The 144,179-nt window shown below is 44.4% G+C and overlaps 1 protein-coding gene across 1 annotated transcript; it reads left to right on the forward strand.

The window, feature by feature from the left end:
• Positions 1-16,655: 16,655 nt before the first annotated feature.
• Positions 16,656-115,750, forward strand: RNF180 (ring finger protein 180). Its single transcript, XM_075589897.1, is given in 5 exon segments — positions 16,656-16,722; positions 16,725-17,449; positions 97,862-98,087; positions 100,218-100,343; positions 114,635-115,750. Coding segments are annotated over 5 exon segments (1,326 nt in total). The 5' UTR covers positions 16,656-16,670; the 3' UTR covers positions 114,832-115,750.
• The last annotated feature ends 28,429 nt before the right edge of the window (positions 115,751-144,179 follow it).

Below are 144,179 nucleotides of genomic sequence, written 5' to 3' on the forward strand. Positions count from 1 at the left end.
ACACACACTTATGCACACTAACGCACACTCACACACACTCACACACACCCACGCACACTTACGCACACTGCACACACTGCACACACTCACTGCACACACACTGCTCATTGCTCACACTGCCACACTGCACACACACTGCACACTGCACACACACTGCTCATTGCTCACACTGACACACTGCACACACACTGCACACTGCACACACACTGCACACTGCACACACACTGCTCATTGCTCACACTGCACACACTGACACACTGCACACACACTGCACACACACTGCACACTGCACACACTGACACTGCACACACACTGCACACACACTGCTCATTGCTCACACTGCACACACTGACACACTGCACACACACTGCACACTGCACACTGCACACACACTGCTCATTGGACACACTGCACACACACTGCACACTGCACACACACTGCTCATTGCTCACACTGCACACACACTGCACACACTGACACTGCACACACACTGCACACACACTGCACACTGCACACACACTGCTCATTGGACACACTGCACACACACTGCTCATTGCTCACACTGCACACACTGACACACTGCACACACACTGCTCATTGCTCACACTGCACACACTGACACACTGCACACACACTGTACACTGCACACACACTCCTCATTGCTCACACTGCACACACTGACACACTGCACACACACTGCACACACACTGCACACTGCACACACACTGCTCATTGCTCACACTGCACACACTGACACACTGCACACACACTGTACACTGCACACACACTCCTCATTGCTCACACTGCACACACTGACACACTGCACACACTGACACACTGCACACACAGTCACACACACTTACAGACACTCACAGACACTCACACACACTTATGCACACTAACGCACACTCACACACACTCACACACACCCACGCACACTTACGCACACTGCACACACTGCACACACTCACTGCACACACACTGCTCATTGCTCACACTGCCACACTGCACACACACTGCACACTGCACACACACTGCTCATTGCTCACACTGACACACTGCACACACACTGCACACTGCACACACACTGCACACTGCACACACACTGCTCATTGCTCAAACTGCACACACTGACACACTGCACACACACTGCACACACACTGCACACACACTGCACACTGCACACACTGACACTGCACACACACTGCACACACACTGCTCATTGCTCACACTGCACACACTGACACACTGCACACACACTGCACACTGCACACACACTGCTCATTGCTCACACTGCACACACTGACACACTGCACACACACTGCACACTGCACACACACTGCTCATTGGACACACTGCACACACACTGCACACTGCACACACACTGCTCATTGCTCACACTGCACACACTCTGCACACACTGACACTGCACACACACTGCACACACACTGCACACTGCACATACACTGCTCATTGGACACACTGCACACACACTGCTCATTGCTCACACTGCACACACTGACACACTGCACACACACTGCTCATTGCTCACACTGCACACACTGACACACTGCACACACACTGTACACTGCACACACTCCTCATTGCTCACACTGCACACACTGACACACTGCACACACACTGCACACACACTGCACACTGCACACACACTGCTCATTGCTCACACTGCACACACTGACACACTGCACACACACTGTACACTGCACACACACTCCTCATTGCTCATACTGCACACACTGACACACTGCACACACTGACACACTGCACACACACTCACACACACTTACAGACACTCACAGACACTCACACACACTTATGCACACTAACGCACACTCACACACACTCACACACACCCACGCACACTTACGCACACTCACACACACTCACACACACCCACGCACACTTACGCACACTCACGCACACTCACGCACACTCACGCACACTCACGCACACTCACGCACACTCACGCACACTCACAGGAGGGACATCCCCGCTCCCATCTCCTGCCCCGCGGCCTGTCCCGCGGTGACAGGGGGAAGCGGGGACAGGAGGGACATCCCCGCTCCCATCTCCTGCCCCGCGGCCTGTCCCGCGGTGACAGGGGGAAGCGGGGAGCGGAGGGACATGCCCGCTCCCATCTCCTGTCCCGCGGGATGAATATGCGCTAAAGCGTGGCGGCCATTTTTTTTTCTCGCGACCCCGTTAGTAACGCGGTGGTCTCGGGGTGGACCCCGAGACCCGCGTTATAACGGGGTTTAGCTGTATATTTGTATGACCCATTTAATGAAAGGATTAAGTCCTATACTCAATAAAATCATTTGGGTACCACTTCAGATCTGCCTTTTTTACTAGTAGGCTTTTCCATGAAATAACTCTATGATAAATATGGTCTGGATGTGGGTAACGGCAGAGTTTGGTGGGACCTAATTATTGGATTATCGTAACATTATTTCCATGTGCTAACATTAACAGAAGTTTGCGGATATGTGATGTTATGCTAACATCTCATTAGCATATGATTTGCATATGAGTACGCAAGGCATTCATTCAAAGTTAGCAATCGGATATTTCTTAGGCTAATGCGAGGGCATTGTAATGCTAAACAACTTTGTGGATATTTGTTACCACTATAAAATACATTAAGTGGGGTTTTTTTTTGTAAATGTGGCTATTGTTCTATTTGCTAGTTTGCAGATATACTGTAGATTAAAAAAGAAAGTCAGCAAATAAAACAGTTTGTAAATTGTATGAATACATTTGTAGTTTATCTTATTGAGGGCTCCTGTGGGATTCAGAAAATTGGTCGGTCAAAAAGGATGTTAACACAGAGAATACAAGAACATATTTGTAACATAAAAAAGGGTTTCCTTTACAGTCTCCAAGCACTTAAAAAAATGTGAGGCACAGAATCCCTGTGGCGTGAAGTTCAAAGGGATTGAACATGTCATTATGGTTGAAAGAGTGAGGTAATAGAATGAGCAAGTTGTCAAAAAGGGAAACAGAATGCAATAGGAGAGAGAAATGGGAGACGTGGGAGACGCCCTCGTGGGAGACGGGGGCTGCGTGTGGGGGTGCGTGCGTGCGCTTTGTTGACCCCACACCAGAGTTCCATCAGCCAGATCATGGGGTGGCTCCTAGATATGCTTCAGGATTGGTAAGCCAATTACTTTTTAACCTTTAAATATGTTAATGATGATGGGATGTGTATGCCTTGATAAAGTGCTCTGTGTAGCACGAAACATGTTGGTAGGGTAATGCCTTGCCTTTTTTCCTTCCATGACTATTAAACCCTTTTATGGATAACGCACTTTCCTCCTAATTCTCTTTTTTGGATGATTCCGGTTGTGCTCTGCCATTTCTCTCTCCTATTGCATTCTATCTCCAAGGACGGAGGCACACCTTGATGGTCTGACGTGATCAACATGGATGCTGCAGCAGATTCGTGAGTTTTCCCTGTTTGCTACAGCAGCGGCAGCTTTTATTCGAACAAATCACCGGCTTTTACCTGGCATGTTCCTGGAATGCCACGCTGTTCACCCGGAGCATGCCGCGCTCCCAGCCAGGCGCATACCCGGCTGACGCGCGGTTGATGTGTTAATTGATAATGGTTCAGGATTTACTAGGCTGCAATGCTTCGCGTGTCCGCCAGATGGCATAAATTCATGAATTGTAATGCAGTATATATATATTTATATATATATATATATATAATATATATATATATATATATATATATATAATATATATATATATATAATATATATATATATATATATATATATATATATATATATATATATATATATAATATATATATATTCAATTTTTGTGGTGTATAATACCACCTATACATTATCTTATATGCATTTTCCAAGATATTAGTTGACATCGAAGAAGAGCTGGCATTACTCCACATTTGTGTCCTTTCGAATGCAGAGTATTCCTTACCCAATTCCTTTTCCCACGCTAATACAAATCCTGGCTTTGATTCAGCTCTAATTTCCAATATTGTTCTATAAATATACCATATATTGTGTCCCCTTGCACGCAACAATACCAGCATCGTTTCAAAAGAATTCAACCTCCTCAACGTGTTTTTTATTTATTTTTTGGGGTGTTCATATATTGAAAAATTTGCATATATTACCATCTTTCCCCTTCTTTAAAATCATACTGGTCCTGAAAATATTTAAAACTTCTAATTTCTCCCATGTCCATCAAATCTCCTAGTCTAATTAGACCCACTCGGCTCCACTTTTTAAATTGTGAAGTTTTAATAAGATTCTAATGTGCAATTTTATTTTTGGGCAACATTTGAAGATCATTGGGTAATGAACTTTTCTATAGAATGCATGTTGGAATACATTTAAGATGTTTACAATAGAGAAAGTACCCACAGCACTCTTCACAAAAAAAAAATAGACACACGTGGATGATTAATCAAAAGTGCTCTAATTATACATGGTGAAAAAACACCAGAAGATGTATAACATATACAGGGTAATATTAGAAGACAGTGCCCCAAAAATCCCACTCAAACAATGAAACCCAGAGACTGGGACAAAACAGGGGACCAGAAGACACATCATGTAAACATGGGACTGACTATAATTTTGTTTCTTCTGTGGATGAGCCATAGGATGTGATAAATGGAATTAACACTCATAGGTGGGAACAAGTGCCTGGTACATAGCCCCCCTTGTATTTGGCAATATTTTCCTGTGACCTATTACTAGCTGTCCTGACTGTTTTACTGAGCTTGTAGCACTAGTGCTATTGTTTCCTGCGTGAATGTTTATGTATCCTCCGTTCCTCTGTTTTGTCCAGTGTGTTTCCCTTTTGGGAGTATAATGCGTGGTGCTAAGAACCATATACAGTTGTTATAATAATGAAATAATGAGGATAGATCCTGTGTAAGGTCTGGGATATAATCTTGATTGTAGGGTGGGTACTGGGTGTGGTATCCTAGTTGGTAAACCAGCATAGATGGCACTCAAGTTGTCCAGGAACCCAAAGGCTAATGATCACCCCAATAGATAATACCCTAATGCCTTGGCAAATTGATATAACCATGTAGAGTACCGACCAACTTTTTTCTAACTTGGCTAGCTCCGCGAATTTCGGAATATCCCGGTGATGTGCGGTTTGGTGTCGTTTTCTCCCGGGGTGTACTGTATTGCGTTATTTCGCGCCCGTGATTTAAGCATTTTATTCCCGCTGGCTGCAATACTGCAATGCCGTGTAAAAACGCATGGGGGCGTTTGCGAACTGTTGTCTTTGAAGCCGAGAAATTCTTGAATTGTAATGCACTGTAATGTACTGTATAACAACAACCCCTATAACCCCTAACATACACATACAGTACTGTATATGCACATCAATGATACTATAGGCCGGCGGGGGCGAGATGTGTTTGCAGCAGAGAGAGAACTGCTGCTCTCTCTGCGCAAACATCGGCACATTAAAAATTATTTAAAATACATTTTTATTCATAGTGTAGATGTGCAGGGGGTCTCCGGAGCTGAACCGCGTTGGTCTGCTTCCCGAGATACAGCCCCCTTTATGAGGTGCCGGTATCACTCTGCATTTAAAGGTCCCGATCACGTGACCGCGGCATGTAAACAAAGCAGAGGGATACCGGCACCTCATAAAGGGGGCTGTATCTCGGGAAGCAGGGGGTCCCCGGACCTGAAACCATTGCGATGTCAACTAATATCTTGGAAAATGCATATAAGATAATGTATAGGTGGTATTATACACCCCAAAAATTGAACGAATTCTATCCAGGAACATCTGATAAGTGCTGGAAAGGGAGTGGGGAGGTGGGAACAATGCTTCATATCTGGTGGAAGTGTAAGAAAATAAAGTGTTTTTGGGATAGGATAGTGGAGCAGATTTTTAATATTACCAAGGTTAGAATCCCAAAAGATCCGAGTATTTTATTGTTAAATAGGGAAGGAATCAAGGGGCATAGAATTAGGAAATCTCTATTAATACATATGGTAAACGCAGTGAGATGTACTATCTCTGCCAACTGGAAAAAACTGGATGCGCCCACTATGGGACAATGGGAATCGAGAATATGGGAGGTTATGAGGATGGAGCAACTCTCATATATAACCACTGATACAAGGTTAAAATTTGAACTTCTCTGTCGGCCATGCTTAGAGCTCACTGGCTTTAGAGTAGTGTGAAAAGATAGGAGAGAGAAATCATCTGCCAAAATGGGAACATGAGGGATAAATGGGTTTATCAAACAAGGGGTTGACTTATTTTTAGATTTTATTTTAATTGAATTTTTTCTTTTGTTTTTGTTTCGTTATTGTTTGTATTTATCATTTAATAACCTACTGTATATATACATATGTATAATATAACTGGTATGCTGTATTGTATTTCAATGTATGGTTTTGTAGTGTATTTTATTGTGTTGTATGTTTACCGTTATAAAAAAGTGGATAATAAATAAAGAATTAAAAAAAAAACTTCACAACTTGGGCTGCAGAGCAGGAAAGTGCATGCCAGCTCGGCAATGTCCAAGAAGGCCAAATTAACAATAAAAGATAATCTTTTGTTTATCTTTTTTGAAAACTTTGTGAAGCAGTTAGCTCCCCTCCTCCGTGAGATCACCTGTGCTGGTGTTTTGCATCTTCCTGACTGTGCGTCCTGCATTGCCCTGACTACCATGGAGCCCTATGATCCTCCTCTATTGCTAGAACGCTGAGAGAGCTGGGCCGTGACGTCAGACGCTGTCTGCATGCGGAAGCGATGGATGTGCAGCAGCTGACCGGAGCATTCTACTGCATCTGAAACCAGAGTGGTTAAATTGCCTTTATTATTCCTGGAGCATGTGAGTGTATTGGAGCCTCCTTGCTCGAGTGTTTTTATTAATTAAATTGTGTTGCACTATATGTTTTCTTTTTTCTTTACATATGCTGCTCATTTCGAATTGAGATTCCCAGTGACTTTCCACCTTAGAGAGGAATATTGCGCTTTGTGTCCTCCCACTGCTGTGTCTTCTGGCAGAGCTCAAGACATGGTCATCTCCAGAGATCTGTGTTCTCTTGGTCAGTCATTCCTGGGAGACTCAAGAATCTCTGCTCTGTCTCAAAAGTTCAGCTCACACGTGAGCTTAGGAGTCACTTCCTGTCTCAAAGGCAGGCTTTTTCTAAGCCATCTAAATCAGGCAGGTGGTGTTAGTTAATTGCCTACCATCAGTTAACCACCACACTGCTGGATTAGAGGCACATTTGTGAACAGGGATAAGTCCCCTGTTACAGTCCCCTTCTTCGAAAAAATTCTAGACCTAATTCAAGAATTTAGAAAAGGCCCTCTTATTGTGGCAGGTGACTTCAACTTAGTCTGATCCCCTAAAATAGACAGATCCGGTGCTCCAAAGCCGAGAGCAGGTCGCACTGGCTCGCAGGAGTCAAGATTATTGTCTAAACTATTAGTGGAATCACAGACTGTAGATATATGGAAGTCTCTTCACCCTACCGTATGAGATTACACATTCTATTCAGTCCCCCCCCCCCCGTAGATCATACTCTAGGATTGACATGATCCTAGCAGATGCGAGACTGGTGGAAAGAAATCCTACAGCAAACATACATCCTATTACATGGTCAGACCATGCGTTAATAGATATCAGAATTCTAAACTTAGTTGCTCCTAGGGTGACTGGCCAATGCAGACTCAATTAGTCTCTTCTTAGTGTCTCTGATGTGGTTATTCCCCTAAATGAGGACATCACATTTTATTTTGAAAACAACTATTCCCCTGGGGTCCCAGTTTCCACGATTTGGGAGGCTCACAAAGCCATCATAAGAGGAGCACTTATGAGAGTAGCCTCGTATAGGGAAAAAAATAGGATTAAAAAACTGAGGCATTAACCCAAGAATTAAAAACACTAGAAAAGAGTCACAAATCTAGTCAATTGGCCGAGATACTGGCACAAATAATCTGAACCAGAGGGGATTAAACTTTTCCTTGGCAAATATAACAGAGCAAGCCATGAGATGGATGTCTCAGAAAATCTATGAGTGGGGGAACAAGGCCCACACCATGCTAGCCAGGAAGTTAAGAGGCACAGGTAGCCTGGGAGGAGTCCGGGCTATAAAACTAAAGGATGGGGTCTTGTCACATGATCCTGCCAAAATAGTAGAAGAATTCAGAAAATGTTACCAAGATCTATATGGTAGGACTAATACGGTCTCACTCCCACCCCCCCCAAAACCAGTCTCTCCAATTTCCTACGGTCAAGTCACCTTTCCACACTAACACCAGAACAGGCATTGAAACTTAAACAAAGAATATCATGTGAAGAAGGTGTGTCGGCAATTAAAGGCCTTAAAAACCTTAAATCTTGCATCCAATCGCGCATGTGCGAGATCCGGCGCATGCACAGTGTCCCTCCATAGTTAGGCGGCCAGTAGAGAGAGGGTTCAACGGGGACTACAGCCCCCAGAAGGCCATAGGGTTGAAGCATCACATGGGAACCGGCAGCCAATAGGGCTCTGATATTCCCTGCACCACAGATATAGATACAATTCGTGCACTTGGAGCATCCCTGCTGGAGCTGGGACATCAGAGGGGTAGGTTGTGTATGTGCAGGGTGTCAGTGGCACCTGCACTAGGCCAGAGACCCCTGTTAGGCCCCAGCTAGGCCCGACTCCCACATGCTTGTGGTTGCGAAAGGGACTTGCCCCTTAAACAGGGACATTGCCCGCTTAGCACCATGAGTTCAGGTATACAGCAGGATGAGGCTGCAGACTGGCACTTTGGTGGTCTGGGACCAGACCACCTTCTTGAAAGAGACTATCAGGGTGGGAAAATCCTACCGGACACCACCTAACGCGGAGGCGGACTCGTCGCTGACAGCGTTGGACCAGAAGGCCCTTTGTCGACTGTCGGCTTTACCGGGTGTCGGAGCACCCGGCAGATACAACAAGTGCACCAACTGTACACATGCTAGTGGGGCAGCACTGTCTCACACACTTGGGAGGGAACCGCTACTTGTGGACACTAGGGTGGTTGGGTGCCCAAAGGCCCCTCAATACTTTGGGGACTATCTTACCGGGTGTAGACAATATGTTAGGGGGCACGGTGAGGGTATGGCCATGCATGGCTTAGTTGGTGGCACTGTACTATTGTTCTTCATATGCATGCAGTAATACTGTTACTTTTACTGGTGTGTGTTTTATTGCATGGGGTCCTGTAACGGGGTTATCCCACATAGTAGGATCCCGTACAGGTAGAGGCGTACCAGACGGATCAGGCACACCCCCAGCAGTGGAGGTTCAGGTCTCCCAAGAGCTGCAGGTAATGTACCACATACACCGTAACAATTGATACACAAATTGTGCAATGCTCAGCGTGAGCAAGTATATACGGTAATGAGAATTAGAATCCTTTAGCTGGAGTACCCTTAAGGTATCAATGAATGAGGTAATCTCCTATAAAACCAATCAACTGGTAGTATCCCACTTGGCACTGTAGTAAGGTATACACACAATAAAGTGTCCAGACACATATCTGAAATGATATAGTGTAATGAATGGTAAAAGAGATACATTTCTCCAGGACTCACATGTAGTGCAGCATCCTTGGATGGTAATTCACATCCTCCACGTCCTCAGGTACAGGTGTGCTGATGTCTTTATACAAATGCAGAAACAGGAACCAAAAAAGACAAAGCACTACTTTCCAGCAGGTAGAAATTATCAAAAAGGCAGGAAGAGCATTCCCAAAGTGAAAAACAAAGCTAATTTATTAGCAGCATGGAGACACACAGCATACACAGGCAAAAATGCTCCCACCTACGCGTTTCAAGCGTTAGCTCTTTATCAAGGTGAAGATAAGAGCCAACGCTTGAAACGTGTAGGTGGGGGCATTTTTGCATGTGTCACATTTTGGTGTGTCTTTTTTGGTTCATGTTTCCACATACACCGTAGCCACCATTCTCCAAGGGGGTGGGGGAAAGTCTGTTACACTTCAATTTTTACTCACACACTAAAGAAAGAAATAATGCATGGTAAGAAACATATTTCTAACAATCTGTGTGATTCATAGTCCCAACAGTTACAACAGTTGATTTGTTGTTGGCCTTCACTTTAATCCAAATAGCTTTCTGTCAGTTATGTTGAACTTGAAGTGTCTGACCCCTCCACAGGATTTCATGCCACCATACATCGCTGGGAGCTAGAAAACCCTGCAGATATGTAATACTTTAATGTTGTCCTTGTCATATGTCATTAAGCACTAACTATATTAAATTTGTATAAACATTCAGCTTTCAAAATGAAGGGAAGCAAGCTTGGAACGCTTATCTCATGCCACAAGAAGTAAAAATAATCTACAAGAAGTAAAATAATCTACTAGAAGTACAGTATTAAATACAATTAAGTACAATTAAATAACTGCAGATTAATTGCGCTAAAAGTCACTATTTATTTTCCTTTATATTTAGTTTATGAGGAACTCTTCGTTGTTGCTTAGGGTACTTATTGTATGTTATCATCTGCTTGTATCAGCTTGTGTTTAAAAACAGATGCGTCAACATTTCAAAATCTGTAATTTGATTGTAAACCACAGGAAAAGTAATTGCTGTACAAGTGAATCCACAGAATAGAAACAAAATTTATTTTATTAAATACGTCTCTAATTACTTAATATTATATACCATTGCATATAATGTGTTTTCCTACAACATTCTTCGGATAACACACTTCATTCAATGCAATAGAACAATATCTTTTATACTGTAAATGTCAATTAGTAATACAAATCTTAAAATTAGATTATATGAATGATTTGCTTTATTTGCATGAATCCCATTCTACCACACAAGCTACATGTAGCCTTTTCATCATACCAAAGCTTAGCAATGCCATTCCCACACCATTCAACTTGTTATTCCCCTTTGTCTCATATCTCAAGATCCATATAAATCCATCTCTAATTATGTTTAAAGTCAGAACTTCAGTAAAAATCTAAACGGCAAATTAAAAAATAAAAGACATTCCGTATTAGGCAGATTAACATTCTAATCTATAAAGTACTTAATTATAAGATGCCATTTTGATAGAATCTTGTGATCATCAATGCCACTATATTTAACCATGTCCAAAAGATCTTTATCCTTTATTTTTTTTATATTACAAAACACTTTTGATTCAACAGTTTATCATGGCACATGTAAAAAATGTCACGTACTGTAGATGCTGAATATAAAAGATAAATGTTTGTATTTTTCTTCTGAAGGTACAATACCTACCATTTAAATCTGTAGGCCTTCCTTTTTAGTATCATTTTCTACTGTACCAGCTAACATTTTTCCCTCTACACCTCTTCCTCTTTGGACTAGTACTCCTGTTTATGTCAGTGTCTTTAAGCAATGTTTGTCTGTGTGTGTATATATCTAGGTGAGCTTCTGTCTTTTTGTGATAGGAAGGGTGAAGAGATCATGAGAAAAAAGGAAACAGAACATAGGAGGAAAATTGCAGCACCGTCTTTGTAAAAAAAAAATACATTGTTTATACTCTTTTAAAACGTAGAATCAGGATATTAAACATGCATATTCGCCTCTAATGAGAAGCATAGACGTGAAAGCTGGAAGAAGGCAAAATATAGTACTCAATTTTTTTTTATATAATTGTAGCACTGCTTCACCCTCCATCTCGGAGATTTACCCTGGCTACAGTCCTGTGTGGTGGTCAGTACCTGTTTGGCTCAGAAGATGCCAAGTGTTCCACTGTGTAGTGGGAAAACAGGACAGGCTCATCCTGAATGTTCTTTCTTGGTGCCAGCGCCACCAGCCATAGTGGGCTCCAGTAGAATGGTAGGCAATCCCCACAATGACAGTCTTTTATCCCCATACATCTAGCGACTCAGCCAGATATATAAAAAGGGATGGTCTTTATTCTGCAGCCACTGCATGATTTTATTACAGCGATTGCAATCGGTTGTCAGGATAACTTCCAGGCTTCTCGATGGTACAGGCCTGCTGGAAATGATGAGGCCTCACTAGAGTAGTGGAATGCACCCAGCCCATGAGGGACTGAGCACATGTCTTCCTCCCAGCCAGTAGGAGATTTGGTTTACATCCTCATCCCTTGAAGGGGAAGAGGGAACTGCCTGAACCCCACCCTGTGAGGGCTGGGTTTATCTCTATAATTTAGGGCACCTCCTCTTTGGTGCAAAAGGGGAGGGCATAGGATCTACATCCTTATTGGACACATGCAGACTCTCAGGTCATCTCCACTTCTGCCACTCACAGAGGCGGCAGGAGAAGGGGAAACCCCCATAGGATAGCCTGTCACTGTCTGGATCTTACTAGGTCTTGCGTGACAGAGAAGGCAGAAAGGTAGGCACAAGTAATATTTTTATATGCTTCATTATATGTATGTACTGTATGTATGTATGTATGTATGTATGTATGTATGTATGTCTTTATTTATATAGCGCCAAAAGTGTACTCAGCGCTTCACAAAGAATATAGTACAGGGAATTATAATAATATCTCTACTCTTTCCTAGATCTGTCTCAGCATCTCCCTCATGAAATCCCTCTCCTGGCTTCCGATCAAATCCCGCATCTCACACTCCATTCTTCTCCTCACTTTCAAAGCTTTACACTCTTCTGCCCCTCTTTACATCTCAGCCCTAATTTCTTGTTATGCACCATCCAGACTCTTGCATTCTTCAAAAGGATGTCTTCTTTCTACCCCCTTTGTATCTAAAGCCCTCTCCCACCTTAAAACTTTTTCACTGACTGACCCACACCTCTGGAATGCCCTTCTCCTCAGTACCCGACTAGCACCCTCTCTATCCACCTTTAAGACCCACCTTAAGACACACTTGCTTAAAGAAGCATATGAATAGCACTGTGGATATTCTGAACACGATACATAAAGCTTGGCCCCCTGCAGACGCACTTACCAGAACTCCCTCCTACTGTCTCTGTACGTTCTACCTACCTACCAATTAGACTGTAAGCTCCTCGGAGCAGGGACTCCTCTTCCTTAATGTTACTTTTATGTCTGAAGCACTTATTTCCATGATCTGTTATTTACTTGATTACCACATGTATTACTACTGTGAAGCGCTATGTACATTAATGGCGCTATATAAATAAAGACATACAATACATACAATACAATACAATTTAATAAGTGCAGCAAAATCAGACAATAGGAATGGAAATCCCTGCCCCAAAGAGCTTACAATTTAAGAGGTTTGATGGGGAACTTACAGAGGGAAGAGACAAAAAAGTATCCCCTTTAATTGTGGCACAGAAGACACCTAAATATAAAACTTGATTTTATTGAAATAAGTTAAAATAATGTGTAGGGGATTATGGACAAACAAAACAAACAAGTGAACATATAGTAAAATGATACGAAGAGTGATTAGCAAGGGTAACTGATGAGTAATGAAACACTTGGAGGATTATATATTAAAAATATACCCACAAAACTACTGTTGCCTATCCGAATCAGCCGATGTCGCTGGCTAGCTGACGTCACACGTACCCGACGTACGTTTCACCAATAGGCTTCATCGGGGGGCGGTTTGTTGGAGAAACTCCATGGTTCTTATACCCTGTGTAATTGCAGGGAAGGCCGGACAGGTAAGCTTCTCATTGGTCTATGGATACATCAATCAAACATCCCACCGCATCACAGAAGACCTGCCTACTTCGTCCCATATTCAGGTTGTAATTGGTTCCCCAGGGTCCAATGGAAAGAGGGGTGGGTGTACCCACGTATGTCTGTGATGTTTTTGAGGGGCGTGAGTGTTAACAGGAGGAACTCTACGCTTGCACCCGCCCACTCTAAGCCGATTCGCTGGACAATACAAAGTGTAAACAAATGGTTTGACTGAATATTTTTACCCATCAGACCACCACATATAGTAATTATTTACCTGCAGATGCTGTATAAACTATAGAGGAGGACACATAGTTAGTGGTAGTAACTTATGTGAGCGACTGTTGTATTAGCCTACCAAATAGATGGCTAGTCTGCACAACTTATGTCTTATTCTCTTAGAGATATATTCTAGTAATAGCCCTTAACAATTGGCATAGGAATAAGCATATGTAGATGTGTACACAGCTATATACCTTTTGTATTGTGTGGATAGACATCTGTCCAAAGGACCACAGAACCCCATTGATGGAAAGAAGGGGTGGTCATGGGTGGGGGTGGGAGGAAGAAAACGGAGACGTGAGAAATGCACCATGAGGGGGCATTTGGATGTAACTAAATGGTATTAGGATTGGACCATAATAGACATTTTCTTGAAAAGAAAGGAGAGAGAGAGAGCACAGTATGGGCTAGGGATGCATTATAGTTTATATGTGGGAATAATTACTTAGATTGGACCCACTGGCCCAAGAAAATATCATGAAATGAAGGGGGAAAACAGGAAACCCTCATTTAAACCGTCTGGGGTGAGTGTGGATAAGGCGTAGATCCATTTAGCTTCTTTGTGTAACAATTGTTTGTCCCAGTCTCCGCCACGGCTGATATTGGGGAGATGGTCTATCCCCTTAAAATGTAGAACATTGGTATTGCCATCATGTTCATTTCGAACATGTCTTGAGACTGGTGTATCCAGCTCATTTCTTATGGTCCCAATATGTTCTAAAATCCTTCTGCGGAATTCTCTGCCGGTCTTACCAACATACTGTATACCACATATACACATGATAAGATATACCACTTTCGTGGTTTTACAGTTGATAAAATTACGTATTGGGTGCTCTTTCCCCTTGCTTATGAAGGTTTTGCTGGGTTTAAGGAATCGACTGATTCGGAGAGGCAAGGGAGTTCTATCAGTCAGAGCGTTTCGGAGCCTGTAGCCATGGACAGCAAGAACGCTCTGACATTTGCTACATCACACCCTTATATACCTAATAAGTAATACCCACAGTGTTAATATATTCAAGCTTTCAAACAGCGATATATAGCTGGACACTGGATACAACACCTCAGATCAAGCATCTGTCTGATGTGTAATTTCCAGCATCATCTAACTAAGCATATAATCACTTTATGCTTAGTGGTGGAGGGTTGACTATACCCACCCACTTATAGAGTTTAGGTTTTAATAACAGACCTCCAATGAATACTCTATCAGCTTGTTATTTATAAGATACACTGCAGAGGAACGGCAACCTGGCCATTATTTGGCATTTGGTTGCGCCCTAGAGCTTTCTGTGGGAGGTGTATTGTATAAGAAGATCCATCAGTTAAGGGCTTCTGTAGCTACACAGGGAACTATTTTCCCCTTAAAAGACAACTGGAGTAAAAACACACACAACAATAATTTTGTGGGTAGATTTTGAATACATAATCCTCCAAGTGTGTCATTACTCATCAGTTACCCTTGCTAATCACTCTCCGCATCATTTTACTATATGTTCACTTGTTTGTTTTGTTTGTCCACAATCCCCTACGTATTATTTTAACTTATTTCAATAAAAACGAGATTTTGCCCACTCCGCTCACTCGTTCTGGAGCTGATCTCATCCAAGGGAACACCTCAGCTGTGTCTCTCTCCACATCTCACCTCTCACTGTGTCACCACCAACAGTAATCACCCAACGTTTCACCAGATGAACCCTGAAAGAACCCCACCGGATGAACCCAAGAAGAAGCCGCATCTGGTGAAACGTTGGGTGATTGGGTGATTACTGTTGGCGGCGACACAGTGAGAGAGAGCTTGATTAGACATACTACCCTATGTTTTTTCTCCTCCCCCCCCTTGTTCTTTCATTTGCGCCTAGGTCATTCTTCTATATATATACATATATTTCACCCATATATATACATATAAAACATAGGGTAGTATGTCTAATCAAGCTCTCTCTCACTGTGTCGCCGCCAACAGTAATCACCCAATGTTTCACCAGATGCAGCTTCTTCCGGGGTTCATCTGGTGGGGTTCATTCAGGGTTCATCTGGTGAAACGTTGGATGATTACTGTTGATGGCGAGACGTGGAGAGAGACAAAGCTGAGGAGTTCCCTTGGATGAGAAAAGGTAGCCGAAATGTTAGGCCAATAAAATATTTTTTTTGCATATTTTTGGTGTGCCTATCCCTTTCTCATTTATGCATATGTAAGTACTGAATATGTATTCTATATTATGCTTAAGGTATATGTGAAATGAGGTACCGTATATCCGTACTTAAAAATTGCAGTGTCACAAAAATCATAAAGAATTTTTGTTTTCAAAACAAGACTACAAGCAAGTTCTTTATCCAACAGGTCAAGAGCTTTTTACACTGACACTTTCTGTAATTGTTTTTCTAGGGACTTCTGGAGTGTATAGCATTGTAACTGGAAAGTACATTATTTGCTGACAAGTCTGTATTTTATAAAAAGCAACCCAGAAACGGGAATCCTTTTGTAGCCAAACAAATTGTCAATGTAGTGGTTTTGTTTCTCTTTTTTACTTTTAGGTCTACTGGACTAGACTATTGGAAAATCGAACTTTCTTTACTGTGGGGCACATTTCGAGGTCTTTAACTTTGCTGGAAACTCAAAATGCTCCAACGGTCAGTTAGCGGTTGTACATCTGTGTAAAAGGAGGATTGATTGACAGACCACACATTTGTTCAGAATACAACACCATTAATAAAGATGCTGCCAGCCTCCGAAGTTCAACCGGTTTTTGACAAGGAAATTCAAAATGAACTGACAGACTGGTTGGGAAAAGGCGTCAAAAGTATTTGACCATGGACAAAGAAACGAATGCAATTGGAAGATTAGCTGAGGCACTGTGCCTGGAAGTGCGATCATCCAACACACACTTTGAGCTGTGTAGAACAAAACTGTCTCTCACAGCTTTGAATCCAAAGAAATATATTTATGCTTCAAAGAACATGAGTGCTACATGTAGTAGAAATGCCTTTCATAGAAAATCAAATAGTTTGGATTTTAACATCAAAGAGCTTTTGGAAATGCAGTCTACTCTCTATGAAAACAAGAATGAGACTTTTTACGGCAGACAAACTGGAACGCAGCTTTTTACCTCCAGCAGTAGTTGTTCAAATGAGTCTTTCAGAAAATATATCTCCACAGATCATCACCCATCCGAACCACTAGTAAGATTTGCTGTGCCTGAGCAAAATACATCAACAGCTATCATGCCATATTCCGACAGTGCTTTACAACAGGTACATTCAAGACATCCACAAAGCAGCACAGTTCAGGTGTCAGCTGCAATAAACAACACTGCAACGGCACCAACAGCAAGAGAATCTGTAATGCAGCACCAATTGGTTCTTTCTCATGTTATGCAATCGGCATTTCCACGCTCAGCTACAGGCAGCCAAAGGTTAAAGAGAGAAATAAATAAATTAAAAAGTATGAGGAGAAAACAAAGGAGGAGGGGAAAGTGGCTGCAGGAACAGAAGCAGGTAAATCTATGGTAATCAATAAAAATAGATATATAATATGCGGTATTGTTTGATTGTAGATTTATGTGTATTGCGGCACATAATTTACATCCATTGTATCGCACCTGCACATGCTCTAAGTTGCCAATTATGTATTTGTGGCTTTAAAGCGATTCAATGTGCAGTACAGTAAGTGGGATATTTGTATCGATTTATTTAACTTTCACTTCTGAAATGCATATTTTAATATCCTGCTAAGCAACCTAAGGAAAAAATCGTAAGCTACAGCGTACTTTAACTGTATTGTACATGAAAATGATTTATTTATATTTATTAGCATGTCATAAAACATTTAGCACACTATTTAGAGAATTATTTCTGGAATTATGAAAAAAAATTTTTATAAATACTGTTTAATTTTATTTGTACACGCATATTTCTGATAACTTAGTCATTAAAAAAGGTTGATTTATTTTTTAGTCTATTTGCTCATTACTATTACTTGATTTGATATGGGAATTTTCTAAATTAAAATAAGAGAAATATATCTTTTGCATTTATAAGATATAATATGTCATTTGGAAAACATCCATAGGCCTGCATATACTGTAAACATAACTATGATAATGCGAAGCTAAAGTATATGCATATGAAACTTTACGTATAGTATAAACCTTAATGCTATAGATGCATATATAAATTCAGCTAATGTGGAATGATTAAATATGTGTCTTACAGTGTGATATTTTAAGGATAACTTCAATGTTAAGTCAGGTAGAGAATGTGACCTAGATTCACTAAAGCTTGATAAATGAAAAAAAATATGCTATCAGTGTTTAATGACAATTTATTTATCAACCCTTCACTAAAGCCATATCACCAGCAGTAAAGCCGTGATTATGGCTTTTTACTGCAGTCTAATATTTTTAACATTAATTCAAATGGGCATTTTTTAATTATTTATTCATATGCCATTCACTAAGTCCTGATAGAGCTACCACCAAAACATATCTCCAAATGTTATCACCTACCCCAGGCTTGTGGTAAATCTATCTTGACTATAGTAAATTTAAACTAAATTTCCAGCACTCACTGACTATAGAATAATAGATCAAACAAAGTAAATGACAAAAAAGTAAATAATTTAATATCAGCACAAGACCATATAACTAAACCTGGAGTGATGTGCACTAGTGGGTAAACAATAGACCCTACAACATAGGTGGTAAGGGACAGGGAACACAGGGATAGGGAGTGTAATGAACAATAGACAAAGACAGTGGGGGAATAACAAAACTAATGGGGGGAGGGTAATCAGTGGGGGCAACATTTTGGGGAATTACTCCTTCCTCAGGCCCGTTCCCTTGGGTCTGTAAGGACCACAAGGTACTTCCCCGGACCCTTATCTCCCCAACCACCAGAGCAGCACCCAGCAATCACTATACAAGAACTATCTTGACTATGTACTGTATATAATGACAGCTTCTGTACTGTACATACATAGTCAAGATGGTCAAACCAACTTAAAAGAGGTGGAGACCCCTCTATGTGGACTACTATTTCAGTAAAGGGGTTAATGGTCTTAATGGATTAACTAAGGTTACTGCCCACTATAATGTGATGTAAGATGATTATGCAGAAGGGCTTGCCACTCCCTTGTATGTTTTTGACCCGTTATGTCACTATTGGGCGTATAAAGGGTATATATAGCTACACCCTATGTTCTAGAAGCAGGTTCTTCAGAGTTCTGACTTAGGTCCTCACTGTGAGTCCTGTAAAAAGATTGATGTGTGTAACACGTGTTCCCCCCCCCCACCACCTCACTTAGGGACCAGTGTATGGGGGTGTCAGCCCCCATCACTACACAATTACCTCCCTCCAGCCCAGGAACCGACACCTTAGGAAGAGGTGAAAGGTACTTTATTACAGGCATTCTTCATCAGCTCTTTTAGCAGCATATCACACTCCACTTGTCCCAGGCTTTCTAGACGGTGCATTCTGTTCTCTATTGCTTGGCTCCAGGTGGTCATTAGGCTAGCCAGCCAAATATGAGCAAGCTTACTCCGCCATGGGTAAGACTCACAGCTCCCACCTCAATCATCCTCCTTCAACCTAGACAGGGCTCAGAGAGGGACAATCTCACCCTCCTTATTCCAGGAGGAGCAGGGGGCAAGCACACATCCTCTCTCTTCAAGGTGGAGAGGAAGACTCCTTTAACTTTAGGCTACTCCCCTAGAAACTTCTGGAAGGGGCGCCCGACTGTACCCACCTCCAAGGGGCTGTACACAGGCCTTGAGTCACCACAGACCTTCCTTCACTTTCTGGGGAAGCAGAAGGGGGGGTCAATGGCCCATAGATTAACCTGCTAATGCCTGGATCTTAACAGGGCTTACATAGCAGATACACTATGTGGCGAGAAACAGTTACAGCTGGACATACCCTGTTACATGGATATAGCCAAATGCATTAAGATATGTCCTGTTAATTGTTTTCAGTTAGGAATGTGCCCATTAAGTAAGCATGAACAAAACGTAACCTATTAGGTGCTCCCACAGTGAATAATTTACACATGAAATGCGGTGATGATATATATAATATATATACAAAGTGATACAAAAATATGACAAAAATATATGGAAAAACAAATATATTTATATATATATATATATATATATATATATATATATATATATATATATATATATAGCTTATGCTACTACATATTTTAAGATGGCAGCTTTACTTACATGATGCAGAGCATCAGACTCTCCCTTCGGGAACACAGTCTTGCTGCTACACAGCTTATCTATTTACTATGGGGCATCAGTATGGGTGTGCTTTGCCTGGTCCCACAGTCATTCTTTGTATTAGCAGAGAGCAGACATTGATTTGATCCATTTATTATTTTTATGTTTGCCAGTTTGCACATGCGCATTAGCTCCCTTACTGTTCCCAATAAATTCTCCTTGGGGCCATAAACATGAGTAACAGCACTCGTTTTGGGACATAGATTGGCTCTACACAGTTCAGATATGTGCTAGGGTCTCCCACAACACATTTTTTGTGCCAGCTGAGCCCAAGCACATCAGCTGGCGATCGCGCACAGTTCCGCATTATTTATTTATTTATACCGGCGGTTCGCGCATGCGCAATGGCGATTCTATAGGTCTCTAAGATCCAATCTTTCCCTGCTACAGCATTAAGCTCACACATGCGCAGTAACCATTCACATTGCCTAGATGCGCCCTCCACTGGCCCGTTATCATGTGACAGGAGTCTCAGTACTCTGACACTTCAACTCCTCATACACACATGCGCAGTTAACACTGCCGACGTGGCAAGAGTGTTACAGCGTTTTCACTGTCATCTGACAGTCTGGTGCTTCTGTGCAGCTCCTGTATACAGCATGTAAGCAATTATTACTTTACATCATGTGTTGCACCTGTTTGCTTTGGGGGTTTAGGGTATATATATGTGTTATGACTCACTCTGTTTGTTCATCACCTTGAGAAAGGTCCCGTGTGGAGGACCGAAACGTTGGTTTATATGTCACATTAAATACCAATTTTTTTGACTATCTTCTGGAGTGCTGCCTCTGATATCCACTTACACGGTATCGTATAGCCTATATATATATATATATATATATATATATATATATATATATATATATAACAATGAAAAGAAAAAGAAAAGTGTCCCAACTCAGCACTTAAGTATACTCAGAACAAATATCAAAGAACATTATGATTTATTTAACAGCACAAATAATCAAACATAAAATACAAAAAATATTAAAACAAACCCTGACATCCTCCTGTGATAGAATATGTATCAGACAGGGGAAATCCCCTATGAAGATACTGATGGACCCCTAATTCCCAAGGCAAGGGGAAAAAGCCTATAAGCACAAAATATATGTAGAACAAGGTGTTAACAATAACCCCTTGAACCTACAAGGCCGGCCTCACCCCTAGTAAATATAAAACCACACAGCAAGCATAGATAACACATGCACCAGATTGCCTAATACAATCTATTACATATATTATATACATACACCGTAAATGCAGTTGGCATAATCAAGGCAAACCAGGCACGGTACCAAAAAGAGACTGTTAGTATGGGATCAACAATGGTTAACAGTTCACATCAGTTACCATAGTCCATGAGACCATCCATGCCATACTGTGATAGTAAAATGTCCAAAGGGTAAAGATCTTCCAATTGAGGGGTCCATCCGCATTATAATCAGTGTGCTGTTTAAATCCTTGGTAGCATGCATTATTTTAAGCCCCTGATGAAGTGCGGTTAAAACATGTGTTGGGGCGTTTGTTTTTCCCAGACTCCCCTGCGTATGGACCCCTCAGTTGGAAGATCTTTACCCTTTGGACATTTTACTATCACAGTGTGGCATGGATGGTCTCATGGACTATGGTAACTGATGTGAACTGTTAACCATTGTTGATCCCATACTAACAGTCTCTTTTTGGTTCCGTGCCTGGTTTGCCTTGATTATACCAACTGCATTTACGGTGTTTGTATATAATTGTATTGTATTGTATGTCTTTATTTATATAGCGCCATTAATGTACATAGCGCTTCACAGTAGTAATACATGTGGTAATCGAATAAATAACAGATAATATAAATAACAGATCATGGGAATAAGTGCTTTAGACATAAACATAACATTAAGGAAGAGGAGTCCCTGCCCCGAGGAGCTTACAATCTAATTGGTAGGTAGGGAGAACGTACAGAGACAGTAGGAGGAGTTCTGGTAAGTGCGTCTGCAGGGGGCCAAGCTTTATGTATCATGTGTTCAGAATGTTCACAGTGCTATTCGTATGCTTCTTTAAGCAAGTGTGTCTTAAGGTGGGTCTTAAAGGTGGATAGAGAGGGTGCTAGTCGGGTACTGAGGGGAAGGGCATTCCAGAGGTGTGGGGCAGTCAGTGAAAAAGGTTTAAGGCGGGAGAGGGCTTTAGATACAAAGGGGGTAGAAAGAAGACATCCTTGAGCAGAACGCAAGAGTTGGGATGGTGCATAGCGAGAAATTAGGGCTGAGATGTAAGGAGGGGCAGAAGAGTGTAAAGCTTTAAAAGTGAGGAGAAGAATGGAGTGTGAGATGCGGGATTTGATTGGAAGCCAGGAGAGGGATTTCAGGAGGGGAGATGCTGAGACAGACCTAGGAAAGAGTAGAGTGATTCTGGCAGCAGCATTTAGGATAGATTGTAGGGGAGACAGGTGAGAGGCAGGAAGGCCGGACAGCAGGAGGTTACAGTAATCAAGACGGGAGAGAATGAGGGCCTGAGTCAGAGTTTTAGCAGTCGAGCAACAGAGGAAAGGGTGTATCTTTGTTATATTGCGGAGGAAAAAGCGACAAGTTTTAGAAATGTTTTGAATGTGAAGGGCGAATATGAGAGAGGAGTCGAGTGTGACCCCTAGGCAGCGTGCTTGGGCTACTGGGTGAATGATCGTAGTTCCAACAGTAATGTGGAAGGAGGTAGTAGGGCCAGGTTTGGGAGGAAGTATGAGGAGCTCTGTTTTAGCCATATTGAGTTTAAGGCGACAGAGGGCCATCCAGGATGATATAGCAGAGAGACATTCAGAAACTTTGGTCTGTAAAGCAGGTGTAAGGTCGGGTGTTGAAAAGTATATTTGTGTGTCGTCAGCATAGAGGTGATATTTAAACCCAAAAGATGTTATTAGGTCACCTAGAGAGAGTGTGTACAGAGAAAAGAGAAGAGGTCCCAGGACAGAGCCCTGGGGTACCCCCACAGAGAGATCAATAGAGGAGGAGGTGTTAGCAGAAGAGACACTGAAAGTTCGATGGGAGAGGTAGGATGAGATCCAGGATAGAGCTTTGTTCCGAATACAAAGAGTATGGAGAATGTGAAGGAGAAGAGGGTGATCCACAGTATCAAATGCTGCAGAGAGGTCGAGTAATATGAGCAGAGTGTAATGACCTCTGTCTTTGGCAGCATGGAGGTCGTCAGTTATTTTAGTGAGGGCTGTTTCCGTGGAGTGCGCAGTGCAGAAGCCAGATTGTAGAGGGTCTAGGAGAGAATAGGTGATGAGAAAATGGAGCAAGCGAGAGAATACAAGATGTTCAAGGAGTTTAGAGGCAAAAGGCAGGAGGGAGACAGGTCGATAGTTAGAAAGACAGGTAGGGTCAAGCTTGCTGATTGTGAGTAATGGTATGACTGTTGCATGTTTGAAGGAGGATGGAAAGGTTCCAGAGCAGAGGGAGGAGTTAAAAATGTGCATGAGCTTAGGGATTATAGTAGGAGCAAGTGGTTTTAGGAGATGGGAGGGAATGGGGTCAAGAGGGCAAGTGGTAGAGGGAGAAGAGGTGATCAACAGCGATACATCCTCCTCTGAGACAGTGGAAAAAGAGTCAAGGAAGGCAGGAAGAGAGTTAGGAAGAGGTGTAGGATGGGAAGAAGAAACAGAGGGGATGTTCTAACGTATGGATTCCACCTTTTCCTTAAAATAGTCAGCAAAGTCCTGAGCGGAGATGGAGGAAGGAGAGGCAGCTGAGGGTGGTTTGAGTAGAGTATCAAAGACAGAGAACAGTCGGCGTGGGTTAGACTTGTGCATGTTGATTAGTGCAGAAAAGTAGGCTTGTTTAGCTTGCGAGAGGGCAGAGTTGAAACAGGATAGCATAAATTTGTAGTGAAGGAAGTCTGCGAGAGTGTGAGACTTCCTCCAGAGGCGTTCAGAGGAACGAGTGGAGGAACGCAGCATGCGTGTGTGGGAATTTAGCCAGGGTCTAGGGTTAGAAGGGCGAGTGCGGCAGAGAGAAAGTGGGGCATGTAGATCAAGAGAGGAGGACAAGACAGAGTTGTAGTTCCTGACCAGGTTGTCGGGTCTGTAGCAGAGCTGAGAGAGGAGAGGGAGGAGTGTAAAGTGGACTCAAAGTCAGGTAAGTGAATAGAGCGCAGGTTTCTGCAGAACCGGGGTATAGATGGAGGTGGAGAAGGGGAGAAGCGAGATAGAGAGAATGAGATGAGATGATGGTCAGAAAGAGGAAAAGGGGAAATGGAGAAATTGGAGAGAGAGAAGTTCTTAGTGAAAACAAGGTCTAAGTAGTGGCCATCCTTATGGGTGCTGGCTGCAGTCCACTGTTGAAGGCCAAAAGAAGAGGTTAGAGAAAGAAAGCGGGAAGCCCAAGGGAGAGAGGGGTCATCAATGTGGCAATTAAAGTCCCCAAGGAGAAGAACAGGGGAGTCTGAGGAGAGGAAGAAAGAGAGCCAGGATTCAAAGTGAGAGAGAAAGGCAGAAGGGGGAAGAGTAGAGGTAGGTGGGTGATAGATGACCGCCACATGAACAGGGAGAGGAGAGAAAATCTGAACAGTGTGAGCCTCAAAGGAGGGAAAAGCAAGAGAGGGAGGAATAGGAAGGGGTCGTTAACGACAGAGAGAGGAGAGCAGGAGCCGCACACCTGAGGTTGGAGGGGTTTACACCAGAAGGAGTAGAGGTTGCAGTTGGCAGGCGAGGACGAGCGCATGTAGGAATAAGACAGGGACCAGGATTGGGAGAGATATCCCCAGAAGCAAGGATGAGAAGCATGGATAGAAAAAGGGTGTGGGAGGATGATTTGTAGGGGTGTTTTTTAGTGCAGGGGATATAGCTGTGTCAGAGGACGCAGGTAAGAAAGGAGTTCATGTGAAAAGAGAAGTGGTGAAGGAAGGAGAGATGGAGATATATGAATAGAGTTAGAGACATACTGAGGCTGGTAAAAAGAAGTGCATAATTTGAGAAGAAGTGAAGTCACAGCAATTATAAATGGTAAAGGCAGTATCATAGCAGTAATGATGCAGTCTGGTATTGATGATATCATCCTTTCCAGCGTAGTTCAAATGCAGGAATCAGGGCCAGATGGGGTGTCCACTTCTTCCTCACTTCTTTTGAACTTCCTTTTAAACTTCAGTTTAAAATATATGTATTTGACATCAGCATGTATTAGGCAATTGTGTGCATGTGTTATCTATGCTTGCTGTGTGGTTTTATATTTACTAGGGGTGAGGCCGGCCTTGTAGGTTCAAGGGGTTATTGTTAACCCCTTGTTCTACATATATTTTGTGCTTATAGGCTTTTTCCCCTTGCCTTGGGAATTAGGGGTCCATCAGTATCTTCATAGGGGATTTCCCCTGTCTGATACATATTCAATCACAGGAGGATGTCAGGGTTTGTGTTAATATTTTTTGTATTTTATGTTTGATTATTTGTGCTGTTAAATAAATCATAATTTTCTTTGATATTTGTTCTGAGTATACTTGAGTGCTGAGTTGGGACGCTTTTCTTTTTCTATTCATTGTTATATTACTTCTAGTCCCTAGCACCGTTAGTGGTTATTATATTACTAATTTAAGTACTCATTATTTGCTTAGTCTGTTGCAGGCAGTTTGTCTTGTTGTAATATATATATATATATATTACAACAAGACAAACTGTCTGCAACAGACTAAGCAAATAATGAGTACTTATATAATGAGTATATATATATATATATATATGTAGCCCTTTTTCTGATGCTCCAGGAGATCTGTGGCTCCAGGAGATCTGAGCCTCTGCTAGCTGGGAGCCTGGGGTAACCTTTATTAGCGCAGCGCCTCCACTTACCCAGGATCCCCGTGATGTGAGATTCCCCTGGGCAAGAAACATATACATACACATGTGTGATGCAACCAACTTTACTGTAATCGCAACAGTACCTTAGCACTTCATCATATTACTTCACACCCAGCATATATGGTAACACATAACCTATAACGCAATATAACCTTAACTCAGCTAAATAATAATGTCCTTATACGTGAGTGGCTCGGCCACGCTCTCAACGAGTATTGTCCTGTATAGTAGTGGCTCAGCCACGCTCTTATCGAGTATGTCCTTACACTAATAGAAAGGAGTGCTCCGTGTATTAGGCCTTTGGTCACTCACTAGTGTTCTCAAAGAGTTACGCCTAAGGCGGGATCAGCGCCTGTTGACCGGTGTTGGTGCACTTAACGTAAATACCTTCCGGTCACGGCGGTGACCGGTAATACTTCGAAAAGGATCAGCCGAATCCTTGCTTGTCTTTGATGTCCGCAGTGTAGCTGTCTGTCCCAAGCAGCTCACCAGCAAACCTGCTCCGCATGCTTGTCCCTAACTGTCTACACAGTAAGGTGACTGATTGCTCACTATGGGCATCCCTGCAGCACAGCAACCTACTGTGGCTAAGGGGCTTCTCCTAAGGGCCTGCGGGGTAAAGCTAGCCTATGCAGGCGGGTCACTGACCCCCTGCACGCATACACCCTCCTCCTTTACCTTCCAGATCCCCTCTGACTAGCGTGGTCTCTCCCCCACGCTTCCCTTTCATGCCCCTGTCATCCTAGCCTTCTGATTGGTTCTTCACATCAGGTGACTCCCCAGGAGCTCATGGGAATTGTAGTTTCTCCACGGAGCCTCTCTGCCTTATCTGCACAGTCACACAGCCTGTCTCACTCTGTTCTGACACACTGCAACACTGTGGCAGACACTCCACATGCCTCTCACTGAACAGCGTCAAACACCAACTGAACACACACTGAACACACGTATGAAGTTCCTACCACATCCTTTCATTCTCCCCCTTGCAGAATCCAACATCCTGGCTTGGGCTACACCTACATAACTATATACAAAATGTTATATAATAAAAATGCAGTTCAATTATATAACTTAGCACATTCGCATTGACTTTATACGATATTGCACAATTCTGTGAGCATCACAATCACAGATTGGATTTTGCTCCGAGACAACTGCTGAGCCTCATAATAGGGTGCAGCAATTCCCATTTGGCAGTTCCAACTCTGCCAAATTTGATAAGTCGGCAAAGTCTCTTTGTGGCACAAAGCACGGGCTCTGTGGGTCTATCGGCTGGCTCACTGGAGTCAGCGTCTCTGTCGTTGGACCAAGGGGCTCTTTACCCGTAGCTCCTTCGGGAGATGCCCCCACGGCCAGAAGGCCCCTTTGAGAGGTTCTCTCCATAGGATTCTCAGAGGTGGCATTTATTACAGTCTCTGGGCCAACCTCTGTATTTTCATCTTCTCCATCTATTGAAACAGTGGGCACTTTCAATTCGTTGTCCACTACTTGAGGTATGGGGAGCAGATGATTCCTATGCTATACCTTTACCCGGCCTTCTGAATCCTTGATGCGGTACACCGGGAGGCCAGGCATCTGTGATTCTACCTATTACACCCCATTTCTCCACCGATCAGCCAATTTGTGCTTTCCAGGAATGCCTAAATTACAAAGAAGAACAGCATCCCCCTGGCGAATCTCTTTATGCCTCACCTTGTGGTCATAACGTCTTTTGTTGCTTGCATTTAATTGCGCCGCCGTCTTTTCCGCCAATTTATAGGCCTGCTGTAGACTGTCTTATAGTCTTTGTACATATCGGAAATGCGTCCTGTTGGATACCCCATCGGTAGATATCCGCAGTCGCACATCCACGGGCAGTCTAGCTTCCCTTCCAAACATCAAGAAGTATGGGGTATACCCGGTAGACTCATGGCGAGTACAGTTATATGCTTGCACCAGTGTCTCCACATGCTTGCTCCACTCCTTCTTCTGAGAGCCTGTTAGTGTTCCCAGCATGTCAAGTAGCGTGCGGTTGAACCGTTCAGGCATAGCATCTCCTTCTGGGTGGTACGGGGTCATTCGTGACTTAGCTATATTTAGCAACTTCAGCAGTTCTCTAATGAGAGTGCTCTCGAAATCTCGGCCTTGATCCGAATGTAGCCGGTTCGGTAATCCATAATGAATGAAGTATTTTTCCCACAATACTCTAGCCACAGTCACCGCTCGTTGATCTTTGGTGGGGAATGCTTGGGCGTATCTTGTGTAGTGGTCCGTAATCACTAGTACATTACCAATGCCCCGGGAGTCTGACTCGATGCATAAGAAGTCCATGCACACCAAATCCATGGGGCCGGAGCTTTTCAAATGTGCCATGGGGGCAGCCCGAGTGGGGAGAGTCTTCCTCTGTATGCTTCGGGTACACTGTCGGCAATGCAATTCCACGGATTCTCTCATCTTCGGCCAGTAGAATCGGTCCCGAAGTAACCCGAATGTTTTGTCGACACCTAGATGGCCATGATCATCGTGTAGGGCCCTGAGGACCATATTCCGCAGAATCTTGGGCAGGAATAGCTGTCGCCGGTCGGGATGATTATGGTAGGGTATGACCCGATACAGGAGGCAATTGTCCAGTTCGAATTTCCCGAACTCGTTCAACAAGAGTTTCACCAATTCTCTGGGGGCTTGCTTAAGAATGGAGGGGTTTCCTTGCTGCAGGGCTTGGCGAGCTAATTCTACCACTGGGTCTTGAATTTGATGCTGCACTAGCTCATTCCAGGAGATGATTTTGTCTTCCGTAAGGTTCATTCCCTCCAAGCCTCGGTAGGCCCGAGGGACAGCACGGGATTGACACCCTAATGAGTCGGCTACTCTTAGCTCCGAGAATGCGACCTGATCGTCGACTACTGTGGCTATGGAGCATAGAGCACGTATACCAGGCCCCGGAATTTCTTCCCACACCTCCTCATCCAGGACAGGCTGGAGCCCCGGTCTTCGTGACAAAGCATCGGCCCCTACGTTGGTGGGCCCTGGTTTATACTTGAGGTTGAAACGGTATTTGGCCAGCGCCGCCAACCACCGATGACCTATCGCATCTAATTTGGCGGATGTGTTAATGTACGTCATTGGATTATTGTCTGTCTGGACTTCAAACTGTACCCCATACAAGTAATCGTGTAACTTGTCCACTACTGCCCATTTGAGGGCTAGGAACTCCAGCCTGTGGACAGGATAGTTCTGTTCACTTGGGGTCAAGCTTCGACTTGCATACGCCACGGGGCGGAGCCCTGGGTCATGTTTTTGGTGCAACACTGCTCCCAGTCCGCTAAAACTGGCATCCACGTGTAGCACATATTCGCGGTCAGGATCGGCATAGGCCAGCACTGGGGCCTGCGTTAGACTGGCTTTCAGTTTCAAGAACGCTTGCTCACAAGCAGGGGTCCATTTCTCGCCAAAGGCGTTTGTGCCGTGATGTTTTTCCTGCCTGTAGCCTCAGGATATATCTTTAAAAGGTTATTCAGGAGCTTAGCTTTGCTTGAGTAGCCCTCCACGAAGCGCCGGTAGTAGCCACAGAATCCCAAGAAGGATCGGAGTTCTTGGATGTTACTGGGCCTGGGCCAATTCACTACGGCCTCTATCTTCCCTGGGTCGGTGGATATCCCTTCAGCTGATACAATGTGGCCCACGTAAGTCACGGATGTGCGGCAAAATTTACATTTATCCAACGACAGTTTGAGTCCCTTCTTCTGAAGTCGATCCAACACCTTCATTAGCCGCTCCTCGTGCTCCTCCAACGTTTTCCCAAACACTATAATGTCATCCAAGTACACTAAGCATTCTTGCGGGCTCATGTCTCCCAGGGTCTGTTCCATTAACCTCTGAAAGGTGGCAGGGGCCCGGCAGATCCCTTGTGGCATGCGGGTGAACTGGTAGAACCCTAGCGGACAGATGAAGACTGTTGTCTCCTGGTCTTCCAGATCCATGGGCACTTGATAGTATCCCTACCTCAAATCTAGTACACTGAACCATTTACTTCCCGTCAAGGCGTTCAGAAGGTCCTCAATGCGTGGGAGGGTATACTGATCAGGTACCGTACGATTGTTCAGTGTCCTATAGTCTATGCATAGACGTACCGTCCCATTCTTATTGCGGACCACCACGATGGGAGAGGCGTATGGACTGCGGGATCCTTGAACGATACCAGCTTTCTCCATTTCGGCTATTAATCTCCGCACCTCTTCCACGTCTCAGGGAGCTATGCGGCGGGAACGCTCCCAGAACGGGGCGGTGTTGCTCATCCAAATGGTGTGGCGGGCGCTGCGACTGCACCCCACATCCATATAACTCATGGAGAACACCTCTCGTCGTTCTCCTAGCTTGGTCTGCAGTCTTTTTCTCCAGTCCTCCATTAGTGGCGAATCTCCGAAGTCAAATGCCAACAGGGGAGTTACTGCATGGGTGGTGGCCGCCGCCGGCCGTTCCTCTACAGCCTTCTTTTCAGGTATTACGGGATAGATTTTACCCAGAGGCTGCCGACGATCAATGCACATGGGGTACGGGAAGATGTTCTGAACATATACCCAGGTTCTATTTGGAATTTTTCTTCACTAAAGCTAATATTTCGTAGCCAAGCCGCTGATCATCCCGTGTCGTGCTCTCCAATGAGAATAGCTGATCCTCCGGACGCCTATCCGGGTAGTGGCAGGCCGCGATCATCATTCTCCCTTCCCCAGGAGGGATCTGGGTCACGCCCCACTCTTGACTCTACAGCATTCCATGCTCCTCTTCAGTCTCGATTTTACCGCAAGCCTCTTGTAGTGCCGGACTCGTAGCGAGAGCCAGCAACGGGGCACGCCCGCTTCTTGTAAGTACATGCGTATCACCGATTGCACAATGTCGGTGTTGGTTCCCATGATTATCGGGGCACTGGGGTGGTCTTGTGGTTCTGGACACACTAAGGCTTCCACTTCCATGGGGTGGTGCTTACCGGTGTTCAGCTGGGAAATGTCCAGATGTACCTTCACCACTCCATCGATGGGGTAATCTTCGTGACGCAACCCTCTCAACCATAAAGAGTCAGCAGATAACAGCGGCAGCCGGTGTAAGTGTTGATCGTAGAAGGGCCGATACACTATGGTCACCTGAGACCCCGTATCATCAACGCAGAAGCATAGATGCCTTCAATCACTACCCGGACGATGGCGACTGGTCCGATCCGATTACTCGTCGAAGGCGGGGCCATGGCTCCGCCGTCCTGGGGAGTACACAGCATGGACTTGGCCGGTCGAGACGCCGTTTTCCGTAGGGAGGGGCAGTGCGCCCGAAGATGCCCCATCTTTCCACAAGCATAACACCGGAGTTGACTGAGGTAGGCGTTGTCTCAAAAGGGTGGCGAGGTTCGTCCTGACACAGGGCGCTCCCGGGCAGCTGCAGGCACCTTCGAGTCCCCCTTGTCAGGATCCTCATCCCCGGATGTCTCGGCTTTAGCTTCCGACTTCTTGGTATCTTGGATCCCACCCGTCGCCTTCTTTCCCGGGGTTAAGTCACACCCCAGCAGCACAGTCTCATGTGCTTGGACCCGGTCCATTAGGTCATCAAACACCAATGCTTGTCCTGGCACGAGGCAGCCGCTGACGCGTACGGACACCGGATGCAATGGGAGGAGCCCCCTCAGTAGCTGGGTGGTGCGCAGTCCGTCGAGCATCCACCTTCTGCACCACCCCTTTTTTACCAGGGTCCACAGATCCAGATGCAGACGTCTAAGGAAGTCAGACACCATCTCTCCCTCTTTCTGAGCCAGGGCATGGAACTTGGCCATCAGGGCGAAGGCATCCACAGGGACCCCATATGTCTTGGTAAGCCAGTAAATGATGCCCGCCATATCAGCATCCGGGTGGTCAACCCGATAGCATTGCACCATGTGGGATGCTGGGGGCCGTAGGCACTCAATTATGCGCTGCCTCCGAACGGCATCTGTGCATGACCATTCCGGAAGTACCTGTTCCGTGTGGTCCAGCCATTCCGACTTCTCCCAGGGGACTGGGTTTATCCCCAGAGAAGGCCTCCAGCTTATGGTATTGGAGGGCCTGCGTGGAGTGATGGATGGCTTCTGCAAGCACAGGGATAGAGGCATTATCCAGCAGGCTACCCCCTGCCGGGGAGTAGGTGTCTAGTCTTGACATACTGATTCTACTTAATGCGGGCCTCATGGCGGAGGGGGTGAACGACGTGCCTAGGCCCATGGCAGCAGGCCATCGAGGGTTCAAACTGTTCTCAGGGGTGCGGTCAGAGCTGCTAGTGACGGCACCTAACGAGCCGGGATATCCCCTCTGTGGTGTGGACGCAGCCAGTGGCTCGGTGGAATCCACTTGCACTATTGGACAGTGTATGCCGGGGGCCTCGGGTATCAACAATACTAAGGGCAGGGCTTTGGGACATATGTCCTGGTCAGTGACATATAGTATTTTGCGCCAAATCTGTTCCCGGTCGTAATAGTGGTCTTGCACTCGGGCAGTGTCCATGAGCGGGAGTTTCCTGACATGGTCAGTCACGGTGCCTAGGGAGAGGATGGCAGGAACATGTCCAAGGCCGAAAGCACGTGTCAGGGGAATTTCATGACGCTGGGCCCACTTGCGCACCTCGGGCTGTGAGGGCACAAACATGGTGAAAAAAAATCTTGTTGCACAATTGAGAAAACTATATGGGGCACCCCAGGTCTAAGATCTCAGCAGCGCCTCCAAATGTAGCCCTTTTTCTGACGCTCCCAATGGGACTACGGATAACTGCACGCACCTGTGGCTCCAGGAGATCTGAGCCTCCGCTAGCTGGGAGCCTGGGGTAACCTTTATTAGCGCAGCGCCTCCACTTACCCAGGATCCCCGTGATGTGAGATTCCCCTGGGCAAGAAACATATACATACACATGTGTGATGCAATCAACTTTACTGTAATCGCAACAGACCTTAGCACTTCATCATATTACTTCACACCCAGCATATATGCTAACACATAACCTATAACGCTATATAACCTTAACTCAGCTAAATGATAATGTCCTTATACGTGAGTGGCTCGGCCACGCTCTCAACGAGTGTTGTCCTGTACAGTAGTGGCTCAGCCACGCTCTTATTGAGTATGTCCTTACACTAATAGAAAGGAGTGCTCCGTGTATTAGGCCTTTGGTCACTCACTAGTGTCCTCAAAGAGTTACGCTTAAGGCGGGATCAGCGCCTGTTGACCGGTGTTGGTGCACTTAACGTAAATACCTTCCGGTCACGGCGGTGACCGGTAATGCTTCGAAAAGGATCAGCCGAATCCTTGCTTGTCTTTGATGTCCGCAGTGTAGCTCTCTGGTCCCAAGCAGCTCACCAGCAAACCTGCTCCGCACGCTTGTCCCTAACTGTCTACACAGTAAGGTGACTGATTGCTCACTATGGGCGTCCCTGCAGCACAGCAACCTACTGTGGCTCAGGGGCTTCTCCTAAGGGCCTGCGTGGTAAAGCTAGCCTATGCAGGCGGGTCACTGACCCCCTGCACGCATACACCCTCCTCCTTTACCTTCCAGATCCCCTCTGACTAGCGTGGTCTCTCCCCCATGCTTCCCTTTCCTGCCCCTGTCATCCTAGCCTTCTGATTGGTTCTTCACATCAGGTGACTGCCCAGGAGCTCATGGGAATTGTAGCTTCTCCACAGAGCCTCTCTGCCTAATCTGCACAGACACACAGCCTGTCTCACTCTGCTCTGACACACTGCAACACTGTTGCAGACACTCCACATGCCTCTCACTGAACAGAGTCAAACACCAACTGAACACACACTGAACACACATATTAAGTTCCTACCACATCCTTACATATATATATATATATATATAAGAACGACCTAGGTGCAAATATGCAGGGAGAGAGAAAAAAAGAAGAAGAACATCATAGGGCAGTATATCTGAGCAATTCAGGTGTTAGATGGTAAGGTATGCACTTACACTTAGTACAGCAATTATCAGCCTTTAATCCACTCTGGGATTCAGGAACTCTGCTTCCAACGTTGGTCTGTCTCTCTCTGTGGTCTTTGTGTCCTCAGGATCATTGGTTACACAGCAATCACAATGTATCTGTTACCGGATAGTACCTGGCAGATGGATGGGTCTCGCAGAAGGAATAGGTAGGGAATAAAAAGGAAGAACAGGGATAGTGTAAAACCTTTTTAATAAAATATAACTAAAAACAAAAAATAGGTATTAAACTCACATGCTGTGAATTGAATACAAGCAGTTGAGAGTAAAAGCGAGTCTCTCACACTCGATATTGGAGAACGCCGGTTACCAGCACTGTTCGCTCGTGTGGTTACTTCCGCATCACATGGCCCGGCTCTCGCGAGATTTTGTCTCTGAAATTCGATGATACTGTACACTGCCTTGGCTCCGTTGTGAGGAATCAATCTCTCAGCGGGTCTCCAACTGCTCCTGAAAGCGCTTGCCCTACGCGTTTCTCCTATATATACAGTGTATACCTCTCGTGACTGATTGGTTAAAATAGAAATTGGCTGATTGACATATTATACCATTTAGTACACAATTAGTACACAATATTAGTAGACTTAATCATAAAGAGAGTTTATACAAAGAGATCTCATATGACACTATAGTTAGCTATAATAATACAACAATAATATAAGGGACATTAAAGTAGACATCTAACATAATGTCATTTTGATGCTCAAGTTGATATAATCAAATGAAATAAAATAAACAGGATCTGTCCTGCTGAATCCAATAGTAACCCTTAAATCACATAGCAACTTGTTCGTATTTGTGATCCAAGATCCTATATTCTGACTTATATTCAGAACCATTGACCCCATAGTAAATCTGTACTCGATCATCCACTTAGTGGGGATACCTTTGGGATACATTAATCAAAAATAGGTCATAAAGGGATACACATTAAATACATTAATCAAAATAGGTCAAAAAGGGACATAATGTAACACATATCATTTAAAGGAGAACAATGATGTCACAAATTGACAATGGAGATAACTTTTTATCCATTAAGTTGACAAATCAGGAGTTTATCCAATTGTCATAAATCCTATTAAGTCTATATCCAAGAAAACAATCCAGAATAATTGTTCATTAATTAGAATTTAACATTCTATGGATGATATTGAGCCCACATAATTAATATAGAAGAGAAGTCATTTAGTTTTTAATAATATTCCTTATATTACATTAAATACCCAATAATTCTGATGTCTTTCCAATATATTAACATATTCATTAGAATCCAATATTAAATTCAATATATTAGAGTGAAGTATATATGGTTTACTTAATTTATTTCTTGTTTATTTTTTATTTATTTGTTTATTTATTTATTATCATTGTATACCCTACCCATAATTTTTTCAATTACAGTCCAATTCATTGTAATTTAATTTTAATTTATAAACACACCCGTGAAGATAGTAAATATAGTATCTTATCATATAAGCACTTACTATAATCCTAATTTATATAAATTTCACATTTCTTAGTGACTCCTGGAACTTAATCTAAACATTTAGTCCATATCAAACACCATACCTCATCTACAATTAATCAAAGATTATAACATAATTGTTCTCCATTCTTCATTTCAATTTCAATTTACCCAGAGGGAACACATAGATCTCCACACACATAACAATGAGTTCACGTTATGAATTCACAATTATAACTTATTAGTCCTAAACATAGTATAGTACATTACACAAGATTGATCTTAATGCTAGAGGGGTTAGCTTAGTTATTTCCTAACATTATATTGATTCACATACTGTAATAACTCAACAAGGAAAAGAGAACAATTGATACATGAAGGATATGTACAAAAAGAAATAATGTACATTACAGTCCTACATATTAGATGTATTAATTGGTCACATATAGATCATAAAATGATTACATCGATGGATTTAGGAGCTCAGATACATAGCAAAGCAGAGTACAGCCTAAAATTAAAGCAATGTGTAATTTACAATAGACATTATGTTATTATAATAAACATTGACTTAGTGTCAGAGATGGTTATCTAAACTTTTCAGACTATACATGCAGAGGATGATGAACCGTATATTATTCATGTAACATATATATACAGCACAGAGAACTGAAATTGAGGTTTAGTTAGAGAAAGTATAAAAATAACTGATAGTATACCGCTCACCAGATAGCAGATAGTATAGCCGGTGCAAAGGGATGGTACTGGCATAGCAAGTAAAAAGGAAGACAGCAGATTGATCTTCCACAGATCCCTTTTACCACTGCACAAACAGGCTAATTCAATAGATAGCAAGGATGCAGTGCTTCTTGATATAAATGGGAGTGAACTATAGGGAAGACCCTGGTAATTGCACCCAGTGCTAGGATAGATCAATTACCTAAAAACGCCTTATGGGCAAAACAATAAACTTTTATTAAACATTTATATTCACACACATTAATACGACGCAATAAATCAGTGGGTAATAAAAACAACTAAAACACAGGTACGGGTATATAAGGAGGTAGTTATTAGATTAATATCTATAAATCTACTTCATAAATGAAGCCCTCCTGATTGATAGCTCTGATGGGGGAGGTGTGTGGTGGGGATAGTAATGCCTGAATGCAAGTAGCGATTAGTACTAACTACTATATGGCAAAATCAACCACCTATAACCAGGGAAGGGTGTAGTGAGGTGTATACAATACTGCTAATGTAGCACTACCGGAGAAGATTGCCTAAGTCAGTATCGATCGTGAGTAGTGCAGCCTGTGCCATGGTCAGTGTGGCTGCATGGCGCAGTGTTCTAATGATTGCACTGCCACCATGTATATCCAGAGCTATCAATCAGGAGGGCTTCATTTATGAAGTAGATTTATAGATATTAATCTAATAACTACCTCCTTATATACCCGTCCCACACAAACAATATATCGTCAATATATCTATGCCAGGATACCATATTTGCCCCGAACTCGTGGCCCGACCAGATTAAATTGTCCTCCCACATGCCCATAAAAATGTTGGCATAGTTCGGAGCAAATCTGGTACCCATAGCAGTGCCCCTAATCTGCAGGTAATATTTATCGTCATACCAAAAGTAATTATGACTAAGTATGTGTTTTATACAGTCTACTATAAATTTAGTTATCACTCCATGTCATATTTTGAACAATATTTAATATTTGTATGCTGTCTTGGACATAGGATTTTAGTTTCTTCACTGGATCTTTTAAGAATGTATCGATATAACCTGAAAGGTTCGCGGTTAGGGACTTAATCCCAGAGACTATTGAGCATCCAGCTGGGTTGGTGGCATCCTTATGAAGTTTAGGTAAAAAATAGAAAATGGGGATCCTGGGAGACTCTACATTTAGATATTCCCAATCGGATTTATTGAGAATCCCATCCCTATATCCTTCATTCAACAATTCCAATAATTCGTTCTTGTATTGTTCCGTGGGGTTACTTTTTAACCCTTTATAGGTTTCCATGTCTCCCAACAATCTATAGGATTCCCTATCATAGTCTCTTCTATTCAGGATGACCCCCCCCCCCACTTGTCTGCCGGTTTTATCACAATATCTTCTCTTTTTGAGAGTTCTCCCACTGCTACTAACTCGCGTTTAGTCAGATTTTTTATAGTTCTAGATTTCTTTTCCCTTCCAAGTTTCTCGATATCTTCTTGTACTGATTTTGTAAAGGTGTCTATATGTCCCCCTTTTAGATAACTGGGATAAAAGATCGAATTTTTTCTACACAGTGTATGTACAAATTTTTCACAGGTAGCTAGATTACCATTATTCACCTCATGTGTTACATTTTGTTTCAAAAAATATTTTTTAAGTGTTAGATTCCTAGCAAATTTGCTAATGTCAATATAGGTATTGAAGGTATTGATTTTATTGGTTGGAGCAAAGGCCAATCCTTTCTGTAATATACTGGTTTGTTCTTGAGTTAGAACAATATCACTCAAATTGAAGATCCCTTTTGTAGAGTTCTCTATACCGTTTGTTTTTTTGCAGGTTTTTGTCCCTCCTCTCTTTCCTCTCTTTGTGGACTTTCTATCTTCCTTTTTTGGGGAGTGTTTGATTTGTTTTCCTCCCTCAATTGTGATTGTATCTTGACTGTCTCCCCTGGTTTCTCTCTGTGCTGTTTCCTTTCTAAAAAAGAAGAGGTTGATGTAGATGGTCTTTCTTCATCCTCAAAAACCTCCTCTCTTTCTCTCTCCTTTGGTATATATTCCTGTTTTGTATTATATTTATTATGATGTCTCTTCCAACTTTGTTTTCTACCCCTATATTTACCTGATCCACTCCTATCTCTATCTTGGTGATATTTATTTTTATTCCAATATCTGTTTTCTTTAGGATAATAAGTATTGGATCTTGGACCCATATATCTATTTTCAGTAACATTTTGATGTCCCTGTTGTACAGTACCAACCAACTTTATTCTTACTTGGCTAGCTCCGCGAATTTCGGAATATCCCGGTGATGTGCGGTTTAGTGTCGTTTTCGCCCGGGATGTATTGCGTTATATCGCGACCGTGATTTAAGCATTTTATTCCCGCTGGCTGCAATACTGCAATGCCGTTTAAAACCGCATGGGGGCGTTTGCGAGCTGTTGTCTTTGAAGCCGAGAAATTCATGAATTGTAATACAGTATATACTGTATAACAACAACCCCTATGACCCCTAACATACACATACAGTACTGTATATGCACATCAATGATACTATAGGCCGTCCCCTGGCGAGATGTGTTTGCAGCAGAGAGAGAACCGCTGCTCTCTCTGCGCAAACATCGGCACCTGGCATGTTCCTGGAATGCCACGCTGTTCACCCAGAGCATGCCGCGCTCCAAGCCAGGCGCATGCCGGGCTGACGCGTGGTTGATGTGTTAATTGATAATGGTTCAGGATTTACTAGGCTGCAATGCTTCGCGTGTCCGCCAGATGGCATAAATTCATGAATTGTAATGCAGTATATATATATATATATATATATATATATATATACTGTATATATATACTGTATAACAACAACCCCTATAACCCCTAACATACAGTACTGTACACATACAGTACTGTATATGCACATCAATGATACTATAGGCCGGCGGGGGCGAGATGTGTTTGCAGCAGAGAGAGATCCGCTGCTCTCTCTGCGCAAACATCGGCACATTAAAAATTATTTAAAATACATTTTTATTCATAGTGTAGATGTGCAGGGGGTCTCCGGAGCTGAACCGCGTTGGTTTCAGGTCCGGGGACCCCCTGCTCCCCGAGATACGGCCCCTTTATGAGGTGCCGGTATCCCTCTGCATTTAAAGGTCCCGATCACGTGACCGCGGCCTGTAAACAAAGCAAAGGGATACCGGCACCTCCTAAAGGGGCCTGTATCTCGGGAAGCAGGGGGTCCCCGGACCTAAAACCAAAACGTTTCTGCTCCGGAGACCCTCTGCACATGTACTGTATAAATAAAACACATATATAAATAAACACTCGTTCCTTACCTTAGCGGCTATGTGCTATGGTAACGAAGCAGCATTTCTGTATTTTAATAATATTGTACAGTGAGCAGGGGGTTCCCTGAGCCAGAAATTAATGCTCAGGGGACCCCCTGCTCCTGCACAATATTATTAAAAATACAGAAATGCTGCTTCATTACCATAGCTGATAGCCGCTAAGGCAATGAAGGGGTTAACCCACCGTGCCCGCTTTATTGTGGGTAGCGGGGGTGGGTGAAGGGGGTATTTGGCCCTTGGTGTGAGTTTAGGACTTGCGGGGGGGTTGCGGGTGCACTTAACCCCTTCACGACCGTAGCAGTTAACACCCCTACGGTCGTGAAGGGGTTAAGTGCACCCGCTACCCCCCCTCAAGCCCTAAACAACCACTGTTGGGGCTAATATATATATATATATATATATATATATATATATATATATATACACACACATGATGAACCAATATACAAATAAATGTAGAAGGGTTATCAAAACCATACTGTCCTACAAATAACACTTCTCCATACAGACACACTACATTACAATGAATTTCCTTTAATAATCCTAACTGATCTTACAATCTAAATCATCAAATGCCAATGAAACACCTCACATTCCAATCACTACATTGCATTTACATTGTATAAATGATGCATAAAATCTATGCACCATATACATTCTGCAAATGAATGTGAACAATATCATTGCAAGCTAAATACAAATACTGTACTCCAAACAAGTCAACTATTTTAACCAATCAAGTAAACAAAAATCAATATATAAGTACCAACCAGAAAACAAAATTTAAAACCAAAGCTAACCCTTACAATACCAAGGATTACATCTATCTAATTGTAAAAAACAACAGAATAACAGAAACATTAGGGGGGAGGGGGCTTTACACAGATTACACTCAAGGCATGGAGATACAGGGGATGTACTGTACTGTATGTTGTTTATTGCAATGCTTCAATGTGTGTACATTATAATGTTTTTTACAATTAGATAGATGTAATCCTTGGTATTGTAAGGGTTAGCTTTGGTTTTAAATTTTGTTTTCTGGTTGGTACTTATATATTGATTTTTGTTTACTTGATTGGTTAAAATAGTTGACTTGTTTGGAGTACAGTATTTGTATTTAGCTTGCAATGATATTGTTTACATTCATTTGCAGAATGTATATGGTGCATAGATTTTATGCATCATTTATACAATGTAAATGCAATGTATTGATTGGAATGTGAGGTGTTTCATTGGCATTTGATGATTTAGATTGTAAGATCAGTTAGGATTATTAAAGGAAATTCATTGTAATGTAGTGTGTCTGTATGGAGAAGTGTTATTTGTAGGACAGTATGGTTTTGATAACCCTTCTACATTTATTTGTATATTGGTTCATCATGTTTGTGTATATACTGTATATATATATATATATATATATATATATATATATATATATATATATATTCATGTATTTATTTATTTATTTAGATTTATTTATTAATTGTGGGGCTGCTGTGCGTGAATTTTTTTTATTGTGGGTAGCGGGGGTGGGTGAAGGGGGTGTTTGGCCCTTGGTGGGAGTTTAGGACTTGCGGGGGGTTGCGGGTGCACTTAACCCCTTCACGACAGTAGCAGTTAAAACCGCTACGGTCGTGAAGGGGTTAAATGCACCCGCTACCCCACGCAAGCCCTAAACAACTACCGTTGGGGCTAATACCCCCTTCACCCACCCCCGCTACCCACAATAAAAAAATTCACACATAGCAGCAGCACAATTAATAAATAAATCTAAATAAATAAATAAATACATGAATAGAAATAAATACATTTAAAATAAATTTTTATTCATAGTGTAGATGTGCAGGGGGTCTCCGGAGCTGAACCGCTTTGGTTTTAGGTCTGGGGACCCCCTGCTCCCCGAGATACAGGCCCCTTTAGGGGGTGCCGGTATCCCTCTGCTTGGTTTACAGGCCGCGGTCACGTGATCGGGACCTTTAACTGCAGAGGGATACCGGCACCTCATAATGGGGGCATTATCTCGGGGAGCATGGGGGTCCCCGGACCTGAAACCAATGCGGTTCAGCTCCGGAGACCCCCTGCACATCTACACTATGAATAAAAATGTATTTTAAATGTATTTATTTATATTCATTTATTTATTTAGATTTATTTATTTATTTTTTAGGCGGCTGCTGTGTGTGAGTTTTTTTTATTGTGGGTAGTGGGGGTGGGTGAAGGGGGTATTAACCCAATGATGGTTGTTTAGGGCTTGCGGGGGGGGTAGTGGTAGGGGTTAACCCCTTCATGACCGTAGCGGTATTAACTGCTACGGTCGTGAAGGGGTTAAGTGCACCCGTAACCCCCCCGCAAGTCCTAAACTCACACCAAGGGCCAAATACCCCCTTCACCCACCCCCGCTACCCATAAAAAAGCGGGCACGGTGGGTTAACCCCTTCATTGTCTTAGCGGCTATCAGCTATGGTAATGAAGCAGCATTTCTGTATTTTTAATAATATTGTGCAGGAGCAGGGGGTCCCCTGAGCTTTGATTTCTGGCTCAGGGAACCCCCTGCTCACTGTACAATATTATTAAAATACAGAAATGCTGCTTCGTTACCATAGCACATAGCCGCTAAGGTAAAGAACAAGTGTTTATTTATATATGTGTTTTATTTATACTGTACATGTGCAGAGGGTCTCCGGAGCAGAAACGTTTTGGTTTTAGGTCCGGGGACCCCCTGCTTCCCGAGATACAGGCCCCTTTAGGGGGTGCCGGTATCCCTCTGCTTGGTTTACAGGCCGCGGTCACGTGATCGGGACCTTTAACTGCAGAGGGATACCAGCACCTCATAAAGGGGGCTGTATCTCGGGAAGCAGGGCGTCCCCAGACCTGAAACCAATGCGGTTCAGCTCCGGAGACCCCTGCACATCTACACTATGAATAAAAATATATTTAAAATAATTTTTAATGTGCCGATGTTTGCGCAGAGAGAGCAGCGGATCTCTCTCTGCTGCAAACACATCTCGCCCCCGCCGGCCTATAGTATCATTGATGTGCATATACAGTACTGTATGTGTACAGTACTGTATGTTGGGGTTATAGGGGTTGTTGTTATACAGTATATATATATACAGTATATATATATATATATATATATATATACTGCATTACAATTCATGAATTTATGCCATCTGGCGGACAAGCGAAGCATTGCAGCCTAGTAAATCCTGAACCATTATCAATTAACACATCAACCGCGCGTCAGCCGGGCATGCGCCTGGCTTGGAGCGCGGCATGCTCTGGGTGAACAGCGTGGCATTCCAGGAACACGCCAGGTAAAAGCCGGTGATTTGTAAGAATAAAAGCTGCCGCTGCTGTACCTCATTTTGATTAGACCCTTTAGATTCTGATTTAATCTCTTGTTGGTTTTTTTTTCATGATCTATAACAATTATTAAGATAGTCTTCTTTGTCCCTTCTAAATTTCCTTTGTTTTGACAATTTTGTCTCTTTTTCAATTTTGTCAGTTCTTTGTTTAACCTTCTTTTCGATCTATTTATGCTTTTCAGTTTTTTCTAAACTATTTAGTTTATTCTCTATGGTTTTAATGTCATCCTCTAATGTTGCTAGGCTATTATTTCTATGTGTACTTAATAGCTTCATTAGGTCAATTGATGCCCTATCTAAGATACCATTCCACTCCTCAATAAGTTCTAATGTAATTACTTCCCAATATGCTTTAGTATCCTTTATCATTAATCTTTCAAGTTTGAGAAATAGTGTATCTAAATCCTCCTCATCTCCTGAGACACTTTCCAACCTAACATCATCTGAAAATATATCATCTGCTTCTAAGCCCCTGTCTTTCCTCATATAGAATATAGAGTCATGTTCTATTAAAGTGGCCATTGTATAACTATGTTAGAGAATGCTGCTAAATGTGTAGTGGACAAAAAATACAAAAAACAAGATACAATCAGCGCAAATCTCAACAAATTGTTAATGCAGTAATAATCAAAACCGCACCTGGCCAAATCAGTCAAAACGAGAGGTAGTAACCCTTTAAAATCAACTAACCCTACAAAATGCTGCCACTTAGGTCCACGGCTCCACACTTGCCGCTAGTAATTTGTATAGAAAAGAACGACCTAGGTGCAAATATGCAGGGAGAGAAAAAAAAAGAAGAAGAACATCATAGGGCAGTATATCTGAGCAATTCAGGTGTTAGATGGTAAGGTATGCACTTACACTTAATAAAGCAATTATCAGCCTTTAATCCACTCTGGGATTCAGGAACTCTGCTTCCAACGTTGGTCTGTCTCTCTCTGTGGTCTTTGTGTCCTCAGGATCATTGGTTACACAGCAATCACAATGTATCTGTTACCGGATAGTACCTGGCAGATGGATGGGTCTCGCAGAAGGAATAGGTAGGGAATAAAAAGGAAGAACAGGGATAGTGTAAAACCTTTTTAATAAAATATAACTAAAAACAAAAAATAGGTATTAAACTCACATGCTGTGAATTGAATACAAGCAGTTGAGAGTAAAAGCGAGTCTCTCACACTCGATATTGGAGAACGCCGGTTACCAGCACTGTTCGCTCGTGCGGTTACTTCTGCAACACGTGGCCCAGCTCTCGCGAGATTTTGTCTCTGAAATTCGATGATACACTGCCTTGTTGCAGGCTCTCTCCCCGGGGCACAGAGGGGACACCTGGGGAGTGTGGCGATCCAGCCTATCCCTGCAAGTGATTCTGACACTTTTTCTGCGTGGAGAGGAGAAGCAGCTGCAGTGCGGTGAGCGGTGAGCGGTGGCCATATCCAGACACACCTGAGTCACTTGTCACACGTGCTAAATGCTTTTTATTGATTTTGTTATTGTAAGTGCACATTTTTAAACCTACATTATAAAGTTATCCCTTTTATATTGATCTGCACCATGGAGATTTCTTCTTATCCTTTCATGTTCCTGTCTACCTGATGCACATGTGTGAGAGTCATCCTGTCTATAGTCAGACGACAGCACAGATTCACCAGATCCAGCTTTTGCCCTTACCTATCTGCCATCCTGTGAGTAGGCTTTACACAAGAGCCAAGTCTCCTCACACACTGCCATACTGAAGTTAACAGTCTGCACTTTTTTTTCCTACATGCTCCTCCTGGGTTGTGAGAATATATATCGATCATCTGGGAACAGTGAAGACAGTCCCTTCCAGAGGGTTTGAGCAGGGGTTACAACCATTCATATATGTTTTTTCACTATTACTAGTAATTTATATACATTCACGGGAGTTATCATAAAGATTTTATGCACTCTATTAATTATTCACTTATAGATCGGTGAACACTAGTATTGTTTCAGCGCCTATTTTGCACTATCACTTTGTCACATTAACTCATGCACCATGCACAACGTACTGTGATTTTGGGGGCATACCCGGTGGGAAAATTATCCCGGGAGCATGTTACCCCACATCTCTGTTCTACAAGGGACAGGCCCCTTACAGTGAACCATGAGGGACCTTGTGCACCTAAAAGGCATCCTCTAATGCATCTCCAGGAACCCGTGTGATTGTATTCTAGCTCTGCAGTGCTCGTAAAATTGAGTGCGTAGTGAAGTCAAGATGGTGCTCCCGCCTGGACAGTGGGACCGCGTGGGCTGCAGAGGCAGCAAACAACCCTTTTGGAAAAGTTTTGAAAAGTTACAACTCTTTCTGAGGCAAAGTGTAGCCACACCACTCATCATGACTGGCTCACCCGGAGCCTGGTCACTACTTGGTCCATCCCATCCCAACCTTGTGTTCCACCTAGGGGAGGAGCAACGCCTTGTAGCCATACAAGACTTTGTTTCCAAACCATGGGAGGAGTTTGCCACACCCTGTGTAGCTTCACTTATGCAGAGCTGTGGAGAAGTGAAAAGCTGCCTGCTAATCCTCTGCTTTTCTACCGTGTCTACCCATTATCATGTCAGAGATTGACCTCATGAACTATTCCCTAGCTATTTGGTGGCTACAGTCTATGGGAGACAGTTCCTCCGATGCATATGTCCACATTGCAGAATACCTGGGGGAGAGGTCAGTACCATGGAACGATGCCAAAATTGTGGGATGCAATACCTGTGGCCTGCGAATCCAGTGCCCTCTGCAGATGTGATGCTGCTGAGTGATCGAACTGTTACGCCAGCTGGTATGGCCCCTGCCTACCACACTCCACCACTACTTCGGATGGCCTCCAATCAGGCACTGCTGTCCTGGGAGGTGGCTCGCAGCAATGTATACCTCGCTAGGCCTTCTGTGGGTCAGTGTACTCAAGTACTTGGACACCATGGTCACTACGTTCCGGTAGCTGAAATGACCCCAGCGGTACCAATGCAACAATACCACGACTGGAACCCATGTCAGATAGTCTGGTCAGTGAGTCGACTACCCCGGGGGTTTTGGGTGTGTCTCCTCTGGTGGTGCCGGAGCAGGTCTGCTTTGTGCTGATTGCTACCAGAGGGTGCTGGACATCCCCGATGGATGTGTCCTTACCAACGTCTTCGTCCGATGGAGAAGTTGGTCAAGAGAAGCGACGGGGTTGCAACATCGTCTTAAAGCCTGTGGTGGTGCCGGAGGTCCGGAAGAGTCCTGCACCAGAGAAGGACGTCAGCACTGCCCAATACACCACCGTTGCGGAAAATACCAATCCGATGACATCTCCTACCTGCACTTGGGTGAGACAACATCACTTTCTACCTGACAGGAGTCAGCTGTGGCCTTACTGGAGCAGGAACCTGGTGGAGCCCTGTTTTCCGTGCCACACTGCTGGTGCCGAGCATGGGCCTGCCTAAGGCTCTCGCGAGCTTGGCTCTTACCGATGATGTCTTAAAGATGTCCACAGTGTCGGATGCAGAACCTCCCTTGTTGGCCACCGGAGAGAGTACCGGACGGTGCTCATCTACACCTGCTCCACTACAAACCCCAACCCGGGGAAGAAGCCAGCGTGGATTGTTCCACAATGTCCCCGTACCATCCGCTAGAGATCGTGGCCGACCTACTGGTACAAACCCTGGACTGGTCATGGACAATACTAGGCCCAAGTCACCGGCTCTAGTTGTCCCTGCCCCATCACCAGCCCCTGCACCTAGCCCAACACCATCTGCTAGAGGTAAAGGGAAGGCCAATCCTGGGTGACACAAACAGGATCTTCCTGGGCCCATACCCTTTATTCCTAACCCCAGTATCTCTGCTCCTGATGCTGCTACTTTTGTGCTTGCTAAGTTCCCTTGCGAGAAGTTATCTCCTGGTATGTCCATGGACTTGAGAGACTGGGACTTTGCTGGGAAGGATGGGTGGCCATCTGGTTCTGAAGGTGAAATACCTTATGCTAGCCGCATTCCTGTGAATAGATCTCCCAGGTTGTTTAAGTCATTTAGGGACTCATCTATCCCAGCGATCTGCTACTTCTGGAGTATCCTCCCAGATGGACACCAGGTCCTGTAGTCTACATTGGAACTCCTTAATTGGTGGGACCCGATGTTCAAGGGTTATGCCCCTAGTCTAAATAGAAGGAGACTGTTATTGGTAAATGGTTCTATTGCGGATCACTGTGGGAGAAAGGTCAACTATCCCAGGAAGAGATAGCAGAAGCCCTTCCTACGAAAATGGGTGAGATAAATTTGGGAGTAAAAATCCCCAAGGGCCCCTCCATATTCTACCGGGAGGTTGAGCTAAGTGAGCCTCAGTTCTAGGTTCTACCTGGTCAGGGACATGGCCATAAGATTCAAAAATGAAGTAGAGGTGACCGAGTTATCTGTAATACGTACAGCCAATCTCACGGATACACCTTTCTGTATGTAGCTGAACCCATAATAGACTAAATAGATCAACACCGACATGAGTCGTTGAGGCTAGCCGTCATTGAGAATATTAAGACCAAAACGAGTGATAACAGGTTTATTAAAGATGACAAGATTCGCTCGGTAATGGAAGAATGACTCGTGGGCACATGAATTTTCAAAGACAGAGCAGAGGTATATTTTATCTGGACCAAGATATTCGATGGGAGGGTGGTCAAGAAGCCGGACCCAAAACATTATGTGAGGGTTTTCTTGTATCTTCCCATTGGGAGAATAAGTTATCTAATTATCATCGCTGTCATCAATGGATGATAAGGGTTGGTAGTCTGTGTACAGTATGAGGTTATTTGTATATCTGCTGTAACCTGTATTTGTTTGCAGGTGGATGGATGGTACCCACATTGGATCCAAGCGAGGCCGTTGGATGTTTCACCTAGGGGAGAGTATAGTCATGGCTGGTCCAGCTATCTCTCTACCTTCCCCTGTCACATAAGTTCTAATAAGATATAGACAGTGACAGGCTATCCTATGGGGTATTCCCCCTCCACATGCTGATTTTCTCAGTGACTGGAGTGGAGATGACACAGGGATCTGTGATAGCCAATGGAGGTACAGATACTGGGCTCTCCCTCTTTGAGCTTCAGGAAGGAACTGCCAAAATTATAGATTTAAGTTCTGCCCCTTAGGGCAGAGTTGGTTCCAGACTACCCCTTCATGGGTAGTGAAAGAGCTGGGAGTGAAAGATGCTGAGGCCCCTTTAGGTGCTGAGGCAATAGTCTAATCAAGTGAGGATTACCCGCAGACCAGTACCATCCAGACGCCAGGGATCTATCTTATTGTCAGGATCTGTGATCCGCGACGAGCTCGGGCACCGAGTATGTACCCCAACCCGTGATCGGGCCCCCGCTGCTTCCTCCATCCATGACGCTTCTCTCCCTCCTCCTGGTACCAACCGCCATACTAGTGGTGCGCGTGCATCCCACGTGGATGTAAATATGCTCCTCTCTGGTCCCATCTCCAGACTGCGCCCACGCAGTGACATCATCAGCATGCAGCCCGCACACGTGGTGCGCATTCAGCACGCGCACGAGCCCCGTCATCTGGTATCATCAGGGATCCTTCCCACACCTGTCTCCTGCACCCAAACCGCCTATCAGTGTCAGCCTTACTGACGCGCCTTTCCTTTGTCTGCTACCCCATTTGTTCTTGATCCCTATGTATGCTCAGCCGGCCCTCTGGCAAATGGGCTGAGCATAAACCTTTGTATGTGCGAAGTGTTCACTGCTCTCTTGCCTCCACAGTCTTGTCTTGTACTCCGATTCCTAGCTCCTCTGTTTTTGACCTCGGCTATTTCTCTGGACCCAGCACTTCTAAACTCCTGACCCCGGCTACCAACTACGATCGCACCTCTCCAATCCCGACCTTGGCAAAGTACCATGACGATCCGCATCTTTCCAATCCCGACCATGGCTAAGTACCTTTTGCGATCCGTACCTCTCCAAATCCCAACCTTGGCATGTACCTCTGACTATCCTTACCTCTCAAATCCCAACCCAGCTACCTCAACCGTTCAACACTCCAGACGTGTCCATTCGGCTGGTGGTTGGTGTCTATATCAAGCCCCACCTCGGCCCCGCGGGTCACGCCTTGTTTGTGGTGGACACTCTGTTACAGTATTAACAAACCAAAAGATAGTACCAGCACTCTCTGTGTCACAGCTACAGATATAAGCAAATACCAGTGTAGGGAATATGAATAATTTAATGACACTAATAATAATCTGAAAATATAGCAACAATAGCCAATACGCCAATGCAAGAATAAATATCACCATAGAGCAAAAATAAAAGGGGTGGAGGGGAAAGAAGGAGAAGGGGAAAAAACATGAAACAAAAGGAAAACATCACAATAATAGAAAATTGAAAGCAAACTAGGTGGGCAACGTTTCGGGGGTGACCTCTTCATCTGGCCCATTCCCCCTGGTCCCAAAGGGTCCCAGAGGTACTTCCCTAGGCCTTCCCTCCCCACTGTCAAATAATCCCGCACTCAGCTAAAGATATAAATCAAAAGTCCTATAGAGGGCAAATCACATAAGCAGACACCAGATATCAAACAATAAATGTGAATAAATTAATATTGTGAAAGACAAAGTACTTATGTAGATATCAGATGTCAGACAGTAAATAAGTAGAAGCAAACCCTCTATCAACAGCTCCTAGTGCCCTGTGGAGTGTGAAGCCCTTCTTCCTAGTCCTGTCCCTTTGGGGCCTTCTGCTGCAACTCTAGCTTCTATGCCCATGACTTCGACATCAGAACCCCGACTTCCTACACTCAACCGTATAGTGGCAACCCCCATGGGTGCCAGGGCTTTTTGAATCAATGTTTCATCCAGTTTGAACTAATGCCTTCTCGATTTATTTCTCAAAGATCCAAGGTGGCGTACATTATCTTACTTCTCGCTGATGATGCCCTGGCCTGGGTTTCTCCCATGTGGGAACGAAGATCGGACCTCACTCAGGATATTGGACAATTCACCCAGGAATTCCGCAATCTTTGATACGCTTGGTCTCAAGGTAACTGCTGCTTCTTCTATTTTCCACATTACCCAGGGAAAGCGATCCCTGGCTAGAAACGTTCTGAAGTTCCCCACTATCGCCGCCGAAACCGGATGGAATAATGAGGCATTGTCAGCCGCCTTCTGGCAAGGTCTCTCTGAGATTTTAAAGGATGAGCTCGCTGCACATGAACGCCCTACCGATCTCAAAGAACTCATCACCATATGTATCCGCGTTGATCAATGACGGCAGGAAAGATCCTGTCACCGGCAGCTCACTCCAAGATTCCTTTCTCTCCATGCTGGCACAGCTGAACCTCTTCCGCCAGATGTCCCAGAGCCCATGCAAATTGGTGGCAACAAGTTGTCTTCCAGTGAGAAACTGCGCCGACGCAACGCCGGCCTCTGCCTTATTGTGGCAATCCTGGACATCAGGTACTCAATTGCCCCCACAAGTCGGGAAAAGCCATTTCCCAATGAGGTCAAGCGGAATCACATTGAGAACACTTTCTACATCCCCTACCTAGGTGAAAACATTGCCAACCAGGATTCTTGTACCTGTTACGCTCACCGGCGAGAACTTCCACACCACCGCTCTAGCCTTTGTGAATTCCGGGTCAGGAGGCAATTTCATTGACCAGGGTTTCGCTAAGAGGAATAACATCCCCCTCATCCGCAAGAAATGCCCTGTAGGTTTGGAAGCAATGGTCGACCACTGCAACCATCATTCATCTCCTTAAAGACCACTCTCTTTCATTTACGTACATGTGATGACCATACGGAAGAGATCCAGCTTGATGCCATCCATACGGTCAACGTGATTCTTGGCCTTCTGTGGCTCCAGATTCACAACCCAAATATAGATTGGCCTGACAAGGAACCTGCCCTCTGGAGCGCTTCATATTCCAAGAACTGTGCCGTACCCGTCAAAAGTATATGCGGGGTTGCTGCTCCTAAAGAAAAGAGGATAACTTTGCCTGAGGATTACACCGATTTTTGTGATGTTTTTGATAAAGCAAGATCAGAGGTTCTGCCACCTCATCGCTCTTTCGATTTTCCTATAGACCTGCTACCCGGATCAGTACCTCCTAGGGGAAGCTCATACCCACTTTCTCTTCCAGAGACTAAAGCCATGAAGGATTATATTCATGAAAGTCTACAAAAGGGGGTTATTCAGAAATCTTCTTCCCCAGCCAGAGCATGCTTCTTCTTTGTGAAAAAAAATAAACGGATCTCTACTACCCTGCATCAATTATAGAGGTCTTAACAAGACCACTATCAAAAATTGTTACCCCTTACCATTGATTTCGGAACTATTCAACCATCTCCATGGGGCCACCATCTTCACCAAATTGGACCTGCATGGGGCCTACAATTTGGTGAGAATTCGACAGTGGAAAACGGCTTTCAATACACGAGACGGCCATTATGAATACCTCGTCATGTCTTTCGGTCTCTGCAATGTCCCTACCGTCTTTCAAGACTTTGTTAATGAAATCTTGAGAGATCTTCTCAACCAGTTTGTTATCTTCTATTTGGATGACATAATGATTTTTTTTAAGTCTTCTCAGGAACATGCCGGTAATGTCATACAGGTACTTCTACGCCTACGTGAAAACCATTTGTTCGCCAAGCTGGAAAAGTGTCAGTTCCACCAAACCACCACTGCATTTCTGGGATATATCATTTCTGACACTGGTCTCACCATGGATCCAGCTAAGGTGAATGCAGTCCTGGATTGGCCTTGTCCCACTATTCTTAAGGCGTTTTCTGGGCTTCGCTAATTACTACCGCAAATTAATTCAAAATTTCTTGTCTGCAGTAGCCCCCATTATGGCTTTAACAATAAAAGGTGCAGATCCTACTTCATGTCGCCGCTGCCTAGCCAAGCCTTCGATCACCTGAAAACCGCCTTCATTTCTGAACCCATCCTCATACATCCGGACCCAAAACTAACGTTCACCTTGGAAGTGGATGCATCTGACGTTGGGGTCGGAGATATTCTGTCACAGAGGACTACTCAAGCCAGACTCCATCCATGTGCCCTTTTCTCCCCAAAAATTTTCTCCAGCTGAACAAAATTATGACGTAGGTAATGGGAACTTCTAGCAATCAATCTAGCTCTAGAAGAATCGAGACATCTTTTAGAGGGCACGGAGAATTCTATTACCATCTTGACCAACCACAAGAACTTACTCTACATCGAAGGCGCTCGACGATAAGGGGCTCGACAAGCCCGTGGGTCACTTTTCTTTTCCCGTTTCAATTTTATTATTTCTTTCCTACCGGGCTCGAAGAATGTCAAGGCTGATGCCCTTTCCCGTCAGTTTCTGGTGGATGACAAGACTGAGGACCATCAAGAAACTGTACTCCCCTCTAAATATTTACTTTCCACTAACACCTTTGATGCCTTGACCAGAGATTGTACAAGACCAGTCCCACATCCCAGAAGATCTCAAAGTTCCAGAGGGACGGCATGCAGAAGGACATTAAGGAATTCGTTGCTGCGTGCTCTACATGTTCTCGTAATAAGACTCTCCGGAACAAACCACCAGAACTCCTTCAACCTCTTCCCATCCCATCTTCCTATCCCGGACCGTTCACGGACACATCTTTCCATGGACTTCATAGTAGAATTACCGTGTCTAAAGGGATGAATACCATCTTAGTAGTGGTAGACCGCTTCTCCAAGCAGGCCCACTTTATTCCATTGAAAGGTCTTCCCCACTCTCCCAAACTGGCAGACGTCTTTGTCAAGGAAATTTTCCGCCTCCATGGGGTACCACAGGTCATCATTTCCGATCGAGGGTGAAAATTTATATCGAAGTTCTGGCATTCCTTCTCCCAACAATTAGGTATTTCTCTACATTTTTCCTCGGGTTACCACCCCCAAACCAACGGTCAGACAGAGCGAACCAACCAGTCACTGGAGCAATATATTCATTGTTTCGTCTCAGATACCCAAGATGACTGGACTAACATTCGTCCCTGGGCCGAGTTCGTGCACAACAATCTGTGCAGTGAATCCACCATGGAGTCGCCCTTCTTCGTTAATTATGGGTTTCACCCATCTCTCCTGCTCATCGCCACACCCAGTTCTGTGGTACCGGCAGAAGACAACAAAATTTGTTGGCTACAGAATTCATGGAAAAGAACCCAAGAGAATCTTAGGAGGGCAACTTCTAAACAGAAGACACAGGAGGACCGTCACCGACGAAGAATTCAGCTGGGGAGACAGGGTGTGGTTGTCTTAAAAAAATATCCGCCTAAAATTGGCACAGAGGTTCATTGGACCCTATACTATTGTGGAGAAGGTCAACCCAGTGGCATACCGTCTACGCCTTCTTTCTTCTATGAGGTTACCGTCGGTGTTCCACGTTTCCCTGCTGAAACCAGCTATCCGAGATCCTTGCTTCCCCGACTTGTCCTTGTCTCCGGCTCCTCTCCTCGTACAAGGCCAACAGGAGTTTGAGGTTCAGTCCATCTTGGACTCCAGCATTTCCAGGGGAGCGATCCAGTATCTGGTAAACTGGAGGGGCTTTGGACCCGAGGAATGGTCCTGAGTTCCTCATCATCATCCTCATGCCCCCAGGCATGCCAGCTCTTCCATACCAAATACCCTCAGAAGCCTCCCTTGAGACGCCCAGAGGGCGGTCTTAAAGGGGGGGGTACTGTCAGGATCTGTGATCTGTGACAAGCTTGGCACACCCGGTATGTACCCCAACCTGTGATCGGGCCCCCCGCTCCTTCCTAAATCTGTGATGCTTCTCTCCCTCCTCCTGGTGCCAGCCGCCATACTAGGGTCGCGCTCGGATGTAAATACGCTCCTCTCTGGTCCCGCCTCCAGACTGCACCCATGCAGTGACGTCATCAGCATGCAGCGTGCGCACACGGTGCGCGGTCAGTGTGTGCATGAGCGCGTCATATGGTATCATAAGGGATCCTTCCCACACCTGTCTCCCGCACCCAGACCGCCTATCACCGTCAGCCTTACTGACGTGCCTTTCCTGTGTCTGCTACCTCATTGGTTCTTGCTCCCTATAAATGCTGAGCCGGCCCTCTGGCAAATCGGCTGAGCATAAACCTTTGTATGTGCGAAGTGTTCACTGCTCTCTTGCCTCCACAGCCTTGTCTTGGACGCCGATTCCTAGCTCCTCTGTTTTTGACCTAGGCTATTTCTCTGGACTCCGCTCTTCTAAACTCCTGACCCCGGCTACCAACGACGATCCACACCTCTCCAATCCCGACCTCGGCAAAGTATCATGACAATCTGCATCTCTCCAATCCCGACGACAGCTAAGTACCTTCTATGATCCATACCTCTCCATACCCGACCTTAGCAAGTACCTCTGACTATCCTTACCTCTCCAATCCCGACCCGGCTACCTCGACCATTCTACACTCCAGACGCGTCCACGTGGCTGGTGGTTGGTGTCTGCCCTGTACCCCCACATCATCGTGGGCATCTCATCTCTCCTGTTCCTCGCAGATAATCAGCACTATGCCTAGCCAAAATCTCCCAGAGGTGGGGGGAGAAGATGTGCTACATATGTACACAAATTATTATTTTTGGCTGCCCAGGTAAAAATGTTGTGCATGGTGCCTAAATTATATATATAATGCTACAAATGCTATATAGCAATCAAATGTATTTTTACATGTAAAGGGTACTTCTTACATAGCGAGAAGGGGCTGTGTAGTAATAGAAAACATAATGTTAGAGAAATTAATTTCTTGTTACAAGCATCACTGTACTTTAATCTGTCTTGCTTTTCAGAAGCACAGTTCTAAAATATATCCTGCATTTATTAAGTAGTTACAGGAGTTTGGTATTGTACTCAGATCCACTTAGAACATTGTAAAATAACTTAACCCCAGCTAAGTGGCTGTATTTGCTAAGTGGTTTCAAAATAAGATATTTACTGATAATAATCAACATTGTAGAGGCATTGGGGATTCTATTACTGGGTAATGTATTGAAATTGAAATTACTGTACAACATAATAAGGGATTTAAAGTTCAGATAGCATTAGCTAAGCAGCAACACTTTTTTTTAGTTTATCAGTATTTGAAAGCTTAACTAAGCACAATAGAAGGAATACTAGAAATATACAATATCATATTTAGCAATTTAAAAAAACTATAACATTAATATTTTAATTAAATTTTTTATTTTATTTAGCACTACAGATATTTCTGAGAATTATTTATATACAATTATAATTAATAGCTTTCCTAAAGTAGAGTTTTCTGTAATTGTCGGTATTAATCAGACTTCAACAATGCACCTGGGCCCAAGGTAGCATTCTTTTTCTATATGTGATTAAAGTCCCTTAGCTGTCCTTAATTAAAGAAACATATATTTCATTTTACTGGGTATTCAATGTTGTGTTATTAAGACATAGGCTTTTGTGTACAGTTGTTACAGTATGAGCAATTAAAAATGCCTTACATTAAAAAGCAAATGATAGACAGAGGGTTACATGGGTGTGTTTTGAAACAGTTCAATTTTATAATATCTTGACAAGTGGGGCAGAGAATTTAAATCATACTTTATCTTACAATATGTACAAAATGCACGTAGACTTGAAAATTAGATGTCAAAAATTAAAGCTGTTCCATGCTACACAGATTTTGATGAGTTTCTTAGCTCTTCTTAGTGTAGCATATAATTAATCTTAAACCTTGTTACCTCACTATGGTTAATGCAATTTACTCTGATCTGGCCCTATGTGATTTTATATTATTGTTTAACATAGTTATACTTGCTTAATTAGAGAGAAAATAAAAAATGGTATGATGTCTACACTACATAAACAAAGTAATCATTATAATTTTATTTCTGTGCAGCAGCAGTTTTAGTAAAAAAAACACAAAGCTTCAGTGAATTTAAGAGATTTAACTGAAATTGTGTATGCTAAACGTGGTATTGTCCTTAATTATTGGGACATACAATACATTAAGAAGTGGTGCAAAATGTTAGCTTAGAAAAACCAGCAAGGCTTACATTAATGAGAAAAATACCATCTTACCATTCAAAGAAGGTAAAACAAACACTGTGAGCCATATTTACTAAGCGCTGCTATTCTATATTATAATCATTGTGACTTGAACAATGTTAGCTTCAAAAGCTCAAACTTTCTTCAACACTGGGGATTCCAAACTCTTGTTCTCTAGTACAGAAGCATGTTTTTTTGTGAACTAGATGCCCTTTACTGTGTTATGTTTAGTCACATATTGTACATTATAGGCTAAAGCTGGTAAATTCAGGGCATTATTGAAATCCCTGCTCTCTGATTGGTTAAAATTCCAGGCATTATCCAATCAGTAATGGCCCGAAATTTTTGGCAGCTTGCCAAGTTTTTCAGCCAATCAGCTTTCAGGTTTCATTCACAAAGAGTGACATTTGCACTTAGACAGGGGAGGTGATTGGACAGAACACACCAGCAAGGCACTGACTCCCCCCCCCCCCCCCCTGTCTGCAGAGAGCTCTGCTCAGGAGAGTGAAGGAAAAGGTTTCTGTGTCTGCTGAGTGTGTTTTATTAGTGTGTGTCTTCTGTTGGTGTGTGTTTTGTGGGTGTAGAGGGGGCAGCAGAGTCTTGTTGGTGTGTTTCTGCTGTGTGTGTTTTGTTCTTGTAGAGGGGGGCTGCAGTGTGTGTGGCTTCAGTGTGTGTTTTGTGGGTGGAGGAGGTGTGCAGAGTGTTTTGTGTGTGTGTCTGCAGTGTGTGGGTTTACATGGGGGCTGCAGTGGGTGTAGAGGGGGGCTGCTGGTGTGTGTTTTATGGATGTAGAGGGGGCAGCCGTCTATCTTGTTAGTATGTGTGTCTGCAGTGTGTTTTGTGGGTGTAGAGGGGGACTGCTGTGTGTTGTGTGTGTTTTGTGAGTGTAGAGGGTGGAGGAGGACTGCAGTGTGTTTTGTGGGTGTAGAGGAGGGGGCTGCACAGTGTGTAGGGGGGACTGTAGAGTGTGTGTTTGTGTATATAGGGGGGATTGCAGAGTGTGTTTGTGTGTGTAACGGTATTTCTGGCCCGGCCTGACCCACCCAATCTCACATTGGCCCCTGTGGTCTAACCGGCCCCCATTACAGTGTAGATATGCCTGATGGTGCACCTGTTGGCTACAGGACTCCTGAGTCTCCCGCATGATGGTGTGTGGGGAGGACCCGTCAGACAGGCAGCTGAGGTAGTGTGCTGAGTCTCACCTATTTCCAGTGCAGCGCCTCCACCTCACCAGGGCCCCTGCGTCCGCATGGGGATGATCCTGATGAGGAACTCCTCGGTGGTGCAACCTCCTGTGCAATCATTGGACTCTCACACACAGGGGTTTCTCTGATCAGCTCCATCTTTATTGTCACGGTGGGCATAGCTGCCCTCCACAATGGGGTGTATTTAGCCGATCATCTCGCCCGTGCTCCCCTTTGACAGGTATGTCACCTAAATCAGGGATTCACTATTCCCGCAGGAATCACTGCCCTGTGCCAGGTCCCTGGACACAGTCTCCCATGGAGTTACTATAACATAACTGACACTCTAGCAGAACTTGAACTCCTTTCTGAACCTTGCAAGAACTTTCCAGCAACTGTACTCGCCTTGAACTCTGACAGAACTAACTCTTGACACAGTGCTGTGCCTTATGTAACTTCTGAGGCTGACACACCTCTGACATCACTAACCATGGAGTCAGAGCATGTGACCAGTCCCATCCATACACAGGGCACCCCACCAGGGTGTGAGGGAAAACCTCCATGATTACTGCTGGCATGCCCACACTTACCAGGCCTTGCTGCCAGCAGGAGAGATGACTGTAGGCATTTTACATGACCGCTACATTCTCCCCCTGGTGAATCCCATCGCCCTCGCTGGGACCTAAATTTGTATACCTCTTTCCAGGAAGCACTGTAACGGAAAACATAATTAACATCACACAAATTTCCTCATAATGCAGTACACATGAATACAGTCATCCGCCAAGCCCGCCCCGACCAGCAGCCACAGACCCGCGTGATGCACAGTACCACCTAAAAATAGTGATAGGGGTCCGGTTTCTTTACTTCTCTACCCCCCATATCCAGAACTGTTACTGAGAAATGCCTGGGTAATCCCCTCTCTGGTCTATATGATACTCTGTGTTTATAGATATTTCTCCAATGGCCCATATGCGGATTAAATGTTCTATCCGTTCCTCGGCCTTCTTTCCTATCACGGAACTCCCTCTCCCCACTAGGTGCATTTCTATGGCCTCCCTAAGCCACCTATCCCGGTTGTCCTCTATCTCATCCATGAGAGGCTAAGGGACATACGGGTACTCCAACCCGTGGGAAGATTTATAACGAGCCATTATGGTTCTTTCGGCCCTACTAATTCTAGTCAGGTCAGCCTTACCTCCCGTCCCAGGCAGCACCCATGATAGGGGTTCGTCAAGGTCCACGGGGTCTGACAAAATACTGGGACCCATAGGCTCTATTTCCCTATTCTCAATCTGCAGCCATCGCTCCTGCAGCTCTCTGTCCCTCTGTTCTGGGGTAAACTCTCCCACAGCCCACCAATAGTCCACTACATCCTCTCGCCGGATGAGGAACCGAGTGCGGTCCATCCAGGCCGAGTACCCTTCAAATAATGGGGCCCACCACCGGTTCTCCCGGAATCTGTTTGACCCTCCTGAGTCCCTGTCATCGTCCAGGGAAAATACCCCTGATGACCTCTCAGATCGCGGTACGGACCACCTAAACGACCCCGAGGCCTTTACTACGGGTTGGGATGCTGTAGTTGCCACTCTCAATTCTCCCCCTCCCCTTGAATCGCCCTCCGTAGCGCCACTGCGCTGCCTTTCCCCAGTCCGTCTTCCCTCTCCCCCTTGTGAATTGTCCACGTACTCCAGGCTAGGCGGTGAACCCGGTGACCGTATGATGGGGGTAGGGGTATTAACTATGGCGGGGGTTTGGGCATAGGGGCACGGAACGGGACCCCACGGGGTTACGACCCGCTCCTGGCTGTCCGTAGACTGGTCCAAGGATGATGTCTCACCCTCCTCAGTCCTGAGATCGTCTCTCCAATTTCTGGGCCTTGTAAGTGATCGGGGACCTTCCCCCGATCGCCGAAGCGTCGCTGCTTTTTCTTCATGGGTTCCGCCGTCGCCACCGGAAGTGACGTCCTCCCCGGAACCGGAAACGTCACCATCTTGCGTGGGACCCCCATGCGGGATCTCTTCCTCTATGACGACATCCAGTTGCTCCGCCGTCGCCGCCGGAAGTGATGCCGCCACTCCACGTGCGCTCGGGGCCTGGCGCGGCCCCTCCAGCGCTTCGCCGTCTGCTGCAACCAAGTAAGTAATAGGGCTGCTTGGCTTACCCGTCCGCAGGGGTGTAGGCGTCTCTCTCCCGTCTCCGCCAGGTCCTGGGATGGCGGGACTCCGTCGGTCGGGTCGCCGATCTGCGGGGGACGTCCTGCCACTCACCCCACGGGGTGTCGTTCTCCCAGTCTGCCTTTTCAGCTCCGTTTTTACCACCGCCAGCTCACGGAGGTCCTCGTCCGAGTAATCCCCTTTCCCTGACTTAGGGGTCTCCGAGCGGGGTGACAGTCTCTTTTCCAAGAACGCGGGGGTTGATTCAGCCGCCTCAATCGCCATTGACCCAGCCGACTTGACCGGCTCCAGTCCCTTGTCTCCGGGACTCGCGCGGTTGATCCATAGCGCGCCCGGGGACTCGGCGGAGCGCCTTGTCACATCCACCGGGGGGTCAGCAGGCTGTATAGGAATAAATGTGGGCATAGGCCACAGGTACAAAGTCCCGCAATGAGGGCAACGTGCCGCCGTATTGACCGTTCCTCCGGGCAGCCCGGATTGTAGGCAGAGCCCGACCACCGTCTCGGTGTTGGCCACCCTCACTACTAGCACCCCGCCGGGCACTGAGTAGGGCTGTGTAGAGACCATCGTGCCCACAGTGGAGGAGCAGGCCATTCTTTGTACAGGAGCCACTTCCTGTACAGGTCTCTCCTTCTCAGTGGTTCCTCGCAACTGACTGATGGAAGTTGCTGGATCCGCCACTCCCTGCTTCGGCTCCTCCCTTCTCTGACAGAGCTGGAACCCGCCCCCAGGGGTTGCAATAATGGGCGGGTCCCACAGGGGAATATCATGCCCCTTAATTAAGGCCGCACCTCTCTCAGTCCTGGTGGGCGCGGTTAGCGTTTTCGCGCCAATTTCCCCACAAGGGTGGGGGTCTTTTCCCGCGGCTAGTTCCCGCCTTCTCTTGGCAGCCGCCCTCTGTGCAAGATAACCATCCTTTTTGCACGGCTCCTCCACGGCCGGAACTACTTTTTGTAGTGGCGCCGTCTGGATATCAGTCCCGGGGCCCAGTGGGTGCATTCCCACAGGCCATAGTTGAAAGTCACTCCCCCTGGTAGAAATCAGGGGAGGGCCCCATAGACTAAGCGGTTGACTCAGCACAGGGGCTGAGTTAGTCACTGTCCATCCCGGCGCAGCCATAGCTTTCGCGCCATGCCCCCCATCAGGGCGGGGCTCTGCTGTTCGCGCCATTCCCGGCCAGCTCTTTGCAAGTCCTGCATCAGCCATTTTTTCTGCGACTGGCCCATGCGGTTTCCCTAGCAAGCGGGAACCGCCATTTTGATTGACTTTTACGCCCAAAAAGTCCATTTGTTTGCTCTCCTCACGGGGTTCTCCCCCAATTATTACAATTTCCTCACACTCTTCAAGGGTGGCCCCTCGCTGTCCCAGACAGGATAAAAACGGGGCAGCCACGGCCTTCGCTCCGCTCCAGAGCAGATTGGTCAATGATAACTCGGCGACAGTCTGCTCTTCAGTGGGTTGCACGCCACGGGTGCCCTCCCCATCAGCCTCTGTCCGCCATTTCATGTTCTCCGCCCCACGCGGATCCTCCACTCTCTCGTAACAGTTATCATACATGGGGCTCCACTCTGCGGGGCAGCCACCACACCGGTACAATAAAGATTAGCTTCAGATGCACCACCACATGTGTACCTTATCTAGGTGTGACCCAGTGTTGCACTACCTCAGGCTAGGCTCACTCTCTCAGTGTCTGCTGTGACTCCTTCCTCCCAGTCTGTGCTCCCTACGGTGAGTGTCTGGAATGGGCTAGGTACTCTGGCTCTGCCATGCAGTACTTGGGGCGTCTACCTGTCTTGGTCAGCCTAGCGCAGACCCTCTCCAGGATTCCTGACCATGTTAACAGGCTATCCCTTCTGGCATCCTACCAACTAGCACTGCCTCAAGGTGACTCGGTCAGCTATAGCCCGGCTCCAAACCCCTCACTCCTTTCAGGCCCCTAGGTTGTCCCTGCGAACTGACAATATCCCGTCAGCCCCTGACCACCCCTAGGTCCGTCCCTACGCAGCACAAAGTGGCAGCAGACTCTCTCCCTGTTTCCCAGTGTGCCTAGCTAGAGCCTGTCCTGAGGACAGATCTGATCTCAGCAGCGCCTCCAAATGTAACGGTATTTCTGGCCCGGCCTGACCCACCCAATCTCACATTGGCCCCTGTGGTCTAACCGGCCCCCATTACAGTGTAGATATGCCTGATGGTGCACCTGTTGGCTACAGGACTCCTGAGTCTCCCGCATGATGGTGTGTGGGGAGGACCCGTCAGACAGGCAGCTGCGGTAGTGTGCTGAGTCTCACCTATTTCCAGTGCAGCGCCTCCACCTCACCAGGGCCCCTGCGTCCGCATGGGGATGATCCTGATGAGGAACTCCTCGGTGGTGCAACCTCCTGTGCAATCATTGGACTCTCACACACAGGGGTTTCTCTGATCAGCTCCATCTTTATTGTCACGGTGGGCATAGCTGCCCTCCACAATGGGGTGTATTTAGCCGATCATCTCGCCCGTGCTCCCCTTTGGCAGGTATGTCACCTAAATCAGGGATTCACTATTCCCGCAGGAATCACTGCCCTGTGCCAGGTCCCTGGACACAGTCTCCCATGGAGTTACTATAACATAACTGACACTCTAGCAGAACTTGAACTCCTTTCTGAACCTTGCAAGAACTTTCCAGCAACTGTACTCGCCTTGAACTCTGACAGAACTAACTCTTGACACAGTGCTGTGCCTTATGTAACTTCTGAGGCTGACACACCTCTGACATCACTAACCATGGAGTCAGAGCATGTGACCAGTCCCATCCATACACAGGGCACCCCACCAGGGTGTGAGGGAAAACCTCCATGATTACTGCTGGCATGCCCACACTTACCAGGCCTTGCTGCCAGCAGGAGAGATGACTGTAGGCATTTTACATGACCGCTACATGTGTATAAAGGGGGGCTGCAGTGTGTTTGTGTGTGTGTGTGTGTGTGTGTGTGTGTGTGTGTGTGTGTGTGTGTGTGTGTGTGTGTGTGTGTGTGTGTGTGTGTGTGTGTGTGTGTGTGTGTGTGTGTGTGTGTGTGTATATGTACAATTTACTTTTAATAAACTTGCAGTAAAAGCATAAGAATGTAGACAATCATGCTGATAAAAATCAATATGACTACAAAAATGTATATTTTTTATGAAAAATTAAAAATAAGCCTACATTTAGCCTATAATAGTAATAATCCCCTCCGAACAGGGCATTACTGGCCAATAATGCCCTGTTCTTCAGGGATTATTACTTAAGTAACTCTCTCATCATGCATTACAAATAATTTCAGGCTCAGACAATGATGAAATTCAAGAAAATGATTGTCAAGAATTTACAACAACTAATGTGATACAGTACATTCCATAAGAGTTTGAGAAAGTAAAAACTGGTCCGGTCTTTACCATTTGATATTGACCCTATTTAAAGTGTTTTTATTTTGTAGAATAAATTACAACTAAAAAAAAAACTTGCAGTTAGCTTATTTATTTATTAACAGCAGAGGGCACCACAATTCCTCCTGTAATAAAACAATGCAACATGCTTTACTTGTTACCCAGATGCTGATGGGCAATTTGACACTGAAAGATTAATATCATCTTGAATGATAAAGTGAATGTGTTTCTGAATAATTGCTACACTCCTGATATTTTTGAACGGAAAGTATACCGAGCTTTTAATTGAAAGCATCTCACCACGAGTTCTAAAGTAGCTGCGGTATAAAGTATGGATTGCTATGATATTCTCTATGGGGCATATCATAGTAACTGCAAGATTGCCCACGTCTAATCGCACAAGTTGACAAGGCGACAAGTACAGAAAAAAGAGTTGTGATCGCGGCATATTCTATAAGACTTTTCGGAGCTATAAAATCCAGTCCATTCATATCTTTAAACAGTGGAATTACCATTCCAACGTGAGATATAAAGCAGCCATTTAAGGCAGTTTTGGTTACTTCTGTTGGGGGAGAGGGAGAGACAGACTGGCCCTAGGAGTTTGGAGGGAGTTTAGAGTTAGTGTAAATTGATTACTGAGTGTGCGTGAGAGCAGTCTTGAAAGTGGTGCTTGTGAGAGGAGTAGTGGTAGCAGTGCAATTAACAAACAAAAACAAAAGAAAAAGGCTTTTGTACACAAATATTGCTTCTGTATGAGAATATTCATATTTTGTGATTGAGATATTGTAATAAGTCATATGGCCTCTTCAGATCTTGACAAGTGTTAGTATTAGAGCGGATAGTGTACCACTACTTTTTTTATTTACGAACCCACATTCCTTTTTCTGTTAAAACATAAAAGGGTTTAATTAAAAAAAGACTCTACTTTTGTATTCTACAAATATTGTATAGACCTTTAAAAACAAATACTAATAATGATTGCACACTGCTAGCAGATTTAAAATCTAAACACAACACATGCATTATCACTATCTCCACCATTGATTTATAATGTTTTCTTTCCGCCTTATATGCTGTACCTTTAACACAGCATTTTTATACTTGTTTCTAAAAACAACTACTTTATTACCTAAAGCAAGTAACACCTATTTTTTTTTATTTGTGGCCGAAACAGGAATTCTTGTAGTTCTACTATGTGCCTTACACCAGCGGTGCGCAAACTGGGGAACATGAGTTTTTTTTTGGGGGGGGGGGGGGGCGCGGGTGGTTGCAGAGGTCCCGCGCTCTTCCCCGAGGCATTTAAATTAAATGTCAGGGGACCGCGCGAGGCCTCTGCAACCTCTACTTACCGAGGTTCAGCCGGCTTCAGGACGCGTGACCATGATAACGCGGCGTCAAATTACACTACGGGTCACGTGACGTCACACGACCCCGCTGCGTCACATATCACGCCACGCGAGGTAAAGGGGGGGCTCAGGAACGGAGGAAGCAATACGGGGTGGGGGGGAGGGGCAGCAAAATAAGTTTGCGTGCCCCTGCCTTACATAGTCATTTCTCTGGTTGCATTAAAAGCTTCTTATTGATTGTAGCATTTTAGAGCACCTTTAATTATTCATGTTGCTTCTTTTGGCAGAGGAAAATGTTCTTATCCAGTGATCTTATGGAAAATGAGCCACTTGATAACATGTCTCTTTTTTTAACCCCTTGTGTTCTGCCTGACATAACACTTGCTGACTAAATAGTCCCACTGTGGAAGGGACTGCATAATGTTACAGTTATATTATAGAAGGGGAGGGACTTTCAGAGCATTTCCCAAAATATTTCAGGGTTAGAGTGCGATGCATCCTTTTGAAACTAAAAAGACGGCATCACCCATTAGATATAGGGTCAGGAAGTGGCACTATGAAATCCCAGAATTCTCTGGTGTTATTTGTTGGAGCTAGCACTGATGGTTGATTGCTGGATTGCATAAATTAATCTTGCTCCCCGTTTTGTTCCACGGTTTATTATATATACTACAAATTGGCTTCTTGTCAGCTAAATAGTTTCTTTGGAAATCACAGATAGAAATCAATTGTTATTCCTTTTCATACAATATGGAGGACTCAGATGATTTATCATTGACAAATACTGATAATATACATAAGAAAGACATTTATGCTTTCAAATGTGCTGATAACACTCGGCGAAAACAAAAAGCAGCATATGTTTTTGAATATTCCAACATTATACCTCATGACGCTCCAACCGATTTACCATTATACTTTTCTAAGCTTGAGACGTTTCTGAATCAAGATGTCCGTCTCTGTTGGGACATTACCACTTTAGAAAATTACGTGAAAGTAAAAACAATCCCTAGAGGATTAAGGATAAAAAAAATCCCTTCATTTGGTTTTAATTAAAAAGAGTTTGAGGATAATTGGATTAAGATCTTGGAGAACAAAAAGGAAAAAACTAGCGCAACACCAAGAGTGGGTCCCAAGCCAATATGTTAAAAAAAATCTTCTTTATTGATCCATCTTAAAAGTGGAGGTTAACACCCTCCTACGCATTTCGTGTAAAGATACACTTTATCACTCCTTTAAAGTGTATCTTTACACGAAACGCGTAGGAGGGTGTTAACCTTCACTTTAAGATAGATCAATAAAGAAGTTTTTTTTTAACATATTGGCTTGGGACCCACTCTTGGCAGAGCGCTAGTTTTTTTTTTTTGTTCTCCTAGACCAGCATCTCTTCATCTGGCTGCACGCCTATCAGGACATTGGAAAGGGGCATTTGTGAGTACTATTCTTTTTTCTCTTTGAATACTTATTGTGAGTCCAGGAACCATCCCAATGAGGGTTTGATTGGGGTTTTCAACCTCATATCTTGCCCTTCAGGGATCATTGGTCCGTCTGGGGACTTTACAAGAAGCATCATCTTATATACCCCCTTGTCCTATCCTTTTCATTTGTTTATTGCACATATTTCAATACTGAAGGGATTCAGCGTTGGAGCGCCTTTTGTCACTTAAACTTTTGGATTGGATTAAGATCTTGGATGACTGTTCCACCAAACTCATACAACTAATTATACAGTCTAAACATACAGAAAAAGTTGCTTTAGAAGATAATATAAAAATAATTACAACGACAGCTTGATAAATTTCAAACCACACAAGATTTTATTAGTAATGATAAGAAATTGTCTCAACGTATTAAATCCATGGAGAAGGAAGTTATGGACCTGTTGTCACTATCTGATGCATCGGATATGCTGGACATCTCAGATGATTTATTTTTCTTTAAGATCCACCGCCATGGTGTAGATCTATTGCGGGACCCCTCGTGTTTGCCCACAGGTTTCCATTGAGATCTGTCCCCTGATTTGTTGAAAAAATTAGGCTTCTGCCAAATATAGATTTAATGACGATCATAATCCAACTTATCGCATTCAAGCTTTTGCTTCTCGCCCAACTATTACACCAATATGACCAGAGAAGAGCATTCTGAATGACAAAATTTAAAAAACAGCAAAAAAATTATTATAAAGAATGCAGATAAGGATGGAGCTTTAGTCATTCAAAATTCTGACAACTATCATATTGCCTGAGGCAATTACATGATCACAACTCATATTTAAAACTCAATTGTAATCCAACGAATGTCTTTCTGGCTCAAATCAAAACTATTTTAGATTTAGGAATTATACTCCAAATATTAAATAAATAATAATAATAATAATAAATAAATATACTTTGCCATGTGACCAGGTTCGCGTCGACTCAGGTCATCCCACACTGGAGGGGCGGGGATACGAATACAGATTTGATTAAAAGAGAATCCTTCTGGATATATCAGTAGGGTACTCTATCACCCGCCGGTCTAAATGTAGACTTTGACCTGAGTGCATTTATGTAGGAGAGCGTATCTTTATATACAGTATGTATGTTTTTGTTCTTGTTTCTGATTATCTCTCTCTTTTACAGACATATCATATCAGCATTTAACCTCTAGTTCTGTTCTTTTTTAACCATTGTTTATTAATATTATTAATTTTATTAATATATTTGCTCTTAGTTAGGATTCCCTTTTTTATAGTATATTTTATATTAAATTGACATTGTATTTTTGGGATTCATTGCATGTTTTGCATTGAGTATTAATGTTTATGTTATATTTATCATGAGTATTGTACACATTGTACCATTATAATGTTACTTCATTGTAATATACAGTCGGTTCATTCAGTTTTCACATTGTATCCAGCATCTAAAGATAGTAGCTATTCAACGTCTATTATGGTGTTGTTAAGAAATTCCACCTCACATTGGTTGATCCGCATCCAATAGAATGCCTAGATAGCTATAAATACCCTATCACTATACTTCTAAAGACACTCCTGATGAAACCTCTAAGTAGTTGAAACGCGTGGAGTGTATCCAGTGACGATCGAGACGAAAGAGTGGGAGGTTGCATACAGCACTACCTGTGTATATGAAAAAGGAGGTGTACCAAGTGTGGCGCTCATGTATATAGTGTTACTTTAACATAGACCTGTGAAACACATAATAAATAAATAGTGATACTTATACAAACGTCGGATGCAGCTGTAACCCGGTGTAGGATTGCTTTCTCAATCCTTGTGGCAAGTGAAGAAGGGGGTCATCGGGAAGCGCATACCATGTTAAAACAAAAGACAAGTGCTTATAGTGCAATATTGTAAAGTCAATAAAGTGATGTTAAACTGCTAGCTAGGATGAATGTACAGAATACTCACAAACGTGAGGTGGATACTGGCACATAAAGGTATCTTTAAGGGGTGGCTGTAATCCGTGCAAACGGGATATCACCAGACCGGTACTCTCCACACAGGACCTTAAGGTAAGACGATACTGGACATAGTGTAGACTGTATAACACATTTAATACGGGTAAAAACAAATCCAATCAACTCACATGATGTGTATAATAAAAAAGCATATAGATCACACTTGGATCTCTGCAAACTCTGCAACCGGATGGGACTTCTCTCAGGTTTCCCTCTGTGCTGGCGTGCGTGTCACGAATGCGTATCACCGGCAGCCGGAAGTGACGACATCCGCATCCAGAGGTTCCGGTTGGGGCAAACAGCGTCACTCTACGCGTTTCACCTTCTCGGTTTCTTCAGGAGTGACGTTGTTTGGATGTGGGGAGCTTATATAGTGTGAGCTCATCTCTCATAGGTGGATATTTAACAGGGATCGTATGGTGGAGGCTTAACTGAGATCGCCAAGGCAAATTGGGTAATGGGCCAATTAGATATCATAAGGCACCATAGGTAATGTGTAGAAGCAATATTAAACAACATAATGTATTAAACGCATCTAAAGTGTTAATCTTCTACATCAGACATATGTAGAATTCAAAAAGTGTTATCACTATTACAAACTATTTAAAACTCATTTGAAACTTATTTAAAAACTCACTTAAAAACTCATTAGGAAACAATTTAAAATAGTAAAATTGGGCCATAAAAGGATCTATAATATCACATATCAAAGGGCATAATGGTAGGTGGTGTCTATGGGGGAGATAGAAACGGAACGTTAAAATGCATAAAGAATCAAATACATAGGTTGACATGTTATAAAAATGGTTTGATGTCAAATTCCAGGTTCAGACCAGAGGGGGACATGGTTTGCAACTCAAACATCCAGAATGATTCTCTCTTAAGGAGAGCTGAATGTCTATTACCACCCCTCCAGTGTGACATGACTTGCTCTATTGCTTTAAAAGTTAACCCCTTGGGGTCTGAGTTGTGCACTAATAAAAAGTGGTTAGAAACGCTATGTGTTGTGAGTTTCTTTTTAATGTTGCCAATATGTACTAAAATGCGTGTCTTTAGGGGGCGGATGGTTTTCCCTATATATTGAAGACAGCACTCGCAACCCTATATAAAAAAGAACTACAATCTCTGTTGGAGGATGGGAGAAGACGGGGAATATTGGAAGAATATGAATTCCAATTCCTAAATGTAGAGGACCCAATATTCCCCGTCATCTATTTCTTACCTAAGATACACAAAGATCTTATGCATCCCCCTGGAAGACCAATAATCTCCGGTATAGGATCTCTGACGGCGAATCTATCAGAGTTTGTAGATAGCTATCTACAAGAGATTGTGAAAAAACAGAGATCATATCTAAAGGATACTACAGATGTAATTCTACTGCTAAGTGACATCCAATGGCAAAACAACTACATATTGGTCACCACTGATGTGACAGCTCTGTATACACCAATCAAACATGCGGATGGATGCAGAGCTGTCAGGCTATTTCTGGAAAAAGAGGAAAATATTCCCAATACACAAATAGAATTTTTAATCAAATGTATTGAATTTGTTCTATATAGGAACTTCTTCTGGTTCTGCGATGACTTCTTTTTACAACTGTGTGGGGCCGCCATGGGGACCAAATTTGCGCCCAGCTACACCAATCTCCTTATGGCAATGTGGGAAGACCAACACATATGGTCTTGGATGGGTCTGGACGCAAATTTGGTCACATGGCGGAGATATATAGATGACATCCTCTTCGTGTGGAAAGGTACGGTAGAAGATCTCAATATATTTCTTCTGTACCTAAATAATAATGAACTTAACTTAAGGTTTACATCCACCTTTAGTGCCTCTTCCGTGAACTTCCTTGACCTAACCATTTATTTAGAGGACAACATCATCAAAACCAAAAACTATTTTAAAGATGTGAATGCTAATAATTACATCCTACAGTCCAGTTGCCATCTCAATAAGTGGATTACAAATATTCCACATGGCCAATATCGACGCCTTAAGCGCAATTGTTCAGACAACAATGTGTTTAAAGAACAATCGGTGGTACTATCGAGGAAGTTCAGGGAAAGACGATACAAAGAGGATGTTGTCAAAAATGCTTTGGAAAAAACTGTAAAAACATCAAGGGAATCAATGTTGAAACCTTCAGTTAAAAACCCACCCAGTAACAGTGTTCATGTGCCATTCATTACACAATACAACAGGGATGCATATAAGATCAATAACATCCTTAACTCACACTGGTCTATATTAAAGAACGATCCCATTATTGGAAAACATCTACCAGATAAAGTTAAAATGTTGTATAGAAAGGCTCCTAACATTAAAAACTTTGTGGCCCCGAGTGCCTTACGAAGACAAAATGCATCTAAATATACTGGCTGGTTAAACCCCTTGAAAGGATTTTTTAGCTGCAAAATGTGCACTGCTTGCCACTATAGTTGTAAAATAACCAACAGTTTTAAATCGTATGCTACACATAAAACCTACAATATAAAGCAGCATCTCAATTGTAGATCTAATTATGTGATATATCTCATTGAGTGCGAGTGCGGTCTTCAATACTGTATATAGGGAAAACCATCCGCCCCCTAAAGACACGCATTTTAGAACATATTGGCAACATTAAAAAGAAACTCACAACACATAGCGTTTCTAACCACTTTTTATTAGTGCACAACTCAGACCCCAAGGGGTTAACTTTTAAAGCAATAGAGCAAGTCATGTCACACTGGAGGGGTGGTAATAGACATTCAGCTCTCCTTAAGAGAGAATCATTCTGGATGTTTGAGTTGCAAACCATGTCCCCCTCTGGTCTGAACCTGGAATTTGACATCAAACCATTTTTATAACATGTCAACCTATGTATTTGATTCTTTATGCATTTTAACGTTCCGTTTCTATCTCCCCCATAGACACCACCTACCATTATGCCCTTTGATGTGTGATATTATAGATCCTTTTATGGCCCATTTTTACTATTTTAAATTGTTTCCTAATGAGTTTTTAAGTGAGTTTTTAAATAAGTTTCTAATGAGTTTTAAATAGTTTGTAATAGTGATAACACTTTTTGAATTCTACATATGTCTGATGTAGAAGATTAACACTTTAGATGCGTTTAATACATTATGTTGTTTAATATTGCTTCTGCACATTACCTATGGTGCCTTATGATATCTAATTGGCCCATTACCCAATTTGCCTTGGCGATCTCAGTTAAGCCTCCACTATACGATCCCTGTTAAATATCCACCTATGAGAGATGAGCTCACACTATATAAGCTCCCCACATCCAAACAACGTCACTCCTGAAGAAACCGAGAAGGTGAAACGCGTAGAGTGACGCTGTTTGCCCCAACCGGAACCTCTGGATGTGGATGTCGTCACTTCCGGCTGCCGGTGATACGCATTCGTGACACGCACGCCAGCACAGAGGGAAACCTGAGAGAAGTCCCATCCGGTTGCAGAGTTTGCAGAGATCCAAGTGTGATCTATATGCTTTTTTATTATACACATCATGTGAGTTGATTGGATTTGTTTTTACCCGTATTAAATGTGTTATACGGTCTACACTATGTCCAGTATCGTCTTACCTTAAGGTCCTGTGTGGAGAGTACCGGTCTGGTGATATCACGTTTGCACGGATTACAGCCACCCCTTAAAGATACCTTTATGTGCCAGTATCCACCTCACGTTTGTGAGTATTTTGTACATTCATCCTAGCTAGCAGTTTAACATCACTTTATTGACTTTACAATATTGCGCTATAAGCACTTGTCTTTTGTTTTAACATGGTATGCGCTTCCCGATGACCCCCTTCTTCACATACAGCACTACCTGCCTGCCCGCGAACCCGCCTCTGAATCGTCCATCCAGGAATTCTATCCAGAAGCGTGAGGACGGAGAATGCGAGCATACCAAGCACATGAGCTGAGAGACCATCCCAGCCGTTGGCGCTGATCTTATGATCAATATGCTTGAATTAATTTAACACCATGTGAGTGTATCTTACTATCTACATACTACAGATAAAAAATTTTTATCAGTCTGCGCTATGTCCCGTTTTCTTTTATGATCCCATGAAGGTTCCTGCATAGATTGTCTATACTTGCTGACACGTGGGCTATAATTACGACAAAGAAACCTTTATATAAATTTTCACACTTGTGTGTGAAAATTTGTGAGTACAAATGTCACATTTTTCAAATTTGTGAGTACAAATTTTTTGGGACCTAAGAAAAGTTCTATTTAAATCACCTGCACTTCACAAACATATTGCACTATTTGCTTGTGTTTTTTATTCACATGTGCCTGCGCTCCCTGAATCACCTGGACATCTGACAACACAAGTTATACAAACTGAAATATAAAACTATTGTAATATCCTTATTTGCTTGGCAGGAATCAGGAGGCAGTCATGTTTAATTTGTTCCCTCATTTATGGACTTGTGATTATGTTTTATGAAAAAAAGAAGAGAAAATAATCATGGATTTCAATGTACTTCACCCTTATAGTGTCATACATGACATCACAAATTAAAACTGATGTACTTCTGACACCTGTTAAGTGTGTACAGTATAATGCTTTAAAAAAAAAAAAACGTGTTTCTTCATGTCCAATAACGTTTGAAAGAATATATTACCTAGTGGCAGCTTAACATATGAGTGCAATATATTTGATTAAAAATGAAATCTAGGCAAGTCATTATAGATTATGAATAATTAGATGAACATAAAAGTCTTCTGTATAAAAGTTTCTGCTTGCTTTGGCAGGCATTAAACTGCTACTGTTCCGTGATTCAGGAAGAGCTAAACCTCTGATGCAGTAATGCTATGTGCTCAGAAAAGGTGTTAGAGAAGAGCCTTCAGGCCACTATTGCTAATTTTCATGAGGAAAGTAAGTACATTTACAGTATGTTTTGAAATTACGAAGTATAGTCAATCGATTTTAACTTTACTCGGATGCCTATGTCAACTGAAAATTCACTAGAACAGGAAATAATTACTAAAATGCTTTATGGAGTCTCATTGTGTGCTTAGTAACTGACATCACAATAAATATACCACAATATAAGGAAAAGCTTTTATTATTTAGAAATTAATCTTAAAACGCAATTAATATGCCAACTAATTTTAGCTGCAGTACTCCCTCTTATTTGTAAGAGTATATTAATATCTATCTATGAAAAAATACATTAAATGGCAGCATGTATGCATGAATAAGTTCTTCACTGACCCTCCAAATTACTCCGTCATATTTTATTTTATCCAAGGTGATGATGGTAACACAAGATAGCGTATTAGGCCTGAAAATTGACATTTTGGGGTATGAAATAGGTGTTTTGAAATATATTATACAGTATATCTCTTTATTTTCCGTTTCCATTTCTGGCCCTCTTTGTTTAGGTAATTATTCTCTTTAGAGTGCACATTGCCTTATTTTTATTTTATAAAGGCTTTGTTTTCTGCATTTGCTCCTAATGTTTGTACAGTACCTACAGAAATTCCCTTCAACGGTTAATAGACAAAGCACTATTGTTTGGTAGAACTCTCCAGTACCAGAGTATTGGAGAGTGTTACAGGCAGGGTAGTTATGGTCAGTGTATTCTTCTTTACAGTATGTCCCATTATCTATAAGGAATTAGAGCCTTGTGGTTAGAAAAACATTCAAACATGCAATATTGTTTAGTGCAGCATGCATACTTGTCTGGATGGGTAACAATTGCACCCGCCTTAAACTGATTTGTGTTGAATCTCATTCATCTATTAAATGTACTGTGCTGTATAATTGAGCAGCTACCCTTTTAACCTCTTAAAGAATGTTTACGTTTTGCAGATTAGCTGTGAAATATGCATGGTATCTTGGTGATTAGATTTCACACTTAAGAGTCTACACTTCTGCAGACATGTTGGTCTTTGATTAACGAGACACTTTGAAAAGATAATGCTTTTTCATGTTCCCATTAATTGTTTCTCTATTTAATGTCTAAAAGTGCACATACAGTAGTTTTACTAGGCAACAGTAGTTTAAAAACATTGGTACCATGCTAAATTAAGTTAGTGTGATTTATCGTTTCCTATAGATCTTCCAGATCCATTTTCTGATTTTTGTTATCTTTTATAATTACCTTTGTTTCTTAAGCCTACACTTGGTTTTGGTTTTTGTTTCCACCACTATGAATAATACCTGCACGATAGTTATACTTTAGTTACCCGTTTTTCATAGTCTATTTATTACACTTTTTTACAATAAAAGTGCACATTCCATGACATATACAATAAAGAGGGGAGAGACACACAGAGGGGCAGAGATCAAGACTACATTGTAAATTGTATAGAATGGTATAACTTGTATACAATACAACAAAGTGTTCCAGCACTCACTGACTCTTTAGAAAAATGTCAAACAAAGAAACAATGTCACACATGCGGGCAATAAAAATGGACCCTAAATAAAGTGCTGCGGGGAAAACACAGGGGAAGGGAAAAAAGGATAAAGAAAACCACAATGGGAAAGGTGTGGGGGGTAAACAAAATGGAGGAGGGTAATTAGGGGGTCAATGTTTCGGGGTGAAGACCCATTCCTCAGGCCCGTTCCCTTAGGTTTTTATTGCCCGCATGTGTGACATTGTTCCAAGTTACTATATATTTTTATCTTCATATTACATTTTCATTTTGGCATATTCCTTGTTTGACCTTTTTGTAAAGAATCAATGAGTGCTGGAACACTTTGTTGTATTGGTTACTGTTTTAAGAGGAATTAGGGTCCTCCATTGTTCCTTTGGCACCCTGCAAAAAGTTTATTTATATAGAGTGCTGTCTATCGCTATTTTTCTTGGTATAACTTGTATAGTATGGTTTAATCTTACGCAGATACATGCCACCCACCATCTGTCCTATCTCAGTTACTTACAGTAGTTCCAGACCAGTTCCATTTGGTTCATGTTACCTGGGACTTACTCGGTAAGTATCTCAGGAGTCAGGGGGTCTCTGGAGCCACTTCTATAAACGGGATGGGGGGGGGGGGAACTGTTCATTTATGTACCAGTCAATAAATGAGTACAAATTGTATTATTTAAATATAGTAAAATGGGTGATGTTTTGGACAATGAAGCCATTTGTCAAGCTCTGCTTGATATCATCTTTAGCTCCTGTCGATCCACTGCTGCTTGAAGACCTCCCAAAGATCTTCCATAAACTCAGGTTGCAAGCCTCTTTTCACCATGTTTCTCCCCCAAATTTACTGATTTCATCCTTCCATCTTATTTTTGTCTTACTCTTGATATTCCTTGGAATCTTTGTCTAACCATGGCAATTTCTTCATCTTTGGATGTCACAGACTTTTTTTTGCTTTCAAACCCATTAATTCTTTTTCCTGTCTCTTTATGTAATACCCAGTCAGCTTACATCTCTCATTACTTCATTACGTTGTCTGAAGCTTCTGAATTGTCTTTGCATTTAAGGTCAAAGTTTCACATCCATACTGTAACGGGTGCTCGCAAAAAACTGGATTGAACCACGAGGCTGAGGTGGGGATTTAGAAACACAGACCTGGAGCAGCGAAGTTGTGTCCGGCATGCAGATTTGTAGTCATGGGTATCCGGGTTGTGGTTGGAGAATTGAGGAACGTAAATAGACTCGCCGTGGTCGGAGGTAGGAGAGAGTATGGATCGTTGTGGTCACTAGACATAGTCGAGGGTTGGTGAGAGGCGATTGGTCATAGACAGGATCCAGTGTTCAGGTAAAGAACTGCAAGATAATAACAGCAAAGTAAGGCAGAACAAGACACAACAAGGCAAGGCAGGACAAAGCAAAATAGTGTGCTTGCGACAAGCACAATGTCACATGTAAAATACTATTATGCTCAGCCGATTTGCAGAGCCAATTACTGAGCCTATAAAGAAGGAATAGCCAATTGCTGAAGAGCTGCACAGCAGAAGCTGAAACTAGAATCAGAGCCCTGATTCATTGCTGGGTGGGGTCTGCACAGCAGGCACTGATGAGGAACCAGGAGCAGCAAGGTCTGGATCAAACTCTGGAGCAGAGCCTGCGCCCGATCCTCACACATATGTGAAGACAGGCATAATGTACTGGTTGAACATTTACCTTTTTAGGCATAGTATAAGTACACATCGTTCCTGTAACAGGGAACTTATCCCTGTTCAGAATATGCCACTAATCCAGCAGTGTGTTGATTAATTGGATCCAGCAGTTAACCAACTTCACCTGGCTGATTAGAGGTTTGTTAGAAAAAGCCTGTTCCCAGAAACAGGAAGGAGATTTTCCTCAGTACACAAGGGTGCTGACAGGAGGAAAGAGGTCTTGAGCAGAAAGGCTCTGCTGAGATCAAGACACCCAAATACCTATATTCCTGGACACAGGGGACCCAGGAACCTACCAGAGACTGACATGAAGGGCCACCTGCTTTAAGGTATCTCTTGAGACTTTGGGGAATAGGGTGGTAATGGGATTATCCCTCCAGCCTTGGAGAAAGGGACTGGGGAAGTAAGTTAGCCCTTAAACAGGGATAGGCGTTTGTTGTTTTCAGATGTTTTGCTGTGTTAAAAGGGACAGGCGCAATAAAGCCTTATTTTAATTTCACCTTAAAACAGTCTCCATTGCATACCTCTGCACATGTCCTCTTATATATGGTGTCAGAAGTGGGATGAGAGGTGGCCCTTGAAGTTCAAAGGGGCCCCGGAGACTGCCTGTGAAAATGTTTGTGCTTTTGCCTGCATAGTTCCTGTAAACAGTCTGAGCAACAAAACCAAAGAAACACATCCAGGCAGCAAAACTGTACTGCCTGTGAAAAATGGTGTGCTTATTTTCCTGCATATAGTTCCTGCAAACAGCCTGAGCAACAAAGCAAAGAATCTCATGCAGCAGGGACCAGAATTAAAGGGATACACATCCAGGCAGGAAATCTACACGGCCCTGAAGAAAGCCACAAAACCACAGATGGACTCTTTTCCCCAATCCCAAGAGGAGAGAGAGAGACTGCTGAAACAGGTAAACCTTACTTGCCTATCACAATAATGTGTAATATGGTTGTTGAAAAAGGGGCTTTGCCTTCCAGCCGTAGTCAGGGTTCAAGAAGTGAGTTAGCGCTCCAGAGGAGCTAGGCTTTGTTTATTTTTTTTCTTTAAAAAAAAAATGCGCTGAAGCAGTGAATACAGACAGTGACCAACGAGCGGTACTGATTCTGGAAGTAAAGGCTGCCACACCGCATAGGACTACCAGCTGTGAATGGAGTATATGCAGAAAAGTGTGAAAATTGATGCAAAACTGTGCTGAAGACGGGAAACTTTTACAGACAGTGACTGACGCAAGGTACTGATTCTGGGAATTTAAAATGGCCACCCAGCTGAAGTCAAATACAGAATCTGCAAAAATGGGGAAGAAAATGTGAACCTGGTGTAAAGAACCCCACCACACGGAGCAGTGTCCCTTCAGGCCTTATTCAGACGATGAGAGTGAATACATGCACAGCAATGCTAATATTGTAAAACGTACCCAAGGGAAGAAAAAGTCTACAGAGATGCCTGTGAGAGCTGCGACCTCTACAAGCAAAATAGGCCCACCTGTAGGACTACCACAATTTGGGGTTCTAGCAAATACAGTGATAACAGTTGCAATAGCGCCTCCTGAGGTCAGGAAGAAAAATACACCTGGTCGCCCCAAAATGGAGGACAAGATGCGGCGTTCCTGTAATGAACCCTACCCAACGGAAGAGTGGACCTTCCTGTCCAATCAGGAGGAAGACATCTCTTACGGGGAACCCAAACTCAATCACACCCACAGAACACCCCAAGAATGGTGGGTGTAACAGGGGACTTATCCCTGTTCAGTAATGTGCCTTTAATCTAGCAGTGTGGTAGTTAATTACTAAATACCACCTGCCTGATTAGATTGTTTACAAAAACCTGTCTGTTCAGACAGGAAGTGACTCTCCTTAGCTCTCACTGAGAGCTGACCTTTGGAGAGACAGAGCAGAGGTTCTTGAGTCCCAGGAGAGACTGACCAAAAGGAACCCAGATCTCCGGAGCTGACCAGTCTTGAGCTCTGCCCAGCAGAGCTGATTTCAAGACACAGGGAAAACTACTACACCTGAAGCTGAACCAGGAAGTGAGAAGATTTTCCCTCCAAGAAACAGATAAGACTTTTATTCTTAAGAGACTGCTTATATCTGCTTATTTCATGCTATATGTTTTGGGCTGCGAGAAATGCTTGACTAAGGGAGATGTGAATTATTGCATAGTGTTTCACTAGAAATACTCCCAAGTGAATAGAAGCTTTGTTCCCCCCCTGTGTTTGGATGGATTTCCTGATGAAAAGGAAAAGGCACAATAAAGCTTTATTATAATTTCACATTATAAACGTCTCCAAATTGTGTACCTCTGTGAACGTCCGTCTACATTTGGTGTCCGAGGTGGGACAAGAGGTGTCTTTGTAGTTAAAAAGGATCGGGGATTTTTATGTGAATTTTTTTTTATGCTTTTTGCCTACAAACAGTCTGAGAAAAAAAAACAAAAAAAACCTCGTGCAGCAGAGATCGGAATTAAAGGGATACACACCACTGAAACCACACTGCACTGAAACTTACAAAAACCCAGAAGAGACTGCTGAAGTAGCTAAACCTTAATTTGCCTATCACAAAATGTAATATGGTCATTGAAATAGGGGTTTTGCCTTTCAGCCATAGTCAGGGTTCAAGAAGTGAGTCAGCCCTTGAAAAGGGATAGGTATTTGTTGTTTTCAAAAGTTTCGCTGAAGCAGTGAATACAGATGGTGACCCACGAGTGGTACTGATTTTGCAAATAAAGGTTGCCACACCGCATAGGACTACCAGCTGTGAATGGAGTATATGCAGAAAAGTGTGAAAATTGATACAAGACTGTGCTGAAGCAGGGGAATTTTTAGCAAACAAATGCTGATTGTATAATTGCCCTATAGGGGAAAAAGTGATTTCTGAACTGTGTAAAAGGTTTTTCAAAACCAATTGCTGAATGTTGAGTCACCCTGCCGGGAATGAAAGAAATAGTCCACTGCAAAGAATATTTTTTTTTCTGCAAGTAAAAAAGTCTGCCTATATATATCTTGGGAGCAGAAACAGACACCCAAAGTGTGAAGTGTGAATGCCATAATACCCAAAGATGAGACTGAAAATTACTGAACTCAGGCAGAAAACCAAATTCTGTTGCTGAAGCGGGGAGATTGCACCATGCAAGAAAATCGTGTAAAGCAAATAGATTTTTTTTGCCTAGCAACTGCACAACTTGTATACCTGATGAGAGAAAATGCATGCACAATACTGCTGATATTGTAAAATTTACCCAAGAAAGAAAAGTCTACAGAGATGCCTGTGAGAGCTACGACCTCTACAAGCAAAATATGCCCATCTGTAGGACTACCACAATTGGGGGTTCTAGCAAATACAGTGGCAACAGCTGCAATAGCGCCTTCTGAGGTCAGGAAGAAAATTACACCTGATAGCCTAAAAATGGAGGACAAGATGCAGCGTTCCTGTAATGAACCCTACCCAACGGAAGAGTGGCCCTTCCAGTCCAATAAAGAGGAAGACATCTCTTACGGGGAACCCGAACCCAGTCACACCCACAAAACACCCCAAAAATGGTGGGGGTGCCTGAACTCGGCATGAACAGAAAAGACCGCTCCCTTTGATGACGAATATGATCAACAGGAGACAGAGCAGGAGCAGCAGATCACCCAATATTTCTGTCAGCTAAAGCAAGAAAAGCCTGGCGTATATAATGAAGCTGCTAAAATTTCAAATGAAGATGGAGACCCCAATATCCCTGAAGGGGCAGTGTCATCCAAATCAAAAAGGCGGAAAAAGAAAAAGAAAAGCAGTTCTTCACTTACCGTGGAAGGAACAGACACGTCCGCAGATCCTGTGGAGGAAAAGGGGGACCGAGTTGCCCTGCAGCCTAGAGAAAATGGAGAATTCGTCCCACGGTTAACTGAATATCCAGAGGGCCCAAGGCAGAAGTCGTGTACCCCAAAGAAGTGTCTGTCCGGTGCCAACAGTGAGGAACCCTCAACCAGTCATCCCAGGGAAGCGGAGCCAGAACCAGTGAGTGACGATCCCTTGACCAGCCCTGAAGACTCCCTGAAAATTGCCAGGCGTGACTGTGATCTGCTCTGTGAAGAATTAGGAAGAGAGAGAAAAAATAATGCTGAGCTACAGAAAAATAACGTGAGGCTACAAAAAGATGTGCTCACAATTTACTCTTTAGCCAGGACAGAATTGGACGATCTCAAGACTGAGCTAGAAACTGCAAAGGCTACTATTTCCGCCATGGATGAAAAGCAGAGCCAATCTGATAAAATGGTGGCTACGCTAAAGCGGAAGTATGAGGAGGCACTGAAGCAGATGACAGTCTTCCAGCAAGAGGTTCACACTCTTCGTATAGAGCTGAATGCCTCACAACAGGAGGTCAACAGTGTCCGGACAGACGTAGACGTATCTCAGAAAGAGGTTCAGACACTCAGCAGAGCACTTGATGCCTCACATCATGAGACCAACAGCTGCCGCACAGACCTGGAAGTTTCCAGAAAGGAACTGCACAGTCTCACTGAGGAGCTGGACATTGCTAAAGAAACTATTGGTAATCTTGAAACAGATCTCGAAGTGTCGCAGAAGGAGCTTCAGACCCTCAACCTAGAGAAGGAAGTCTCACGCCAGGAGATTGTCATTCTCAAAGCAGATGTGCGTAAATGGAAGGAGGACTGCAAAGAGGCACTGAAGAATACAGACACTGAAAAAGGAGAAAATTCAAGATTAAAAAGAGAAAACTTAAAACTGAAAGAAGAAAATTTTCAGTTAACAGAAGAAGTCAAGGAAAAAGTTGACGCAGAGCACCGACTGCAGAACCAACTGCAAGGTCTGCGTACACTCCTCCAGTATGCTGAGGAGAAGCAGCAAACGCTACAGGAAGAAAAACTGCAGGCTGCTAAAGAGGTACAAGTGCTGCAGGAACGTCTGAATACCCAGTACATCCCCACAGAGCAGTATGAGGAGCTAAAGGCCACGCTGCATGTCTTCAGAGCATCGTTGGAAGCGGAGCTTCGATACCAGGTGACTCTGTATGAGAGGGAGCGTGAGAAGGCTCAGAAACTGAAGCAGAGAGACCGTTCCATTCCCTTGAGTCAGTACACCAAGGAGAAAACAGACGCAGCGGCAACCTTGACGACAAAAATGACAGAGCTCCAGAATATGAAGGAGACTCTGATACAGATTCCTCCAATACGGAAAAAGGTATTGGCTCTGCCCAAGCACCAGTATCCCACAGTAACTAATGCCCGTAAGGACAAGGGTACAGTGAGAGTTGGGGACTCCACGCAACTTCAAAACAAAAGTACGAAGTTTGAGCCACCAAAGAAAGCACTAGCCAAACCTACAGCTACCCAACAGGCAACAAACAGAGGTAGGAGTGCAGAATCAAAGCCAGAAGAATCCTTAGCTGAAGAAGCTGAACTGGTGACTACGTGGTGTGGAGAAGCTGCAGAAAGACCACTTCAAGAGCAGAAAACTCTAAGGGCTAGTCCTAACTGCTCTACAACTGTTGCCATACACTTTGTCTACAAAAAGAGGAGTGCCCGATGCAACAGAAATCTCAAGACCGCGCACGCGATAAAAAGACTTTACATGGAAAAAGTCCTCCTCGAGCGACTGAGGAGTGCTGATCTCAAGCATCTTCTGGAGGAGACAAAAATAAACTAGAGAAAGGGCTCCAATCCCAGCAGGACAGAGGGTTCTCTTCCTCTATCCACTCTCATTCAAGTCACAGAGATATCTAGGATGAGAGTGGAAGGATGGAAAGGAAAAGGCACAATAAAGCCTTATTATAATTTCACATTATAAACGTCTCCAAATTGTGTTCCTCTGTGAACGTCCGTCTACAGTGGGGGTGCCTGAACTCGGTACGAATCGAAAAGACCACTCTCTATGATGACGAATGTGATCGGCAGGAGGAAGAGTGGGAACAGCAGATCGCTTAATATTTACGCCACCGAACGCAACTGCAAGGAAAACATGGCGGATACAGTGAAGCTGCTGAAATGTCAAATAAAAACGGAGACTCCAGTGTCCCTGATGGGACGGAGTCGTCAAAAACAAAGGCGGAAAAAGAAAAAAGGGTCTTCACTTACCGTGGAAGGAACAGACACATCTGCAGATCCCGCGTAGGAAAAGGGGGTCCGAAATGTCCTGCTGCCTAGAGAAAATGGAAAATTCGTCCCACGGATGACCGAATATCCAGAAGGCCCAAGGCAGAAGTCGTGTACCCCAAAGAAGTGTCTGTCCGGTGCTAATAGTGAGAAACCCTCAACCAACCATATCAGGGAAGCGGAGCCGGAACCAATGAGTGACGATCCCTTGACCAGCTCTGAAGATGCCCTGAAAATTGCCAGGCGTGACTGTGATCTGCTCCGGGAACAATTGAAACTGAAGAAAGATGATTACGCAGAGCTACTGAAAAATAACGTGAAGCTACAAAAGAATGTGCTCACGATGTACGCTTTGGCCAGGACAGAATTGGACGATCTCAAGACTGAGCTAGAAACTGCAAATACTACTATTACTGCCATGGTTGAATAGCAGAGTCAATCCGATAGAATGATTGCTAATCTGAAGCAGAAATATGAGTTGGCACTGAAGGAGATTACAGTCTCTCAGAATGAGGTTCACACTCTCCGCATAGAACTGAATGCCACACACCAGGAGGTCAACAGTGTCCGGACAGAGGTGAACATATCCCAGAAGGAGGTTCACACTCTCCGCACAGTACTGGATGCCTACACCAAGAGATCAGCAGTTGCCGCACAGAACTGGAAGTCTCTAAAAAGGAACTTCACAATCTCGCTGAGGAGCTGGACATCTCTCAAAAAATTAACCTCTGTCTTAATATGGATCTCAAAGTCTCTCAGAGGGAGCTTCAGATCCTCAACCTAGAGATGGAAGTCTCACGCCAGGAGACTGTCATTCTCAAAGCAGATGTGGTAAATGGAAGGAGGACTACATGGAGGCCCTGAAATTACAGAAACTGCAAAAAGAGAAAACTTAAGACTAAAAGAAGAGAATTCTCATTTGACAGACCACATCAAGGAAAATAATGAAAAGCTGCATGAGCTTAAAGAAATAAATAAACTTTTGGAAGAGGAAAAGTTCGAAGCAGAGCACCGACTGCAGAACCAACTGCAAGGTCTGCGTACGCACCTCCAGAATGCCGAGGAGAAGCAGCAAACTCTGCAGGAAGACAATCTGCAGCCTGCTAAAGAAGTACAAGTGCTGCAGGAACTTCTGATTACCCAGTATGTTCCCGCAAAGCAGCATGAGAAACTGAAGGCTACCCTGAGCATCACCAAAGCATCACTAGAGGCCAAGCTTAGAGCCCAGGTGACGCGGCACAAGAGGGAGCACAAGAAGGAGCACAAGAAGGTCCAGAAACGGAGACAAGTAACTGTGGCCCGAGCAAAGAAATTCACAGTGCTTCACAATACAATTAAAATGTGGAAGCAAGCTCAGAGAAAGTACGGTGAGGAGATAAATTCCCTGAGAAGAGATTGCAAGATGCCCTCAAAAAACAGGGATCTCTTGCTGATGAGATGACAGTACTACAAGGACAAGTATTGACCCTGACCAAGCACCAGTATCCCACAGCCACAAAAACCCAAAGGAAAAAGGGTACAGTGAGAGCTGGGAACACCGCTCACCTAAAAAACAAGGTTGCAAAGCCTGAACCACCTAAACAAGCACTAGCTAAACCTTCAGCCACCCAAAAGGCAACAAAAAAAGGTATACGTGCAGAATCAAAACCAGAAGAATCCTTAGCGGATAAAGCTGAAAAGATGGGACATTCTCTGGAGGTGGAATTGCAACTCATCCAAAAGAAAATGAACTGGCAACACCATGGAGTGGAAAGAGTGCAGAAGGACAGCTTCAAGAGCGGAAAACTCAAAGGTTACTCTTAACCGCTCTGCAACTGTCGCCATACAGTCAAGCTACACAAAGATGAGCGCCCGATACAAGGGAAATCTCATGACCATGCACTCAGAAAAAAGACTACACTTGGAAAAAGTCCTCCTCGAGCGACTGAGGAGTGCTGAGCTCAAGCACCTTCGGGAAGAAACACAAATAAACTGGAGAAAGGGCTCCAATCCCAGCAGGACTGGTGGTTCTCTTTCTCCATCCACTCTCATTTAAGTCACAGAATGATCTCGAATGAAAGTGGAAGGATGGGCTTTGGCCGTGGCAAGCCCGAGCTTCCCATAAACAGGGGAGGTATATAACAGGGAACTTATCCCTGTTCAGAATATGACACTAATCCAGCAGTGTGTTGGTTAATTGGATCCAGCAGTTAACCAACTTCACCTGGCTGATTAGAGGATTTTTAGAAAAAGCCTGTTCCCAGAAACAGGAAGGAGATTTTCCTCAGTACACAAGGGTGCTGACAGGAGGAAAGAGGTCTTGAGCAGAAAGGCTCTGCTGAGATCAAGACACCCAAAGACCTATATTCCTGGACACAGGGGACCCAGGAACCTACCAGAGACTGACATGAAGGGCCACCTGCTTTAAGGTATCTCTTGAGACTTTGGGAATAGGGTGGTAATGGGATTATCCCTCCAGTCCTGGAGAAAGGGACTGGGGAAGTAAGTTAGCCCTTAAGCAGGGATAGGCGTTTATTGTTTTCATATGTTTTGCTGTGATAAAAGGGACAGGCGCAATAAAGCCTTATTTTAATTTCACCTTAAAACAGTCTCCATTGCATACCTCTGCACATGTCCTTTTACAGTTCCCTTGTAAGATTGTCTTGTTTCTTGAAAATGCACTCCATCCCATCTTCATTCTTCTATTGATTGCATTCAAAAGGTTCCTATCAATTGATACTTGGTGGCCAATGTAGAAATAGTCTTTGACTTCTTCTAATTCTATTCCATTTATTTTAATATTTGTAGAGTTGACATATTGGTTGAAGATCACTTTGGTCTTGTTGAGATTCATACTGTATGGAGGCCCACCTTCTTACTTGCTTTGGCAAGTTCAACGATTTTGTTGCTGAAGGTCTTCTGAACTTTGCAAAAACAACGTTATCTGAAAATCGGAAGTGTCTCAAGTATCCACCGTTGATTTTGATCATTGGTATATCATTGGTGTTTACGTCATGCTCTTACTCATGCAGAAGTCCTCAACTCTCTTTATAAGTGCATGGTCTTTTATTGTTGATCCATTGTCTTGTTTGAGTGTAATGATTTGCTTCTTCCCAATCATATGTCACTGCTTTGTCTTCTTTAAGAGTTAGTTATCTTCGATAGTCTTCTTCTTCAGTAAATCTTCTTATATCTTCAGCTATACCCATGTGGATCATCTCACACAGTTGTGCATATTCAATATTTGTTCTTGTGTTTTGGGATTGCTTCATTTCTTGTAGTTTCCTCGGCACTTGGTTTAGCTCATCTGATATTTTTTATGCTGTTTTTTGTTATTGATTCCTTCAGTTTTTTTTTTTGCTCTTTAAACTTTGTCAAAGTGCTTGTCGGCACGTAACACGTAACGGTATTCTCCTCGGGGTGCTGTCTGGTTTGCTGACCTCAATAAAATGTTTTTAAGTGACCCGGCAGTATCAGCTAGTCTTTGGCACGTCCACGAACGCAGTGCACGGCTATATCCTCCTACATGGGAGAATCCCTCTAAAGTCGTCGCACTCGTCCAGGACTTTATACTACAATCAAGAATCAGTGAGTACAACTACATACATACTATTGCTTATTCACCTTTTATGTCGATCCAGCTCCAGGGATTTCACCAATTAGTTTGGGGTCTGGTTAATCTTTAAAACAAAAAAAACAAAAATAGGAGCGCATAGAAAGAAAGCCAGAAAACCGAAATTAGTACACAAATCTTTATCAAAGTAAAACAAAGAATGACACATATAAAATACCACATAAAATGTATCACAATAAGGGTCAAATGACACCACATAGATAACATGTGTATCTAAAAACACCCAAGACACCCGCCTTGGATTGGTTTATGCATTAACCTGTAGAGGTATTTAAGCACCACCATGAGACCACATGACCAAGCCCTGAAGAAGTGTCATTTGACACGAAACGCGTAGGTGGTGACGTCATACGCAGCGACGTTACGTCCGTGACGACGGACCTATATGCTGCAACCCTGAGACACCGCGTGGAAGCCATTAGAAGGTTCTATAGAGCGATAAGGTCTGTTTTATATCAACGTGGCAGCATTGTGCTCTCTTTTTTACCATCTCTATCAGGACCTTCCCACTCAGCCATAGGTTTCAGTACCTTATCCTGGGCGGGTTTCTTGGGTGTTTTTAGATACACATGTTATCTATGTGGTGTCCTTTGACCCTTATTGTGATGCATTTTATGTGGTATTTTATATGTGTCATTCTTTGTTTTACTTTGATAAAGATTTGTGTACTAATTTTGGTTTTCTGGCTTTCTTTCTATGCGCTCCTATTTTTGTGTTTTTTGTCCTGAGTATGCTCCGCTGATCATGGGAGACTAGGAGCTGCAGGGAAGATTCGGAATCTGAGGGAGAGCATTTGGAGAGATAGCGCGCGCAAATCCCCCTTTCCTGGTTGATCTTTATCATGGTCTCCCTAGACATCCCCACAGTTATTGTTGGTTACATACCATCTATAGGAGCATAATGGGATCCAGCTGAATATATTCCGGATGAACTATATTGGACTTGTTTTATACTGCACCGACACACTTTATTCGAGCAAATACCCAGTATGTACCTGGCAGATACCTGGAATGCGCCACTCCTCACCTCTGACAAGCCCCGTTGCGTTTGCCTTCCCAGCCTGGGTTCATGCCTGGCTGACGGGCGGCTGATCTGTTAAATGATAATGATTAGGATTTAATAGGCTGCAATGCTTCGCGTGTCTACCAGATGGCATAAATTCATGAATTGTAATGCAGTATATATATATATACTGTGCAGTATTGCAGCCAGCGGGAATAAAATGCTTCAATCCCTGCTTGGAAAATACCTCAATGCACTCGGGCAGAAAACAGTCACAAACCTCAATACACCCGGGTATACCCGAATTCGTGGGACTAGCCGAGCTCGAATAAAGTGTGTCGCCAGTGTATATTCTGGTGCATTTCTATATAATTATGCATTCAATTGATTGCCTATTTACATGCTTTTGAGCCCTGTATTGGGAGGTTTTTCCCTCCACCCTCCACCTATATTCAAAAGCTGTAGATATTTATAAGCCAAAAGCAAACAGAGGCACAGTGCACAGGGAGAACATAGGGTTAAGTGCAATAAAAGGACCATAAAGCATATCAGAAATCATGATCTATGCCACCTCATGCTGTTGGGTTTACTGAATTATACATATAGTGACAGGAAGAAAGAAACACATAGTATATTGCACTGAAGAACAGAACCAAAATGGGTTTCATAGCTTAACATCTCATAGGTAAGTATAAAGGCATATATCCGGGAGTCAAGCGAATCCAAGGTACTCGCACAGTCACGATTTTTTTTATGTGAAAAGACTTGGTTTGTAGATCTTTATACATCATCAACCGATGGCAGTGTTGATCAACTCTAGATCAATTGAAAGATAGCCACTATTAGAGAGTTGCTTAACAGAATCCATAGCAAGGAGGTCTCAATAATCTCCTAGTCACCATGGGAAATGTATCATGCTTTCGTTATTCTTTTATACTTTGTGCATAAAGGATTCATTTAATGGTAGTCCATAGTACAGCATAGAAGATCCAAATGAGACAATTGTAAAGTTATGAATCCTTTAACATAAAGCCCAGATGGAAATCCTTGCGTAATCAATGTTCCTAAACTGCATACCCCACAACAAAAATGGATGGACACAGAGAATTTATATTCATTTACAAAAAGAATGAAAGGCTGAAGTCATAATTTAATCCTAGCGGTGTCCTATTTTTGAGTGAGAAGATCCATCTGGCCTCTCTCTGTAGTAACATTTGATTTCGGTCTCCTTCTCTGCAAAATTTGGGTACATGGTCAATAGGCATAAATTTGAAAGCTGATAGTTGATGCTTCATGTGCAGAAAATGTTTAGCTACAGGTTTATGTTTTCAATCCTCAGCGGCACCAATAGGTGCCTGTAAAACTAGCTTGATAGACGACCCATGTTGTGCTATTCTTTCTTTTTTCACCTTTATATTTAATAAACTGATAGTGCCTTGTACAACAATTCGATTGGCTTAGTTTGCAGTATCTTTAGTTAAGAGCTTTGTGCGGACACACTGGGTTTACCGTTTCTGCATTTTAAAAGCCTCTAATTTCAAATATGAGAACAATAATGCATGAAGTGCATAACATTATGAGAACTTAATAACGAGGTATAACATTTATTGCAGGGAGAAGGAGTGGCTCAGCGAGTAAAGACACTGACTGGCACTGAGTTTGGAGCAGGAGAACCTAGTTCAATTCCCAGTGTTGGCTCCGTGTGACCTTGGGCAAATCACTTTGTCTCCCAGTGCCTCAGGCACCAAAAACATAGATTGCAAGCTCCACAGGGCAGGGACCTGTGCCTGCAAAATGTATCTGTAAAGCACCATGTAAAACTAGCAGCGCTATACAAAAACGTGCTACTATTATTATTGCATACTTGAAAACGAGAGGTGACTCTCAATGTATTATTGCCAAGTAAAACATTTGAAAAATAAATAAAATAGGTAACTTGAGCTGTATATATTATTTATAGTTCCATTGTAATTTTTTGTATTGTTAGAAACTTGAATTAAATTGGTAAGATTATAACCAATACAAAGTCTTTTTGCATAATTTCTGTTTCTACTGTACCTGCTTTCTAAAATCTACAATGCAAGCCGACACTTTAAAATGTATACTATAGTAGCAACACAGTATGATACATAATAGTTTATAAACCTTAGAAATACTGTACATTAAATAGCTCCATAAATAAGTAATTTGTTTCATGCTTTCTTCTTCTGTTATGATACATTTGCAATTGTTCTTTCTTTACAATAAAAACAAGATGTCCTGCATCCCACAGCTGAATATAACAAACAAATCTAAAATTTCTCAGTTGTTTCACATGAATGGAACATTCTCTACTTACAATTTCATGATTTTTTCTTTAATATTTTTTACTAAAATATGACTGAGATTTTTCCTTTTAACATTCGTCTCATGACAGACTTCCCTTTGTGATTTACAGAGAATCAAAATAAAAAAAGGCAGCTGAGGATGTCAGGGTAGTTTTTGAAAAGTAGCAAAAAGAAAAAAAGCGCCAAAGTAACACCATGCAGCTCTTCAAAAATAAATATATATAAAAAAACGAACTTAAAGCATATATATATATATAAAATAAAAAACGAATAGACGAAACCTTTCTGTGGCTAACTACTGTAAATGCTTTTATTTGTGCGAGCTTTTGAGATACCTGATCTCTTCTTCCAGCCGTGTTACAATGGATAAAGCAAGAATGGTTTTTACTTAAAAAAAACAAATCCTGGAATGTAGCTGACTGAAACCTATGCCTCCCACTTGTGCACTTGTGCAGTATGCGCTTTATGATTTACTGTAAGGTGTTAAATAGTCCCTGAATGTTAGTGATGTAAGAGTGTGTGTATGTATGTGTATTGTGTAAATATACATTTATAAAGCACCCACAGCGCTTTACAAAAGGTGTGTGTGGAGTGGGAGTGTATACCAATGGTGTGGGTAGGTGTAGAAATGTAAGAGGGTGTGGCATTACTATTAATTTGTGTGTTACTGTTGACTTCCAGAACTGAGGCAGTCAGTTCTATGCGGAGAGTGTGAACCTCCTTCTGAGAGACTTCCAACTCTCTATGGCAATTGTGAACCTCTTGCTGAGAGACTAATCTCTTTCAGTGTCTCCTCATACTTTTGTTTCAGAGTAGCAATCCTTCTGTTATATTTGCTCTGCTTTTCATCCATGGCAGTAATAGTATACCTTGCAGTATGTAGATCCATCATCATATCCTCCAATTCGGTCCCAGACTCAGAGTACATTGCGAGAACAGTCTTATGTAGCTCAGCGTTATCTTCCCTCAACAGTTTCAATTGTTCACAGAGCAGATCATAGTCATGTCTGGCAGTTTGCAGGGCATCTTCAGTGCTGGTCAAGGGATCGTCACTCATTGGTTCTGGCTCCGTTTCCCTGATATAGTTTAGGGATTTCTCACTGTCAGCACCAGACAGACACTTCTTTGGGCACTATGGATATTCTGTCATCCGCGGGACGGGCCACTCTTCTGTGGGGTAGGGTTCATTACAGGAACGCCACATCTTGTCCTCCATTTTGGTAGTATCAGGTGTATATTTCTTCCTGACCTCAGGAGACGCTATTGCAGCTGTTTTCACTGTATTCGCTAGAACCCCAGCTTGTAGTCCTACAGGTGAGCAGCCTTTGCTCGCAGAGTTTGTAGCTCTCAAAGGCGTCTCTGTAGACTTTTTCTTCTTTTTTACTTTTGCAGATTCTGAGACATCAGCAGTACTGTGCACACATTCTTTCGCATCATTGATACTGGATGTGCACTTGCTAAGAAAAAGCTTCTGCATTTTTCTTGTGACCACAGAGCATTGCTTGATGCTGCAGTTCCTTAGCACGTTAAAAAAAATTCCTCTGGCTGCTGCCCTTTCTCTGGGGCCACATAGGGATCATCCTCATCATCCAAATAAGGCCTGAAGGGACACTGCTCCATGTGGCTAGGCTCTTTACACCAGGAACACATTTTCTTCCCCATTCTTGCAGAGTCTGTATTTGACTTCAGCTGGGCGGCCATTTTAAATTCCAAGGTTTTTTTTTCTTCCACAAGTGGTGGGGTAGACTCAGGTCACCGCATCAGTCCCTTGTGTGAGTCACCATCTGTCGCAGTCCAGATGTCTTTTAATGCTTTTCAGACATTCTTATTACTGAAAGACTTAGAATATTCAAGAGGTGAAATAGTCTTCTACAGAATTTTTGAGGCACTTTTTCAATTTAAGCTGCTAAAGTACCTTTTCCTAGATCTAGTTGTGTCTTGCCACACATGCAGAATTGGTATTTAATAAGAGGGAAATGATAAGATAAAATAAACTGTGTAAATATGTTGTGGGTTCTCCTTTACTTGTCTTCTGGGCTCAGCTTTGTGCAAGTGGGTGCTAAGGGCCATGGCCGTGGCTGCTGCAGATGTGCATGTTCTTTAAAACAGTGGGTTGGTCTCTCGGCTGCTTCACTGCACATCCAGGTATAGCAAGGTACTCCCCCTTACCTCCATAGGTAGCCGGTTCTGTGGCTCAGGAGCATCTGGAGAAGTAGAGACGGAAAACGTGTGGTTGGCACCACAGGAAGGGGAGGGCCTGATGTTTGGCACCGCAGGAAGGGAAGGGCCTGCAAACCAGGATTTCCTCTGTGGGACTGAAGGAAGGTAGCTCACGTTAGTTATGGAGTACAGTGGAGCAGACCGAAGCAGATCAGAGTGCAGAGGGAGGTTTCCCACTGCGGCCTGAGTATCAGTCATCACCCAGGACCCTGAGGCGTGAGGGGATTTTGTTGGAGACCCCGCAATGTGGGACCCTGCTCCTGCCCTTTCTTTGAAGTGTGTCCTGGCTGGATCCTAAGCCAGGAGGGTACTGTGCACAAACGCAAGGGGAAAGGGTAGCGCTGCCCTCATATACACTGGGAAGGATTGCTCTTGGATGCTAGGTTACAGATGCCCGAGCACTCTAGGTAATAATGGGGTTGTCTACCCCCAAACTATTATTGCACTGTTACTATTATTGTGATTGTATTGCATTGCTGTGTTGCATATGTGTTTCTTTTGCCATGCTGTGGGACCACAGTAAAGACGTATTGCATAACCTGTGTTTGTGTGATTTCTGGGGCATACACTATAGGTATACCGGTTCCCGTGAGGGCCTATCCCGCCAATGCAGGGGTCCTGATGGGTGGAGGTGCTGCACCAGTCACCCAAGGCTCCCCAAGCGCGGAGGCTTACGCCTCCTGTACACCTAACAGGTAGCACCATAGCGCATAATGCCTGCGTTTCCCTTGGGTGTAGGGAAGGGGTGTTACACAAGAATGAAGCTATAGGCCACACCACTTAGAAAACCCAAAAAGATAGCGCACCACTATGTTTCTGTGTTTACTTAATGTAGATATTCTACCTCCCCTTCCTTCTCTTGTGCCAGAGGCACTCTATGAGAAGCCTGTCAGGATCAGTTCTTAATTTTTTTACATCTACTCTTTTGCGAGGCCACATCACCAAAAAAAGGCCTACTCCTAGCTGCAATCTTAAAAACTGCATCGGCCACCAGAACGCACCACTCAAGGCCAATGACAGTTTAGGTCAGTGGCATGGTTTGAGCCACTACAGCAGTGGGTATCAACATTTTTTTGGTTAGGTAACCCCAGAATTCTATTTTTTAATTTTGGGGAACCCCAACCCTCGCCCCCCCATCTCTCACCCCCTGTTGCCCCCGTCTCTCCCCCTTCTCCCCTGTCGCCACAGACTCTTCCCCCCCATCCCGTCTATCTCCCCCTCATTCTCCCCTTACGCTCCCTCTCCCCCTTACGCTCCCTCTCCCCCCACTCTCCTCCTTGTGTGCATCCACACACACTCTCCCACTTACACACACACTCTTCCACTTACACACACTCCCACTTATACACACACACTCCCCCTTATACACACACACTCTCCTACTTATACACACAACACACACACTGCCACTTATACAAACACACACACACACATACTCCCACTTACACACACACACACACACACACTCACTCCCATGTACACACACACACACACACACACACACTCTGCCACTTGCATACACACACACTCTCCCAATTATATACACACACACACACTCTCCCAATTATACAGAAACACCAACCCCCCCTCACCATCTACCCCCTCCGCCTACCCCCTACCCCCTCTGCGAGAGCGAGCACCCGCCTTCTCAAATTCCTCAATCTCCCTCTTGTCAGCGACGCAAACAGGAACAGGCAGGGAGATGAAGTATAGCAGTGTCCGGGCGGCTGCTGTTGCTGATGCCGGCTCACTGCTGTGTGGGGGTGCCGCTGCGCCGCCAGGCCTGGGACAGCATGGGAGAGTTGTCCCAGCTCTCCCTTCCTGGTGACCACAGAACCCCTGTTGAAAACCACTGCACTACAGTCTCCAGGGATACGCCTCCAGACATTTCTCTGCGCTTCTGACAAGGCAACATCCCAGCCTCAGCACTTGCACCCTTGCAAACAAAGGTTCTACACTCACCCAACCTAGTTCAACAACAGCCTCCAGATCATGGAAGGGGGTTTACAGCAGTGGCCAGGAACCCTTAAGACCTTTGGGCCTTAGCAATCTCTGCCATCTTGCAAGGAGAGGAGAAATGGAGGCTATGTGGTGAGTCAGGGAGGCAGGATAAATCGTAAGAGGTCCAAAAAATAATGGGCACTTCCAGACTGATAGCAGACCTGGAGGGAGCAAAATGGGATATGGATGGAAAAGGATTGTGGTAGATAAGTCCTTTGGGCTGGAGCTGATTCAAAGCACGTCTGCCAGTTTAAGCTTCCAGCCCTCCCTCCCCCCATTATATCAGCCTTGTATTTATGAATCATTAGAGGGCCACACACGAAACATATGTGTTGCTGGCACCACACGCAGCAAAGCGGCTAATGTCTGTAATTGCTATTTTCTACAGTATCTTTAATTTATTATTTCATTGCCTGTTTGGAGTTATTTTTGTTTGCATTCTATACTGTAGGAAATTAAGTAAAAGATTTAAATTAAGTGCTGGGTCTGTTTTATGCTCTATCAGCATCTTCTTACTATATTTGGCATGAATAAGAAATCTCCTATTATATACTGTACAGTAAGGTGATTTTATTTTCTGCTGGCTTGAGTTAAGATAACATATCTGAGAAAAACAAATGTTTTTCAGACAAAATGATCAATTGTTTAGTTAAAATCATAGGGGGACATTTATTGCAGCCATGGTAACATGGCAACAGGCACGATCATGCACTAAATGCAAGCAAATCAATAACGATAATTGTTCTATTGCACTTTAAGGAATCTTCCCATAGAGTTCCTTGATAAATAAGGAAAAATGCCCAGTGCAGTATATAGAGAATATTGACTATGGTTGATAAATAAATAGCTCACTGACCACATAATTTGTTTTCTTGAATCATGTGATTTGTCGGGCATTTCTTAGTAACATCAGGACTGCAACTGAGAAATACCTATGGCCCAGAGTTACTAAATGTCAGTGCAAACCTAGTCAATGGAGCACTATTGCCTGCAGTTTAAACTTAATACATATGTAACCATGTCTGGTTTTGGCTACTAATCTGCACTCCCTGACATGCAAGCCCTGGTAACAGTGCAGGCAGTGTCAGGAGCAATCCTGGGGTTTCCCCACCAGAATTGGCTTCCTTGAGTGACAGGGGAGGAGGTGGGCTAAGGCCTGTGTTCTGCCCAATAAGAGGGTCAGACCTTGGACCTTCCTCCTCAGTACTTAAGGGGCTACACTTCCTAAATGTAGGCAGTTGTCTCTCCCTCTTAAGAGAGACTGTTATCACACAGAGGTGTACAAAGCTCTGGCACCTTCTGTTCCCTCCCCGTGGAGGAGTGGGGTGAGTACTATACCCCTTACTCTACCATAAAGTAAGGGAAACGTTAGGACAGCCCTTGGTGCCCTAGGCCAGGGGTGTGAGTCCAGGGTCCATCCTGAGGTTGGTGGCCTGGAGTGATTGCTCTACAGTATATGCTTTTGTTTGCAGAAAGAGAATAAAGACAGTTCAAGTTAAACTATACTTCTGCCTGGAGGGCAATCTATCTGGGGGAGTAGTGTGAGTTCTCCTGCAGGGATTGCCTTCACATTCCTGGAGCCTGCAAGAGATGGAGGTGCTGACACTAATGAGATAAAGATCCATCATCTAACCCAGAAGCCTGTTCTGATGTCCCCTCTACCATCGACGGATACCTCAGTATCCTGTAAGCCAGCAGGTACCAGAACTACACACCTGGCAGCAGGGAAAATCTCCCAGAGGGTGGAGGAAACACCACTACACGTACATGCAAACAAACAGTTTCAAATGAAATTTATGAAAACAATGTGACCTTTTGTGGTTTATATATATATACAGGCTTTGCTGTATACTAAGGCTAAGGCCCTGCTACACGCATCTACATGGCTGCCTTGCTTGCCGGCGGCGCGTGCAAGTCACTGCACCGTGATCTGCAGCCTGCAGTTAACTTTTTTGCGTGGGGGGCGTGGCCAAAACGGGTTGTGTGGGCATGGCCATGATGTGAGAGGGGCGGAGCCATCACACAAACTCAAAGCACAGCACTGCCTGTCTTCAGATTGGCTGCTGGGATCCAATCTGTGATTGGTTCCCTTGCGTTCCACGTGACGTGTCACCGCGCCGGATCACCAGAGGCTTGTAGCTCTGGCCGGCTGACACATCACAGCACGTAGTCAGCCATGGAGGGAGGAGGCAGCCGGGACCACCAAAGTGCAGGTAAGGGGCTGGTGGCCCGCAAGCACACGGCCGCGCACGCCGACGACCGCAGTAGGTCCTCAGAATAAGAGTACATTAGAGCTAGCTGATTATTATTTGCAAAGTTTATTTGGTGTCTGATGCAAAATGTCCATTCATTTTATTAAAGCTGCAGTTAAAGCTGTCATTTAAAAAAAAAAACATTCAGTATGTGCATCAATACAATCTACAGTACACGCTGACAAGTGATTAGCTAAGTTGTTGATTGATCCGTTCTCCTTTAATCGATTGTTGAAATTCAGCTGGGGGTTCACAAAATGCATCTTGGATAATCTTCTACTGCACTCAGACAAGGTTCTGTGAGGAAGATCATGTGACCAGGCTGGCACTAGATTCAATTGGTTCACTGCTAGAGAGGGCAGTGCTCAAAAAGGTGGTGCTGTTTCAGAAGGGGAAGTGGATGTGACTATATATGGTTGCTATAGGAACAAAAATGCTTGTTTCATTAGTATACATTAAAAATGTCTTTCAAATTGTTTTTTTTTTTACTGCTACATTTATTTTCTCATAGTACAGAACTGATTTATTTAAAAAAATTAAAAAAACGCGCATGTAGGATATTGCTTGAACTGCAGCATTAAGCCATAGTTTGTGGACAAGGTACATACAGTACATATTGGTGGTGACTGGTCTTGATCAGAACTTTTTTTAACTTCCAAATACACTACTTGCTATTTGTAATGGTTAATGCTAGTGTCAGATCTTGTCACCAAGCCCGCCAACAGGGGAAGTCTGCCGGGGTTGGGGTCCCAGGCCCCCTGCGCGGCCGTGACCGTTTTAAAAAAAAATTGCCGCCGATCCCCTGCCGGCGCAGGGAAAGCAGGGTGTCCGTCCAATGTGGGACGGAGTGGAAGTGCTGTTGCGATCCTGCGCCCGCCAACCCAGCTCCCCCGCGCCCGCCAACCCAGCTCCCACTGCACCTGCCAACCCAGCTTCCCCTGTGTCCGGAGGGGAAGCGCTGTGGCGAGCCTGCACCCGCCAACCCAGCTCCCCCCACGCCCGACAACCAGGCTCCCCCGCGCCCGCCAATCCAGCTTCTCCCGCGGCCGCCAACCCAGCTCCCCCCGTGCCTGCCAACCAAGCTCCCACTGCACCCGCCAACCCAGCTTCCCCTGTGTCCGGAGGGGAAGCGCTGTGGCGAGCCTGCACCCGCCAACCCAGCTCCCCCCACGCCCGACAACCCAGCTCCCCCGCGCTGCCAATCCAGCTTCTCCCGTGGCCGCCAACCCAGCTCTCCCCACGCCCGCCATCCCAGCTCCTCCCTTGCCCACCAACCCAGCTTCCCCCACACCCCCTCCTGCCCCGGGCAGCAGCTGCGGGGACCAGGGACCGGGGGAAATGCTTCCACGGAATTAGCCTGCCAGTCTCACTCCCCTGCCTCAGCCTACCTCCCACATCCCCCATGCCCCCCATGCTCCCCGAGCTCACGCCCCACCCCGGGCAGCAGCCATGGGGATCGGGGGCAAGGAGGGAAGCATCTGGTAGGCAAGGAAGCAACACCCATCCGGTCAAGGTCAGTCACCCACCCAAGCAGTCACCCACCCAGGCAGTCACTCACCCACCTAGGCTGTCACTCATCCACCCAGGCAGGCAGTCACCCACCCAGGCAGTCAGTCACCCACCCAGGCAGTCAGTCACCCACCCAGGCAGGCAGTCACCCACCCAGGCAGGCAGTAAGGGGCAGTCAGTCAGTCAAGGCAGTCAGTCACCCCCCAGGCAGTCAGTCACCCACCCGAGCATTCAGTCAGTCACCCAAACCCAGGAAGTCAGTTAGTCACCCACCTAGGCAATCAGTCAGACAGTCACCCAGGCAGTCAGTCACCCACCCATACTTAACCCCTCCCAGGCCCATACTTAACCCCCTCCCCCCGCCACCCTCCAGGCCCATACTGAATCCCCCCCAGGCCTTTTGTCACATTGGATGTATATTTGTCTTTTGTTGAAAATATAAAAATAAACAGATTGCATTGCAATGTTTTTTTCCGTATTACAATAAGAAGAAAACAGTTAAGTAAAAGTTGCGCGCTAAAAATGCTCCTTTCATTTGTCCTGGGCCCCATGATTTCTGTTGTCTGCCCTGCTTCTCACAATTACTGCTGCGGCCGAGTTTATTCGAGCATTTGCCCGTTCTCGGCCGCAGCAGTAGCCTGGCGCGCGCCGGAGGGTGCCGGGCGCGCGCCGAAGCAGCGGAGGAGCGCCCTCCGATCGATCCATCCATCCTCCCGCTGCCGGGTCCGCCGGGTCCCCCGGAACCCCCTGCCGCCGTCCCCCACATCGCGGGACACCAGGGCTCCCTCGGGGAGCCCTGGACGCGCGTGCAGGGGGCGCAGGCTCCCGATGACGCGTGACCGCGCGTCGGTGACGCGCGGCACGCCGAGGTGCGGCCACTAGCAAGCCGGGAAATCTCCCGGCTTGCGGAACCGGCCGCACTGCAATAAAGTGTGTCGGTACTGTATACGATGTTCCTTTACCCCCCTCCCTGCTCCCCACTCAATGCCTGTGCTACTGAGTTCTAAGAACGCAATAACTGTTTTTTAATATATTATTAACTTTGCCTGTTAATTATGTGTTAAAGGTGCTCACCAACCATTATTGTGCCTTATTGTTATTCTGTTAGAGTCATGACATCTTAATATAAGGAAACAGCGTGCATGCTTCTTGCAAACACAATGTCTAATAGCATTTTACCGTTGACTTGTTGTTTTTTTTTGCTTTTTTGCAGACCGCTAATGCTAATAAAAGCTCAGATGATGACAATGAGCGTGTCAAAGAAAAGGAGAGCTATATTTGCGCAGTATGCATGGATATTTATTTCAATCCTTACATGTGCTCGCCGTGTCATCACATCTTTTGCGAACCATGTTTAAGGACACTTGCCAAAGAGAATCCTACTAGAACGCCATGTCCTTTGTGTCGAACAACAATTGTAAGAGTCTATCTCCAGTCAGGTACTGTATAAAGATGTCATTCATACTTGTACAATATCCCTAAATACAGTGTACTTTTAAAGGAAATTGTTTTTCTCAAAGAAACACATCTAAAATTGAACAAGAGCCTATTTAATATGAGATCACTTAAAAATGATGATAAATATCATTTCAAAGATCTTTACATTAAAGATACTTATTTGGAGTGACGTTTAATAATAATGTCTACTAAAAAAATTGCAACGCCAGTATTTTATATACAGATGCAGCCACCATTATTAGAACCCTTGCCTGGGAATTTCTGGCGCAGTCTCACAGTAAATGCCTTTTTACTGCAAACAGTTTGAATGGCACTGCAGGGAACCCTCGCTGTGTTTATCCAATGGGCCATTAAGAATCTCACAGAAATGTTGAGGCAATGTTGAGGCATTTACTGTGAGACTGCCCCAGAAATTCCCAGGCAAGAGTTCTAATAATGGTGGCTGCATGTGTATTGTTGCCTTATTTCGAGAAAAAAAGACCTTTGTAATCAAGAGATAAATGTCTTTAAACAACATTCAAGCTCATTTTTCAAGACAACACTGTTTTCAGTCTCATTCAAAATATGCAATTACACCATGAGTGTGATGTATCATGGCAAATTTGGAGCATCTTGCATCTCTATGCATTAATGTATCAATGTATTTCTCCACGTTTTGCACCGTGTGTTTCGATAGGAGGAGTTCTGTGGGAGCTACATGAATCACAGATTATAATGAGATGTACCAAACTCTACATCTCAGTGCATCCCTTTTGTACGGTACCTTGTATTTTCATCCAAAAATCTGCCAGGTCTGAGGTGGCTTAAACTTTTCTGGCTGACTATTACCGTCTTTAAAACCCGAGACAGAACATGAAACACAGACAGAGCTCAATGCATTTGCTGCGAGTGCAAGCAGACATTGGAGAAATGCATAAAAACAAAATTCTTTACACATTTTCTTTACATTGATACATATCACGCCATGTGTTTTAAGCGAGGCAGAAACATTTACATTGCTTCATGTCCCCCATTTGGGTGATGGATCTTGAGGCCGCGTTTGGTTCACATTGTGAATAAAGGCAAATGCCTACAGTATCTCTTCCTTTTAGTTCGGTTCTGAGCAGAGAGGGGCAGAGGAGAAACTTGGTGCGCTTTTTGGATCCTTCTCTGGACCCTTGTCCCTCATAAGAATGGAGAGATTCTATACACCAATGTATTATGTATCAAATACAAAAATTATATGTTGTTTTTAATATTTGCCTATACAATTATAAATATCTTCTTACACTGTGCTGACAGGATATGCAGCACTGCACATAGGGTTTACCTGCACTGCAAAGCTTATGTTAAATTTTTGGACACTTGAAGTTGTCATCAAATAATATATCATATTTACTATATGCTGTAGTATTACACACTTGTAGTTTAAAGTATTGTTCCAATAAAATCATACTAATTGTACTGTATTAAGTGTTTTGTTTCCTATTGTTGTGTTACGAATAAGATATTTATATGAGGAACGATGGAAAGCAGAAGTGAGCTCAAATATAAAATTATAGCAAATTTCTCTGTGGGAATCATACACTTTATGATGTCTTACAAAATTGACTACACACCAAATACAGGTGCGCCGACGAGTATTCTAAAACTTGCCTTGGAAAATCTGGGGCTATCACCAACAAGATCCAGGTACATGCTGGGTACATGCTGCAACATTTCAGTGACATTTCTGCACAGACTAATGGCCCATCGGATTAACACAGCAGGGGTCCCTGGCAGTCCCATTCACTTGAATGGGACTGCCAGGGACCCCCGCTGTTAATCCGATGGGCCATTAGTCTGTCTGCAGAAATGTCACTGAAATGTTGCAGCATGTACCCAGCATGTACCCAGCATGTACCTGGGTCTTGTTGGTGATTGCCCCAGATTTGTTTTAGAATACTCGTCGGCAATACAGTATCAGTTAATAAAAACTGATGATGGTGAGTGGCCCTAATTGTATTCATGTGTTCAGTATAAGCAGATATCATAACTGAGTTATCCTTTCAAACAGCCTTGTTCCAATTGTGCAAATGCCATTTCATTTCCATGAAATTATTATCTAATTTTATGTAACCTTTTAATTACAGACTTGAACAAATCTGCTGTTGCTTTCTTCCCCAATAAATATCTGAAGCGAAAACAAAACTTTCAAAGAGCAAATTGTGCAAAATGGCCCTTGCCCAACTGCAATAGAATTGGACAAGTTTTTGGAGGTAAGAGGATTTAGTTAAGTGTATGGTTCTGTATTATGTCTTTACAGTGATGTGCACAATTATTAGTGTTTCTAGCATTACATTGAAATTGTAATTGTAATCCACAATTTGAATTGGGATGATTTTATAAATGAAAGGTAGTAGAGTTTATCAACAACTGATCAATAACTCAGCCACCTTTATGTGTATACAAATAAGAAATACACTTCTATAATTAAACATTTCAAATAAAAAATTAAAAGCCTGCAGCCATGCCAAGGTAACACCAAAAAGACATGTCAGGCTACAGTATAACTGTCTTTAATGGAAAAAATGGGTCTATTGTATGTAATGGCAAATTTTGCAATAATATAGCAGAACTAATCTCTTTTGCTTATGCACTTGTTCCCATGGCAGCTGAACAGAAAAACCTCAAATGCCATGCAAAATGTGTGGTATGTCCAGTAATATACACATTAACCTTTTTATGCAATAGTTATCACATATGACTTCAGTGGTAACAAAAGGTTAATGCACGAAATATCATAACATGGCTAACGCTAATCTATAGCAATCTGTATTAATATCCTTTGCGTTCTATGTGTTCTATACTGCAGAAGGTAATCTTTTTTCATATCTCCACCCCAAATAATCTTTGCAAAAGAATTATGGGCCTATTCATTAAATTCTGATATTATAAATGCAAAATTAACCAAAATGGCATGCAATTTGATATGATGAAATCTGGAATTTTTATTGTATCTATTAAGAGTTATTTATGCATACCCATACGGGGGCCTCTAACTCTAGAAGCAGGGTGTCTCCAGACCTGAAATTGATGCGGTTCTGCTCTGGACACTCCCTGCTTCAATACTGCATTATTTAAATAAAATACAAACAGCTTCATTACCTTAGCGGCTAGCCGCTAAGAAAATGAAAGGATTTAACCCAAGTACCTTGTTTCTTGGGGGTTGAGGGGGTTGGTGAATAGGGTAGTTGCCCCAGGGTGATTGGTTAGGCCAGTAGTTCATTTTTTATTGTAATGTTGCTGCCCACGGAGGATGAGGAGGACTGGGAGGAAGATGATGATGACCTTCTTCCTGGCAGGGATAAGTCCAACTTTAAACTACTTTATGCTGGCTGGATAATGTTTTAGTTTTAATGGGCAAATGAGTTATTATCCAAATCTTGATAATAGGGATTTTGCCCATTACTGTACTGTATGTGTTAGGGGGGAGGGGGTTGTTGGAGGTAGAGGGGTTGGGTAGTAGAGTGCCTATTTATTGCCATTGAGGTAATCTTAGCTCCCATTGAGGGCACAGGTAACCACACTGGCAATCAATGTCTGTATTGGCTAGTATTGTGTTTTAATGTTTATTGGGGGTAGAGGGGATGGATGAAGGTGGTATTTGGCTCGTAGTGGGTGTTTATGCTTACCAGGTGGGTAGTGAGAGGGGTTAACGCCTTTTTTTAAAGCTGCAGACCAAGTAATATCCTAAATGTGTGCTTATTTTTAATAAATCAGTTCCGTACTATGGGAAAATACTTCTTACATTTTTTTTTAAACAACTCTGAATTACATTTTAATGTATTATAATGTAACAAGCATTTTTTGTTTCTATAGCAACTATTTATAAAGTCACATTCCCTTCTTCTTCTGAAACAGGTTTTTTGAGCCCTGCCCTGCACCAATTGTATCTAGTTACTGCCTGGTCACATAATCTTCCACACATAAGTTTGCATCTTTGGTCCTCTTCTGCTGCACTGAGAGCCATTAAGTGAACCCCCAAGCCAAACCTTCACCAATCGATCACAGAAGAACGATCAATCGACAACTTAGCTAATTACTTATCATTGTGTGGATTATACTGTATTACAATGGGGGCTATGTACTAAGCAGTGATAAGTCGTTTTAAGAGCGCAAAATGGGTTTTAAGGCTGATGCAGCCTGCTGTGCGATTCACTAAGCAGTGATAACAGCACTTTATCGGCCTTAAAAGGTATGTTTTCTGGCCTGTGAGCAAAACACATCCGATCAGGCAAAAAAGGAAAATGCGCCGATTTTTGCCAGTCCGCAGGATTCTCTAAACAGCGCAAAAGAAGCTGGACTTAGAAAAAAATCTTTGTTTACCTTTTTCCAGGTTCACCATCGATACAACAGGCCGGCGAGTGTCCCAGGCTGATCCCAGCGGGTGTCCGGGTGTCCCCACTGGCCTGCGGTACCAATGGTGTGCCCCCCCCCCCAAAATAATACTTTTAAATAAATACACCCCCCTCCCCTCGCCCCCTAACACATTACTATTATCCACATATGGATAATAGTGCATTTGCCAATTTAAAATACAATAAGCAGCATAAATAAAGTAAAAAAATCTTGCACTCACTCCTGCCAGGCTGCCACGATGAAGGCCGTCCTCATCCTCATCCCGTCCATGCCCTCCAGTGCTGCAAACAATACAGAAGAATCAAAAGAGACAATCTAATGTCCCCTAACCCCTTAATCACCTTAGCGGTTAGTAACCCGGGACGCCTAACCACCCATCCTTGGGGACAAAACCCATTTCACCCACCCCCGCTACCCACAATAAAAACAATACCAGAACAGCCCCACTATCCACCTCCTAGGCCACACAATAAACATTACAATATTTAATAAACATTAATACATAACCCACCCACCCCCTTTGCCCCCCCATAAAAACAAGATTTATAATGTTACATACAGGATCAATACCCCAGGCTAACAGGGGTCACCAGTGGCCCTGACGGGTGTCCGTAGGCCAACAGAGCACCCAGGGGGTGCCCATGGGTGTCTGGGGACCTCTGGGTGGTCCCTGCTAGGCTACGTAGGCCTCCAGGTTGTCACCGCAGGCCCCAATGGGGTCCACAGGTGGTCCCACTGGTGTCTGGGGTCCCAGAGTTGTTCCCACAGGTGTCTGGTGGTCCTCGGGTTGTTCCCATGGGAGCCTGGGGGCCCTCGGTGGTCTTGGGTCCCCGGTTGTTCCCTGCAGGTGTTCCCCATGGGTCCGTAGGTGGTACCCGTGGGCGTCCGGGGGTCCTCAGGTGGTCTCCATGGGTCCCCACAGCCCTGCAGTACCAATCCTATATGTAAAAAAGTAAACATGTCATACATTTCAATCAATAACCCCCCCCACACACACACACACACACACACACACACCAAATACATACAGTACAGTAATGGGCAAAATAACTATTATCCAGATATGGTAATAGATTATTTGCCCATTATTAAACACATTAGCCAACATAAATAAAGTAAATAAAACCTTTCTACTTATCCCTGCAATATGGTGGGTTTCCTTGTCAGGATACTGCAGGTCCCTGTCCTCCTTTGCAAGAAACATACACAGCAAATACATTCTAATGCCCCCTAGCCCCTTAATCACCTTAGCGGTTAATAATCGCCAAAGTAATTAAGGGATTAACCCACCCTGCCCCGCTACCCACCCGGGAGGCCTAACCACCCTCCCCAGGCAACTACCCCCATCTTTCACCCATTAATTTGTACAGTGGGTACATCATGCCCATATATGATATATATATTGTATGGGCATGATTACCAATATACAAAGAAATGTGTAAGGATTACAAAAACAGGCCCAAATAAAAACATCACATAGCTAAATAAAACACAGCAGGGGAACCTGGTTCAATTCCCGGTGTCAGCTCCTTGTGACCTTGGGCAAGTCACTTTATCTCCCTGTGCCTCAGGCACCAAAAACATAGATTGTAAGCTCCACGGGGCAGGGACCTGTGTCTGCAAAATATCTCTGTGAAGCGCTGCATAAAACTAGCAGCGCTATACAAGAACATGCTAAAAAAAATGCTTAAATAAGTTACGACGTTTAACAGCAGGTTATGTAGGAATTTTTGAAAGTTCACAATTTCTCAAAAATGTTCACTTCAGTACATTTTTGTGGTCTAATTTGTGTTAGCAATTTGGCAAACATTCTGAAACTTTGCCACTTTGTCTAAAAAATAAATTGTCTGAATCTTGCCTTTTTTCAAAAAAAAATAGCTAACAAACCAATAACACTTTTTACCAAACTTACACCCATATTTCAGTGTCTTAAAACTGAAGTAATAGAAACAAATTGCAATATGTAACACTACTGTATATACACCACAATAAAATGGGATCTGCAGAACACCATGGCAAACAAATATTATAACTAATCTATGCACTGTCATGAATATTCTCCAAGTTATCCAAGTCTGTTTCAGGTGCTATCAGCAAATGTTTATGTTAAATCTTTATTTTCCATCTCTTGAGCATTTGAGTCAGAAATTCTGTGGGATCATCACCGGGTTAAAACTTGTCAGAATGTCAAATGCACTATTTCACCCTTGGAAGCACACTAGTAGGTGCAATAATGTTGACTACTTGCAGATATGTGTTATCTGCATAGAGGTGATGTTTGAAGCCAAAAGCACTCATAAGGCGAACTGGTTAGAGCGTTTTGTGTGAATTAGGTGAGGTCTCTCAACAGAACTCTATGATACATCAACAGCTAAATCAACAGGGTAAGAACAGGAGTTGGCAAAAGAGACAGTGTAAGAACAAGGAGAACAAGAACAGTGCATTGTTATATATCCCCAGGTAGTGGAGAACATAATGGGAAAGATGCTGTTCAACAGTAGCTCAAGATGCAGATAAGTCAAGCAGAATTACAAGGGATAAATAGCAAGGAGAAAAGAACCCACTGTAGCACTCAGTACCCTGCCTTACCCTGCGCTCCCTGAGTAACCACAGAAAAACTCCTGCCCGGTTTAGGAGGGGAAGTGTACGCGTGCGGTCTGGCAGCTGCTCGCACTGCGAGAAGGAAGGCTGCCACGTCAATACCGACCGCGCGCGTGCACGTGACTGGTGCCGACGCGCGCGTTTCGCGGATGAAACCAATTGAAACATATCCAGGCATATATAACTCACCACACTGTCACTGGGATCTTCCCCGCATACTGCAGCCATGAGAAAGCGTTTCATCCGCGAAACGCGCGCGTCGGCACCAGTCACGTGCACGCTCGCGGTCGGTATTGACGTGGCAGCCTTCCTTCTCGCAGTGTGAGCAGCTGCCAGACTGCACGCGTACACTTCCTCTCCTAAACCGGGCAGGAGTTTTTCTGTGGTTACTCATGGAGCACAGGGTAAGGCAGGGCTCTGCATGTGTACTTAGTTTAGTGGCTAGTGTCCCTGACGGTGGAAGCACATTCATGAGTATGTGCACAGGCATACCAACAGCCACACCGTCTACAGGGACTAGTTAGCCACTGCATCACTATTATCTCTATGTCAGCTGGCCCTTCGTAGTAGGACTGCAAGCAGCTGTCTGCTGGGCGTTTTTCTATAGGGATCTCATTTACATCACATGAGGGGTATGAGTATTTTACAGCATGGACCCGATTGCATTATGCACTGATTACCAAGGGCATAATTTCACCACACTGCCATAAGATTCTATGGTTTCTGTATATGCACTACCCTCCTATATATATTTTCCCTTTATAGCCCAGATACCTGTCTATACTCCTGACAGGCTGTGCTAGCCCTCCCCCACCCTTGCTCTCACCTAAACAACCACAATCAGGGAATACTGCATATCAGCTCCCTTGGAACAATTGATCTAATCCACCTTAATTGTCTTCCATCCATTCAAACCCGGAGTGTCCTACATACTCACCTTAGGGTTTATATATATGTGTGTCCTTGTTGGATTTTAATACCCTTCATTTTAATCAGTTTAGCATTAAAGTCATTTTTTTAAAGATTTTCATAAATCATTGTTCAAAAGGTACTGAGTGCTGCAGTGGGTTCTTTTCTCCTTGCTATTTACCCATTCTATCACCCACAAGCACCTTACCCATTTACATTTATATACGACTTAGCAGAAGCGGGGTTCACCTTCACAGTACTCAACATAATTACAAGGGAGTGACTTATAGTTTAAGTTTGCTGTAGGCAATTAGCTATCTGGTTAATGACAGTTTCAATGGAGTGAAAAGTATGAATGTCTGACTGCAGAGGGCTCAATTGAGCATGTGAGTTGAAGAACTGGTGCCAAATCAAGGCATTGAAGAAGTAATATTAAAATATAATGTAGCGCACTTTGCCCCACCCCCTGGAAGATATGACAGATACTGTGTATGTGGTGCGTTATTTGCGGCTCGCAGAAGGCCTGGGCCTCCGCTGCTGGGAGCCTGGGGTGTGTCTGATCCGTCGGGTGAAAGTGCCTCCACATGTACGGGACCCTACTGTGTGGGATAACCCCATTACAGGACCCCCATGCTATAATACACACAATAGTAAGAGTAACAGTTTTCTCCATGCATAAGAATAACAATACTACCACGTTCCCACCAACTAGGCCTCACAGGGCCCTAACCTTACAGTTTCCTCCAACCAATCTGCACACCTGATGGATATTTCCCCACAGAACTGAGGTGCTCCTGGGCACCTAACCTCCCCAGTGTCCACAGGAACTAGTCCACCCAAATGTGTGTGACAATGCTGCCCACAAGAACTGAAGGTGTTACATAGAGTACCTCTCCAGGTGCTCCTACACCCTGGTATGCCGGTAGATGATACGGATCCACTGATCCAGCGATGTCGGCGTATTCTCCATCTCTATGTAGGGTGTTATCCCACGTGAATGGTTCCACCATGAAGAAAGTCTCTGTCTTGGTAGGGGTGATCCGGTCCCAGACCACCAAGGGCCAGGTCGCAGCAGTGTTTTCCCTCACGCTTGTGCTACCGGGCAAGGTCGACATCTAACTGTAGTTCCCCTGCGAGGGCTTCTAAGCAATGGCCGCCGCTTCAGCTGCTCTCACTGCGCATGCCGTCTGCGCAAGCGCTGCATATTCAAGATGATGGCACCCTGCTACGGGAGCCGCCGGCGACTCGATCGTTTTTCCTGAGCAACCGGCACCTGCCCCCTGCCTCCGCTGTCTTGCACACCCGCGCCGGGAAGTAAGTGGACCATAGAAAAGCCCAGAGGGGGACCCGGGCTAGAATAATAATATACATTGATCATCCTTGAATTTATTTGATTAATCCGTATGTATTCATTAGAACACATGGGGGCCTATTTACTAAACTTTGATAAGTTTAGTGCATTGCCAAGTGGGTTTGCATTTTCTTACTGCACTATAAAAAAATTGTCACCAAGAAAAATCAAATTTTTTTTAAAGTTCGGTTAAAAAAATGCAACCTCACACTACTTTGTTTTTTCCAAGACTAATCGCACAATATACTTAAATTTCAGCCTTAAAGAGCTGTACAGAGAGAAGCTGCATCTCTGTGCGCAGCTCTTACAGGCGATTGTGCAGTTTCAATGTTAATTTGAATAACATAGTATTGTAGCAGGGGGTCTCCTGAACTAAACCGCATTCATTTCAGCCTCAGGGCCTGCCTGCTTCCCCCATACAGGTATGGGGTGTCGGTATCTCCCTGCACTTGCCGACCACATGCGTGATCGGTGTCTTCCGGTTGCGCATGTGCAATCCGGCAAACGCAGTTGGCAAGTGCCGATCGCGCATGCACGGCATAGCAATAGAGCATTTTTGCTCTTGGGCCACGCATGCCTAGCTACTCCACTATCTCCAACCGTGGTGCTTTACGAGTATTCTGAAATATATCTCCCGGAAAGCACATACACCTTTTCCTAATTATCAGTAGCAGGCTTTTAGAAAATACATTTTGCACTATATTTTTTCTTTTTCTTTCCTATGTGCTATAGGCATTTCTGCATTTAGAAAAAAGATTTGCTGCCTATAGTTTTTTGGCTTAATTTAAAATAATGGTACAAAAGAACATGTTCTCAGGCACATGGACCTGAAGAATTTTGAAATGGAAAAAAATAAGAAAATACAAAAGAGTGTAATATTCTTAAGATACTGTAGATAAAGACTGTAGAGTGAGAAAAACACTCTACATTACATAGTACATCAACATACAAAAATTACATAGTGAGAAAAACACTTATATTAACTCCTTATTAAAAATGCAGGGTATACAATTCTTCTTTCTGTGCCTTTAAGAGCTTCCACATGTTTTTACTGTGTTTGTTTTCATTATAGACGAATCTTGTTAGATAAAGGAGTTAACATAGTGTAATAAAGTGATGAAAAGTTCAGTCCGCGCTCTGGCTCTTTAAACTTGGAATGTTGATCCCTCTCTGTTCTTTTGCTGCTCTTGTGTTATGAGGTGTCTCCCCCACCTCCAAATGTGGCTTCCACCGGAAACTCCGACGGTGATACCAATGTTAGCAAAAAAGAAGAAACACAAAAGCGCACCAAGATGAGAGATATAAATTGTATTAGCAACAAATAAAAATAATAGTGACTTACATATGAAATTTCTTTAATAATCCCCGATTCTGATGTCTATCACAGGAGTAGGGCATCACATAGGAAATAGATGGGCAGTCTCAGTTCTGGGAGATCAGACCCGCGCGCTGGGGCTGTCTCCGTTCTGTCTCCTATCCTCCACGTGTGGTAGCGTGGTGAGGAGTGTAGCGCACATGCGCAGGAACCGGAGCCCTCTACCACCAGAACTGAGACTGCCCATCTATTTCCTATGTGATGCCCTGCTCCTGTGATAGACATCAGAATCGGGGATTATTAAAGAAATTTCATATGTAAGTCACTATTATTTTTATTTGTTGCTAATACAATTTATATCTCTCATCTTGGTGCGCTTTTGTGTTTCTTCTTTTTTGATAGTGTAATAAAGTTTTAATAAAAAATATAGAAAAGAAGTGATAATATCACTCACAAACGTATCTTGAGTTTTATGCACGGTAATTAATGTATAACCAGTGAAGATCCACGGTCTGTTCACGGCATTCTAGGAAGCGTTCCTACTGCGGTGCTGCTATTATTTGGAAGAGCCCTTTATTGTGCTGCTGGTGAAATTTCCTTTCTTCTCAAAATATAGTGTTTTAACATATACAGTACGTGTTGTTTTTACTATACGCAATTATGGACAGATTGTATTTTTTATAACTTTGTCTGAAGAAAAATAATGTCATGTGAGAATAATCATTTGAAAAACAAATGGCCAATTTGAAATCGCAGAAATCTGGTAAATATTTGTGTGAAACCCATGTTGCAGTAGCAGGTATTGCTGCCAAAGTAAAACTACTGTATGTCAAAATAAGCAGAGACCACAGCTCTATGATCCATATATAGTATTAACTACTGTATATGATACACATTTCTTCATTTGGTTCTAACTGAACATAAATGATCTACAGTATTATTACAAATAAAATGAATGGACTATTCCTTCTGTTTTTGTTACTAACTTAGGTGCCATAATATGACATGAAACAACATACAACAAATGCTATAAATTTCTAGTAGTTTTAGTTTTATTTCAATGTACTTCTGAATATACAGTGATTGCATTAGAAAGTATAATTTTGAAACAGTTCCATGCAGCATTACATAAAATAAATTGCACATCAACCAAAAAAATAAACAAGAAAGTTTATGTATTCCTTCGAGAATTCTATCCAGTTCTTGAAATGCCCTAAATGTTTGCTTACCTACGGCAGGGTAATTATACTCCCATTACAAGATGATTCAAGGTTGTTAATACAAAAATAACCTTCAAGGAATTTGGTTTCGTATATTTGTTACTAAATCGAAATACATAGAATATAATCACATACAGTTGACTATACTTCACATTATGCACATTGCATAATGTTTTGGGGTGCGCTAAAACCTTCATCGGGTGCCCAAGAGTGTCCTTTCTTGGCTACCTGACGAAGGGGGTTGTAGACCCCGAAATGTTGTGCAATGTGCTTCAACTCTTTTGGTTATCTACTAAATTAAAAAATGTACTGCTAAATACAGTCTTTTGAAGTAAAAATTGTATGTGCGGCAGAGCATTTCTCTTTTTGCTGGATACTGTGGCTAACGGACAGCTTCCAGCTCTGGTTCTACCACTACTACTGCTACAACAAAGAAACATCTACTGAACTAAACAGGGTGACTGTATTCTGCTCCGATACTTTTCTTTATGAAAATTATACCAGAAAAGGAGGGAACTCTTCGGGTATTCATTGTATTAAGTGTAGATTTGGGAACAGGTAGGGAGTTAAGATGCCTATCTGGAGTGGCATTTTGGGAATTGTTAAGGCAGCAAGACCAGTAGTAGTAATAAATGTAAGTACAGCTCAACCCCATTATAGCGCGATCAGCTACAACATGGACCCGCTTATGATGCCGTCTGAGCATTGCTCCTGATTTTTAAGATCTCCTACCTTTCTTTATTCCCCCGGCACTACCATGCAACTCCTGCGGCCGAGGATTCAACTAAACCAGCATCACTCACGCTGAGAACTTCTAACACAGTGTGATCAGCGCGCCTGCGCGGGACTTGTGACGTACAACTATAGGGACGTTCGACGCCTCAGACTCTTCTCTAGTGCCCAGTTTTCTGTCCGGAGACTACAACTCCCGCCATGCATATCCTGTCCCCTCCCTTCTGGGTCATTCCGTGTCGCGGTTCTGACGTCGGAAGTCTACGCTGCGCACGGGTTGCATGTTGTTGCCTGAGTAGAATCGGGGCAGAAGTTAAGAAAATGCCGAAAATCCGAGCGCAGAAAAAGAGCCGGAATGATGAAGAGATCAGGAGCCAGGGTGTGTGAATACACACACACTGGGTAAGTCCTGCGTGGGGGTGCCGCTGCGCTGCCGGGTCTGGGATAGCTGGGAGAGTTATCCCAGCTCTCCCCTTGCGGCGGACGCAGAACCCCTGATCGCGGCCAGCGATCGCATCGGGTGGACCCCGGGCACCACATTACAATGGGGTTCAGCTGTATCCACCGAGGCAGAAATGGTCTGGCCAGGAAAGACAGTAGGGTAGTGCAAGAATAATGTGTGTGACTTGGGGACAACTCTTAGGCAAGTAGCATTCTCAGTGGCTTTTTCATAGGTATTGCCAGTACTGTATATATAGGGGAGAAAGCTAAAGGAGCTTAATATGTACAACTGTGAGGAAAGAAGGGAGTGAGGGGGGATATGATCGAAAATTTCAAATACATCTCAAGTGCAAATTAAGTACAAACTTCCAAGTACAAGAGAAAAGTATATTTCAGAGAAAGAGGAGTGCTAGAAAAGGAGGTAAGGCTCTGAAGCTGGAAAGTGGCAGGCTAAATGGAAATGTGAGAAAAAGGGTGGTAGATTCGTGGAATAGCTCCCAACAGTAGTGGGTTAAGTAGGGTTTATTACAATAAGGCTATTTTAAATACGATCTAATAAGGTCTGAGGTTTTCCAGCAGACAGGAAACTAGGCAGACTAGGTGGGCCAAGTAGTTCTTGCTCTGTCGTCAAATTAAATGTTTCTTTAAAAACATATTTCTTTGTGCAATTTCCTTCTGTAAATGAGACGGAGAATGGAGGAAGTAGAAGAGATAAGGGTTTGGAATGGAACGTTTGGCTGCGGCCATTTGGTCGTGATCAAAAAGCCACAGGAACTCCACCAACACTAAAACTCACCATCGGCAGGACACCGCTTGAAATTTCGCCTTGCTTTGACCCCAATGCCATCTTGACCCTGACAACATCATTACATTGTAATGTAGCTGCCATCTAATGTCCTCTTTAAAAAATCATGCATGCCCTCTTCATAGTTCCGTGTGCCTGCCGCTCCGAGTCCTGCAGCCGCCACATCTTTAAATGTCCCATGTGGGACATTGAGGGCATGCGGTGGTGGCCACGTGGGACATTAGATGGCGTGGGGGACTGCGCACGCGTGTTAAAATATCTAACGGCGACCTGCCCAGCGGTGAGTTGTTGTGGTGACGGTGCTTTGGTTGCGGCCAAACCCAAACGCCCTAGACCGATATGGGTAATGCATGAGAGAAAAATAGGGAAATCTGGGTACAGCACTGAAGTGAAAGCTGCAAAACTGGGGCAAACAAAACTGATTTAAGAAGGACAAACGTTCATATTGAAACCAATTGGTTTTTCTTTATTGATTCATCTGGTGAAGTGTTTTTGCACCAGTTGTACAGCTGGGTGACTTTATTAAATGACCCCAAAAAGGTGATGCACAAAGGTTGAAACCAGGATTAAGGGAAAGGAAGAAGTACTAACGAGCAGATGTAGATAAAGTTAAAATTAGTTGTAGCGCTGCTACCCCCCATCCCCCCTTCTGGGAGATCTGGCCTTTGCTACTAGTGTTATGGCACATAGTACCTGTTGGTTCCAGGAGATGCTGAGCTTCCGCAATGTTGTGGGGAAAAGGACAGGCTTTTTGATGTCATTTGGCTGTGTTCTTCTCTGGTGCAAGCGCCTCCATTCACAGCAGGCTCCAGTTTGCCTGGAGACAGTCCCCACTGTGAAACATATCACTCATACCCCTACCCAATAGACTGAGACTTAGGCAGGGGTATATAAAACAAAGGGGCTGCTTTATTCATCCACCGCAGGATGTTGTACAACAGATGTAGTCTTCTTTCTCTGCCCCATGCTTCTGGATGGTACCTAAGCCTTTCAGCCGAATGGAGGCTTCCCAAGGCCTGCTTGGTATTCTATTCAGCCCCCTGAGGGGCTGAGGGCACATTTCACTCCCTTGAGGGAGAGACTTGGACTGACTATATTTTGGAATGGCTTCCTCTCTAGCACAGAGGGGGAGGGCACAAGGTCTGCACCCAGATACTGCACACAGACCCAGTTCCACCTCCACCCCTGTCACTTAGAGAGTCTGCCTGAAGGTGGGGAAAACCCAAGATTATGCCTGACAATGCTTTGGACTTACTAAGACTGATAGGTCAGGCAGGACAGACAGATATCCAGGACTGGCATGGCTACAGAGTGAAGCGACAGGGAATAGAAATGGAGAGCAGGAGTGTGCATCTGGATAGGGCAAGAATGCTTTAGGTATTTAACATGTACACACCTACAGTATATTAGAAGATTAGTTCTTTTTTATGTTTGTTTGTTTATAATAAATGACATCATTCTTAAGAAGGATAATACATATATTAGTAATAGCTACAGTACAGTACTTCTGGGGATCTTCAATGCTTGTATGCAGGATATCTAATCTTGGACCATTACAATCTATCAAAACCTATCACAAAATTACACTATGAGAACAATACATCTTCACCATTCCAAACGAAATCTATTTTAGAAAATACTGCACATATAAAAATAACAAATAAATACTTGTTTTATTTGATGTAACTGAAAGTAATATGGAGATTCCCTTTCTAAGGCAGGGTTTTCCATATGTGTTGCTTGAGAGGAAGAACAGTAAAAACACCAGCTAGAACTGTAAGCTAGATTCAGTAATATTTATTAAGCCACCACTGTTTCAGTAGTGCAGTATATTTAGAGCGAAACTATTTTATCATGTTGACAGTGTTTATTTTCAAGGGGTGCAATACACTTGAAATGTATAGAAGAGGAAGAAAAACAGTATCTTGGCGGTCACTGCTCTCCATAAACAATCCAAGCGCAATTAGTAAAAGAAAAAAGCTTTATTTAATCAAAAATAGACATCCGTAGAGGGTAGAGAAAAAACTCTTACGCGTTTCGTCCTCTTTGATAAAGTCCTTTCGTCAGGCCGAAACGCGTCAGTTTTTTTCTCTACCCTCTACTAATGTCTATTTTTTATTAAATAAAGCTTTTGGATTGTTTATGGAGAGCAGTGACGCCAAGATTCTGTTTTTCTTCCTCTTCTATACTAAGCTATTGGCAGGAGCACGCTGAGACAACTTGAGCTTAGAGCAACGCTGTCTTCATATCAGCATCACCCGGCAGTTCAATCATCATACTGTGAGTACTTGCCAGCTGATTTATGTAGCGTGGGACACAGGGTGTAAGAGAGGATAGCAGTTACTGGATTCTGTGATTTACTCTTGATCATGTCTTTTTGCGTGACCTCTTGTACTTCTAGCAGTGTTTCTGCCTTATAGTCCCTCACCCTGAGTGAGTCCGGTCACGCTTGGATCATTTACAGTGGACTAATTGCTTCTATCCATGCCTCAGTTGCTTCTATCTCGGTGTTCTATGGAATTAAAGGACTATCTGCTCTGCTTGCAGCATCAGGATTTGGGGTTTATTCCCCATTTTTTCTACACTTGAAATGTAGTTTGATATAAGATATGTAGTTATTTGATGCCATTGTGATATATTAAAGATGAATTGCTGGTTCACCCTTAACCATGCCTTCTTCTACATGAATAACTATATATTGATATATTCCCTAAGTTTTGCTTTCGATTTTTTTTTTCTTCATTTTTTGTCATAACGTTTGTGTTTTACAACAGGTCTCTGCAGACACACAGATCCTGTTGCAAGAAGGCAATTTCCACATGGTGCACACAGACTAGATTCTATGGATTGTGAAGATGAAAATCATGGATGGCGATATGACATGGATATGGTTATTATCTATATCTACTTTGTCAACTGGGTCATTGGATTTATCATAATTTGCTTTATTTGCTATTTTTTATTTTCCTAATTTTAGAATATGTACAGTTTTGATGGATATAAGCAACATATAAACCAAAATGAGCAATATAACTGTCAAACTATTTTTTACAGAAATAATCGCTAATAATGAAGACTTTAAGTCATCCTATAATTTAATTCTTACATGATATAGCAGGGGTTGTTGCACCAACTTGACCGTTATGGTGCGTTATTCTGTGATATTCTGCATTATTCCTGCCATTGAATCTTATGGAAAATCTGAGCTTGTTAAGAAATATTCTTCATTATGAGTGCAATAACCCTTGCTACATCTGTAATATATATTCAAATATTCATTTATGCTTCTTTTAGCATGATTGAGCTGGGGAAATTGCAGTAATAGTGTAATTAGTATTGGATTTATATTTTAATTTGAAAAAAGGGGCTTTCTTTTCAACCTACAGAGCTACACCTTTGTAAACAAGCGACATGCTGTACTGACTGACATTATACAGTATACCAGGGCTGCACAACAGACGGCCCGCGGGCTGCATGCGGCCCGTCTGGCCTCTCTGTGCGGCCCGGCCCGTGATGACTCTGGCCGGGCGCCAGTTAATGAAATAAATTTAAAAAAAAAAAAAGTTTAAAAAAAATGGCTGCGATTCATCTCTCCTCCCAGCCCCCTCCCTCCCTCTCCCTCCCCCTCCCTCCCTCCCTCTCCCACTCCCTCCCTCCCTCTCCCACTCCCTCCCTCCCTCTCCCTCCCAGCCCCCTCCCTCTCCCTCCCAGCCCCCTCCCTCTCCCTCCCAGCCCCCTCCCTCCCAGCCCACAGGTTTTGCGGTGCGCGGGGGCAGCAGCAGCCGTGTGTTTTTTTTTTCCAATAGCAGGCTGCTGCCGGGGAGGTCAGAGCATGCAGGGGGCGGGGCTTAGTACCGGGGAGAGGATGTGCTGAGCTGATCTAAGAGAGAGGTGAGAGAGGTGAGAGAGGGGGAGGGGGGTGTGAATGGTGGGGGGTGGGTGGTTGTGAAAAACGGGGGGGTGGGCTGCTGACAAGTGAGGGGGGTGGGCTGCTGACAAGTGAGGGGGACTGGGCTGCTGACATGTGAGGGGCAGTGGGGGGAGAGAGTGATGTGAGGTGCTGGGGGGGAGAGAGTGATGTGAGGTGCAGGGGGGGGGAGATACTGATGTGAGTTGCAGGGGGAGGGTGAGAGTGATGTAAGTTGCAGGGGGAGGGTGTGATGTGAGTTGCAGGGGGGGGGAGATACTGATGTGTGTTGCAGGGGGAGGGTGAGAGTGATGTGAGTTGCGGGGGGAGGGTGTGATGTGAGTTGCAGGGGGGGAGATACTGATGTGAGTTGCAGGGGGAGGGTGAGAGTGATGTGAGTTGCAGGGGGAGGGTGTGATGTGAGTTGCAGGTGGGGGAGAGAGTGTCATATTGAGGGGAGGGGGAGAGTGTCACATTGAGGGGAGGGGGAGAGTGTCACATTGAGGGGAGGGGGAGAGTGTCACATTGAGGGGAGGGGGAGAGTCATATTGAGGGGAGGGGGAGAGATTGTCATTAAGGGTAGGGGGAGAGAGTGTCATATTGAGGGAAGAGAGACATGGAGGGGATGCTGACTTGTGGGGGGGGATGCTGACATGGAATGGGCTGGGGGATGTGGAGGGGGGTATTGTATGTTTGATGTGGAGGGGGGTATTGTGTGTTTGATGTGGAGGGGGGTATTGTGTGTTTGATGTGGAGGGGGGTATTGTGTGGGTGAGGGGGAGAGATGGGGGTATGAGAGATAGATGGGGAGTATCGTAAAGATTGATAGTGAGGGGTTATGGGGGAGATATGAGGATGATGATGATGAGGAGAGATGATGATGATGATGATGATTTAACCCGTGCGGCCCAATTTTTTTTTCCTTGGAGCAGTTCGGCCCTTCTCGCTTTACGAGTTGGGCAGGCCTGCAGTATACTGTCAATTTAGTCATCATTTTGCATAAGCAGCGATACTGCCGATTGCAGGAAATCTGCCGTTGACATGAATTGACACATGAATGGCAGTTTTTCTCATGTTCTTGCTGCAATCTTGTAGATCGAATCATGTGTTTCAGACTCCATTTTGTTTTACATCTTGCCAGGAACATGGAAACTGGAAATTCAGTAGGTTTTCAGTATTCTAATGAGAGAGTAGAAAACATTTGAATACAAAACAAGACATATTCAAGGAATATATGTAATATACCTAGACTTCTGGTAGATAAAATGTAAAGATGAATGTTTTCCTATGTATTATTGTTTAGTAGTATTAGCAGCAATGTAGAATAGGGCTGGTAGTCAGAGAATTTATATAAGCTTTTCTTAGAAGTTTGGACTGTAGAACAACTATGGAATAGACCAAGAGAAGGTGTGCGTTTGTTCTCCATTTATAACCTGCCTGTATATGTGAAGCTATTTGCCTGTACGAAATAAAGATTAGGAATTGCTAAGAAATTTGTCTCCAGGCTACTTCATTTGATACTGCTGACAGGATCTATAATATTTTCAAACATGCAATATTGCAGCTTCATGAATAAGGCCTTTAATATCCTTTTAGAGTACATGTAGTTGCAGACAATAAGTAATCAGTGCTTATAGAAGGAGATCTTTAGGTATTATGCGGCCCCCTCCCCCTCCAAGAAGTATCATCAGGATGACAGGGCTCTTGAGACAATAGACCCTTAAAACCCCTCGTAAGCTTGTAATATAGCACGGTGTTGTGCGTTCACATGGCACACACGTGTAGCCAGGTCCCCCTCTGCCCGTCGCCCTCCCTCCCTAGGCTGGCGATCACGGGTGCCGCCAAGCCCAATGACGGACCTGTCGGCGATTGCCAGGATGAGGGGCAGACGGGAACCGGAGAGGAGGTTGCCGGGGACGCGAGCGGCTGGTAGTCAGGGCCGCAGGCGCGTCGCTAGGGCTCTCGGCGGCTCCCCGTGCAGGGCGCCGCCATTCCTTATTTGGTTGCGCATGCGCAGGGAGTCCCCGAATGCGGAGGCAAGCCAGGGACATTGCGCATGCGCAGTGATAGCGCACGAGAGACAGCCAGTTAGCAGAGGGCTCTTGGAAGGGACTACAAGTCCCATGAGCCCCAGCAGCGCCCCATGTGGCGCCAGGGAGCCAATAGTGCTGAAGGATTGCCCTGCAGACCAAAAGAGATACATTTCACGGGGTTTGGAGGAGCACGTTAGTTGGCGCGAGGAGAAGCTAGGGGAAGGAGGTAGGATGTAGGATTCAGTGACTCCCTGCATTAGGCCAGCAGCCCCAAAGGCCCCAGCTAGCCCTGAGTCACCCAGTAGTGTGAGTTGTGTCAGGGACAGCCCCCAGGTTAGGGACCCTGCCACTTACTATCTAGAGTCAGTTAGGGGCCCAGCAGACGCTGCGCGTCCGTCCAGAGGTTTGGGCTCAGACCTTCGCTGTTGTTGCATCAGCCATCCAGGTGGGATCGCCCCAAACGGTAGTTCCTGTGTAAAGTTGACATCAGGATCCTTTGTGAAGTTCCTTGGCAGGCCCGGGCACCGGAGTACCCGGCAGGTAATCTAAAAGTGCACCAACGAGGCATATCACATTCTCAAGGGACATAGTGGCTGCGCAGTCACACATATCTCTCTCACTTGAGGGTGGGGTAATACTGTGTGGGGTTACTGGACACTGGGTGGGATCATCCGGTGGAGGTGGAGGTAGCGTCTTGCGAGACGCAGTAGTTAGTGTCTCCTCTAGGGAGGGACACCTGTTATTATATGCAAAAGTACGTTTCCTATGCTCATAAGTAAAGTCATTGGTTGTTTTACATACTGTGTGTGGAGTGATATATATAGTGTCCTGCGAGGAACCACTCCCCCTCTGGTAGGAGCCATCGCAAATGGAGCCGCTGCACCAAGTACGAGGTTATCATATTGTGTCATACGTGCCCCAGGCTCTCTGTGGTGGAGGCTTAGGCCTCCTGTGAGCCTAACAGGTAAAGCACCACACTGGGTAATGCATATAGATCCCCTCATATACACCCTATCTGCGATTGGGGGAGGGGAATATGGGTTACACAAGTTTAGTGTCTATAGAGCAAGTGGTGACACGCGTGGCTAGGAGGCGTGGTTCTGATGTCACAGTGTTAGGCCGCACTGGGATTGGCTCACAGCGTCACATGGCACGGCAACAGCGCGAAAATACAAATGTATTGTATTTCCTCTGATCTGCCACGTCACGGCTTGGGGCCAAATTAATCTTATTCTTTCAGAGTTCATTGTTTAGTCCAAACAATTAGCCTATGTGTTGCCCCCTTTCCCTATATCTAAGGGAACTACGCGTGCTGCTATACCTGTTTGCTCACACGAGGCCTAAGCCTCCGCCGCTGGGAGCCTGGGGTGGGCTCTCTCTCTTTGAAGTGCAGCGCCTCCACCTATGAGGGATCCTATCGTGGGCGGGATAACCCCTCACAGGAACCAATGCACAGTAATGAGTAATACACACACAATGTATTTAACTGTCTTTACTGTACACACACTAACATATATAACAACCACTTTTAATAACAGTACTCCTGTACCCACAGTGTACACCCAATGACCCAACACATTGGGGTTCCCCCAAAGTACTGAGGGTGCGGTGGCACCAATACTCCTGGCTTCCTTCCCAGCAAGTCCCACCCAAGTGTGAGGTAGCGTTACCCCTGTGAACCATCAGTGCACATGTATGCCATCCTGGGCACTCCTGTACCCAGGTGCAGCTGTCGGATAAGGAACAGTCAGGTCCCACACTGCAGGGCCTCCAACACAAATCCCCTCACTCCTTAGAATCCTATAAACCAAAACAAGGGCTCCAGCACACACTGATTAATAGAGAAAACGAAAGAGTCATGGAATAAGCCAAAAATGTAATAGCGGTAATAATAGAACAATAGGTATCACATAAATATGGAAATGCTACACGACTATAAATGCAGAATATATGGATCTTAAAAAGCACAAGAGTAGGGGGGAGAGACACAGGGAAGGGGAGTGGGGGGGAAAAAACTAAAGGAAAAACTGCATAAGACAATGGGGGAGGGTAAGAGGGGCAATGTTTCAGGGTAACAACCCTTTCCTCAGGCCCGTTCCCTTGGGTCCAACGGAACCACAAGGTACTTTCCTTAACCCTACAAGACACAAAGTAGCCAAATAAGAATTAGCTCAGAATCATGTCTTGGTCAAAAGTCCACCTTTGAATCTGAGAGAGAGAGAGGACAGAAGCCTGATAATCCCACTTAAAGGACGGTTTGAGTTTGTATACACTCTTGCATATACTGTGGACTTTTTACCAGGGCTTGATTCTGAGCTAATTCTTATTTGGCTACTTTGTTTCTTGTAGGGAGTTATAGGGTTAAGGGACGTACCTTGTGGTTCTGTTGGACCCAAGGGAACGGGCCTGAGGAAAGGGTTGTTACCCTGAAACGTTGCCCCTTTTACCCTCCCCCATTGTCTTATTCTATGTTAATTTAGAAGAGAACAATTGGGGAGGATGAGCCCCTCCAAAACAAACATGTGCTGCAGAGTATAACTCCAAAGAAATACAGTTCATATGGTAGATGCGGCTCAAATCCGGATGCAAAAGATTTATCTGGGTAGTAATATACCTTATAAACAACCTGTCTTGACCCCGAGTTGAGGGATAAGCCTGGCGATGGGGACAGGGTTGACCGGAGCTGATCTTCTGACCAAAAACGGACCCATATACATATAAACCCTGCATGAATGGCTATATCCCCCGGGAGGTTGAAATAAAATCACTTACTCCATGTAGGAAGTCATCCGGATAGGCATGCTCCACGCTGTGAATGTAGTTGAGCAAGAAACTTCTCCGCAGAGAAAGAGAATCAGCGGGCACTGCAGGCAAAAAAGTAATGAAGACTGGACTGTGCTAAACAAAAATGCTTTTATTAATCCATTAGCAAAAATAGGATAAAAAGAGAGACAGGATCCCCTGTGCGCTCTAACGCGTTTCACCCTGAATAGTGTGAAACACGTTAGAGCGCACAGGGGATCCTGTCTCTCTTTTTATCCTATTTTTGCTTATGGATTAATAAAAGCATTTTTGTTTAGCACAGTCCAGCCTTCATTACTTTTTTTGCCTGCAGTGCCCGCTGATTCTCTTTCTCTGCGGAGAAGTTTCTATGTTTATTTGTTTGCAGTTTTTCCTTTAGTGCTTTTTTCCCCACTCCCCTTCCCTGTGTTTCTCCCTCTACTCTTGTGCTTTTTAAGATCCATATATTCTGCATTTATAGTTGTGTAGCATTTCCATATTTGTGTGATACCTATTGTTCTATTATTACCGCTATTACATTTTTGGCTTATTCCGTGACTCTTTCATTTTCTCTATTAATCAGTGTGTGCTGGAGCCCTTGTTTTGGTTTATAGGATCTGCAGTGGGGTTGTTTGGGCCCACTTTATTCCGTTTGCACCCTGTACTTCATGATTTTTTATTCATTACTTAGAATGCTGTCTATTATTTTTTATACACTCCGTAGAATCCTGATCCGCCTCATGGGGTGAGCTCCAGCTGGTGTGTCTCACCTGAATGTCTCAGAGTCCTGTAGCCTGGTCCCAGGCCGCAAAGCATCGCGTGGCCGTCCGGTGACCGGTGCAACAACACTACTATACTACTCAGGCAGACTTGCCAGCAGTTTCCCCCTCACCAGAGGTAAGGAGGGGGACTCTGCTACATATGTTTGTGACGGAGACATCAACAAACTATGAATTTATGTTTTTCCATTGAGAAAAAGCCGTTCTATAAACTATAATGTCAATAAAATATGTCCAGAATTCATCTCTTTATTGCTTTCACTATAATCTATATTCTCCATCCACTGTCAATTCTGAGGTTGTATAAATTAATTTTTTGATAACTGCCAATTTCCTACTGTAGCTTCTACCTTTAGCATTAGCAGAGCAAGCAGTATGAGCAAGCTTATCAAACTATTTCACAGTTCTTATCGTACCTGATATGAAATCTCTCAATTTAATGGAAAAGTTAATTGAAAAAACCCTAAAAATTAATTATTAACATTTTGTACAAAATATTTAATAATATTCTGAATAGTAAGCAACGCCCATTCACAACTGTTTTCACTTTTTATATATGCGGTACCTTATAGTTTATATCTACATTCACCCATTTTAACAGTCCGTGGCAATTAGTAGCCCATTGCTCTTCTTATTTTGAGACATGATCAATAGAAGAGTTAATTAGTGGTTCACTCACTATTATCAATAGGCAGATTTTATCTTCAAGATGGTGGTGCAGGTCAGGAGGGCTAGCAGGCGTCCCCTATCTGCTGATAAGTCATCTGGTAGATAAGTAACATCTCTCCACCGAACACATGTAACTGGATAATATATTTGCTTAATTTATGTTGCAAAAATTAATGTGAACAGCACATTGTGTATCAAAGGAGTTGGAGCGGGTCTAGGGCTAAAGGAGGGTACACATTGTTGCCACCACCGAGTTACCATAGGTGTTGTCTGTGACCAGCATCCATCACTTTCGGGATGTGCACTTCTGGATGGGAGCACCGGATCACGTCTCCAATGCATTTTGCTAACAGCTTTAGCTATTTTACATATTTCTTTTTACCATGGAGTTTCATGTGTCACTTCTGCCATTTACATGGATAGTAGTAATTTTGCCCATTACTGTGTTTGTGTTTGTGTGTGTATGTGTTTGGTGGGAGGGGGGGAGGGAGATGTATTTATTTCAAAGTATTGGGGGGGAAATTTTTGGGCACAGAATTGGTACTGCAGGCCAGCGGGGACCCCTGGACACCCACGGGACCACGTGAGGGCCCACAGAAACCCACGTGGACCACCCGAGGACCCCTGGACACCCGTGGGATCCACCCAAGGACCCCCGGACACCAGCAGGAAACACCCGAGGACCCCCAGACACCAGTGGGGACCACCCGCAGGGACCCATGCTGGCCTCCTTTATTAATGCTGTGCAGGGGAAAAAAATGCTTTTATTCATGGCCCAATCTCTTTTGCGCCACCCTTTAGCTGGTGAAAAGAAATGGTGAGCTTTTATAGTACGAATCAGTTTTCACTGCATTGTGAATCGTGCAGACTGGCAAAAAAAATAGCGGGTTTGACAATTTTTGACCAATCATATGACTTTTGTTATCACTGACTGTCTATGGTGATAAAAACCCTTTATAATGCGATACTGCACTGTTATCACTGTTTTGTGAATAGCGCAGCAGGCAGTATCGCGCTGTAAAGGCATTTATTGCACTTAAAACCACTTATCGCTGCTTTGTGCATAGCCTCCTGTGTTCGAAGAGGCGTCACACTGGGAGTACATACATGTGATTGAAGAAACCAACCATTCCCTGTGAGATCTGACCTTCATTTTTTTTTTTTTGCAACTTTTATGCACAGCACATTCAGTACTGTTTATTTGTGTTCCTCTGTCAGCACTCCCCTCATTTTCTGTTCTGTAACCAGCTTGTTTACCCTGGCAATACCATGACGCCGATGACGTCACATGGCAGAACGGTATAAGGCAACGCTCTGGGATTTCTTCAGCACATCCGGGTCTTCAGCCTGCCAGCAGCAGTCTGATTGGCCACACGTTGGACGGCGCTCCAGGCTCCCCCCTCCCCGTGTTTACAAGTCCTGGGATTGGCTCATCAGCATCCCTCCTTCATTTATCATACTTGATGTGACTCAATTGCGAGATTCTTTTAGTATCGGCATCAGCTGGCAGTCTGTACAGACTGTTCTAGAGGACTGACTTACCGCAGAGACCCTGTACCACTGTGGATTCGTATGACCAGCAATATTTGGGGGCCTATTCTATAAGCCTTCATTAAAAAAATCGCTGGGCCGGTTACGCCACCAGTTTTTTGAGCATTCCTATCACGGTATCCAGAAAGCCTCGAATATCTGCAATAGCAAGATGCCCAAAACTGGCGAAGTGATGTTCAACTCTCTCTAAAGCGTTCACCCGGCGACCCGCAGCGATCTGGCTGGTGCATATCTCGCCAGCGATCGCAAGATTTTAATATAACTTTTATGACTAGTATAGATGAGCAGGCGGTCTCCGGAGCAGAATCGCGTTGATTTCAGGTCTAAAGACCCTCTGCTTCCCAAGATACAGGCCCCGTTATGGGGTGCTGGTATCTCCCATGCATTTAAATGTCTTGCGTCACGTGACTGTGGGATTTAAAGCTGCAGTTCAGTCAATATCCTGCATGTGTGTTTTTCTTTAATAAATCAGTTCTGTAGTAAGAAAAAATACTTTTAGCATTTTCTGTTTTAAAAAAACAACAACTTTGAAAGACCATTTTTCTTGTATTCTATTTTAACAACCATTTACTAAGGCACTGCCCCTTCATGTCATGTCACAAGCCCTGGCACACCCCTTTGTCAGACCTGCCCTCCCTCTAGCACATGTCAGTGCAGGAGTGCTCATAAATATTTATGAGCTTCCACTGAGTGACAGAAGCAGAGATGGCCCAATCTCTTTTGCGCCACCCTTTAGCTGGTGAAAAGAAATGGTGAGCTTTTATAGTACGAATCAGTTTTCACTGCATTGTGAATCGTGCAGACTGGCAAAAAAAATAGCGGGTTTGACAATTTTTGACCAATCATATGACTTTTGTTATCACTGACTGTCTATGGTGATAAAAACCCTTTATAATGCGATACTGCACTGTTATCACTGTTTTGTGAATAGCGCAGCAGGCAGTATCGCGCTGTAAAGGCATTTATTGCACTTAAAACCACTTATCGCTGCTTTGTGCATAGCCTCCTGTGTTCGAAGAGGCGTCACACTGGGAGTCCATACATGTGATTGAAGAAACCAACCATTCCCTGTGAGATCTGACCTTCATTTTTTTTTTTTTGCAACTTTTATGCACAGCACATTCAGTACTGTTTATTTGTGTTCCTCTGTCAGCACTCCCCTCATTTTCTGTTCTGTAACCAGCTTGTTTACCCTGGCAATACCATGACGCCGATGACGTCACATGGCAGAACGGTATAAGGCAACGCTCTGGGATTTCTTCAGCACATCCGGGTCTTCAGCCTGCCAGCAGCAGTCTGATTGGCCACACGTTGGACGGCGCTCCAGGCTCCCCCCTCCCCGTGTTTACAAGTCCTGGGATTGGCTCATCAGCATCCCTCCTTCATTTATCATACTTGATGTGACTCAATTGCGAGATTCTTTTAGTATCGGCATCAGCTGGCAGTCTGTACAGACTGTTCTAGAGGACTGACTTACCGCAGAGACCCTGTACCACTGTGGATTCGTATGACCAGCAATATTTGGGGGCCTATTCTATAAGCCTTCATTAAAAAAATCGCTGGGCCGGTTACGCCACCAGTTTTTTGAGCATTCCTATCACGGTATCCAGAAAGCCTCGAATATCTGCAATAGCAAGATGCCCAAAACTGGCGAAGTGATGTTCAACTCTCTCTAAAGCGTTCACCCGGCGACCCGCAGCGATCTGGCTGGTGCATATCTCGCCAGCGATCGCAAGATTTTAATATAACTTTTATGACTAGTATAGATGAGCAGGCGGTCTCCGGAGCAGAATCGCGTTGATTTCAGGTCTAAAGACCCTCTGCTTCCCAAGATACAGGCCCCGTTATGGGGTGCTGGTATCTCCCATGCATTTAAATGTCTTGCGTCACGTGACTGTGGGATTTAAAGCTGCAGTTCAGTCAATATCCTGCATGTGTGTTTTTCTTTAATAAATCAGTTCTGTAGTAAGAAAAAATACTTTTAGCATTTTCTGTTTTAAAAAACAACAACTTTGAAAGACCATTTTTCTTGTATTCTATTTTAACAACCATTTACTAAGGCACTGCCCCTTCATGTCATGTCACAAGCCCTGGCACACCCCTTTGTCAGACCTGCCCTCCCTCTAGCACATGTCAGTGCAGGAGTGCTCATAAATATTCATGAGCTTCCACTGAGTGACAGAAGCAGAGGAAAAACATATCCCATATATAAAGATTTTGCCGATGAATACATGGAGAACGAATTGACTGGCAGCTATACAGTTCTTTAGGTAATTAGAGATTGCACACATGAAACTATTGAATTAAAAAAATAAATTAAAAAAAAAAAAAGACTGAACTGCAGCTTTAAATGCATAGGAGATACCGGCACTCCATAACGACAAACTGACAGAGCCCTGAACAGTTGTTGGGGTAGACCAGCCTCTCTCAAGGGTAGAGGCAACTGCTGAATTTGTGGTGTGCAGCTTCTTAAGTACTGGAAAAGCAGGAACCAGGTCTGAGTCCTTGATTGGACACATAGGCCTAGTTGCACCCCTGTGACTCACTGAAGCTGCTCAGGGTGAGGAAAACCCAGAATTAGTCCTGGCAGGCCTGCTCTTACCAGGGCTTACTGCCAGGAGAAGGGCAGACAGGTAGCCAGAAACCAGCCATGGCTACACAAGTATGTATAAATTTCATTAGGTAATGTATCCATTTTCTGCAGTGTCAAGCAATATCGGTGATCCATTTATGAATCTGGGATCAAGCCTCTTCTCTGAGCTTAGCATAAGCAGTGTTGTAAAATAGCACAAATTGCCTCTGTGACAAATGTAAATTGCAATCTGCAAATTGCCTATAGCTGCCATGCTGTGTAACAGGACAAAGGCATGTACTGTAGGCTACTATGACACAATGCTCACATTTGAGTACAAACATAGCCTGTGTTAAGAGTAAGATTACTTTAATGGTGGAAAAGGGGAGATATGTGTAACGGGTATTCCCCAATCCAACTCATATAGAGTGTATGTGAGGGGGAACCTATGTGTTATCAGGTGTGGTGTGTATACCTGCAGGTTCACAAGAGCCCTGAGCCTCCGCTTTGCTGGGAACCTGGGGTGCTCTCTTGAACGTTTCTTGATCAGGGCCTCCACCTCACCAGGATTCTAGGAGTATAGAATGTCCCCTACACAGGACCCACATATAGTAATCACATACACTGGAGTATAGGTACAGTATAACCATTTACTATATGCAGCATCAACATAACACAACACATTAACCATATGTATCAACTCAATATCTGTACCACTCTGTACCAAAGTCTCAATTGTCCGTCACTCCCGCTTAGGAGCGTATACCCAGTGCCCACCACCGTGTACACAGTATAACCCTTGTCCCGTGGTCAGCGCTGCCACTATCTGTGAGTACTCTGTTGGTGCACTTTATAACGATACCTGCCTGGGCTCCAGCCACGGGTGCCGCTATACAACTGGGTTTGGATCCGCCTGATCAGACGTGATGTCCTCCTATGCGTGGGGTGAATTCCGGCGTGGATAATATCACCGCAGCTCCGCACCGTCTGTACTTTGGCGGGTATCCGTCTGCAGCCGGCCGGCCGCAGTCACTGCTTGGCGTTGCCTCCGTGAAGATAGTCTATATATATATAGGTGAGTCTCTGGGAAGATAGTCTTTATATATATAGGGGTCTGAGCCAGACCCAGGAATCCAGCTGCACACCACTGACTGATTCCTTACTCAACCCAAATGGCTAAAGGGGCAGAACCAGTAACCTAGGGCCTGTCCCTGAAGCAACCACAAACTGGGGCAATGGTAATAATATCTGGGGCCTAGGGGGGTTAACTGGCCTAGTGCAAGGAGCTACTGCTCCCCTGCACCCTACCTTACCCAGCTCCCTGCTCCAACTGCCGTTCTCTGAGCCTGCGAAATATATAAAAATCCCTCTGTACAGGGAGATACTGCTGCCCTATTGGCTCCCTGGCATCACATGGGGTCCCCTAAGGCTCATGGGATCTGTAGTCCCTCTCAGAGCCCTCTCCCTATTGGCCTATTCGTGCGCTATCTTGCGCATGCGTGATGCCTCTGGCTGGCCGCCGCATGTGGGGACTCACTGCGCATGTGCGAGCAAAACAAAGATGGCGACGCCCTGCTCGGGAGCCACCGGGAACTCGTAGATGCAGAAGCGCTCCCTGCACTGGCCCGCACCCTCCAGAAGGGTCTGTCGAGTGACCCCCGGCAGCAGAGGTAATGAGGGGGGGGGGGGGTCGCGGGACACAGGGGACCTGGTTACATCCTCCCCCTGGTAAAAACCCTAATATCCTCGCTTGGGACACAACTCAAACATGTACAGAAATTATATAATAAAAATGCAGTTCAATTATATAACTTAGCACATTGCATTGACTTTAAACAATGTTACACAATTCTGTGAGCATCACAATCACAGATTGAATTTTGCTCCAAGACCACTGCTGAGCCTCATAATGGGGTGCCCCAATTTGATCATAGGTAACCCGGTTTGGAGGGTACCTGACTCTTTGGCTCGGCGGAGCTGTTCTTCAGCAACTCCCTCTGGGGAGTGATACGTACAGTCCTGAGGCTCAGCCTCTTCCCTTGAGGGGAGAAATGTCTCTGAACAGTCTCTTTGAGGCACAAAGCATGAGCTCTGTGGATCTAATGGTTGGCTCATTGGAGTCAACGTGTCTATCGTTGCACCAAGGGGTCCTTTACCCGTAGCTCCTTCGGGAGATACCCCCACGGTCGGAAGGCCCTTTGAGAGGTTCCTTCCATAGGATCCTCAGAGGTGTCATTTACTACAGTCTCTGGGCCATCCTCTGTACTATCTGACTCTCCATCTTGCAAAGCAGTGGGCACTTCCAATTCGTTATCTCCTACTTGCGGTATGGGCAGGAGATGATTCCTATGCCATACCTTTACCCGGCCTTCAGTGTCTTTGATGCGATAGACCGGGAGGCCAGGCATCTGAGATTCTACTTCGTATACTCCGTTTCTCCATCGGTCAGCCAATTTATGTTTTCCAGGGACTCCCAGATTACGAAGTAACACAGCGTCCCCAGGACGTAGCTCCCGATTCTTGACTTTATAGTCATATCGTCTTTTGTTGCCAGCATTCAGTTTAGCCGTTGATTCCTCAGCCTGTTGGTAGGCTTGCTGCAAACTGTCCTTGAGTCTTTGTACGTATTTGAAATGGGTAGCATTGTGTATCCCATCCGTTGATACTCGAAGCCGTACATCTACTGGCAGTCTCGCCTCTCGCCCAAACATAAGGAAGTACGGGGAGATTCCAGTTGACTCGTGGCGGGTACAATTATACGCGTGGACCAGGGTCTCCACGTGTCGACTCCATTCAGTCTTCTGAGCACCCTTTAAGGTCCCGAGCATGTCCAATAAGGTCAGATTGAATTGTTCTGGCAAAGCATCTCCTTCAGGATGGTACGGAGTCGTCCGTGATTTAGCAATGTTCAGCATTTTGAGCAACTTCCGGATCAGAGTGCTCTCAAAATCGCAACCTTGGTCTGAGTGATGCCGATATGGAAGACCGTAGTGAAGGAAGTACTTCTCCCATAATATCTTTGCCACTGTGATGGCCTTCTGGTCTTTTGTGGGGAAGGCCTGCGCATACCTGGTGCAATGGTACGTGATGACCAGCACGTTACATATTCCTCGGCTATTGGGCTCAATACACAAAAATTCCATACACACTAGGTCCAGTGGACCAGAACTCTTCAGATGGGCCATGGGCGCTGCTCTTGTAGGCAGGGTCTTGCGTTGAATACACCTGGAACAACGGCGGCAGTGTTGTTCTACCGCTTCCCGCATCCTTGGCCTGAAGAAACGGTCTCTGATCAATGCAAAGGTCTTCTCTATGCCGAGATGCCCATGTTCATCATGTAGACTTCAACACCCTATATCTCAAGTTTTGGGGTAGAACCAGTTGTCGCCTATCAGAGTACTATTACTACCCTATAGAGCAAGCAATTGTCAATCTCAAACTTGTCCACCTCATGCATTAGCAACGCGACCAGGTCTCTGGGAGCACGTTTCAGTAGGGCTGGATTCTTTCTTTAAACAGCTTGCCGAATGATGCTAATTACCGGATCTCTCATTTGGTAGTCCACTAGGTCTTTCCATCATATGACCTTATCGTAAGTTATGTTCATTCCCTTTGGATCGCAGTAGGCGGCTGGGATAGCTTACAACTGGCATCCTAAGGAATCTGCAACCCGTAGTTCGGAGAAGGCTACTTGATCATTGACGATGGCTGCTATACTACACATTGCTCGCATCCCGGGTCCCGGGATCTCTTCACATTCATCATCATCGGGAGTAGCACTTAATCCTGGTCGTCGTGAGAGTGCATCAGCTCCAATGTTCAAAGGCCCCGGTTTATACTTCAGAGAGAATCTGTAGTTACATAGGGTTGCCAGCCATCGGTGTCCTGCTGCATCCAATTTGGCAGAGGTATTGATGTACTGCACCGACACACTTTATTCGAGCAAATACCCGGTATGTACCTGGCAGATACCTGGAATGCGCCACTCCTAACCTCTGACAAGCCCCGTTGCATTTGCCTTCCCAGCCTGGGTTCATGCCTGGCTGATGGGCGGCTGATCTGTTAAATGATAATGATTAGGGTTTAATAAGCTGCAATGCTTCGCGTGTCTACCAGATGGCATAAATTCATGAATTGTAATGCAGTTTATATATATATACTGTGCAGTATTGCAGCCAGCGGGAATAAAATGCTTCAATCCCTGCTTGGAAAATAACTCAATGTACTCGGGCAGAAAACAGTCACAAACCTCAATACACCCGGGTATACCCGAATTCGTGGGACTAGCCAAGCTCGAATAAAGTGTGTCGCCAGTGTACGTGAGGGGATTGTTATCCGTCCTTACCTCAAACGTGACACCGTGGTAATCGTGGAGTTTTTCTGTGATTGCCCATTTGAGAGCCAGGAACTCTAACTTGTGTACGGGGTACTTTTGTTCGCTGGGGGTCAGACTGCGGCTGACAGAGGCTACAGGTCGAAGACCCTCCAGGTGCTTCTGATGTAGGACAGCGCCCTGTCCATTGAGACTGGCATCCACATGCAGAACGTATGGTTGTTTGGGATCAGCATACGCAAGCACTGGTGCTTCTGTAGGCTTTTCTTCAAGTTCAGGAAGGCCTGTTCACACTCGGGCGTCCACTTATCGCCAAACGCTTGGCTGGCCGACGTGGCCTTCCTTCCGGTGTCTTCGGGGTATATCTTCAAGAGGTTGTTCAGGGGTTTGGCTCGACTAGAGTACCCTTCCACGAAGCGACGGTAATACCCACAGAAACCCAGGAATGATCGTAGTTCCGTGACATTTTCGGGACGCGGCCAGTTCACTACCGCTTCTACTTTGGCCGGATCGGTAGCAATTCCTTGTAGGTCACCGAGGTGTGACAAAACCGACACTTGTCGAGGGACAACTTCAATCCTTCTTTTCCAAGACGGTCTATCACCTTAAGCAGCCTCTCTTTGTGCTCCTCCGGGGTCTTCCCGAAGACGATGATGTCGTCCAGGTAGACGAGACACTCCCGAGGGTTCATGTCCCCAATTGTTTTTTCCATCAGTCTCTGGAAGGTGGCAGGAGCTCCACATATACCTTGGGGCATACGCATAAATTGGTAGAAGTCCAGGGGGCAGACAAAGGCTGTCTTTTCCTGATCCTCTGCACTCATAGGTACCTGGTAGTACCCAGATCGTAAGTCGAGCACACTGAACCACTGGCTCCCGGTTAGAGCATTCAGAATCTCTTCAATGCGAGGAAGGTTGTACTGGTCGGGTACTGTACGATGATTCAGGGTTCGATAATTGACACACAGTCTTACAGAGCCGTTCTTCTTCCTTACTACCACTACTATGGGTGAGGCGTAAGGACTCCGAGACTCTGTAAAAATCCCAGCGGTCTCCATTTCTTTCAGGACGTTCCTTACATCGTCCACATCCCTGGGGGTGATGCGACGAGAGCGTTCACCGAACGGAGTGGCGTCACTCAACCTAATGGTGTGTTGGGCACTGCGACTGCGGCCCACATCCATTTCACTTGTGGAAAACACCGTCCTTCGTTCATTCAGCTTGGCCGTCAGTCGACCCTTCCACTCAGTCGGCAGCGTCGAGTCCCCGAAGTTGAAATCCAGATCAACTAACTGCTCGCCCACTGTAGCGGCGTTCACCTGTGGTTCTGTTTCCACAGGGCTGACCGGATATATGCAGCCCAAACTTCATCCGAAATCAAGCTCCATCGGGAACGGGGAGACGTTCTGCCCATATACGTAGGTCCGGGGAGGAATTTTAGTCTTCCACTCTCTCACTTCGGGTATTACCCTATACCCTCTCTGAGCCTCTTCCTCAGGGTTACTCTCCAGAGAGAACAGGTGGTCGGTATCATCTCGATCGAGATAACAGCACCAGACGGCCATACGTTGCACTCCCCCGGGTAAAATGGTCGTCAGTCCGCGTTGACGATTGTAGAGGTCCCCGTGTCGCTCTAAGGCATATACTCGGTTGCACTCTTCCCGCAGTACAGGGTCAAGGAGTGGACTAGCCATAGGTAATTCGTTGGTCTCTTTCATGTAGGCTCGGATTACGGCTCGCACTATATCAGTATTCGTCCCCAAGATGATCGGGTACTGACACTGGCCTTGGGGCTTCGGACATACCATTGCCTCCACATGCATGGGATGTTTCTTGCCGGTGTTCAGTTGGACTATATCCAGTTGAACTCTCACGATCCCATCGATGGGGTAATCTTCGTTACTTAACCCCCTCACCTTCATATGTTCCGCCGACCGCATGGGGCAGTGGTGGAGATGTTGGTCATAGAATTGCCGGTATATTATGGTCACTTGGGATCCAGTGTCCAGCAGAGCAGAGGCATAGATTCCTTCTACTACCACACGCACAATAGCAGAGGGGCTTACCTGACTGTAAGCATCCCCGGGTGGAGTCCCATCATCAGGACTTAGGTCAGTAGGTGCTTCAGGAGGCGCAGGGGTGGCCTCGGATGTCTCGGCTTCGGTGGTCTGTTCCCGGCAGATCATGGCCTTAGAGTAACATCCCTTACTTGGAGGTTTTTCGTTGGGATCTTCCTTTTCGGGACAGTCCCTGAGGAAGTGGCCTCTTCGACCGCAGCCATAGCAGACGACTTCGCCGGGTTCAGGGCGGCCCGGGTACGGGGAAGATGGTTTCCCGGATGGTCTGGATTTGGAGACCGGGATCTTGGGTGAGGCCTCCTCTTCCTGACTTGGAGGTTTCTTGGCCTTTGGCGCAGAAGCTCCCTGAGGTTCACTCTTTGGAGACTCCTTAGTCTTCTTGGAAGTATGCAACCGGGCGTAGACCTCATGTTCTTTTATCTCATCCATTAGCTCCTCCCAGGAAGGGGGTCACCTCGCATCAGAGAACGCCTCATCATGAGTACAATAGGATGAGTGGGAAGGGCTCCACTCAGGAATTGCGCGCGGCGATACTCATCCACCTCGCCGGCGGTAATACGTTTTCGCTTACGCAGTTCCCATAAGACCGCTTGAATCCTCTGTAGAAAGTCAGATAGATCCTCTCCCTCTTTTTGGCAAAGATTGTAGTATCTCTTCATCAATTGTCCTATGTCTTCGGTTCGCCCGTAGGCCCGCACAAGAGTCTCTAGCATCTGATGCGCGGTATCGTCCGCATGCTCATCTTTACACATCTGTATTGTGGTGGACGCGGGAGGACGTAGGCATTCCATTATGCGTTGCCGCTTCACTGACTCAGAGCATGTCCATTCTTCTAGGACCTGAGAAGTGTATTCTCTCCAGACTTCAAACGCTTCTTCGCCAGTCGGGGTCGGCTTGGTCCCTGAAAAGATCTTTAACTTGCGATTCTGTTGTGGGGCCGGAGCTTCGGATTTGGACTCCCACATTTGTAGGATAGCCTGAGCTAGCATTCGGATATCATCCCCTCGTTTAGAGGACGAGCTGGCAATCCTTAACGGTGGACTGTAGTCTGAGAGCATCCCGGCCGCCTCCGCAATAACTTTCAGGGGGGGAAGGTGATGTGTGCATAGCAACCTCTTGTAAATTCGTGTGAGAGCTGCTCGGCTCGGATTTTATAGGCAGTTCAGGGTAGACAACAATACAGCAGGAACCTGTCTGCCTCGTGAGCCACAAACTGGACGGGACCTGGTCTTCGGTTATATCTTGCCCTATACTCACTAACATGGAGCAACACTCCTGGTCCGCATCCTTATGTCGTTCCAACACTTTTATTTTGGCGGCACCCCGGATATTTGGGTGCTGCCTCAAGGCCATTTGTATTGCCGAAGATGGAGTATCAGCAGGAACCCGGCTCACCGCGAGCGTGTGAAGCGGCGGCACTTGCAGCTCCACGGCCCAGTCATACACTTCTGAGCGTGATGGTGACGGTAATGGTGGTGACATACTTAATAACTGAGTGGGGCACCACAGGTCTGACATCTCAGCAGAGCCTCCAAATGTAACGGGTATTCCCCCACCCAACCGCATATAGAGTGTATGTGAGGGGGAACCTATGTGTTACCAGGTGTGGTGCGTATACCTGCAGGTTCACAAGAGGCCTGAGCCTCCGCTTGCTGGGAACCTGGCGTGCTCTCTGGAAAGTTTCTTGATCAGCGCCTCCACCTGTGCAGGATTCTAGGAGTATAGAATGTCACCTACACAGGTATAACCATTTACTATATGCAGCATCAACATAACACAACACATTAACCATATGTATCAACTCAATAACTGTACCACTCTGTACCAAAGTCTCAATTGTCCGTCACTCCCGCTTAGGAGAGTATACGCAGTGCCCACCACCGTGTACACAGTATAACCCTTGTCCCGTGGTCAGCGCTGCCACTATCTGTAAGTACTCTGTTGGTGCACTTTATAACGATACCTGCCCGGGCTCCAGCCACAGGTGCCGCTATACAACTGGGTTTGGATCCGCCTGATCAGACGTGATGTCCTCCTACGCGTGGGGTGAATTCCGGCGTGGATAATATCACCGCAGCTCTGCACCATCTGTACCTTGGCGGGTATCCGTCTGAAGCCGGCCGGCCGCAGTCACTGCTTGGCATGGCCTCCGTGAAGATAGTCTATATATATAGGTGAGTCTCTGGGAAGATAGTCTTTATAAATATACAGGGGTCTGAGCCCAGACCCAGGAATCCAGCTGCACGCCACTGAGTGATTCCTTACTCAACCCAAATGGCTAAACGGGCAGAACCAGTAACCTAGGGCCTGTCCCTGAAGCAACCACAAACTGGGGCAATGGTAATAATATCTGGGGCCTAGGGGGGATAACAGGCCTAGTGCAAGGAGCTACTGCTCCCCTGCACCCTACCATACCCAGCTCCCTGCTCCAACTGCCGTTCTCTGAGCCTGCGAAATGTATCAAAATCCCTCTGTGCAGGGAGATACTGCTGCCCTATTGGCTCCCTGGCATCACATGGGGTCCCCTAAGGCTCATGGGAGCTATAGTCCCTCTCAGAGCCCTCTCCCTATTGGCCAGCCATTCACGCGCTATCTTGCGCATGCGTGATGCCTCTGGCTGGCCGCCGCATGCGGGGACTCACTGCGCATGTGCGATCAAAACAAAGATGGCGACACCCTGCTCGGGAGGCACCGGGAACTCGGAGGCGCCGAAGCGCTCCCTGCACTGGCCCCCACCCTCCAGAAGTGCCGGCGGGTCTGTCGAGTGACCCCTGGCAGCGGAGGTAACGGGGGGGGGGGCCGGGACACAGGGGACCTGGTTACATATGTAACACGAGTAGATTTAAAGCACATGCATCTGTACATATTGGGAGTCAAAGTGATTATTTATAAAAGATTGTAATTTCCTTTGAAGCCTGTCATTTAGCCTACCAGCTTTATGTAGAATGTTTCCCATTTCAGGAAGCAACTAATGCCATCAGTCTTCTATTTCAAAAATGAGTTGTCCATGTGAATATGATAATTGGTACAGGGCTGCAAAGTCACAGGTGATTAATATGGTGGAAGTAAAAACAAATTGCAACTTCACTGCATATTGTTTTGGGCATTTGTGCTTAATATGATTGCGCTTAGATGTGACATTTTCTAAATGCCTGAAAAATATCTGTATGTCTGGGTCACAGATCATAGTTATTCAATAAGATATCTTTAGTATTAGTGGGCATTCATTCTCTAGAAAGGTGGTCAGATCTGGATAATAGGACTTCCGTCCATTACTGTATGTGTTGATGGAGGGGTGGGTTGTTGGGGTAGAGGGGGTGGGTAGTAGGGTGTCCATTGATTGCCAATGTGGTTATCTGTTCCCCTGTTGAGTGCATAGGTAACCACAGTTGAAATCAATGGGGTTATTGCCTTCTGTCTCTTTTACTGTACAGTATTGAATTGTCAATGTAATTGTATTGTTTTTTTTTTTTTTAAATGTTTGCACATATGGGCAAAAGCGCTATTATCCATTTGGCTACTAGTGATTTTGCCCATTTGTGCGTGTGGGGATGGGGGTGGTTGCCAAAGGGCAAGTGTTTAAGCCTCCTGGGTGGGTGCAGAGTGTGTTAACCCCATAATTACCTTAGTGGGTACAACTGCAAAGGTAATGAAGGGGTTAGTGCATCCTGCAACCCTGCCGGGGGGCCTAACTGCCCTCCCCTGGGCAACTATAGTGCACCCTTTAAACATGAACCCCATGAAAACACCAGTAACCCCTTAATTTGTTTGTGGGGAGGGTTGTTGGGGTTAGAGTGGATGGGTGAAGGGGGTAGTTGCCATGGGGTGGTTAGTTAGGCCTCTCAGGTGGGTAGTGGGAGGGGTTCATTACCTTAGCAGTAGCAGGGTAACACTCCTGGTAGGTCTAACCACCCATCGTGGGGAAACTACCCCATTCACCCACACCCTCTACCCCCAACAAACCAGGTACTTTGGTTTAACCCCTTCATTACCTTAGTGGCTAGTAATGAAGCTGCTTTTTTTTTTTACACCACCGTAACTCCTGTTACTAGTTTTAAATACTTCGGTATATGGTTTGACTCCCATTTAACATTCAGAATGCACATTGATACCCTGACATCCAAAATCTATGCCAAACTAATTGTACTTTACAGGAACAAATCCTCCCTAAGTCTCCTGGTCAGAAAGCGTATCGCACAGCAGATGCTAATGCTTATTATCGATTATGGGGACATAGTTTACGGCTCGGCACCCCAAACCCACCTTAGCAAACTCATCACTTGAGTCTAGGAGTAAAGTTCATCTTTCCTGTCTTGCCTTCAAATACTTTCTGGGTAAGCTACCCATCTATCTGACCAAGCTCCTCAACCCAACTACATGCAGCACTTATCATCTGAGATATGACTCCAAAAGACTGTTCATGATTCCAAGGTTCATCAAAGTATCCGGACGTTCCTCCTCCTCCTCTTACAGTGCACCCCACAACTGGAACAATCTAGCGTAGACTCTCACAGCCACCACCAGTCTAAGTTCTTTCAAAACTAAAGCTGTCGCACAGTTTAATCTAGTCTGTAACTGTTACATACGCCTATAATATATGTAGCCAGGTCACCTGATGGCTACTATTCAGACCCCGGTCTGGCAGTAAACACTGGTAAAATCAGGTTGCCAGTAGTTGATATGGGTTTTTCCCCCCTCTGAGGAGCTGCACTTGAGTGACAGCGGGTGGTGGTGACATCAGGCCTGGGCATGACCAATCATGAGCCAGACCTGGTGCCATCCTCCTGGCTGAACTTAAGGGCAGTACCGCCCCAAATTTGTTAATTGTACCTTCCCCCACTGAGGAAGGCAGGTCACACACTGGAAAGGCTGAGATTGGGCCTTCTCCTGTCCTCTTCCCTCCAGGGGAGAGTGAGTGTGGACCATATCTCTGCCTCTGCTATGGAGGCAGGGAAGAGCTAGGATGGCTGCGGGTGCCCTTGGCCTGCAGTGACGGTCCAGGGACATCCTTCAGTGATATCTGTGAGACTGCATCAGGCAGACCTGCTGTTGTTCCTGTACTGTACAAAAGAATAATGAACTGTTCCTGTTTGCATATACCTCCTGCCTGGTGTGTGACCTTACTGGGGGGGAGAGGTAATAGTTCTACCTTGGGAGATCACCTTCAGTTTCCTGGAGCCTACGGCAGATGGAGGCGCTGCACTGCTAAAGAGATATGTAGGTTATTAACCCTAGACGCCTAGTCCTGTGTCCCCAATACCATCGGCGGATGACTCAGCCCTTCTGTTACCAGCGGGTGTCATGTACCACACGATCAGTAATGGCCAAATCTCCCACTGGGTGGGGGAAACATCATTACATATATATTATCTCTAACTGTGCATGCTATGTCTTGTATATAATGTGTACCCTGTTCACTTATGTAACTGTATTTGTAACCATGTATTTGTCATCTGTAAGCCCAGGACATACTTGAAAATGAGAGGTAACTCTCAATGTATTACTTCCTGTTAAAACATTTTATAAATACATTTTAATTACATTGGATTGAAGCAGGGTGTCTGCAGACCTGAACTGCATTAATTTCAGCCCCGGGGACCCCAGCTTCCCAGATACAGGACCGGTATGGTTTGCCAGTACCTCTTTACAAGTTTCACTCTCCCGCGTCACTCGACCGGGACATTTAAACTTGCAAGAGATACCGGCACCCCATACCAAGAACTGTAGCCTGGGAAGCAGGGGTTTCCCAGGGATGAAATGAATGTAGTTTAGCTCTGGAGACCCCCTGCTTCAATATTATGTAATTAAAATAAAAACATTGCGATCACCTGTTAGAGATGCACAGGGAGAGGGACCGATTCTGTCTGCTCTCTCTGTGCAGCTCTTCCAGACTGGTTCAGCCCGGTAAGATTAACGCTGCGGGAGTTCCATTCAGAAGCAGGGACCCCGCTGTGTTAATCCTGACTCCTTGATAAAGCGCCGAGGGCGGTGCGAAATGCGTCGGAGGTTTGCACTCCTCCTGTGCGTGATGTTTTTTATCAGTCAATAAAGATTTTGTTATACTTTTTCTAAACCTGGCTTCCTTTTGGCTGTGCGCTGCTTTTTTCTTTTTACTCTGATGGGCAACTAGTCTGGCTGCGGTGAATCGGCGAGCAGGCAGTTGTCAGGCAGCTGCCATCTACGGTTTCCTGGAAGAATACTCCACAATTTATCTGGCTACATCTGTTATATTATTTTAATAATACTGTTGATATGAATGTTATGATGTCTAGAACGTCTTGTACAAAAGATGTGGAAGCGGTTTAGTGATCACATGGTATTCTCATTTGCATACGAATAGAATACTCACTAGCATACGGATGCAGGACCCGGGTGTACTGTATGACCTTTTTAGCATATGCATTTCAGGGATGTAAAGTACATTCAGAGATGAAAAAATTGAAATACATAATCAAGCAACCATGCATTGAGCCAATAAATAATGCATTTGTTAAACACAAAAACAAAAGATATCTTCATAAAATGTATGCAATAATTTTAGCACAATGTCCTACTATAAAAAAAAAATTGCTTTTCATGTGATGTATGCTAAAAAAAACATTTTTGTTTTAAAGTGCATTTTGGGATGCATACCTACTTATGAACAAACAAATGATATTATGATATGCATTTCCACTTAATTTAAATGATCATTAAGGAGCAATTTTAGGCATTATTATAACCCTTAACGTTGTTGCTAGGTGCTGTAGAAAAAGTGCTTGAACCCTTTTCTCTTGCAGCCCTTATTTGTTGCAATGGCTCTTTCATTTCTTGTGCAATATGATAAATTCTTCCTTCTATACCAGGAACTCCTATCATTTATTTTTTCAACAGCTAGTAATAAATGAAGTTAGACAATTAGTAGTATAAATTGTGATATACTTTAACCACAACTGAAATTCTAATTAATGTATATGCTGAATGTACTGTTTTTAAAACAAGTCTGTATTGTCTACATACTATACTACTGTATTGTCTACATTACTTTAAGTGATCCTAATGAAACAGTAAACCATACAATTCAGTTTAATTTCAGTATCTATTTTAATTTCATTAGTTGCCTATTCCGCACAGTCAAACTGGTGAGTAATTTTGTAGACGATATATCTGAGCAAAGTAATGCTCTTACAGCTACATCTGCTGGATACTAGAAATCAGCTTTGTAATAAAAAAAAACGTGTATCTAACCCAGTTTTCTCTTACAAATAATCAGTTTAGTTTTGTTGTCATATCAAGGAAAGAGGATAACTGGAATAACCAATTGACCTCCAATAGAAGCACGTTAGTGGTGCACACCAATGCTGTTAAAACTTAACATGTAATGGTATTAAACTAATATATGTATACACTTGCTTTTTAATTAATTAAAGTGTGTATGTTCAAAAATAAACAATAACAATGACAGGTAATGTACCGTTTCCTAGTGTCCGCTGTATAGGATAATAGTAAACCTTTAATTTGTAAAATTAATCAAATTATGAACAGTTGTTAAATACAAGGCAATGCACAGGTACTTAGATAATATTAACCCCTCTATCACTGTAATAGGATATCAACAATGGTTAGAATATACAAAGAGAGGGAGAGGTAAACCGGTGCCACAGCAAACAGCAAGTCTAACTCCAACTCCGGTAGAACAAAAAGCTTTATTGAACACACAATAAAAACAGCAGACTGCAACACAGCCTCCTCCTCTACGCGTTTCACGCTATAATAGCGCTTCGTCTCTCAGACGAAGTGCTATCATAGCGTGAAACGCGTAGAGGAGGAGGCTGTGTTGCAATCTGCTGTTTTACACTACCGACACACTTTATTGAAGTGTGGTCGGTACCGCAAGCCGGGAAATCTCCCGGCTTGCTAGTGGCCGCCCCTCGGCGTGCCGCGCGTCATAGACGCGCGGTCACGCGTCATCGGGAGCGTGCGCCCCCTGCACGCGTGTCCAGGGGCTCCCCGAGGGAGCCCTGGTGTCCCGCGATCGCGGGACAGCGGCAGGGGGTTCCGGGGGACCCGGCGGACCCGGCAGCGGTAGGGAGAGCGCCCCGATCGGAGGGCGCTCTTCCGCTGCTTCGGCGCGCGCCCGTCACACTCGGGCGCGCGCCAGGCTACTGCTGCGGCACAGAACGGGCAAATGCTCGAATAAACTGTGCCGCAGCAGTAAGTGTGTGTTCAATAAGGCTTTTTGTTCTACCGGAGTTGGAGTTAGACTTGCTGTTTGCTGTGGCACTGGTTTACCTCTCCCTCTCTTCGTATGCTTTCCTGGCCGGATGCACGCTGCGGGAAGCGAAGCAAAGGAGCAACTGGACCCAGGACAGATGAGCTGACAGGGGTAAGCTTACTGCCCCTGAGCCCCGACCTCTGTAGTGGTTTCCTTCATGCTCTGTTTTGTTTCCCTTACAGCCATTAACACCAATAGGTGTTGTATTTATCCAGTAACATGCCTGAGCGCTTGACAGTGTTACACTAATGGTTAGAATATACCCTGCTAAGGTCAAATCCACTATAGTCTGTGATGGCTATCTAAATATAAAGGCCATGGGTAGCATAGCGCTGCTCTAACATCACTGCATAATTGTACTGCTAATCTAATAAAGATGATTATGTAGCCCTCTTCCCCCCCCCCTCTTTGGGAAATGTGCTGCTACAAGTGTGTTCTGTGACTGCTGTTCATACCTGTGAGGTAAACAGGAAGCAGGAGATCTCTGCGATGTTGTGGGGAGGACATCAGGACAGGCTCATGGTGATTCTTTAGTGGTCAGCGCCTCCAGTCCAAGAGGATCCTGATAGTGCAGGATGCACCTCATGGACACTTCTTCTTTATTCACTAGACATGCTTCAAGGACTACACCAGTTGTTGATACGACTGAGGTTTATTCAGCAACGTAGTACATTCACTGAATTACTTATCATTGTACCCTATCCCATCAAGGACTAGGCCTCAGCAACTTCTCTAGTAGCAGACTCTCTATTCAAGGCTTGTATACTTTGCCATTTCTTCCACAAGCCCTTCTCACTCCTTGGAGCTTAGCACAAGAACTCTCTGCTCCATCTCTTACTCTATACTATAGAGAAGAACACTCCCCTCCTTCCCTGGGGAGTGGCTTGTAAGTCGGCCTATTCTTGTCATAGGCCCCCTTACTTCAGTGACAGGATGCTCATAACTTTATTGCTCATGCCTGCCGAACAATATAACATCCCACACTGAACGTAGAGCAGACCTCATAGGAATCATGCCCCCACTGCCCACACATTATGGGGACATACAGAGGAACCACAGTCAGGGAATGATAGTCCAAGGGGACTTGGCTTCAACTACAATGTGGGAAACATAAATGTTGCATACATACAATTGTACTAGGGTGGTTCCAAAAATGATTTTTACAAATGGATGCAACTATACACAGGTGAGATAGGGAACGTCTGCTAGCCTAGATAATAATAAAAGCCATGAGGAGCACACACAGCACTAATATCACGGCATAGTTGTAACTGAGTAACTAAGTGAAAGCTACATACTGCTCCACTATAGATGTAACTATGTGCAGAGAAAGTGTAAAACACAGCGTAACACACCTGTGGCTGCCTAATTATCCCTCAAAGTATGTTTACTGCACAGAGAGAGCCTCATACAGGGAAGGCAAGGCATTCGAAATAAGCATAGCCAAGTGATATGACAAACAACATAGCGTGAATGCAGCACAATGTGATACAAATGAAACAAAGAGACCTGTACAAACAAATGGACATGAATAGTCAGTACTTTCCTGTCATGACCTCAGTACATCATACACCCTACACGTTCCTCTCCTGGGCGGAGCTTCATCAGGGGAAGGTAAGTGAGGAGGAGCAGCTCTCAATAGCTTAAATAGCGTTTCCGGTTACTATGGCTACGAGTGTCACGAGAGACTCCTGTGGCGGGTAGGATCTCGGTGGCCCGGAACAGCAGGAGCGTAGTAGGGGTCACAAGCAGAGATCAGAGGCAGGCGGCAGATAGCGAAGTCAGGTAACAAGCAGGGGTCCAAGGCAAGGCGGCAGGTAGCGAAGTCAGGTAACAAGCAGAGGTCCGAGGCAGGCGGCAGGTAGCGAAGTCAGGTAACAAGCAGAGGTCGGCAACGAGGAGACTGGAACAGGACAGGGGAGCATGGACAGGTCTGGGGCAGGGACTGAGAACGGGAACAAACAGGGACAATCCAGATTACCAGCAAGGGCCTTTACTGTGAACAGAGTATAATACAGGTACAGGTACATGAACAGATCAGAATCAAAGACAGATGCATGTACATAGGAGTCTGACTAGAAGCAAAGGCAATTGAACCAACCAGGAAGCAGAAGCTATAAAGGACAGAGACTGGAGCAACAAGAAGACAGACAGGCAGACAGAGGAACCCAGAGGAAACAGAAGACAGCAGCACAGCCAGTGGACAAAGAAGAACTATGGCTAAGCAGGAGGTCTAGGCGATCCTGACAACGAGACTCGAATCAGCTATCAGATGTCATAGCACTCGTACAGCCAATGGGGTGCTGTATTGCTGTAGTAACTCACGCTAACTACCCTCAATACACCTAATGTAAACATATAGAAGTAAATGCAATCAAACATACAATTAAAATAAAGATTGTTACTGAGTTTTAAATTCAATATATAACATGCGTATATGAACACTTGTATAAGTGAACACAGTAAAACAAAATATGAACACAGTAAAACAAAATGTGTACATATCAATGTGGCTCTTCATATTATGTCCAATACTTAACTGTATTCTTAGATATAGTTTGAATATTTTCTACACAGATTAATGAGTGAGAACCTCAGTACAAGCTCACTCATTGTTATGGTTCAAACAAGCCTATTCCAAATGTATTTATTTAGGCACATATTAGCCAGATTTGTTAGTAGTGATTTATCTACATTCAGTAGAAGTCTGTAATAATAAATATTACATCAGAAAATTGTGCATTGTGATTTCTATAGGGAATTATCACACTAAAATTATACGTAAATATTAATAATTATATGAACTGAGTGTATGTGAAACGCTCATTGAGTCCTAGTGTATTTAATGTTTTTAATCCATAAATCCATTCATATTCACGCCTAAGGAGTTTGTGATCTATGTCACCTCCTCTAATGTTAATCCTAAAGTGGTCAATGCCTATGAAGCAATAACCAAAAGAGAGACCATACTGCTCAGCCTAATACTAATGACAATTACTGAATAGTAACAGGGTGCTATAGGAAAGACTAAACCTTATTGACAAGGTGGGTCCAAAGAGAACCTGAAAAAGTTCCTATATCTAGCACTCGCTATGGCAGAATAGTAGGTGAGTAATTACTCCATGAGATATAAATATCCCCAACAAAATGGTGAGGCTAACCATCAGCTGACATACTGTATATAAAACATATATGTCCACATAGGACTAAAAGGGAAAAAATAATAAAGTTTTAATAAACATACAGCTACAGCCGCCTTTATCCTAATGTGGCCGTATCGGCGCAACTCTGATAACCGCGGGCAGATGCAGTATTTTTTTTCCGGAATATGTTACGGTATTTTAGCGCTCATAATATTATCAT

The sequence above is a fragment of the Ascaphus truei genome, chromosome 1, assembly GCF_040206685.1.
Source record: "Ascaphus truei isolate aAscTru1 chromosome 1, aAscTru1.hap1, whole genome shotgun sequence".
NCBI lineage: Eukaryota > Metazoa > Chordata > Amphibia > Anura > Ascaphidae > Ascaphus > Ascaphus truei.